The following is a 144,179-nucleotide window of genomic DNA, read 5'->3' as shown; positions in this document are numbered from 1 at the left end:
GACCCTGCCTTGAGGTGCCAGTTTAGATTGGGTCTGTCGAACGCCCTGAAAGACCCATTAGTTAGCTATCCCTCTTCTGACTCTCTAGATCAGGTTATGGCTTTAGAGGTACGTCTTGACCGACGTCTCAGGGAACGACGACTTGAATGTTTTTGTGCCTTCTCCTCTGGCTCCCCCATGATGGCTCCCGAGGTTCTGTTGCTTCGTTCTTCCACGGGAATCTCGGATGAACCAATGCAACTCGGGGCCTCCGTGTCTCCCCAACAACGTAGAGAGCTTCGCAGGAAGAATGGTCTCTGCTTCTACTGTGGGTATGACAAGCATCAAGTGAACAACTGTCCAAGGCGTATGGATAAGCAGACGGAAAACTTCCGCGCCTAAGTGACCATCGGGGAGGTCGCTTGGGCGCACAGGTATTTCCCGTAAATATGAAACCTAATAAGATCATGTTTCCCTTTCAGGTCTCTTTTGAGGGTAGGTCTGCCACCGGCTGTGCCTTCGTGGATTCAGGGTCTTCTGCTAATATTATGTCTGTGGAATTTGCTATGTCTCTAGCTATGCCATTGATTGATTTGGCTAAACTGTCCCGGTAGTGGGTATCGACTCCACTCCTCTTGCTAATGGTTATTTTACACAGCATACCCCTGTTTTTGAACTCATTTTTGGCTCCATTCATTTGGAGCAGTGCTCTGTACTGGTGATGCAGGGATTATCGTCCGATTTGGTTTTAGGCCTTCCCTGATTGCAGATGCATAATCCCACGTTTAACTGGAATACTGGGGATCTTACCAAATGGGGTAATTAATGCATGATGCACTGTTTTTCTGTTCATTTTATTTCTCTCCCTGAGGAGGTGAACAATCTACAATCGAACAATCGAGTTTATTCAGGACTTCGCTGATGTTTTTTCTAAAAAGGCCTCCGAAGTGTTACCTCCTCATAGAGAATACGATTGCGCAATCGATTTGATACCAGGAGCTAAGTTCCCTAAGGGTAGGATTTTTAATCTCTCTTGTCCCGAACGTGAGGCCATGAGAGAATATATCCAGGAAAGCCTGGCCAAGGGTTACATTCGCCCCTCTACTTGTCCGGTAGGTGCTGGCTTCTTCTTCATAGGGAAGAAGGATGGTGGTCTTAGGCCGTGCATTGATTACCGAAACTTGAATAAGGTCACTGTAAGGAACCAGTGTCCCCTTCCTTTGATTCCTGATCTCTTCAATCAGGTTCAGGGGGCTCAATGGTTCTCTAAGTTTGATCTTCGGGGGGCTTATAACCTTATCCGAATCAGAGAAGGGGATGATTGGAAGACTGTGTTTAACACGCCCGAAGGTCATTTCGAATACCTTGTCATTCCCTTTGGGTTGTGTAATGCTCCCGCGGTCTTCCAGAATTTCATAAATGAGATTTTAAGAGACTACCTGGGGTTATTTCTTGTAGTGTATCTTGATGACATACTTGTGTTTTCCAAGGACTGGTCCTCCCACATTGAGCATGTCAGGAAGGTGCTCCAGGCCCTTCGAGAAAACAAACTCTTTGCTAAATCCGAAAAATGTGTGTTTGGGGTGCAGGAGATACCATTTTTGGGTCAAATCCTCACTCCTAATGATTTCTGCATGGACCCTGCCAAGGTTCAGGCTGTGGCTGAATGGGTCCAACCTGCCTCCCTGAAGGCGTTACAGTGCTTCCTGGGGTTTGCTAATATTTACAGGAGATTTATTGCTAACTTCTCGGTCATCGCTAAGCCTCTTACGGATCTTACTCGCAAAGGTGCTGATCTCCTCCACTGGCCTTCGGAGGCGGTCCACGCTTTTGAGATCCTTAAGAAGTGCTTTATCTCTGCCCCACTGTTGATTCAGCCTAACCAAATGGAGCCATTCATCGTGGAGATTGACGCCTCCGAGGTGGGAGTGGGTGCTGTCTTGTCCCAGAGTACCAGGTCCCTCACCCATCTCCGTTCCTGTGCCTACTTCTCCAGGAAGTTCTCACCCACTGAGAATAACTATGACGTGGGCAACTGCGAACTCTTAGCCATTAACCCCTTCCCGACATCCGCCATATATATACAGCGCACGCCGGGTGGGGGAATATGGAGCGGGCTCACGGGCTGAGTCCGCTCCATAGAGCGAGTGTGTCGGCTGTATGTTAAAGCCGACACTTCCAGGTTACAAACGGGATCCCGTTTTAGCGCTATCTCGCTTGTTTAACCCGTTAAATGCCGCGTTCAATAGAGATCACGGCATTTAAATTACTAAAAACAGGGGGGCAATCACCTGTAACGTCCCAACGCCCCCCCCTCCCGCGGCAAGATTGGGGGGAGCCGTTGGTTGGCACGTCTGCCTGGGGGCCTGACGAAGTCCCCCAGGTCCACCATCTTTGTACTCCTATGAAGCTCTGCCCCCGGCAGGGCTTCGTAGGAGACTGTCAGAATCACGATATACTGCAATACATTAGTATTGCAGTATATCGTGCAAGCGATCTAACGGAAAAAACAAATAATTAAAAGTTCAAAAAACCCCTTTTCCCATTTTCCCCCTAGGGCATAGTAAAAAATTAAATAAATAAACATAATTGGTATCGCCGCGTCCGTAAAAAAGTCTGAACTATTACAATATATAATTATTTAACCCGCACGGTGAACGCCGTAAAAAAATTAATTGTAAACGCCAGAATCTCTATTTTTTGTTCACCTAATCTCCCACAAAAATTAAATAAAAAGTGATCAAATCGTCGCATGTACACCAAAATGGTATTATTAAGAACTACAGCTTATCCCGCAAAAAATAAGCCCTCATACCACTTAATTGACGGAAAAATAAAAAAGTTACGGCTCTCGGAATTTGGCGAAACAAAATAAATTGTCTTTTTTCACTTAGGTTTTTACTTGTAAAAGTAGTAAAATATAGAAAAAACTACATATATTTGGTATCGGCGTAATCGTATTGACCCATAGAATAAAATTAACATATTGTTTTAATTGCACAGTGAATTATGTAAATTGGCGCGCAAAAAACCATGGAGGAATCAGTGTTTTTTTCATTTTCTACCCCACAAATAATTTTTTTCCCGTTTCCTAGTACATTATATGGCAAAGTAAATAGTGCTACGAAAAACTACAACTCGTCCTGCAAAAATCAAGCCCTCATAGTACTATATCGACAGAAAAATAAAGGCGTTATGGCCTTTGGAAGGTGGGGAGGAAAAAACGAAAATGAAAATCTGAAAAAGGGCTGCGGCGTGAGAGGGTTAAATGGGCATTTGAAGAGTGGCGCCACTTCCTGGAGGGGGCTAGGCACCAGGTAACTGTCCTTACCGACCACAACAATCTGTTTTTTCTAGAATCTGCCCGGAGGCTAAACCCGAGACAAGCTCGATGGACGTTGTTTTTGACTAGATTCAACTTTGTGGTCACCTATAGGGCTGGGTCTAAAAATATTAAAGCTGATGCACTGTCGCGTAGCTTCATGGCCAGCCCTCCTTCGGAGGAAGATCCTGCTTGTGTTTTGCCCACAGGTATAATCATATCCTCTGTTGATTCTGACTTAGTCTCCGAAATTGCGGCTGATCAAGGTTCAGCTCCCGGGAACCTTACTGAGAACAAGCTGTTTGTTCCCCTGCAATTCCGGCTAAGGGTCCTCAGGGAAAATCATGACTCTGCACTATCTGGCCACCCAGGCATCCTGGGTACCAAGCACCTCATTGCTAAAAACTATTGGTGGCCTGGGTTGCCTAAAGATGTTAAGGCCTACGTCGCCGCTTGTGAAATTTGTGCTAGGTCCAAGACTCCCAGGTCCCGACCAGCGGGCTTACTATGTTCTTTGCCCATTCCCCAGAGACCTTGGACCCATATCTCCATGGTTTTATCACCGATCTGCCTCCATCTCAAGGCAAGTCGGTGGTGTGGGTTGTAGTAGACCGCTTCAGTAAGATGTGCCACTTTGTGCCCCTCAAGAAACTACCCAATGCCAAGACGTTAGCTACCTTGTTTGTCAAACACATCCTGCGTCTCCATGGGGTCCCTGTCAATATTGTTTCTGACAGAGGGGTACAATTTGTTTCATTGTTTTGGAGATCTTTCTGTAAGAAGCTGGAGATTGATCTGTCCTTCTCCTCGGCCTTCCATCCTGAAACTAATGGCCAAACCGAGAGGACTAATCAGTCTATAGAACAATATTTAAGGTGTTTTATCTCTGACTGCCAAGATGATTGGGTCTCCTTCATTCCCCTCGCTGAATTTTCCCTCAATAATCGGGTCAGTAACTCGTCAGGGGTCTCCCCCTTTTTCTGTAATTTTGGATTTAATCCACGTTCTCCTCCATTTCACCTGGTGGTTCCAACATTCCCGAGCTAGATGTCATTCATCGGGAGCTGATCACAGTCTGGGCTCAGGTTCAGAAGAACCTTGAGGCGTCCCAGAGCATACAAAAGACTCAGGCAGATAAAAGACGTTCTGCTAACCCCTTGTTTGTGGTCGGAGATCGGACTGTCTTCAAAAAATTTGCACCTTAAAGTTCCGTCCAAAAAATGTGCTCCCCGGTATATAGGCCCGTACAAGGTCATTGAGGTCCTTAACCCTGTCTCTTTCCGGCTGGAGTTACCCCCATCTTTTCAAATACACGACGTGTTTCATGCCTCCCTCCTGAAACGCTGCTCCCCATCTTTGGCTACCTCGAGGAAACCTCCGGTCCCTGTTCTCACCGCTGAAGGAGTAGAATTCGAGGTGGCCAAGATTGTGGATAGCAGGATGGTCCAAGGCTCCCTCCAGTACCTGGTCCATTGGAGAGGATACGGGCCTGAGGAGAGGACTTGGGTACCGGCCCGGGATGTTCACGCAGGGGTATTGCTCAGGAGGTTCCATCTTCGGTTCCCCAATAAGCCAGGTCCACCTAGGAAGGGTCCAGTGGCCCCTCATAAAAGGGGGGGTACTGTAAAGGATCTGCCAGACACAGCTTCTGTGTCGACGCCCGTGGTTAATCAGTCTGCATTTGCTCCTAGGTCTGATAGAGTGACTCAATCTGCTACCACTAAGGCTGTTAGGCTGAGGAGTGGGAGAACCTATCACAGCCTGGCCAGACGGAGCTAGCTCCCGCCCTCGGTCTATTTATACCTTCATTTCCTGCTCTTCCTTGCCTGTGATTCTGTCTGGTTTCCTGGCTCTGCTGTACTATTGACCTCTGCTTCAAATTGACCCTGGCTTTACTGACTACTCTCCTGCTCTGCGTTTGGTACCTCGTACACTCCTGGTTTGACTCGGCTCGTTCACTACTCTTGTTGCTCACGGTGTTGCCATGGGCAACTGTCTCATTTCCCTTAGCTTCTGTGTACCCTTGTCTGTTTGTCTGTCGTGCACTTATTGAGCGTAGGGACCGTCGCCCAGTTGTACGCCGTCACCTAGGATGGGCCGTGCAAGTAGGCAGGGACTGAGTGGCGGGTAGATTAGGGCTCACCTGTCTGTCTCCCTACCCCTACATTATACTGAATAGATGATTTGGCAAACACTCGGCGTGGCAGATATGTGGCGTAGCAGACACTTGGCATAGATGAGACTTGGCACAGATGACACTTGGCACAGACGACACTTAGCACAGACAAAACTTGGCACAAACGACACTTGGAACAGATGACACTCTCGACTATGACACTAGATAACACACTGGAGCAAACACAATTATTGGATACGGGTTACAGGAAATGGGAACACTGGATACATGATACAACTAAGACACCATTTGCAAAGACTAACATGGGCAGACGCAACAATGCTCAGGCAAGGAGAGGAAGGGCAGAGTTCTTTTTAAAGTCCAGGGTGCAAAGGGATTGGCTGGGGAACTTTGCATAGGTGCGTGCGCTGACCCTTTAAGGCCGGGATTGAGCACGCGCGCACCCTACAGGACACAAATGGGAGCTGCAGCCGCATGTGCCAGTGTCTCTGAGGAGGGAGTCACCGGCATAAAGAAAGTGTCCTGCGGTCGCGGCTGCCGGTAAGTAGGACGTGCCGGCGGTCAGCGACCGCGGGCACAACATCTATGTTTCTTACGAGAAATGCCCTTTTTATGTGGATGATTACCGAAAGTGTTGTTGTTACAATATTAAGGCACGGGAGGTCGGTATATCTTTTGTGTCTATTATAGGGATTAAACAGTGATACATTGGATACAACATGTTCTTTGTGAGAAAATATGAAATAAGTTATTTACAAACTGTGCTTTAGCATTTGCCAAAAGTATTTTTTTATACCGGCGGCCTACAAAATGCTAGAATCTCAGTGCATGAGGGCGAAATGCATTGACTCCATCACGGCCGCATGTGACGTGCAACTGACAGTGCATGTGAAGTGCAACTGACAGTCCAGACCACAGCTCGGAAGAGGCCTGTACACTGAGCTGATCCTTTCATCGTGGGAAGTGGGTAAGGTAAGTAAAATTTGTGTTTATTTTTTCAAAAATAGGTGTGGGTGCCAGGGCATTTATCAGTTTTATGGCATATCCTGTGGATATGCCATGGACATCTGAGATAGGACTACCGAGGCACTATTACTGCGTTGGTTCACTATTAGGGTATGTGCACACGACAACGCCAAATACGTCTGAAATTACGGAGCTGTTTTCAGGAGAAAACAGCTCCAGAATTTCAGACGTTTTTACAAGTGCACGCGTTTTTCGCGGCGTCTTTTACGGACGTAATTAGAGCTGGTTTTCATTGGAGTCAATGAAAAACAGCTCCAATTACGTCCCAAGAAGTGTCCTGCACTTTTTTGACGCGGCCGTAATTTTACGCACCGCCTTTTGACAGCGACGCGTAAAATGACAGTTCGTCTGCACAGAACATCGTAAGACCCATTGCAATTAATGGGCAGATGTTTGCCGACGTATTGGAGCCGTCTTTTCAGGCGTAATTAGAGGCGCAAAACGCCTCCATTACGTCTGAAAAGAGGTCGTTTGCACATACCCTTACTGTGTGGGGACACAGAAAGGGACACTGTTACTGTGTTTGAACAGAAAAGAAAGGGGCAAAAGAAGACTAGCCATGGTTGGGAGAAGTCATTACAGTCCTATTATGCTTGTAATATTCAACTATATACAGTATGTATAATGATCAATATTTCTCATTAATATCATCATCAGGGCCGCCATCAGGAATTTCAGGGCCCCCTACAGCGAAATTTTCTGGGTCCCCCTACCGTGGCACCGCCTGTTAACGGTATTCCGTTCAGCACTATATCATGGTACCCAGGGCCGCCATCAGGGGGGGTATTAGGGGTACTGATGTGAGAGGCCCGGCCAAACCTAATTGAAAGGGGGGCCCGGCAAACTGCCGCGACTTGCCTTTGGTAGAAAAAAAACAGGCCCCTGCAATGGGGCCCGTTTTTTTCACCAAAAGAATGTCATGAGCTGCGGGCCCCCCTTTCAATTAGGTTTGGCCGGGCCTCTCACATCAGTACCCCTAATACCCCCCCTGATATCGGCCCTGGGTGGCATGGGGGCCGTCAAACACCGCCGCCCGTGCGACCGATCGCGCGCACCCGCAAACTCCCGCGCATGCGCACCGGCGACCGCCTGGAACCGCGCACCGAATTTTGAGGCAGATTTTGACCTGCCCGCACTATCTTGCCGCGTTTGTTGACCGCGGCGATTGAGGACAGCAGACAGAAAATGCAGCGAAAAATGCAATTTCTGCCTCCCATTGATTTCGATGGGAGGTCAGAGGCGGAACCGCAGCAAGAAAGGACGTGCTGCTTTTTCTTTTTTCCGCGACTGGCTCCCATTGATTTCAGATTAAATCAATGGGAGGCGGTTTTGGAAGTTGTTTGGTGCTGATTCTGACGCAGCGTCCGAGTCAATATCAAGGCCCAAAAACTCTGTGAACTGGGCCTTATTGTTAGGGCTTATTCAGACGAATGTGTAATACGTCCGTGCAACGTGTGTGATTTTCACGCGCCTCGCACGGACCTGTGTTACTCTATGGGGTCGTGTAGACTGTCAGTGATTTTCACGCAGCGTGTGTCCGTGTGTCCGCTGCGTAAAACTGACGTCATGTCCGATATTTGTGCATTGTTCGCGCATCACGCACCCATTGAAGTCAATGGGTGCGTGAAAATCACGGCCAGCACTTCCGCAGCCGTATGAACTATGAATGAAAACAGAAAAGCACCACGTGCTACAAGCATACAAACAGAGTGTCATAATGATGGCGGCTGCGCGGAAATCACGCAGCCGCGCATCATACGCTGCTGCCACACCGAGCTGTTATGGACCTTTTGCATGCGCAAAATGCCACGTTTTTGCACGCGCAAAAAGCACACGCTCGTGTAAATCCGGCCTTAGGGTAGGAACACACTAGGCATGAACACTGCAGATTTTATGCAACACATTTTATTGTGGACAATCCGCAGCGTATTACAGTCGCAGCAGAGTGGATGAGATTTGAACAAATCTCATCCACACGCTGCAAAAATAATGGACCTGCAGTGTGACTTTTGGCTTTTTAAGCCGCAGCGTGTCAATTTATTCTGTGGAATCGCTGCTTCTCTGTTGCGGAAATGCTGCGGTTCTGCCGCAAAAATCACAAATGAGAAAAAAAAAAAGGCACTTTTTTAAATTTATAAAAAAGTCTAGCCTTGCCCCGGCCGTAGTTTAGGTGACGCGATCCTCTATTCTTAGCGCAGCCCGGCCTCCTGTCATGACGTTTCATCCCATGTGACTGCTGCAGCGGTCACATGGTCTACAGCGTCATCCCAGGAGGTGGGGCTACGTTCAGAAGAGAGAGATGGTCACTTAAACTACGGCCGGGGCAAGTCTAAACTTTTTTTTCCCTGCAGGATTCCCGCAGCGGACAAGCCTCACGAAACCTGCGCCACTATTTGGTGCGGTTTTGCTGGCAGAATTCCCTGCAGCTACCGGGGCGGATAAGCTGTGTAGTTTTACTCAGCATATCCGCCTAGTGTGTCCCTTATGATGTCGCTCCTGGAGCTGCTGCCGGTCTCTAAATAGGTCCAGTAGAATTTTGAATAATTTTTTTTTGTGAACCAGCTTAAAAAAATACAAAACTTTTGTGTTAGGGCCTGTTCACATCACCGTTCGCTTCCGTTCCGGGGTTCCGTCTGAGGTTTCTGTCGGGTGAACCCCGCAACGGAAAGTGAAAGTGACAGCACAGCTTCCGTTTCCGTCACCATTAGCGCAGTCGACTGCAATATTGATTCCGTCCGAAAACCAGCCGGAATGGTGACGAACGGAAACCATTAGCGATGTTTCCGTCACCATTGAGATCAATGGTGACTGAAACGGAAGCTGTGCTGTCAATTTCACTTTCCGTTGCGGGGTTCACCCGACAGAAACCTCAGACGGAACCCCGGAGCGGAAGTGAACGGTGATGTGAACAGGCCCTAACACAAAAGTTTTGTAGTTTTTTTAAGCTGGTTCACAAAAAAAAATAATTCCAAATTCTACTGGACCAACTGCCTATTTAGAGAGCGGCAGCAGCTCCAGGAGCGACATCATAAGGGACACACTAGGCGGATATGCTGAGTAAAACTACACAGCTTATCCGCCCCGGTAGCCGCAGGGAATTCTGCAAGCAAAACCGCACCAAATAGTGGCGCAGGTTTCGGGAGGCATGTCCGCTGCGGGAATCCTGTAGGGGAAAAAAAGTTTAGACTTGCCCCGGCCGTAGTTTAAGTGACCATCTCTCTCTTCTGAACGTAGCCCCACCTCCTGGGATGACGCTGTAGACCATGTGACCGCTGCAGCAGTCACATGGGATGAAACGTCATGACAGGAGGCCGGGCTGCGCTAAGAATAGAGGATCGCGTCACCTAAACTACGGCCGGGGCAAGTCTAAACTTTATCAATTTAAAAAAGTACCTTTTTTTTTTCTCTTTTGTGATTTTTGCGGCAGAACCGCAGCATTTCCGCAACAGAGCAGCAGCGATTCCACAGCATATATTGACACGCTGCGGCTTAAAAAGCCAAAAGCCACACTGCAGGTCCATTTTTTTTGCAGCGTGTGGATGAGATTTGTCCACATCTCACCCACTCTGCTGCGACTGTAATACGCTGCGGATTCTCCACAATAAAATGTGTTGCATAAAATCCGCAGCGTTCATGTCTAGTGTGTTCCTACCCTAAGACCGGATTTACACAAGCTTGTGCTTTTAGCACGTGCAAAAAACGTGGCATTTTGCGCATGCAAAAGGTCCATAACAGCTCCGTGTGTCAGCAGCGTATGATGCGCGGCTGCGTGATTTTCGCGCAGCCGCCATCATTATGACACTCTGTTTGTATGTTTGTAGCACGTGGTGCTTTTCTGTTTTCATTCATAGTTTATACGGCTGCGGAAGTGCTGGTCGTGATTTTCACGCACCCATTGACTTCAATGGGTGCGTGATGCGCGAACAATGCACAAATATCGGACATGTCGTGAGTTTTACGCAGTGGACACACGGACACACGCTGCATGAAACTCACGGACAGTCTGCACGGCCCCATAGACTAACACAGGTCCGTGCGAGGCGCGTGAAAATCACGCGCGTTGCACGGATGTATTACACGTTCGTCTGAACAAGCCCTAACAATAAGGCCCAGTTCACAGAGTTTTTGGGCCTTGATATTGACTCGGACACTGCGTCAGAATCAGCACCAAAAAACTTCCAAAACCGCCTCCCATTGATTTAATCTGAAATCAATGAGAGTAAGTCTCAGAAAAAAGAAAAATCAGCACGTCCTTTCTTGCCGCGGTTCCGCCTCTGACCTCCCATCGAAATCAATGGGGGGCAGAAAATGCATTTTTCGCTGCGTTTTTTGTCTGCTGTCCTCAATCGCCGCGGGCAAAAAACGCAGCAAAAAAATGCGGCAAGATAGTGTGGGCAGGTCAAAATCTGCCTCAAAATTCTTTAAGGAATTTGGAGGCAGATTTTTTTTTGCCTGCAAAATACTGTGTGAACAGGGCCATACATGATCAGCACTTTGAGATAATTTACTCACTGTGTCAGAAGAGCTGCTTCCACTCCAGTCCTCTTCCGGCGATGTCTTCCAGGCGAGGTCTTCGGTCCAGACGTCCAGTTCTTCACCTCCAGCCAGGCTCCAGGTAAGTTTTGTCCATGTGTTTCCATGGGTGCGCCGCGCGGGCGATCGCGGGCGCGCCGCGCGCGGGGGTCGCGGGTGCGCGGGCGTTCACGGGTGCGCGCGTGCGGTCTCGAGTGCGGGCGTTCGTGGGTGCGCGCTCGCGAGTGCGCACGCGCGGGAGCTTCGTTGTGCGCGCGATCGGGTGCGCGGGCGGACTGTTTGACGGCCCCCCATGATGAGGGGAGGGGAGGGGGCCCGCAGCAGCAGCAGCTCACGACATTCTTTTAATGAAAAAAACGGGCCCCATTGCAGGGGCCCGTTTTTTCCTACCAAAAGTATGTCGCGGCAGTTGCCGGGCCCCCCTTTCAATTAGGTTTGGCCGGGCCCCTCACACCAGTACCCCTAATACCCCCCTGATGGCGGCCCTGATCATCATCATCTGATGATTTGAACTAATATTCTGTCAATGAAATTTATTTAATACAATTTGCCGTCTGTATTTTAAGCCTTACGTGTTAATCTAGAGAAATTATACTGATCAATAATGGTCCCATTTGTAGGGCACACAGTGGTCAGAAACTTTTAATCTTTCATGTGGACACAGTTGCAATCAAGATTATTCAACCCCCTTTTTAAATTAGGTTTATTAGTAAAATTTCTAAACTTTCCGCTGTTTCAAAAAACAATCAAACAAGGACAATATATATAGCTCAACACAACAAATATAACAAGTGGTTTCTCCAAACTCAATAGAAAATGCCACTTGTAATGACTACTGCAGTCTCAGAATTATTCAACCCCCTAAATAGAATCTCATAAGGCCACGGCTACACCTAGACTTTTTGTAGCACTAGATAATTGATTTTAACTATAAAGCTACAGCTGAAGTTCAAATGAGCCAACTGAGTTCCATGCAATCTTGAACTGCAGCTGTCACTCAATTGTTAAAATCAATTATGTAGTACTACAAATAGTTTAGGTGTAGCCCTTAGGCCTCATTTACACGAGCGTAATATACGCGCGTGCGACGCGCGTGCTTTTCACGCGTGTCGTACGCTCCTATATTACTCTATGGGGCAGTTTAGACGATGCGTGAATTTTGCGCAGCGTGAGTGCGTTGCGTAAAACTCACGACATGTTCTATAATCGTGCGTTTTTCACGCAACACGCACCCATTGAAGTCAATGGGTGCGTGAAAACAACGCATGACACACGGACGCTCCTGCGTTGCATGCGCGAAAAGCACGCAAGAGCTGTTATGTCCATGCAAAAGAGTCTATAAAGCTAGACAAAGCAAACCCAAACCAGGAAGTGCCTGCGTTTCCAGTGCGAGGGGGCAAGCCTAGCCAGTGCCTGGAGACTCTGTCAAGCTTGCTTTCAGCGTGTCATCTATTCTACTGCCATGCCGCGTGGGATGGATGTCGAGCGCCTCATCCTCTTTGTCCAGGACCATCCTGCAATATGGGACACCTGATCAGAGGAGTACCACAACAGAACGGTAAAGGAGGACGCATGGGAGGTGGTCGCCCAGAACCTGTTTGAGCAAGAGTGGGAGACTGGCCGAACCCGGGACCGCACTCGTTTGGGTGAGTACCACGCATTTTCTGTCAATGCCTGTCATCCCTATAGAAGACCTGGGGCCCTGTATGTGTATTCCGCTCATTAGCACGAGAAACTTAGGTGGAGCAGGTGCATCCCCGTGTCCCACGTCATTGGCACTGCAGGGCCCTTCATTTGGAAGTGAGAGGTGATAGTTCTGATAGCGTGTTATGTTTTTGTTACATCCAACAGTCCAAGATATCAAAACACGGTGGCGGAGCTGCCGTGATCAATTTAGGCGAGAGATGGGTGACAAGGGACGCAGCGGAGATGGGGCATCTCGCAAACGCCCCTACATTTACACAAAGCAGCTCATGTTCTTGAAGGACATCATGGAGATGCGCACGTAAGAGTTTATGCCTTTGCATGTGTCTAATGTGTGTTTGGCAATGTCCTGTTTGCCAACGTGTTGGTGTGGGCAATGTTCTATATTGTATTCTTAAGTTTTTTTCTCCTTGTAGAACCACCGACAATTTGGAGGACACCGCAGAGGAGACTGACGTGGGGGAGTCTCTGCGAGAACCTCCTGCTCCCAATGTCCTGCCGCCCAGCCCCGAGCCGACACCCCAGGAGCCCGCACCTGGCCAGTCTGCAAGGCCCGTCGCCTCTCCAGCACAGGAGCGCCCCGTGCGTGCCCGCAGTCGCCGTGTTCGTGCACCACAGCCCTCCACAGCTGCCCAGGTCGATACTCGGGTCCTCGACTATCTTAGACGAGTCGCAGAATAGGACGGGAATGATGCGTTCGGGCGCAGCATAGTCCCCCTCCTACGCCTGGTGCCCATGGACCGTATGGGCCGTCTGCAGGCGTCGATAGTCACATTGATCGACGCTTGCAGACCGCCCCACAATCCAAACATCTGTTTCACGGCCATAGAGCAATGGCGCAGTGAATACATGCCGCCAACCACGCCCCAGGTGCCTGCCTAATTCCACCTTGTCCCCCAAATGGGCCGGCCGCATCCGTACATGCGCCCTATGGCTCCCCACTTCGCAGGGCCAACATTCCACCCACAACATCAGCACCACTATGCTGGCGAGGAACAACCTACCCAGCTCCAGGTCCAGCATAGTGGTGCTGAAATGCAGGCGTATGCCTCCCCAGGACAACAATCCCAACACCTCTGAGTGTGTTGGTGCCAATAGATTTGGACGCCACAGTTGCGTGTGGTGCAGGCCTGGCCACGTTTGTTGTGGGCTCATGTTTTTGATGTGTATTACTATACACCATGTTGGTGTCTATGTTTTGCTGATAAAAGTTTGTGTTTGGTCCTAAGACCTAAAAAAAAAATTTCATGGTTAATGGTTTGAATTCGTGTTGTTATTCATTTATACCACACAACACAAGGTTTGGCACACATTTCCTTTGCCTACACTCTCACACACTTCTGGCCTTTTGGGCCAATGCATGCCCACGTGATATGAGGTTTTAGTTAATCTCTCGGGGTTTGACATGGCTTGCAAGCGATGGCAAAGTTTAGGTCCTGCCATGGGCCCCGAAGCAAAATAAGTACACTTGCAATAGGACTTTCCTAACTGTAGTCCGCACAACATGATATCTGGGGAAAGTAAGTCGGCAACTGTCTAAAGTCCTGCTCAAACCCCGAGAGATGTAAGCTCGCAACCCGCGTCAAGGGTCCTCATGTTTTGCGAGTCCCTAACCCAACACCCACCCCAAAAAAACACGAAATAAATAAATGGTCACATGTGACGTGGGTAGTGAAGCCGCCAAACAACATACACCCCTTCAAAGGTCATCAGCCCCCCACGGTGCGGGTCCAGATGGGCACTCAAAATATGCCGCCAAAGTATCACGCACTCGAAGGCCGGAAGAGACAGATCGGCCGAGAGGAATCACCGGGACATTGTCAGTGGTGCCTGCATGTGTTAGGATATATTCTGCATCAAAGTTAGCATCATTAATGCGGCAGAAGTTATGCAGAACTACACCCGCTTGTATAACACGTGTGACATTCTGCATGGACAATTGCATTATTGACAGAAAGACACGCCACCTGTTTGACATAATGCCAAAGGCACATTCCACACATCGCCGAGCTCGGCCCAGGCGGAGATTGAACATGCGCCGACGGTCATCCAAGCCCCTTCTTGCAAAGGGACGCATGACTTGCCTTGTGAGTGCAAACCCCTCATCCGCCACGATTACATACGGGATTGGGGGCCCGCTGGAGCCCGGGAGGATGGAAGGTTCCGGCACCGCCAGTCGCCTATTCACGAGTCGCTTCCCCATTCTTGATGTACGGAATATGCGTGCATCTGCCGAGCTTCCATACGAGCCAATGTCAACAATAGTGAAACAATAATTAGTGTCCGCCAAGGCTAACAATACCATAGAAAAATACTGCTTGTAGTTATAGTATTGCGAGCCACTGCGTGGGGGCTTTCTCACACTAATGTGTTTGCCGTCAAGGGCACCAATGCAATTTGGAAATTCAGTAGCTCTAAGAAATCCCTCTGAAATACTTAGCCACTGTTCTGTCGTGGGCTGAGGCATGACCGTGCTCTTTAACCTCTGCCACAACACGACACAGGTGGATATGACAATGAAGGAAATGGTGGTGACTCCCAAAAGAAATTCAAAATGCAACGGAAGATAACTATTGCCTGTGGCCAGAAATCTAGAAAAGAACGAGAAAGAAAAAGAAAGGCAGAACACATGTTAGTGGGGGGCTGGTGAAGCAGACAGCGGCATGGACTAAGTTCTAGCAGCTTCACACATACCTCAAGGTCACAAGCAGCCGTTCCTCGGCCAAAATGCAGCGTCTCATGTTGGTATTCTGGTAGGTGAGACCAGAGCGAGTTTGCGCAAGCAGAAGGTCAAATGTGGCCACAGACATGCGGCAGAAGGCTCAAAATTTGTCTGGATGCCGGCGTAAGTCCTCATACAGGGTATGGAAATGGCCTTTTATTGTACGTTGGGCCACAAGTGGATGAACCCAAATGCGACTTCTTACAGGCGTCTGGTGCTGCAGCATGTGTCGGCGCTCGCCAAACCGACGTGAGATCATCCAGACAAGAAGCACACGCGCCAGCGCTGGCGAAGCCATAATAGTTGGGTGTCAAGGCGATTCCAACGTGAAGGGAAAAACACACACTGTGGTTTCTGCAGAGGCGGAAATAAGGTTCTAAACAGGCTTCTACCAGCAAGCAGGGGTTGGGCCAGCTGGCCTATTTGTAGGCGGCCGTCCCACCAATCGCCTCTGCGTTTTTTACGCGCGATGCAAACGCTAGTCGTGCGCGCGTTTAAAACGCACCAACGCTGCGTATACGCAGTGCATACGCAGTACAAACGCGGGCAAAACGCAGCGTTTTTTGCGCGCGCAAAACGCACACGCTCGTGTAAATCAGCCCTTAGGCCTGATTTACACAAGCGTGTGCGTTTAGCGCGCATAAAACACACAGCGTATTGCGCGCGTTGCCATTGCGTTTGGCATGCGTATACGCAGCGTTGTTGCGATTTTAACATGCGCGCAACCTGCATTTAAAACGCGCGTAAAAAACGCAGGGGTAGTTAATACGAGGCCAGCCTACAAATTGGCCTGCTGGCCCAACCCCTGCTTGCTGGGTGAACAGGTTGTGTGCCTCATTGCAGCCTCTGCAGAAACCCCAGTGTGTGTTTCAATAGTTGACACGTGTTTTGACTTGCAAGCCATAATTATGCCTTCTCAGTCGCTTGCACGTGTGCTGCTTGCGTGGATGATTTTGCGTCGTTTTGGCGAACGGCGACCCATGCTGCAGCACCAGACGCGTGGAAGAAGTCGCATTTGGGTTCATCCACTTGTGGCCCAACGAACCTCCAAAGGGCACTTTCATACTCTCTATGAGGACTTACGGCGTCACCCCAAAAATTTAGAGCGTTCTGCCGCATGTCTGTGTCCACATTTGATCTTCTGCTTGCGCAGATTCACCCTGGAATCACCTATCAGAATACCAACATGAGACGTAGCATTTCCCCAGTGGAACGCCTGCTTGTGACCTTGAGGTATGTGTGCACTTGCAATTAGTTCTTCAAGGACGCTGTATGTTTTACAAGTCCGCCCTAACATGTGTTGTTTATTGTTTTGGTTTTATCTTGCCTTTAGATTTCTGGCCACAGGCAATAGTTACCATTCGTTACATTTTGAATTTCTTTTGGGAGTGACCACCGTTTCCTTCATTGTGACATCCACCTGTGTTGTTCTGTGGCAGAGCTGAAAGACCACGGTCATGCCTCAGCCTACGACAGAACAGTGGCTCAGAATTTCGGAGGGATTTCTTCGAGCAACTCAATTTCCTAAGGGTATGTTCACACGCTGAGCCAAAAACGTCTGAAAATACGGAGCTGTTTTCAAGGGAAAACAGCACCTGATTTTCAGACGTTTTTTGAGCAAGTCACGTTTTTCGCTGCGTTTTTCGCGCTGTTTTCGCTGCGTTTTCGCGCCGTTTTTTCGGCCGTTTTTGGAGCTGTTTTCAATAGAGTCTATGAGAAAACAGCTCCATAAACGTCCCAAGAAGTGTCCTGCACTTCTTTTGACGAGGCTGTAATTTTACGCGTCGTCTTTTGACAGCTGTCAAACGACGACGCGTAAATTACAGGTCGTCGGCACAGTACGTCGGCAAACCCATTCAAATGAATGGGCAGATGTTTGCCGATGTATTGGAGCCGTATTTTCAGGCGTAAATCGAGGCATAATACGCCTCGTTTACGCCTGAAAATAGGTAGTGTGAACCCAGCCTAATTGTATTGGTGCCCTAGACGGCAAGCACATTCGTGTGAAGAAGCCCCCACGCAGTGGCTCGTGATACTATACTTTTTTTCTATGTTATTGTTGGCCTTGGCGGACACAAATTATTGTTTCACAATTGTTGACATAGGCTCGTATGGAAGCTCTGCTGATGCCCGCATATTCCAGTTCATCAAGAATGGGTAAACGACCTTGGAATAATCAACTGGCGGTGCCGCAACCTTCCATCCTCCCTGGCTCCAGCGGCCCACCAATACCATAAGTCATAGTTGCGGATGAGGGGTTGTGCCCTGACAAGGCATGTAATGCGGCCTTTTGCAAGAAGGGGCTTGGATGAGCGTCGCCGCATGTTCAATCTCTGCCTATGCCGAGCTCGAAGATGTGTGGAATGTGCCTTTGGCATTATGTCGAACAGGTGGCGGGTGTTTCTGTCTACAATGCAATTGTCCCCGTTGAATGTGGCACGTGTCATACAAGCGTGTGTAGTTCTGCATAACTTCTGCCGCATTCATGATGCTACGTTTGATGCAGAATATATACTAACACATGCAGCCACCAGCGACACTGTCCCGGCTATTCCACTAGGGAGATCTCTCACATCCGGACTTGGAGTGCGGGAGAGTTTTGCGGCATATTTTGAGAGCCCATCAGGAGCCGCACCATGGGGGCTTGATGTCATTTAAAGGGTCGAATATTTATTTGCTTTAGCTGTCTACAGGTCCCAAGTGGCCAGTGTTTGTTGTTTTAGGTTAGGGGCTTGTAGTGTTAGGGACTTGCAATACATGAGGACCCTTGACGTGGGTTGCGAGCTTACATCTGTTGGGGTTTGATCGTGCCATTTGGCATTCCTGAAACTGTTTGCCTGAGAATGAATTATGGTAGACCAAATTTTAGGCTCCTCCAATTGCGACTGTCCTTTGTGTGGCTATTGTCAGATGACAGCACGCCAACTTTCACATCTCTTACAAACAATGGCAAACCCCTAAAGATAAACTAATACCTCATTGAACGTGTGCAAGAATTTTGGGCCAAGGCCATCAGTGTGTGAGTGTACAGTAAAATACATTTTCGGGAATCATTGTGTGGAGGGGTTTGAAAAAAAAAACACCACGCAATTGCAACTGTCAACACCCTCGTTTTACTGTTTAGAATGCACATCAAACAAGGGGTGCAAAAGAACACAACAAAATAAAATAAACAATACACCAACATGGTGGAAAACGGATGTGGGCAGACTATAGAGCCCTTCACAAATGTGCATTGCTCCGCTTAGCCCACAGGCACTTTTACAAGTGATGGTACTGGTGGCCCGGGGAGGAGTATGCGGGCATTTCAGCACCACTATGCTGGCCATGGAGCTGCTGAGGATGTTCCTCTCCAGCATAGTGGTGCTGATGATGGCCCTGGTTACTGGGTCCAGCGAAAGGGGGAGCCATGGGTCGATAATAAGGGTGAGGCCGTGCGCTGGGGGTGGGTGGGTGGTATGGGGCTGGGAAATTGGATGTGGTGCTAGCCACGGCGAATCCGCGCCACTGCTCGATAGCTGTGAAGCAGTGGTGCGGATTGTGGGGGCGGGGTGTGGCGCTATCTATTAGGGTAATGATGGACGAGTGGAGGCGTGCCACCCTATCCTCATGTACCCTCCGCAGCAGGGGAACAATTCCCCGGGCAAAGAAATCCTGCCCGTCCTCGTCGGCCGCTCGACGAAGGTAGTCCAGGACCCAAGAATCCACCTGGGCCCCGGCGGTTGCCTGCTGACTGCGTCGGCGTCTTGGTGGTTGTCGCAGGTGTGGGGGGGTTCTCTTGCGGAGAGAGTACGGCAGGGGCCGACTCTACTGGGGCCGGGTCCTGGGGTGTTGGCTCTGGGGTAAGGGGCACCAGTCGACTGCTGGGAGGTTGCGGCACAGACTCTGGCAGGTCACTCTCCTCCTCAGTGTCGTTCAAATTGTCCGTGGTTCTGTAATTGAAAAACATAATGAGAAACCAATAGTCATCATTGCCCAAAAAAGCTGTATGGCGACCATGACATGTGCAAACAAACATTTTACGCATGCAATAGCAGATTTACTTACGAACGCATCTCCATGATGTCCTTGAGGAACATCAGGTGCTTCGTGTACATATAGGGCTGCTTTTGTGAAGCCCCATCCCGACTTCGGCCTCTGTCGCCCATCTCACGGCGGAACTGGTCCCTGCAGCTCCGCCAGCATGTTTTTCTATCCAGGACTGTAGGATGAAAAACAAATACATGGTCACACATTGTGGTAACGCACAAAGAAATCGGCCCTAAAATACATGAGGGGCCCTACACAGCAAATTACATGCTACACGGTGATGCGGCAGCAACACAAAACGGAAGTTGGGCATTTAGCTAAAGACACAGACATGGACACACTACTTCAATAGGGGTGACATTGCATCGTTTATAAAGACATGTACTCACCCATCCTAGTGCGGTCGCGGGTCCTGCTGCTCTCCCATTCCGAGCTAAACAGCGCCTGGGCTATATGTTCCCATGCGTCCTCCTTGGCCGTGCGGTCGTGGTAGGACTCCGCGCGGGTGTCCCATATTTCGCACTTCTCCTGCACCAGGCTGATAAGCCTCTCCACATCCAGCCCACGCGGCATGCCTGCAGTTGTCTGGGTAGAGTTTTCAGTCTGGCCAACTCGCAGAGGAAACTCAAGCACTTCCTGGTTTGTGCTTGTTTGGATCAGCTTTATAAAGTCATTTTCATGGACATAACAAGTGATGCGTGAAAAACGTGCATCCAACGCAGGAGCTTCCGTATGTCATGCGTGTTTTTCACGCACCCATTGACTTCAATGGGTGTGTGATGCGCGAAAAACGCACGAATATAGGACATGTCGTGAGTTTTATGCAACGCACTCGCGCTGCACAAAATTCACGCACTGTCTGCACTGCCCCATAGCCTAATATAGGTGCGTACGACACGCGTGAAAAGCACGCGCGTCGCAAGCGCGTCGCACGCGCGTATATTACGCTCGAGTAAATGATGCCTTAGGCTGGGTTCACACGACCTGTTTTCAGACGTATTGGAGGTGTTTTACGCCTCGAAATACGTCTGAAAAAAGCCTCCTATACGTCGGCAAACATCTGACCATTCATTTCAATGGGTTTGCCGATGTACTGTGCCAACGACCTGGAATTTTACGCGTCGCTGTCAAAAGACGGCGCGTAAAATAACAGCCTCGTCAAAGAAGTGCAGGACACTTCTTGGGACGTAATTGGAGCCGTTTTTCATTAAAGTCAATGAAGTACAGCTCCAAATTACGTCCGTAATGGACGCCACGGCAAAACGCGAGTACGAGCACTTACGTCTGAAATTCAGGAGAAAACAGCTCCGTAATTTCAGACATAAATGCAGTTATCGTGCGCACATACCCTTAGCCTACATGCACACGTAAAATCCGCACCCAATAGTGTGGTTTTTTCGATGCTTCACGTTTTTAGGTGCGGTTTTTATATTTTGATGTGGAAATAGGTGCGGTTTTATGCTGCCGTTTTTGGTTTGTTTTTTTTTTTAAAACAAAAACTAGTTAAATACAATTCACAAGTGGACCGCAGGTCAATTTATGTGCGGGAAAAAATCTGCTACGTGTAGATTAGATTTTTTTAAATCTCATTTACTTTGCTGGTACTGTATTACGCTGCAGATTTGCCGCATGAAAATATGCGCGGCAAATCAGCACAAAATATGCATCGTGTCTGTTTGGCCTAAGAGCTTACATTTGCAAATCAGGTGTTGTCTCAAGCACTAATCAAGGGCTTCATTATTAGTATCAGGTGTGCTTGAGATAAAACACATCAAAAGAGTTTGATTGCATGTTAGAAATATGGTTAAGAGGTCCAAAAAGGTAAGAGAAGAGTTCATTGCCTTGTACAAACCAGGAAAAGGATACAAAAGGACAGCAAAGACATTGAATGTTCCTAGAGATACAAATGGAAGTATAGTTCTCAAGTTCAAATTTAAAGGAACCCTAGCTACACTACCTGGACATGGCAGAAAGAGGAAGATATCACTGACTGCCACCAGATTCCTGAGGAGGCAGTTGGTCAAAATTACTGTATAGACTGCATAAAAATAAAAGTTTTTCTTATCATGCTCCTTCAAAAACAAAGTTATGTGGTGTTTGGAAACGGGGACCTATCAGCCTACATTAAATTTATTTAAATTTATTTATGGTGGCCTAAGCAATCATATTGTGAAGGATGGTCCATTTGCTTATATTCTCTATATTAAATTATATTGTGAATTATCAAGCAGGATGCCGAATTACGAAGATATTTATTCTCCATTATTTTAATGACCTTTCCTCTACATAGTTCTGCTCAAGTTTCAAAGAAATGTGTTATCGCTATGTGTTCATCGTGTGGCTTTCATGTATCCATGGCTAGCGGGTTGGCTGAACACCCAGACATAAAGTGCAACTATTTGTCGTTATCACAACAAACTCCCTCATGGGAAAGAACATCTAACACCACACTATTGTATGCTTGTTTCCAGGTGTTACCTGATGTCAGCATTTTAATGAAGAATTATAATTATGTATTTGAAATATTCTTATGGTCTGCTATTGGCTGAATAAGAGTTATTCTCACATTGCCTCTGATTGGTTAACCTCAAGCCTACAACACGTTTGAATGATATTATTGTAATTGAGTTTGGCAATAAACCCCCAGAGGAGTATTTTGAGCATACCAGCAGCGTCTGTGTGTTATTTCTCCTCTCTCGATATATATCGGTATGAAATCTCCTGATTGGGATGCTGGATAAAGTTCCTGGCATGAGTGTATTTTGGAACACTCGTCTAAATCTCAGTCTAATATATTTTGAGCCATTGACTTCCACAACAGTAATAATGCCGAAACAACCCGGGAAATTGCACATCTGATAGCTGTCGCTGGAGAGGTCTGGCTTTACATCTGTGAATTTAAAAATAAGGCGGTATGTAAGGAGCTTATTTTTACACCACCATTCACACATGTATTGCGTAAGCCTTGGAATTTAGCTGTCATGACGTCACATCTTCTGGACGGGGCACTTTATCCAGTAATGGAATGAAAGGATGGATCCAAAAAGGTATGTTGAAACTTTTTGTGTTATGAAAGATTGCAGGTGCGTACGTAATATTGAACTGTTGATATGAAAGACGTGAGAGAATTTTTGCCGGCAATTACATTGTTTTTTTTTTTTTGTTTTGTTTTTTTTAAACTCGTTTTATTAAAGAGTAACAAAGTCTTACATATTAAAACATAGCATATCAGTATGACATTATCAGTTATACATTGATATCAAATTCACAATTCAGAATTTACAGTCCGCATTTTACAGTATTTGGGGCTGGAAACAGGGGGAGAGCAACATTAGTATCATTACATTGTAAATATACACAGTATGTTGCACAGAAACCAATATATACCGTTACATTCCAAGACTATCACTGTATTGACAGCAGGGAGTCACGTAAATCGACATATCTATGTGGTGTATATTGTGTATGTGGTGAGTCACACCAAGGACCCCATACCTTCATAAATTTTTCCGCGCAACCCCTATGTCGGTGCACCACTTTAGCGTAGGCTAGCATGGAATTCACTAAGGCTTTCCATTGGGATAAAGTAGGGGGCTTGGGGCCCATCCATCGAAGGGCAATTGACTTGCGGGCCATGAACAACACCTCCCTCAAGAATGTTCTAGTGTGGTTTGACCATATTTCCTCAGACGTAAGTCCGAACAGACACAATTCAGGCAAGAGTGGAAGCGGAAATTGTAAAATCCCATCAAGTAAATCTATAACCTCCTTCCAAAATGATTGAATCCATGGACACATCCATATCATGTGCCAGAAGTCAGAGTCCACGGCACCACACCTGTGGCAATCAGTAGTAGGGCACCTACCCATCTTATGAAGTCTAACCGGAGTTAAATAGCTCTGATGTATTATGAACAGCTGCGTCATTCTATTGTTAGCGGCTGGAGATACTAGTAAATGAGATTGTAAAATATCATTCCACATCTCATTGTCCAAATCAGGGATAAGACCTTTCCACTTATCTTCGACTGCCAGCGGAGCAGCCGCTAATTTCGCCTGTATGAGTATATGGCAGAAATTAAACCCCTAGGGCCTTGTGATTTGAAAACTCCTATGAGGGGAAAATTCGATATGTTCCTCCCAGTGTGAGGAAATTGAGAGCGAAGCGCATGTCTAACTTGTAAAAACTTGTAAAAGGCGTTCCTAGGAATATCAAATGCCTCCTGTATTTGTGTAAATAACATGACATCCCCCTCTGTATATAAATCCCCCACACAAGTAACTCCATGTCCTATCCAGAATTGTGGATCCAGCGAGGCTGTCAGGTGTATCAGTGATGGGTTATGCCATAGGGATTGTTCAGCCACTACATCCGTGAATGATAGGAGTTTTTTGGTTGCCTGCCAGACCTGCGCAGCTACTCTATGTAGAGGTAAGAGCTTCCTACGTGAGTGAGGCGTACCCTCCAGTATGGGCCATAGGTTAGGTAAGTCTAAGTAAAGCGCTAGATAGTATTCTCTATTAGGCAAGGCCTCCATATTGACTTATGTGGTAAGATATCGCAGTTGACCAGATAAGTAATACAGGTAGAAGTCTGGAAGGGATGTGCCGCCCATTAATTTAGGTCTCTGTAAAGAAGTTAGTTTAAGTTTTGGCCTACCAGATCCCCATATAAAGGAAGATAAAAGAGCGTGTACGGCCTTAAAAAAAGACAGTGGTACTGGTACCGCTATATTTTCTAGCAAATAGAGACACTTAGGGAGTATAATCATCTTGACCAGGTTAATGCGTCCCACCACTGCCAAAGGTAATGAGCCCCACACTTTAAATTTATCCTTGATATAATCCAGTAGAGGATAGATGTTATTTTGCATATCTGAGCCATGAACCTTACTAATTACTATACCCAGATACTTGAAACTCGGTACCACCTTCAGCCCACTTTCAACTGGAGCCCAACCCGCTTCCTGCAAGGGTAGAAAATAGGACTTAGTCCAGTTGATACATAGTCCAGAGTACCTCCCAAACCTATCTATTGATTCTATCGCAACCGGCAAAGTATCCTTAGGTTTAGACATAAATAGGATCATATCATTAGCATACAAGCCGATTCTGTCCTCTCTACCTCCCAACTGTATGCCTTGGTATGACTGATGTTGCAGTATGACCAGTGCCAATGGTTCAATTGCTATTGCAAACAGGAGGGGGGATAAAGGGCATCCCTGTCTGGTTCCCCTTGCCAAGTGAAAATATGGGGACAAGAGTCCATTGACCAAAATTTGAGCTCTAGGGGATTTATATAACGTGGATATCCATCCGATGAACCCGGAACCAAACCCAAATCTCTGCAGTACTGCCAACAAATACGGCCATTCGACCGAGTCGAAGGCCTTAGCTGCGTCTAGCGAGGCCATGGCCCAGTTCTCTTTCAATGCTAGTCCAACTTGCATTATGACTTGTGCTCTACGAATATTGTCAGATGTCGACTTTCCAGGCATGAAGCCTGATTGATCAGGGTGGATTATGCTTAGAATTACAGCGTTCAATCTATTCGCCAGTATTTTAGTTAAAACTTTGTAGTCGCTGTTCAACAGCGATATCGGCCGATATGACCCACACTCCAGAGGGTCTTTATCTGGTTTGAGTAATATCACAACAGTGGCGTTATTAAGTGATTCAGGTAAGCAACCCTGAGTATGGGAATGTAAAAACATGGTATGCAGCACTGGGGTCAATACTTCAGAATATTTACAATAGACCTCTACAGGTATCCCATCAGGGCCCGGGGACTTGCCCTTCGCCATATCCTGGAGTGCACGGGTGACTTCCTCCTCTGTAATGTCTGCCTCTAGGGATTGTCTATCATGGTCAGACAAAGTGGGAAAAGTAATTCCATCCAGATAGGCCGAGAGTTCCCCCATATCGTATTGCATCTTAGTGGAGTACAGCTCTCTATAGTATTGCGCAAACCTATCCGCAATTCCCTTATTATCCATTATAATATCACCATCTGGCCCTTTAATTTTAAGAATAGAAGGGGATTGGGAGTTCTGCCGCACTAGGTATGCCAGAAGCTTACTGGACTGACCACCAAGTTCAAACTGAGTCTGTTTTAAGAAAAATTGTTTACGGTGTGCACATTCCTGCAATATTAGCAGATATTGTCTCCCCGATTCTAGCCAAGTCTGCCTATTGGCATCTGTAGGGTCTGCCACATAAATCGCCTCCAGCTCCGAGCATTTCCCAGCTAGGTCGTCCTCTATTTTAGAAGCAGAGCGCTTTACATACGATATGGATGATTTAAGGCAACCCCTAAGGTAGGCCTTAGACGTATCCCACAGAACACCCGCATTCTCAAAATCCAGGTGATTCTGCAAAAATACCTGTAGTTGGTCAGGTATCCTATCATTTGTACCTATGACCGTTAACCTGAAAGGGTGAATTTTCCATCCCCTGGGTCTGGGGATATCAGGGAGTTGAAAATGAGCCAATACAGGAGAGTGATCTGACACACCCCTAGGTTTGTACAAAATTTGGGGTGACATTACCATTAACAGGGCATTACCAAACATGTAGTCTATTCGTGACAATGAGCTGTGCCCCAAGGAGGAGCATAAGTATACTCTGGTGTTGGGGAATATAGACCGATAAATATCAGTCCATCCCACCTCCTCCATCAGTACGCGAAGGTGGGTGTCTGAAGCATGTGGAGTCACCGGCCTCTGGTTGTGTCGGAGTCTATCCATGTCATTATCCATGGTCATATTAAAATCCCCCATACAAAGCAGCCTAGCAACCGGATACGCCGCCGAGAAGGCAACCGCCAGGTGTATTACCGACACCAAAGCTGGGGGGGGGGGATATAAACCCCTAGCAGTACATAAGAGACATTATTGATATAGGCATGCACGAACACATATCTCCCATTATCATCAATCCGTACGGTATCCACCTCCCACCTTAGAGACTTATGCACAAGTATGGATACCCCACGTGAGTAGGACGAATTACAGGAGTGGCAGGACCATTGAACCCACTGTCTGTTCAGCACACGCAATTTATCTGTGGTCAAGTGGGTCTCCTGTATACACAGAATATGCGGGGAATATTTTCTAACCTGTGTAAAGACCATTGCCCTTTTCCTATCTGTACCCAACCCCCTCACGTTCCATGACATTACCGTTATATTAGCCATTAGACATGTTACATAAATGGTAAGTGAGGGGAGGGGCCCCAAAAATACATATAATCATACTGCGGACTGAGCCGATATAGATGTGTAAGACTAAAACCATGAACCTTTTCAAGGTTGTGGTACAGAAAGGGAACACACGTACCAGATAACATATAAATGCAGCACTCAAGAAGGCAATTTAGCGGCAACAGTGACGACAATGTACCTGTGCCGTGGTGGCTTAACATATACGGGGGAAGAACCCATGTGTCAGTATATGAATATACACCTAGTATCTATGTAAGCAAGATATAGAAAGAGAAAGAAAATGCATGTGTGACGGTTAGCAGGGCTATTGAAAACCATGAACATTATCTAGAGTATGTCAGAGAGAAGTAAAGCACAGATAATGCAGCGCAGCGTCCATCTTGACACAGTAAGAATAACCAGTTCAAGGATACAAAGAATTAGGACGCGGAAGATCACACAGCCATCTCTCCGGTGGGCAGTATAGCAGCAGCACATGGCACAACGAAGAATCTCAGTTCCGCGGCAGAGGTCTCTGGCGACTCACCCAGTCGCCTGCGTCTTTTGGGGTTGCAAAGAAAAGTGACCTATCTCCATCCACGATTCGCAGCCTAGCAGGATACGCCATAGAATATGGGATTTGCAGATCCCGAAGCCTCCGTTTCACCGACATGAATGTAGCCCGCCTTTTCTGTAACTCCGCGCTGAAGTCAGGAAATATTGACACTGCAGCTCCATTATATCTGATATCCTGCTTCTTCCGAGCCTGACGTAGAATCAAGTCCCGATCATTGCTATTCAATAAGCGCGTCAGCATAGGCCTAGGGTGCGCCCCCGGTGACAAGGGACGCGCCGGCACCCTGTGAGCTCTCTCCACCGCAAAAGCTGTAGAAAATACCGCATCAGGGAACAGCTCATGCAGCTATTTGACCATAAAGCCAATAGAATCCTGACCTTCCACTTTCTCAGGCAGTCCCAATATTCTGATGTTATTTCGGCGCAGGAGATTTTCTAGGTCATCTGATTTCTGCTTCCATATTTCAGCTGCTTCTTCCAAGGCAGATAGGGCTCGGGGTACAGGGTCAAGCCGATCTTCCAGGCCAGAAATTCGTTCCTCAGCATGAGATATACGCTCCCACATGGCTTGCATGTCGTGCCTTATGAGGCCTATATCGATCTTAACCTCCTCCAGCTTCCCTGTGAGCGAGGTTTTGCAAGATGAAATCGCCAGTAGCAATTTGTCAGAGACCTCCTTCAGGGTGAGTTCAGGCTCCACAGGCTCTAGAGAAGTGGAGCTTCCCGCTGCAGCCGACTTGTCCGCCCCTCGTGCACGCTGTGGCATCGGCGAGCGCCCGCCATCTTGGCCCTCGCCTCGTGCAAACTCCTGCAGCTTCTCCGCCGCTGTCTGACCTCGTGTGGGGCCCATTGCCTTCTCTCTGGATAGTAGATCAACCTGCGACCGTCCGGATATATTATAGTACAGGTAGGATATCGGCAGGATCAAAAAATCATGGGCTCAGTACGGAGCTACTGTTTCATGCGACCAGTCTCGTTGCGCGCTCAGTCACGCCCCCGCAATCACATTGTTAACCAGAAAATGTTGTGAGAAGTGATGACCTCCCCCTTTGGAATGCAGTGACGTAGCACATGGTTGAGAGAAGCTGTAACTCACATGTGAAGTTTTTGGAATAAAAGTATTGTAGTTTGGACAGTGAGAAAATAAAAAAACTTGTGCTGCTCTGTTGTAGTGTGTTATTTAGTTTTTGTGTAAAATCGTTAAGGATTAATAGTTATCCTGTTACCCATTTGCTCTGAGATAATAGTTGGAATGTACTGACTGTCTGTAGGTGACAGAAAAGTTGGATATTTGTAAGTAATATCCTGTAGTACCACAAGGGCTTCAATGGTTAAGTCCTGATAATGGAGAATCCAGTGCTATATGGAAAACTTTGAATGATATTTTGAATAATCATTGATACACTTCTAGCACAGACTGCCAGCTTGTAATACTGTGTGTAAGGGTCCTTAAAAAAACACCAGTTGTATGTATTGTCAGACTGGCATAAGGTGGGAATCAGTACAGACTGATTTCTAGCACGCATGTGATAATCCGGCATGGACTGTTGATGTAATATAACATCCAAAGTCAGTCAGTCTGTATTAATATAACATCAGACCGACGGCTTGAATCCCGTGTTTAAAATAATATTCTGTATTCAATGAATGACCCTGACACTTACCCCATATGCCATCTGTGTCATAGTAATATAACTACCTACACAAATTACAGTGAAAGAAATTCGTATTGGCTCACACCCAGAAATTATCACCAAAATACATCACAGGCTGTATGAACCAAAAGCTATACACCGGCAGTGAGGGGTTTGTAGATGTTTGAAATGAATATGACCACCTCCTGCTTAATTCAATGGAGGTTCATGAATGTCGATTGTGTTGAAGAATTTGCTCTTGCAATTGTTGATTGGCAGAATTTTGTCTGTTCTTGATGTTCAAAACAGGGAGTGATCAGAGAAAAGGATACCCTACTGCTAGAATGTCTGGAGGAACAACTTTTGATATTGTATTTTTAAGACAGTCTAGGAGATAGACTGGTCTGAGTTATCTGTCGGCAGACGTGGCCAGTTTGCCTGGAGGTGGGGGATTTACCGGAGATCACCCTACTGATCTCCGACCATGGGGTCAGGAGAAAGTGAGACAAAAATGCTGGAAAGCTTGGGGTATGGGTCCCTGTCATTATTATAGTAGAATGAGCAAAAGGAGCTGAGGCTGTAATTGTAAAGAATGATAAAGAGTGATGAGAGTTGGATCTTGTGACATTGGAAAAATGTGAAGGCAAAATAACACACTGTAAAAAAATTGTCGAAAAGGCTGGCAGCCGTAAGATGGTTGGTTGAATGTGATAAATAGAATGGTTTGTGGAAAGTTTAATAAGGGATGATGGATGGCCAGGAGTTAAACTATGTTAACTAGGCATAATTGAAAATGACAAAGTAAGGGTGGATTTACACGAACGTGTAATACGTCCGTGCAACGCGCGTGATTGACCTATGCTAGTCTATGGGGCAGTACAGACTGTCAGTGATCTTTGCACAGCGTGAGTCCGCTGCGTAAAACTCATGACAGGTCCTATATTTCTGCGTTTTTCTGCACATCACGCACCCATTGAAGTCAATGGGTGCGTGAAAATCACGCATGCCACACGGAGGCACCTCCGTGGGACGTGCGTGATTCGCGCAACAGCAGGCAAACTATGATTGCAAACAGAGAAGCACCACGTGCTTTTCTGTTTACAAACATCCAAACAGAGTGCCATAATGATGGCGGCTGCGCGAAAAGCACGCAGCCGCGCACCATATGATCATGACATACGGAGCTGTTAAGTGCCTTTTGCCCACACAGAACGCCGTGTTTTTTGCGTGCGCAAAACGCACACGCTCGTGTAAATCCGCCCTTAGTGATTACAGGTGGTTACAAGTAAGTTGATGTGAGAAAGAACAATTTGAATACAGGTGTACATTTTGATAGGAAGAGTGAACAAAACGGAGCAGCCAGGTACATTGCAGTGAGTAATGTGGGTCAGAACAGGGAGAGTGTAATGTGAACTGGTGTGATGTGACATCTGTGTGATGTGTGAGACATGTGTGTAATGCAACATGTGTGAAGTTTCAAACTAGTGGCCACAATATGGCAGATCTATATTGTATGCTCTTATTTTTAATAGCAGTACTGTCTAAAATGTTTAATGTTTTGTAGATTGGTCTAATACCAGTTCCTCTCTTCTGTGTAAACGAATGTTTCTCATCTCTGTGCATCCGCTGTTGTCCGTAAGTACACCGAGTGAGAAAAATATTACAGCCGGCTCAATTCGTCTGCATAAAAGATAAAAGTTACGCTGCATATTCATGTGTTATATGATAAGATTTAATGTTGTAATGTTCTGAGGTTAATTCAAATGAATTAAAATACAGATATTGTGAGACACGGGGTCTTAAAAATGTATTTACCCCTATTGTTCCCTACTCCCACATATAGTTTATTGGTTTGCAGTAATTATTAGCAGATATATTATTTTCTGTTTTATTGGATAAATAATTACAATTGTTCTATTTGTTTTCACACATGCAGACAAGTGCTATAGTACTGCCTAAATGTTATTTTTGAAAATGTATGATGTTTTAAAAGTAAATGGTTGCAAGGTATCTAAAAGATAAAATGTAGTTTTGTCAGGAGAAAGTCATTTTTGTTCCATGCTATTGCATATTACAGGGGGCCAAACTAGTGCCCCAGATAGATGAACCTTATTATGTTTAGATATGTAGTTTTGAACCCTGCTACATTACTTTCGCACAGTCCAAATAGGAGGGAGTAGTGATGAGCCTGAACAGGTACAATTTTGTTTTGAATGAATGAATTTGGTTCTAGGAGGTCTACAAAATATATATGAGACCACAATGAGTAATCCAGATTAAATGTGTATGATAGTAACACAGATTTTGAATTTTTCTGTGTAGATGGTTCCAGATCCTTCCAGAACGGTAAATATGGCAAAGGGTATGCTGTGCTGTAGTCACTCAATATGAGGTATTGTATAACACACCTTCCCCCTTCAGCAAATCTGCTGGGATGAGTTTTTACAGATTTAGATGGGGAGGAGGTGAAAATTGTCTGAACATTGTTCATTTTATGCCAGATTTTAGCAAAATAATTTGTTTGTTTTTGTATTAATCAGATATTTACAGGACCTGGTGGGGGGATTTACAAGTGCTCTGGAATATCAGAGGCATGTGGAAAAATAAAACTCCAAACTTTTGAAATAGTCTATCTATATGAAACATGGGTTTCCAATGTAAATTTGTAATGTAGAGACACTTTATCATATACAGTATGTACAAGACAGGATACGAGGCATGAGGTAAATTATCCAGAAACCACTCTCACCTTCTTGTTCATCTCAAGGAGCGGAGCTGGAGGTGATCGCTGAGGATTGTAACCTGGCAAAAGATAAGATGGCCAACATTTACACTGACTCTAGGTAAGTTTTTGGCATCGCCCACAATTATGGGCCCATTGGTAGTAGGATCTTTTTAGGATCATCGGGTAAGCCAATTGAGAGAGCAAGAGATGACAGACCTGGCAAGGAGAGTATGTGTAGCCAGGTAAAAGGAAATTGTCTTGTCCCTTGATTCAATAATGCCACCGCTAGATTTGTAGTAGCCTGCATGATGTGCGCACAGCATGACATAGGTTAAACAGCAAAGGTACCTGTGAAAAGTGCACCCAGCCAGATTACCCGTTGCAGCAACTGCAGAACATACAACTACCCGAGGTAGGTGTGTATGAAAATGTGCTTGTATGCATAGACCTGTTCTCAGGGTGGCCTGAAGCCTGGCCTGTATCTTCCCCACTGCAGAAGTTGTGTGTAGTGACAGGGGAATAGTGTTTATCCCAAGTATTGAGCTGGTGTTTGTACAATGATAAGATATCAGCAGTTCTCCAGATGTTATGCCAAAGATAGTTTGTTTAATAATGGTATTCAAAAAGTGTTGTGGGAATTTTAAATACTGAGGTTAAGTTTTATGTAAAGTTCTAGACCAGTGTGCCTTAGCATTGGACTATTGGAGGCATATGACAGATAAAAGGTACAGCAGTGCAATATTAACATTTGAAAATAAACTTTTGTTGTGAACGGAAAATTTTAGAGCAGAAAATTCTGTGCAGTATAAATAAAAAAATACAAATCAGTTTGCATGTATCACTTCTAGTTACTGCTCAATGTAAACGTTTAATGTAAGATTGTTAATGTTTTTCTTCAACTGAATTATCTTATTAGGATCAATTAATGATTATGCGATGAAAAAGATTGTTCTCCACAGGAAGTGTCCAACTGGGAGCAAGAGGCATGAAAACCATATTGTAACAGAATGTGGACGGATAAACGAAGGTAAACCGGTAGCACCCAATGCACTCTTGCTGGCACTTGCATTGATGGTATGTGACCTCACATATGCCCCCAAGACTGCAAGGATCGATTTGGTAAGATATAATTGCTATGTCCAAGGTTTTTACAGCTGTTACTGCTAAATTCTGTTACAGCTGTTTGATTTGCCTACAGAGCAGTCCTGGCAGGCCGGTGCCAGCCTTATCATCACACCGACCTCCCACAAAGAGAAGAGACATTGAGAGGCCTTCCCAGGCAATACAAATCAGAGTAAGAAAAAATTGGTTTGAGACACTTGCCACATAAACACATGATATCTGTGAATACTTCTGTGGGTAGGAGCTGTTGCAGGTAATCAGCTCAAAACAAGGTACAAATCCTGCTGAAAAGTGTAACACCAAGTGCAAAATAAAATGTACCCAGTAACTACACATTTTCATGGTGCCCTGTCCAATGGGACAGAGAAGTTTATCTTATATAAAGGTGTTTGTTTGATTTAGTTTAAGGGCCTGACATTGTTATTGCATGTACTTAGAACAATTTTTATATTAAGTAAATGTTATCAGCAGATTAGCATTTATTTTAACAATTGATAAAGGTTGGGCCCCTCGCAAGTGCCAGTAAACATGAACTAAAAGTCATTCACATGATGAACTCCATCATTGAGATACAGCAGGCGCAGCCTGAGCCAATACAATGCGTTTGTCATGAACTGACGGCAGTGTCACAATTCTAAGCAGCCCTGCAGACAAGCAACTTGTCGGAGGAAGAGGATAGATGCGGAGGGTTTGTGGTAGTCACAATAAAACTCCACTACTCCGTCTACGTGGAATTTCACCCCAGGCTTACAGCATGAGGTGCTGTGTACGGCCCGGTGATGTATACTAAAAGAGACGGTGTCTGACAGATGATGACATCAGCAAAGGTCAAAGTAAAGCAAAGACCAAAAACTTGAGTGAACCCGTCAGCAGCATCCAAGTGTTTTAATAAGTGACCAGGAGGAGGGTAATAACAAATCCCCCACTGGACACCACCGTACAGTCTGACTCCACAATTGTGTGGGTTACCCTAAGGGTGACAGTCAGTGAAGAACAAATGATAGAAGAGGATGAAAATGTACAGGACTTGTCAATGCACTGGTGGGAACCTATACCCAAACCTGAGATTGGTGATGGCATTATATTATTAGTTGTGGCCCTATTGATATATTGTTTGATGTTTATAATCATAATATATAATTTCTGTAATTTAGTATGAGAAAAAGGGGGGTTGTGAAGGATGGTTCATTTGCTTATATTCTCTGTATTACATTATATTGTGAATTATCAGGCAGGATGCCAAATTATGAAGCTATTTATTCTCCATTATTTTAATGACCTTTCATCTACATAGTTCTGCTCAAGTCTCAAAGAAATGTGTTATCGCTGTGTGTTCATCGTGTGGTCTTCATGCATCCATGGCTAGTGGGTTGGCTGAATGCCCAGACATAAAGTGCAACTATATGTCATTATCGCAACAAACTCCCTCATGGGAAAGAACATCTAACACCACACTATTGCATGCTTGTTTCCAGGTGTTACCTGAGGTCAGCATTTTAATGAAGATTTATAATTATGTTTTTGAAATATTCTTATGGTATGCTATTGGCTGAATAAGAGTTATTCTCACATTGCCTCTGATTGGTTAACCTCAAGCCTACAACACGTTTGAATGATATTATTGTAATTGAGTTTGGCAATAAACCCCCAGAGGAGTATTTTGAGCATACCAGCAGTGTCTGTGTGTTATTTCTCATCTCTCAATATATATCGGTATGAAATCTCCTGATTAGGATGCTGGATAAAGTTCCTGGCATGAGTGTCTGTTGGAATACTCGTCTAAATTTCAGTCTAATATATTTTGAGCCATTAACTTCCACAAGAGTAAGTTTATCTCCTTTCCAGTGTATTTTGAAATAATATTGTAAAAATGCACCTATATGGTGTCATCATTCTTATTTTCTGTGCAGAAATACAGTTTTTTTTTCAATAAACAATGAAAATTTAAATAAAACATTGAACTTTGCTAACTATGTTTATTGTTTTTAGTGTTTACAATACAAAAGTTAGGAACACAGTAAGGGTATGTTCACACGGCCTATTTTCAGGCCGCAAACAACCAAAAAACGGCTGAAAAATCTGTTCCGACGGGCCGTTTTTTCACGCGGCCGTTTTGAATAACGGCCACATAAGAAAACGATCGCGAATAAGAACTGCAGGTCACTTCCTGGGACTTTTTTGGAGCGTTTTTTCATAGACGCTATAGAAAATAGCGCCAAAAATGGCCGTAAAAACAGCGAAAATCACGAGTGACTTAAAAAATGTCTGAAAATCGGGATCTGTTTTCCCTTGAAAACAGCTACGTATTTTGAGACGTTTTTGAGTTTGTGTATGAACATACCCTAACGCACAACATGCTAATAGAAGTGGAGAATAGCAGCAACAAGCTGTGTCAAAAACACAACAACCAATATAATAATGTGCATGACAGTTAAGGGACTGTTCACATCTGCGTTGGAGGCTCCGTTAGGGGCCTCCATCTCAGGTCAACCCAAAATTCCAGAAACAATAGTTCAGCATTCTGCACTATTTTTTCCGGTAAAACGACGATAACCATAACGGAAACCCGATGGAACCCATTATAGTCAATGTGTTCCGTCAGGCAGCTAAGGAACTGGCGCTTCCCCTATTTTAGTTGTTATGCACCTCTGACAGAACAAAGCAATGGAAACACAGACACAAATGTGAACAGGCTCTTAGCTTTTACATTTGGTTTACACATATTTGAAATCAAAATAGTAGTAATCCATTCAAACGTCTAAAGTCATTTCAGATGCTGGATAATCAACAGACCAGAAAAATTTTATGTAACGACCATGTGAGTCTAGGTAGTGCTGTCTAATGAAATTGACTAAACAGGCAAGAATTAGGCTTCGTTCACATCTGTGCTAGGGCTCCGTCGGAACGAAGCCAAAGTTTTCTGTTTCCATCACCATTGATTTCAATGGTGACGGATCCGATGCCAATGGTTTCCGTTTGTCTCCATTGTGCAAGGGTTCGATCGTTTTGACGGAATCAATAGCGTAGTTGACAGAACCCCTGCACAACAAAGACAAACTGAAACCATTGGCACCGGATCGACTACGCTATTGATTCCGTCAAAACGATGGAACCCTTGCACAACGGAGACAAACGGAAAGCATTGGTACTGGATCCGTCACCATTGAAATTAATGGTGATGAAAATGGAAACCTATGGTTTCCGTTTGTGTCTGTCAGGGCTCCGTTCCCACGGAAAGCTCCTACGGAATGGAGGGGGGGGGACTTGAAGGGTGAAGAATCATTATAACGCATTGAAATATTCTCATTGGCTGAATCAGAGTCATTATCATACTGTAGATGATTGGCTGAAATCAAAGCCTACACCTTTTCTGTCATCATACTTATATACTTGTTTGGATCAATAAAGACCAGAGAAGGATTTTTAGCATACAAGAATGGTCTTTTGTGTCATCTTTTGTCTCAGAGATATATATGTATCATTCACCTGTGATTTGGGAACTGGATAAATCACTGGAGGGCGGGTATCGGTTGACATACCCATTACAAATTTCAGTCTAATATATTTTGGCCCATGATTGCGATAAGTTTTTGGTGCCGTAAACGCGGGAGATTGCTCGTCTGATAAGCTGTCGCTGGAGGCCTGGCAGTATTGCATCAGTGAATATTGAAAACCGGCTGGTACATAAGAAGCTTATTCTTACATTGTTCACTCATTCATTGCCGAGGCCGGAATTAGCGGTCATGACGTCACATCTCCTGAAACACAGTATTTAGACAAGAGGGATGTTGAAAGCTACGTACATTATCTTGAGTTGTTGTATAAATGTGTGAATCTTGAGGTTCATGGTATGAGAGAATTTTGGCCGGCATTGAACTTTGAAAATGTTAAGGGCTTATTTAGACGAACGTGATCTACGTACGTGCAACGCACGTGATTTTCACGCGCCTCGCACGAACCTATGTTAGTCTATGGGGCCGTGCAGACTGTCCGTGAGTTTCACACAGCGTGTCCGCTGCGTAAAACTCACGACATATCCAATATTTGTTCGTTGTTCGTGCATCACGCACCCATTAAAGTCAATGGGTGCGTGAAAATCACGCTCAGCACACGGAAGCACTTCAGTGTGATGCGCGTGATTCGTGCAACAGCAGTAAAAGTATGAATGAAAACAGAAAAGTACCACGTGCTTTTCTGTTTACAAACAGAGTGTAATAATGATGGCGGCATCATACACGGCTGACACACGGAGCGGTTAAGTTCCTTTTCCGCGCGCAAAACGCCACATTTTTTTCGCAAGCAAAACGCACACGCTCCTGTAAATCCGGCCTAAGATTGTGAGAACAGAAGCTGAGGAGTGAGTGTGTGACCACCTCCTGTGGAATGTGATGACGTAGTAAAAAAATACAAACAGAGAAACTTGTGTAAAAGTAGTGTGAATCCTTGGCGTAAATCTGTCTGTGCAAGATGAATGCTGTGTAGTTAACCTGCAATGAACTGTGTATTGTTATAGGTCTGTTGAAAATTGTATTTATTATTTGGCTGTTGTGTAGGAACTGTTAAGGATCAAATGGGAATGTTATCCTGTTGCCTGCTTGCTCTACGATAGTCGAGTGCCGGGGATGCCTGGTTCGGCGTGGTACTATGTGTCCGTAGGTGACACAATCTGTCTGAATGTGACAGTCTGTCCGTAGGTGACAAAGGTTGGTTGGATATTCGTAGGTAATATCCTGTAGTACTTTTAGTACCACAAGGACTTCTGCGGTTAAGTCCTGATAATGGAGAACTTGGAGAGCAGAGCAACAGGGGAAGCCCCGTAGTGTGATGTATAACCAAAGATTATTGTGACAAACAGGGGAAGGAAAACGCTATAACAACTAAAAGGGGTTCTGTAATAATCAGATTCTTTGTCAGGATTGTAGTAGTCAAATGAATATATATGAAAGCACATGTGAGACGTGTGATAAGAGTGTATGTACCATTACCCAGTGCAATAGGAAAAACTTTGAATGTTGTTTTGAATAATCATTGATACACTTTTAGCACACACTGCCAGCTTGCAATATTATGTGTAAGGGTCCTTAATAACAAAAAGTTGTATTCATTGTCAGATTGGCATAAGGTGGGAATCAGTACAGACTGATTTCTAGCATGCATTTGATAATCCGGCATGGACTTTTGATGTAGTATAACATCCAAGTCAGCCAGTCTGTATTAAGAACGCAGTTTTATATTTTTTACATAGGGCATACTCTTTTTTGGAGGTGCAGGGGGTGATAGTGAGTCATGTTTTTTGATTTTTCTAGCGCTTTTAATTTGATAAGGCCGGATCTAATGAAAAATAAATTGGAAGGAATGCAAATTAAACCTAGAGTGTCTAATGGGATATTTGATTATTTAAGGGGACGCCCCCAGTGTGTGCGGAGTGGGAAATGTACATTGAGGATAGAAATAAGTGATATTGGAGCACCACAGGGGACTGTTTTATCGCCGTTTTTATTTGCGCTATATACGGCAGATTTTATATACAATACTGGAAGTTCTCATCTGCTGAAATTCTCTGATGATTCAGTGATTATGGGGGCAGTAAAGGGAGACTGTGATAAAGAATATAGGGATGTGATATCTGAATTTGTTAAATGGTGTGTGGATAATGGGTTGGAATTAAATATTGGGAAAACAAAAGAAATGATTATTCATTTACGCAGAAAAAAAGAGATAGTGGTGCCGGTGTCTATTCTAAATCAGGAAGAGGAGAGAGTGAGATCATACAAATATTTGGGTATATATTTGTATAAACTCTTTTTATTAAAGTAGTCAAAGAAATCAAACAGGTACATACATATAAAAAGGTATCAGTTATGCATAGTAGATTAGCACTGGTATCCAGTGAACATTCACATCATATCTTAACACGCAGTTTACCAACTATGACATTTTTATTAATGAATAACAGCAATATTTTCCACATGCTTGACTACGTATTTCCAAAATTGACATTGAAACAAATAAACACACAAACCACTGTGATCTCAACTTAGGCAGATAATTATATATTACTTGACATAAATACGAAAAGAACGGCTAGATAGAAATCCCAATTGCCTTCACGATACAAAAATTAAGCTGTACATGTGTCGGACATCATCCCGTATTAATAAGCTTTGTCCCTATAGTCTAACCATGGCTGCCATATTTTCAGAAAAGAACCTCTGTTTTTGTTTTCCCAGCCCGCCAGTTCCTCCAGTCTACATATCTGATGCAATTTTGACACTAGTTGGGCACGGGAGGGGGGAGAGGTCTCCTTTCATTTAGTGGGAATCAGCATTTTGGCTGCAGATATGATAAAAGTGGGGAGGTTTCTAGATGAAGGGGAGAAGTCCCGTTGAGGCAACCAGAGTAAAACAAATTCCCTTGTAAGGGCTATCGAAATAGAACACACTTCTAAAATCAGGGCTTCAACCTCCTTCCAAAAACCCTGTACCTTCGGACATGATCACCATATATGAGCAATGCTCCCTGCTTCCTTTTCACACCTCCAGCAAGTATTTATAGGAGAAACTCGGATCTTGTGTAAGTGTTCAGGCGTTCTATACCACCTTGTGAGTAGTTTATACGAATTTTCCTGTATCCTGACACACCTGGAAAATCCATGTGAGTGTCGTAGAATATTAGATCTCTCCCTATCCGAGAAGACGCAACCTAGTTCCTTCTCCCAAGCTAAAATAAAACCTGGGATAGTTTCCGACCTGGGAGTAACCAGTTCTTTATATATCTTAGAGAGAGATTTTTTAGGGAGTGTAGGTAGCAAAGTATAATTCTCTAACCAAGTTGGGTCCAATTTACGCACATCCAATGCCGTCATCAACTTTTGACATGTAGAAGACAAATCCAATATTTGTAGCCGGTTAGGCAGAGGAATATTCAGTTCCCTGTGCAACATTTCTAACGAAGGCAGTTCCGCTGATTCAAAAAGTCTAGCTATCTTTAGTGAATGGAGGTGTGACCATGTCTCTGGTACCTGAGTACAACTCTTATTGACAAGACAAGGTAAAATAGACAGAGGCATCAACACAGAAAATGCATTCTCATGTAAGTGCAAAGCCGGTGAGGCTTGACAAACCTTGATCAGTCCTCTAGTCATATCGCTCTGTACCAGGGGTGTTTTTGTCCCCACCCAAAGGTTAGAAGCCAATTCCTTACCCAATAAAAACCTTTGCAAGTCTACATGTGGAAGGGAGACCTTATTATCAACCGTTTGTGTCCACCTCCCCAGTTGTATGGCTTTGTAATATGTTGGAAGATCAGGCAGTGACAGCCCTCCAATACCCTTTTTCCGTATGAGTTGCGCATAAGCTATTCTAGGACGTTTTTTATTCCACAAAAACTCCACTATCAAACGTCGGAACGTAGAAAAATAATATGAGGGTATATCAATGGGCAGGGACTGTAATACATATAGAACCTGTGGGAGAACAAATGTGGTAAGAAGGTTCTTTCTACCTATCCACGACATGTACGGGACCCTAAGTTTTGCTAAGAAATCTTTTATTTTATAATATAATGGGTTATAGTTTCTGTCAAATAGCAACTTTGGATCTGCTGTAATTTTTAAACCCAGATATGTCATTTCAGATTTCGGCCATTTAAAAGGGGAATGAGAGCTAGCGGACAGGAACATACTTTGAGGAAGGTTTATATTAAGCGCCTCAGACTTATCGTAATTAATCTTAAAATTAGAGACCCTACCATAGTCCTCAAAAATCTGCAGAAGCCGTGGAAGAGCCTCCAAGGGGTTGGTTATGTATACCAACAAATCATCTGCATAGGTGTAAAGGATCTGCCAGGCACAACTTCTGTGTATACGCCCATAGGCAATCAGTCTGCACCTGAGTCTATGTCTCTGAGACTGACTCCAGCTTCCACCACTCAGGCTGGCAGGCTTAGGAGTGGGAGAGCCTATCGCAGCCTGGCCAGACGGAGCTAGCTCCCGCCCTCTGTCTATTTATACCTGCCTTTCCTGTTCCTCCTTTGCTTGTGATTCTTCTCGTGTGGTTTCCTGGCCCAGCTACAGCTTCTGACTATTTGATCCTGCTCCATACTGACCCTGGCTTACTGACTACTCTCCTGCTCTGCGTTTGGTACCTCTTACTCTCCTGGTTTGACTCGGCTCGTTCACCACTATTGTTGCTCACGGTGTTGCCGTGGGCAACTGCCCCTTTTCCCTTAGCTTTGTGTACCCTTGTCTGTTTGTCTCGTGCACTTACTGAGCGTAGGGACCGCCGCCCAGTTGTACCCCGTTGCCTAGGGCGGGTCGATGCAAGTAGGCAGGGACAGAGTGGCGGGTAGATTAGGGCTCACTTGTCCGTTTCCCTACCCCCATCATTACATAGGCCGCTGTTTTATGTTCAAAATCTCCCTTAAGGCCTTTAATGGTGGGGGTTTGGCGGATCTTTAAGAGTAATGTCTCCATTGCGAGTATAAACAAAGTGGGAGATAAAGGGCAACCTTGACGAGTACCATTTTGGATAGGGAAGGGATCCGAAAAGGTGCCATTCACCTGAACTCTTGCAGTGGGAGTCGTGTACAGGGAGAAAATTGCAGCTATAAATTGTTGTGGAAAACCAAATTTATGGAGAGCAGCTTTCAAAAATGTCCAATCTATGCGATCGAAAGCTTTTTCTGCATCTGTACCAAGTAATATCAAAGGTATCTTTCGTGTTTTCGCTAAAAATATGGTGTGAATGGTTCTTGTAGTATTACATTTTCCCTCTCTCCCCGGGACAAATCCCACCTGCTCTACCCCTACCAGTTTGGAGAGAAAAGAGTTAACACGTGTAGCTAAAATTTTTGCCCACCATTTTAAATCCGAATTCAACAGGGAAATAGGCCTATAGCTGCTACACCTTTCCAGATCCTTCCCCTCTTTAGGGAGTATTGTAATATTTGCTGCCAGAGTCTGGGCAGGGAAAAGCGAACCCTTCAGAATGTCGTTGCAGACTGAAAGAAAGTGTGGTAACAAGATTTGTTTACATTTTTTGTAATAGATAATAAGGAGCCCGTCGGGACCAGGGCTTTTCGCATTTGGTATGGACATCAGTATTTTTTACAGTTCCTCCAACGTAAACGGAGCCATCAAGGCAGATTGCTCCTCATCCGTTAAGGAAGGGGCATCAATAGAGTGTAAGTAGTTACTTACGGTTTCATCATGAGAGACCTGATTAGACGGATAGGGATCTTTTTAAGGTTGTATAACTTTTTGAGTAGTATGTCCTGAATTCTTGAGCTATGTGGTCGGTCGTAGTAAACTTCCTGTCTGAGTCGCCTTTTATAGAAGATATAAATGTTTTCCCCCGTTGTTGTTTAATAAGATTTGACATCATCCTATTCCCCTTGTCCCCATGGGCGTATGCTTTATACTTAAGTAATTGAAGGGATTTAGCGGATCTGACATTCAGGATGTTTTTAAGTTGCTGTCTGAGATTTTGGAGTTCTTTCTGGACCGAGTCCAATTGCGATTTTTTATGCACATTTTCTAAGGAAGATATTCGACCTAACACATCATTTATGAGTTGTGACCTTTTTTTCTTTACTCGAGACCCCAGGGCAATAAGTTCCCCTCTCACAAATGCTTTGTGTGTTTCCCAAAGGATAGGTTGCGATATAAGAGCATCATCATTGAATGTAAAGAACTCCTTCAGTTTACTCTCTAATGAGCCTACGTCCTTAGCGTTTTCAAGTAGAGTATCGTTAAGTCTCCAGTTCCATCCCCTAACAGGTAGCTCCTTTAATATGAACTTAACTGAGACCGGAGCATGATCTGAAATGGTAATGTTCCCTATGGAAGAGGAGGAAACCTGGGACAGGTATCTTTCAGACATAAATAAATAATCTAAGCATTGATACGAATCATGTGGGCTTGAATAGAAGGAGTAATCCTTCTCGGAAGGATGGTGAAGTCTCCATACATCTCTCAACTGCATTTTGGTTAGTAGTACTTTAAGGCGTCTAAGGGTCTTGTGCGCAATATGAGATGCCTGCGAGGAAGAATCCATACTCGGGTCTACGGCTAAATTGAAATCACCTCCCACTATCACCAAACCCTCAAAGAAAGGTTGAAGAAGCTGTAACACCCTCATCAACCACTGCGCCTGTCCCACGTTTGGTGCATAAAGATTTACTAATGTAACTTTCATATTTGAAATAGTACCCTTGAGGAATATATATCTGCCCAATGGGTCAAATTGTGAAGCGTCAAGAACAAAAGGTATATTATTCCGTATGGCAATAGAAACGCCTCTTGATGCCGTTTGATAAGTACAGTGAAACCACTTATCATAAGGCTTAGTATGTAGCAATGGGATTTTATTAGTTTTAAAGTGTGTCTCCTGTAGGAAGACCAGGTCAGCGTCTTCCCTTCTCAGCATATTAAACACTTGACTTCGTTTTTGCAGAATGTTCAGTCCTTTAACCCGTTAGTGACCGGCCCATAGTCTTTTTACATAGGTCACTAACGGGCCTTATTCCGATGCCATAGACTTTTTACGTCGCGGCATCGGAATAAGTAAACAGAGCAGGGAGCTGTCAAATCTCCCTGCTCTCAGCTGCCAGAGGCAGCTGAGGGCTGGGGGCGTCCCTGCTCTGCCGGGCGAGATCGATATTAGTATCGATCTCACCCGTTTAACCCCTCAGATGCGGTGCTCAATAGCGAGCACCGCATCTGTGTAGTTTTGGAGAGAGGGAGGGAGCTCCCTCTCTCTCCCACCGACACCCGGCGATACGATCGCCGAGTGTCTGTTTCTCTAATGACAGCCGTGGGCCTAATAAAGGCCCCCAGGTCTGCCTGTAGTGTATGCCTGCTAGATCATGCCGGAGGCATGACCTAGCAGATGCCTGTCCGTTTTAAACGGACAGGCAGTAATACACTGCAATACAAAAGTTTTGCAGTGTACTATAAATGCGATCGCAGAATCGCATATTATAGTCCCCTAGTGGGACTAGTAAAAAAGTTAAAAAAAGTTTAATAAAGTTAATTTAAAAAAAAATGTGAAAAGAAATGAAAAACCCAGCTTTTCCCCTTACAAAATGCTTTACTATTAAAAAAACAAAATAAAGTTAAAAAGTTACACATATTTGGTATCGCCGCATCCGTAACGACCCCAACTATAAATCGATTGCATTATTTAACCCGCACGGTGAACGCCGTAAAAAAATTAATAAAGAACTATGGAAAAATTGCTGTTTTCTGTGAATCCTGACTTTAAAAAAATGTGATAAAAAGTGATCAAAAAGTCGCATCTACTCCAAAATGGTACCAATAAAAACTACAAGTCGTCCCGCAAAAAAAAAGCCCTCATACAAGCGCAAAAACAAATAATTTTGAAAAAAAAAGCGTTTTTACTGTGTAAATACAGTAAAACATACAAAAACTATACAAATTTGGTATCGTTGCAATCGTAACAACCCACTGAATAAAGTTTTTGTGTTATTTATATCACACGGTAAACGGCGTAGATTTAAGACGCGAAAAAGGGTGGCAAAATTTCAGGTTTGTTTCTATTTCCCCCCAAATAAAAGTTAATAAAAGTTAATCAATAAATAATATGTCCCCCAAAATGGTGCTGTTAAAAAATACAACTTGTCCCGCAAAAAACAAGACCTTATACAGCTATGTCGACGCAAAAATAAAAAGGTTATAGCTCTTGGAATGCGACGATGGAAAAACTTAAAAAATGGCTTGGTCATTAAGGTTTAAAATAGGCTGGTCATTAAGGGGTTAACATTAAATGTTAAAACTTTACATGAAGCCATCTATCTACCTAGCTGTGAGACAGACGCAGTAGTACCCAAGCACGATCACAGTTCAAACATAACAACAAACTACCTTCATGAAAATGAAGTAACACAACACCAAGGCCCTTTAAGCTGTGTAGAAATTAACTTATAAGGGTTATTGGACTGGGATCTAACCCCAACCCCATATACACTTTTAGGTGAATGACCCTTGAGGCCCTAGATGATGTTCCCTTACTATAAGCAGAGGAAAGCAAGGGACAGGAGGGGAAGCACAGCCCATGAAGAAAGGACACAGCTTCCAGAAACGTTATCAGTAAATTTTTAACATAGCTGGCAGCAATAAGGTGAATTTCTAATACCATCGTCACTACTTGCATACGCCATCTATATATATCATGACAAAGCGACTGTTTATACATACAATCAAGTCACTTGTAGAAAATGCATACAGTAAACGATGAAGAGAAAAGATGTGAGTGGAGGAGGTATGGCATAACGAATACAATAGGATCGGCATATCGGCCATATAGCAGCAGGCGGTAATCACTTACGTGTTCCTCCAAACCCACATCAAGCTGCAGATAACAATAGAATAAGAAAAAGTCTCATCTTCCAGGGTAGACACTTCAAGCATCCAGGGTGGTCGTTCGGTAGGTCTTGTTCCTTGGAGCCTTCATCCTAGGAGCCATCCGCCATTCTTGTTGAGGAAGCAAGAGCGGGAAATCCTGATCCATGTGCACGGGCAGCCAGGATGGTATCTCCATAGGTGCTATGCCCGTTTTTTCCCCACATTTCGGGAGGTCACCTGGAGAGCGGAGGGTGATTTGACGTCCATCTTTCACCGTCGCCAAACCGAACGGGAACAGCCATCTCACCGGCAACTTCTTGCCCCGCAGGGTGTCCGTTATGGGCTTCAGGATTCGTCTCTTTGCGAGGGTACTAGGAGCTAAGTCTTGAAAAAATAATAATTTCGTACCGTCATGTTGAAAATCCGCTTGATCTCTTGCCGCTTTCAAGATGTCTGAAGTATCCACAAAACTCAGTAATCCACAAATGACATCCCTCGGCGGTTCATGCACGGCCGGCTTCGGTCTGAGTGTTCTATGCACTCTCTCTATCACCATTTTGTCAGCTCTGTCTTGGCCCACCAATTCAGCAAAAATTTGAATAGTCACCTGCCGTAAAGTGTCTCCGGTGGTCAGTTCGGAAAGACCCCTGATTCTTATGTTCCGTCTGCGACTACGATTCTCCTGGTCTTCTATCATCAGGTGAGTATTATTAATATGGTTCTGATGTGCAGCCAGCGTGGTGTGAACCGCGATGCTGTGCTTTAAAATGGAGGTCTGAGTATCCTCCAGTGAGTCCACTCTACATCCAATCTGTTTGACGTCTTCCTTGATATTCGCCAGCTCCTGCATTATAGGTGAGACTGCCTGTGTCAGGACCTTCTTAAAATAAGCTCGAGACAACGTGTCTCTGCTCCTTGTCGTGCCTGAGTACGCGGTGGAGCTATCCCCATCAGAGTCTTCGTCTCTGGTGTCGTCTGCTTGACACTCCAGCGCCATTTTGGACGGCGAAGTTTGTCTTTTCCTAAGAAATTTCTCCATTTCAGGCTGATTTTTTCCCTGCTGTGCAGGACCAGGTGAATCCGTGTACTTATCCTTGGAAGTTTTCACCATGTTATCACAAATTGCTGCTTAGAAGCTGTAGTTTCTGGAACTGAAGTGAGGAGCTCCGAAGTTAAGCGTCCATCACGATGCGCGGTAACTCCGCCCCCTCTAATATTTGGGTATATATTTGGACCAGAATTTGGACAAAAAGGCAATGAGCCGGTAGTTTTTTTTACGTAATTTGCTCTCGTTTATTGTGTGATAAAATTATATTAATGTTTTATAACTCTGTGGTGCTGTCTGTTGGGGAGGTAACATTAGAGAAGCTGAAAAGAATAAATTGAATAAGGTGATCAAAAAGGGATTAGTGAGGTGCCTTTATTTGAGGAGGTATTAAATAAAATATTATTAAGGAAGATTAGTGCAATTAAATTAGAGAAATTGCATCCGTTGCATAGCATTTTAATCGATAAACAAAGCTGTTTTAGTGATCAATTGCTACAATTTCGATGCAGGAAAGAACGATTTAAAAGATCTTTTATGCCAAATGCTATTGCACTTTATAATGTTTTTTTAATGTGTGATGATGCTTTTTAATACATATTTTATTATATGTTGTCGATGTATGTTGTATTGTTTTTGTATAATATGTACTGTAAATTTGACTTACAACTGTAAACCAATTTCCCTTTGGGGATAAATAAAGTTTCTATCTATCTAATATAACATCAGACCGCTGAAAATGAATACCGTTGTAACATAACAATCTGTGTTCAAGGCAAAGAATGACCCACATGTGTCGTAGTAGTATAACTACCTACACAAATTACAGTGAAGGACATTGGTATTGGCACACACCCAAGGCCCTTAAAGAAATAATCACCAACATATGTAGCAATTCCCCAGACTACATCCCACAGAGTGAATGGCTGAGTGGGGAGGATGAGATATGTGATCAAATGAGTTGATTGTTCAAAAATGTAGGTTGTGTGGATGTTAATAAATGGCTGTTTGTGAATAGACAGGGACAGAAAATGAATCCGGAGTGCTGCGTGTGAGGAATTGATGATGATGATGACTAATATAGATTGTGATGGGGAGGGGGGCTATGTGATATAACATGTGTGTGCTATAATGTGTGCAGTGTGAAGTCTGAAAAGCAGACTGATATAAGCTTATATATAGAGCATGGACTGATGAGACAAGTGATCACAATATTGCACTGATTTTAGATCTATATTGTATGTTGTCATTTTTAATAACAGTACTGTGTAACATTTTTTTGTGTTTTGTGTATAGGGTTATATTGGAGTCACTTTTAGAAAAGCATTGGTCTGAAGGGGGTTATGTATGTGAGACAGGAGAAGGCTGCTCGCTGGTTGCAGTGGTTAGGAATGTTTCTTAACTTTGCGCATGCGCTGTTGTTCGTAAGTACCGAGTGTGTATGAAACGCGTTAGCCTATTGCACGGTGGTGAGAGACATCATCACACCGTATACTTCCGGCGTGGTGGTTTGTAGCACTATGCCACAAACTACACTTTGCTTGTTAACCACTATACTGACCTTCACTATATATACTTGTACTTAAAAACGAAAAAACCTGTCACGGACGAGGAACGGGATTCAATTCTCAAAGGATATTGATCCGCGGCTCCACATTTGAAGCACCTGACTTGCATGCATGCAGTTACGGACTTACTACTAACCTGTATTTTGAGCATGAGAATCGATCCATATCGTCACGGACGAGAGAGGAGGGGAGAGAATTACTCCTTGAATAATTTCGTGCTGCGGTTCGAACCAGGAAAATCCTATTAAAAACGGATACATATCGCTACTTACCTGCACTAAGCTCTGAGAGTGATACTAGATGGAGTTTGGACTGATGAACCAACAGATGAGTATAAAGAAATCTATTACGGACTTCCTATACGCTCACTGCTAATTCCATCCTGTTGATTGCATCTTGGTTCATGTAATGTATTTAAGATCTATGCATTTTGGGCAGGTTTAGCATGTTTTCTTTCTCCTGCCAGAATGGCATTACATGTATTTTGACCAATTTAAACTCACATAGTCAAAATTATATATATTTATTTGCATTGTGCACAGAGAAATAAGTATTTGATCCCTTTGCCAAACAAGACTTAATACTTGGTGGCAAAACCCTTGTTGGCAAGCACAGCAGTCAGACGTTTTTTGTAGTTGATGATGAGGTTTGCACACGTTAGATGGAATTTTGGCCCACTCCTCTTTGCAGATCATCTGTAAATCTTTAAGATTTCGAGGCTGTCGCTTGGCAACTCGGATCTTCAGCTCCCTCCATAAGTTTTCGATGGGATTAAGGTCTGGAGACTGGCTAGGCCACTCCATGACCTTAATGTGCTTCTTTTTGAGCCACTCCTTTGTTGCCTTGGCTGTATGTTTCGGGTCATTGTCGTGCTGGAAGACCCAGCCACGAGCCATTTTTAATGTCCTGGTGGAGGGAAGGAGGTTGTCACTCAGGATTTGACGGTACATGGCTCCATCGATTCTCCCATTGATGCCGTGAAGTAGTTCTGTGCCCTTAGCAGAGAAACACCCCCAAAACATAATGTTTCCACCTCCATGCTTTACAGTGGGGACGGTGTTCTTTGGGTCATAGGCAGCATTTCTCTTCCTCCAAACACGGCGAGTTGAGTTAATGCCAAAGAGCTCAATTTTAGTCTCATCTGACCCCAGATCACTCTCAGAATCATCCAGATGTTCATTTGCAAACTTCAGACGGGCCTGTACATGTGCCTTCTTGAGCAAGGGGACCTTGCGGGCAATGCAGGATTTTAATCCATTACGGCGTAATGTGTTACCAATGGTTTTCTTGGTGACTGTGGTCCCAGCTGCCTTGAGATCATTAACAAGTTCCCCCCGTGTAGTTTTCGGCTGAGCTCTCACCTTCCTCAGGATCAAGGATACCCCACGAGGTGAGATTTTGCATGGAGCCCCAGATCGATGTCGATTGACAGTCATTTTGTATGTCTTCCATTTTCTTACTATTGCACCAACAGTTGTCTCCTTCTCACCCAGCGTCTTACTTATGGTTTTGTAGCCCATTCCAGCCTTGTGCAGGTCTATGATCTTGTCCCTGACATCCTTAGAAAGCTCTTTGGTCTTGCCCATGTTGTAGAGGTTAGAGTCAGACTGATTAATTGAGTCTGTGGACAGGAGTCTTTTATACAGGTGACCATTTAAGACAGCTGTCTTTAATGCAGGCACCAAGTTGATTTGGAGCGTGTAACTGGTCTGGAGGAGGCTGAACTCTTAATGGTTGGTATATATATATATATATATATATATATATATATATATATATATGTGGATACATTTCTCTAATTGATAATATTTTCATCTAGCAGTACACAGCAGGGAATTTCCTTATTTCTATGTGATTTTAGTCTAATTTTACGTTCTAGGTTATTCTATATAATTAATTGGCTATATTTTCACATATTACTATCATTCATATATAACTGTACGTTATTTTGTGTCCTAATAATATATTACCTGGCCAGGTAGCTTTTTAATTGTATTATCTTTATTGTCTAGGTATTCTATTATGGGAATTGGTTCGCCAATTCCCCCTCTTTTTCTATAAATAAATAAATAAATAATATATTTTTATACTATCATTTCATACACTTATGAGTGCTTGATATGTCCTGGATAGTTGTTTGGTTTCTTGTTTATAGTTAATTTGCTAGGACGGCACCATGTGGCATTTGTGCTACATTTCTTTGGGTTATTGGATATCTCTTTATCCTTTTTTCTCATGTACTAGAGTACCTGTGAGTGACCCTCTGGCCATCAATGACATCTTTGCTAAATTTTACTCAGATTTATACTCCTCTAAGGTCTCAAATAATCCACCTGACCTAGAGGCATACTTAGACACTATTGCGTTCCCCAATCTGGATAGAGAGGATGTCATTTTCTGGAAGCTGACCTGATTATGGAGGGAATAACTGAGGATATTAGCTCCTTTCCAAACGGGAAAACCCCGGGTCTAGATGGTCTGCCCATAGAGTGGTGTAAATTGCATGTTCAGCTGATTGCACCTCATTTGCTTAACTTTTTTCAATCCTTCAATGGGCGTAATACCCTCCCCCCTTCTATGAGTGAGGCCCTTATAGTGCTGATCCGTAAAGATCCTAAAGACTATGGCTCATATCGGCCTATTTCACTCCCTAATTGTGATATTAAAATATTAGCCAAAATATTGTCGATGCATCTGTAAAAAAAAAAAAATTCATTTTATTCATCCAGATTAATCTGGTTTCATGCCGGGGAAGGCTACTTATGTTAACCTTTGAAGGACCTTCACCAACATATCATCTGCTGCAGGGTCGAGTGGCACCAGAATTGTTGCCCCTTTGGATCTTGAGAAGGTATTCGACTCGGTTAAGTGGTCTTATATGTGGTCTGTACTAAGTAAATTTGGATTTGAACCCAGGTCAATACGATGGGTGCAGTAATTATACTCCCAACCAATAGCAAGTGTTAAAACAAATTGCCACATCTCCCCCTCATTCACATTAGCCCAAGGGACTAGACAGGGCTGCCCACTATTTACCTCCCTGTTTGCAATGGCTGTTGAGCCATAGGCACTAGCTATAAGGGCCTCTCCTGATGTAAAGGGTTTTGAGATGGGTGGAAGGGAGGAACGTTTCTCTCTATGTGGATGATACGCTTCTATTCAATGATCCAGACCCATCTTGGCAGGCAATGCTATCTCTATTTGATTTATTTACGTCCTTCTCTGGCCTTCGTGTAAATTGGTCAAAATCTTTAGTAATGGCGTTATACGCTGCGGCTAAAGAAACTGCACTTCCCTCTCCACTACAATGGGCAGATAAAATGACTTATCTAGGAATAGTGGTTAGAGATGATGGTTGTACTTTAATTCCTGATAATGTCACTCTTTTTTGTACAACGTCTTAAGATAGACTTTGATAGATGGAAATACCTCCCCCTCACAGTTACAGGTAGAATTAATTTGTTTAAAATGAAGTCAATATCTAGATTTTTGTACCTCTTTCACAATTCTCCAGTATGGCTACCACTATCACTTTAATCCGATTTTAACAAAGCTCTTAGATATTTAATTGGGGCAGGAGGTACTCCAAGAATCGCTCTAGTTACACTACAATTACCCACTGATCAGGGTGGGCTGGCCATCCAGAATCTATATCTTTACTTCCTTGCTAGCCAACTGGTATATGTTTGGTGGTGGTTCACTCATAGACACTTCAATCTCTGTACTGAACTGGAAGCTTCCCTTCTCGGCTCTTATAAAGCCTTGGTGAACTCTATTTATAGACAGGCCCCACCCCCAGAACACATGCATACAGACCCAATGCAGACTACTCTGAAGGTCTGGCAGAGATCTTTTTGCCCTTTGACTCAGAAGTGGTGTCCTGGTCACCTACGACACCACTCTGGTATAACCCTCTTCTGCCGCAGTTACAAGGTCTCCCTAACCCTAATGAGTGGGCAACCCTTGGTATATTGACCTTGGAGGATGTTGTAGTGGAAGATAAAGTAGCTACTTTTACACAACTTCGGTCCAAACACCAGAGTTCGACACATCTTAGGTTCCGTTATTTCCAGCTTAGACATGCCCTCTGGTTGCAATTTGCAGGATATGTTAGACTCTGTACATCCCCAGTGGAGGATTGGGAGACACAGGAGACATTGGCTAATCGATTGGCCATACTTTATAAACAGCTATTAGCGGTATCCTCCAAAAAACTTGATAGAGCCCTGGACCGATGGTCTCAGGCTCTTTCCTCTGTATCTACAATCATAAGGAAATGCTATCCGCTCTAACAGGACGCTTGAGATCTACAAGAAACCGACTTATTAAATTAAATTTTTTCCACTAAATTTACTACACACCTTCCAAATTGTATAGAATGGGACGCATAACTACTCCTGTCTGCCCACGCTGCCAAGGAGCTGGGGGCTTGTTTCTACATATGTTCTGGGAATGTCCAATTATTAATAATTTTTGGCCTGACGTAATAGAATTTCTTGAAACTGAAGTAGGACTCTCTCGTATACTTGAACCCAGAACTTGTCTCTTATTATTGGTAGAAGAAATTATACCTACTGTCGCTGTTAGATCTCTCATGACACTCCTAATGTTTTATGCTAAAAAACTATACTCCTGTATTGGAAGCATCCCAAGGTTCCTATGTTGTCAGCATGGATTGTGTTGGTTAATTCTACCTTGCCACTTTTTAAACTCACTTATGAAAAACGTGGTTGCCCTGATAAATTTCTGAAAGTGTGGAGCTTTTGGATAGCCAACCCTCATACTAGCTCATAACTCGATATTGTTCGGGTTGATTGGGCCTGGACTTTGCTGACATCTCCCTCTGGTCACCCATCCCTCCACTAAACTTCTCCCTTGACTGATCCTCACCAGATTATACCTTATGTCTTCCTCTGGTAAGGAAAGGCTGTTTGTTTAGGTTTTGTTTCCTAATGTATTTACGAATTGATATGCGAAGTGTATCCGTATGTTTTTGTTAATAATTGACCTTGTACACTTGGTACTGCTGTATTATTTGCTGTATACAACAGTACTTTGTACTTTTCTAATTTGTACCGCTGTTTACTATGAGGTCTTAACAAAAATTACCTTTTAAAAAACAAACAAATGTTGGGGTACTTTTTAATTCCTTTCATTTGTTGAGAAAATGAAACATTTTGAAACAAAATTGTTATTTTCACTGCCCAATTCTAATAAAATCTATAAAACACCTGTGGGGTCATGCTCACTACACCCCTAGATGAATTCCTCAAGGGGTGTAGTTTCCAAAATGGAGTCACTTTTGGGGAGTTTCTAAATGCTATTTTGAATACTATTTATGGGGGGTTTCTAATATATAGCCCCCTCAAAGCCAGTTCAGAACTGTACTGGTCTCTAACAAAATAGGATTTTCAAATTTTCTTGAAAACGTGAAAACATTTCTGCTAAACGTATAAGCGTTGTTGAAACCCTTTAAAAATAAAAGGATTTTCAAAAAACAATGCCAACATAATTATTTTCTTTGTGGTACACCTTCTGTCTTACAAGCAGATACATTTAAATTTAGAAAAATTATTATTTTTGATAGGTAAAAGCACTCCAAAGTTATTACCACATAAAATGACGTATGTGGAAAAATGAGGATCTGTTAGGAGGGTCAAAAGTGGCTGCAGCGGGAAGGGGTTAAAGAGTGAATGAAAATTAGAGACTTATAGAGAAACTTATCTCTAAAAATGAGAGCTATAGAGAACAAAACACTTGGATTTGAACTTTGAAGCATTTCTGGATGTTTGGGAGAGAAAAATTATAATTTAACAGGAATTTTTTTGAAAATGAGTGTGACAGATAGTGGGCAAAATTGTTATACTTGGTTAACGAGAATCAAAATGTGCTCTTAGATACCGGTAGTACCACAGATATTGATAAAAAATTAAGTTGTCCTCTTTATTTATTTCCTATTGAAGCATAAAAATTAACACATTAAGTGAGAGATTGCAAATCTTAGCAAGACAGATTGCAAGAGAGAGAAATATATTTAAAAAAGAGACAAATAAAACTACAGTAACATCGCTCTCGCCCATCAGCACCCACTCACATCGCCCTCTCCCCTAACACCCACCCTCAGTAAAATCTCTCCCCATCAGAACCCACCCTCAGTAATATCGCTCTCTCCCCCAGTAACACCCATCCTCAGTAACATCTCTCCCCCATCAGAACCCACCCTCAATAACATCGCTATTTCCCCCAGCAACACCGACCCTCAGTAACATCTCTCCCCCATCAGAACCCACCCTCAGTAACATCTCTCCCCACATGAGCACCCACCCATAGTAACCTCTCTCTCCCCCATCAGTACCCACCCTCAGTAACATCGCTCTCCCCCGTTAGCACCCACCAAGTAACATCTCTACTCACATCAGCACCCACCCACAGCAACCTCTCTCTCCCCATCAGTACCCACCCTCAGTAATATTGCTCTCCCTCAGCAGCACCCACCCTCAGTAACATCTCTCTCCCTTAGCAGCAACCACCCTCAGTAACCTCTCTGCTTCATCAGCACCCACCCTCAGTAACATCGCTCTCCCCCAGCAGCGGCCAACCATCAGTAACATTGCTCTCCTCCAGCAGCACCCACCCTCACTAATCTCTTTCCCACATCAGCACCCACCCTCAGTAACCTCTCTGGTCCATCTTCACCCACCCTCATTAATCTCCCTCCCTCAGTAACCTCTCTCTCCGCCATCAGCACCCACCTTCAGTAACATCACTCTCCCGCATCAGCACCCACCCTCAGTAACCTCTCTCTCTCCCCCATCAGCACCCACCCTTGGTAACCTCTCCCCATCAGAACCCACCCGCATTAACAATTCTCTCACCCATGACCACCCACCCTCAGAACATCGCTGTCCCCAGCAGCATCCACCCTCAATAACCTCTTTCCCCCATCAGCACCACCCTCAGTACCATATCTCTCCCCCATCAGCACCCACCCTCAATAACCTCTTTCTTCCCCATCAGTACCCACCCTCAGTAAACTCTCTCCCCCATCAGCACCCACCCTCAGTAACAATTCTCACCCCAATTATCACCCACCCTCAGTAACAATTCTCTCCCCCATCATCAGCCACCCTCAGTAACAATTCTCTCCCCCATCATCAGTCACCCTCAGTAACATCATTCTCCCCCTTCAGCAGCCACCCTCAGTAACATCACTCTCCCATCACCACTCACCTTCACTTACATCCCTATCCCATCAGCACTTGCTTGCCTCCCCCTTAGGGGAAAAAAGAGTGGACGCGACGCAAGTTGATAACATCATTACGTCGAATGTATGTGCCTCACATCTCTTCTAGAGACTCACCTCTGCCACTGTGTTGGTCGCAATTTTAGAAATCGTGGCAATGCTGCACAATTTGCGTGTTTTTTTTTCTTCGTGATTAAGAAAATCGCAGCAAATAAAAATAAGGCCTCATGCACACGACCGTAGCCATGTGCACGGCCGCGAGCCGCCCACAAATCTCGGGCCGTGCACATGGCCGCGGCCATTATTTTTAATGAGCCCGGACCGTAGAACACGGCCGTAATAAGACATGTTGTTCTTTCTGCGGAGCGGGCTCCTGGGCCATGCACGGACCGTGGAAACCACGGTATAGTGCATGGCTCCATAGGAATGAATGGGGCCGCAATTCTCCTGTGGATTTTCGGGAGAATTGCGGCCGCAAAAGCAGGTTCGTGTGCATGAGGCCTTACTCATGTTAATATACACTTATTTCTTTCCTAGATAGTAAAAAGGGCATGACTAAGGCCTCGAGCACACATCCGTTGGTATTTATACGGCCATAAATCACGGATCCGTGAAACATGGACTGCACACAGATGACTTCCGTGTGCTGTCCATTGTTTTAACGGACCAAATGAATTGAAAGGCCATGACTGATCTGCGTAAAACGGACAGGAGTAGGACCTGTTCTATTCTTTGTGGAACGGACGAACGGAACCGTTAAAAAAACGGATAGCATACTGAAGCATTTCCCTGAAGTGTGCTTGAGGTCTATGGCTTAGTTCACATCTATGTTGGGATTCCGTTCAAGGGTCCTGTCGAACCGTTTCATCAGGGGAACCCATGAACCATAGGTTTCCGTTTGCATTACCATTGATTTCAATGGTGACGGATCCGGTACAAATGGATTCCGTTTAACGCCGTTCTTTAAAGTGTAGCTAAATGTTTGACAAATTTCTGACATGTCATAGAGACATGTCAGAAGTTTGGATTGGTGGGTTCCGAGAACTGAGACCCCCACCAATCTCTAGAACGAAGCAGCTGAAGTGCTCGTGTGAGCGCTCAGCTACTTTGTGTCTGTTTGGCTTTTTCCGGAAAGCGGATGTATCGGTGTTTGGGCTCATAGACTTTCTATTAAGTCCGTACACAGACACATTTATTTACGGAAAAAGCCGAACAGACACGAAGCGGCTAAGTGCTCACACGAGCACTTCAGCTGCTTCATTCTAGTGATTGGTGGGGGTCTCAGTGCTCGGACCCCCACCAATCCAAACTTCTGACATGTCTCTGTGACATGTCAGAAGTTTGTCAAACGTTTAGCTACACTTTAAGGGTTCCGTCGTTTTGACGGAATGAATAGCGCAGTCAACTACAGGTATTGATTTCGTCAAAATTACGGTCAGTATTTTAAATCAAGCTAAGGGTGTGTTCACACGCAGAGTCAAAACCGGCTGAAAATTACGTGCTACTTCTTATTATGAGACATCTTCTTACGCGCCGTTTTTAAAACAGTGGCGTAAAAAGACGCCCCATATGAACTTAATGCAGTTTTTCCCATTTATTTCAATAGGCAGATGTTTGTAAGTGTTCAGATACCGTTTGTTCAGTTGTATTTGGGGGCGTTTACACCCCAAAATACGCCTGAAAACACAGCGTGTGAACATACCCTAAAACCATGAGTGGGTCCATAACACGATAAGAGGTAAAAAAATATTTTCGTAACTTTTTCTTTCAGAGTTTTGATATGTCATAGAGACGCAAGATCGGTGGGGTCCACCGTTGCTAAAACGAAGGTACAGAAGCGCTCAGCTTAGCGCTCTGCACCTTTGGCTCTGATTAGCGCTCCCTGTCATGCTGAAGATGACTCACACAGAACATCTATATAAGCTGTCCTCAACGTGACAATGAGAGCTGATCACAGCTGAAGGTGCAGGGCGCTCAGCTAAGCGCTTCTGCACCTTCGTTTCAGCAATGGCGGGGGTCTCAACACCTGGACCCACACCCATCTAAACTTTTGATATGTCTCTATGAAAGCTCAGTTACTATTTAAGCCTATAAGGTCTGGCCTATTTTGGGCCTTAAAGAGGCTCTGTCACCAGATTTTGCAACCCCTATCTGCTATTGCAGCAGATAGGCGCTGCAATGTAGATTACAGTAACGTTTTTATTTTTAAAAAACGAGCATTTTTGGCCAAGTTATGACCATTTTTGTAGTTATGCAAATGAGGCTTGCAAAAGTCCAAGTGGGTGTGTTTAAAAGTAAAAGTCCAAGTGGGTGTGTATTATGTGCGTACATCGGGGCGTTTTTAATACTTTCACTAGCTGGGCGCTCTGAAGAGAAGTAACATCCTCTTCTCTTCAGAACGCCCAGCTTCTGACAGTGCAGATCTGTGACGTCACTCACAGGTCCTGCATCGTGACGGCCACATCGGCACCAGAGGCTACAGTTGATTCTGCAGCAGCATCAGCGTTTGCAGGTAAGTCGAAACGGAAAAGCACGTGGTGCTTTTCTGTTTTCATTCATAGTTTTTACTACTGTAGCGCGCATCACCCGGCAGCGCTTCCGTGTGCCGAGCGCGATTTGCACGTACCCATTGACGTGTGTGCAGCACATACGCTGCGTGAAATTCACTGACAGTCTGAACGGCTCCATTCATTAACATAGGTCCGTGCGACGCGCGTGAAAATCACGCGCGTAGCACGGACGTATTATACGTTTGTGTGAATAAGGCCTTAGGGAAAGAATACATTATTATGCAAATGTTATTTTTCGCTGATTTTCCTAAATAGTCGACTGCGTTATTGATTACATCGGAAAACAGGAAACCAGACGGAATGGTGACGAACGGAAAGCATTAGCGATGTTATCGTCACCATTGAGATCAATGGTGATTGAAACGGAAGCTGTGCTGTCAGTTTCACTTTCCGTTGCGGGGTTCACCCGACGGAACCCTGGAACGGTGATGTGAACAGGCCCTTCAGTAGTTTTCCTTTGATTGGGCACACCTGGCAAACTAATTATCACAGGTGTCTGAGATTGATTACAATGATCCAAAGAGCCCTAAGACACAATACCATCCATGAGTTTAATTGAAAAACTAATAATTAAATGTTTATGACACTTAAATCCAATGTGCACAATAATTTGGAACACGGTGTACATGTGGCGGCAGCCGCAAGTGGCCGAAACCACAGCGGACTCGTGTGGCCACTTGCCACCAAATGAGGGCATGGTTTCGGCACCTGCGGTCCCGTGTGTTTTTACCCTAAGGGCAGATTCACACGAGCGTTGCGTTTTTGCGCGCGCAAACAACGCGGCGTTTTGCGCGCGCAAAAACCATTTGACAGCTGCGTGTGACATCCGTGTCTGATGCGCGGCTGCGTGATTTTCGCGCAGCCGCCATCATAGAGATGAGGCTAGTCGACGGCCGTCACTGTCCAAGGTGCTGAAAGAGCTAACCCTTTCAGCACCCTCGACAGTGAATGCCGAACACAATATCGCAAAACCTGTAGAAAAAAAAGAAAAAGTTCGTACTTACCGAGAACTTCCCGGCCGTTGCCTTGGTGACGCGTCCTTGGTGACGCGCCTCTCTTGACATCGGGCCCCACCTCCCTGGATGACGCGCCAGTCCATGTGACCGCTGCAGCCTGTGCTTGGCCTGTGATTGGCTGGAGCTGTCACTTGGACTTAATTGTCATCCCGGGAGGTCAGACTGGAGGAAGAAGCCGGGAGTTAGCGGTAAGTCAGAACTTCGTTTTTTTTTCTACAGGTTCATGTATATTGGGATCGGAAGTCACGGTCCATGGTGCTGAAAGAGTTTAACTCTTTCAGCACCATGGACAGTGACTATCTCCTGACGTCGCGTACCGATAATTTTTTGGGCGGGTTCGGCCAAAACGAGTTCGGTACGCTTGTCCGGCTTCGCTCATCGCAAAGACACTCCGTTTGGATGTTCGGAAACAGAAAAGCACGTGGTGCTTTTCTGTTTTCATTCATCCTTTTCACTGCTGTTGCGCGAATCACGCTCGTCCCACGGAAGTGCTTCCGTGTGGTGCGCGTGATTTTCACGCACCCATTGACTTCAATGGGTGCGTGATGAACGAAATACGCAGTTATTGAACCTGTCGCGCTTTTTGCGCAGCAGACAAACGCTGCGCAAAAAGCACGGACTGTCTGTACTGCCCCATAGACTTGTATTGGTCCATGCGTGCCGCGTGAAAACCACGCGGCCCGCACGGACCGAATACACGCTCGTGTGAATCCCCCCTAAGGAGCATTTTTTTCATTAATGCATTCCAAGAGCCATAACTTTTTAATTTTTCCTTCAAAGTAGCTAATTTCTTTTTGCTGTTTAGGGTATGTTCACACGCAGTGTTTTCAGACGTAATTCAGGCGTTTTACGCCTCGAATTACGTCTGAAACAACGCACCTAATACGCCTACAAACATCTGCCCATTGCTTTCAATGGGTTTTACGGTGTTCTATTCCCACGAGCCTTTATTTTACGCGTCGCTGTCAAAATACGGCGCGTAAAATGCAGGACACTTCTTGAGACGTTTTTGGAGCCATTTTTCCATAGACTCTATTGAAAACAGCTCCAAAAACGGCCGTAAAAAACGCTGGGAAAACGCAGCGAAAAACGCGAGTTGCTCAAAAGACGTCTGAAAATCAGGACCTGTTTTCCCTTGAAAACAGCTCCGTATTTTCAGATGTATTTTGTTAATTGTGTGAACATACCCTTATCATGCAGTAAAAATAACATGTTTACATTATTCTACGGGTCGGTACAAATACAGCGATATTGAATAAGTATGGTTTGTAACGTTTTAGTACTATTGCACAATAAAAACATGTTTTATAGGGGGAAAAAAAAATTCTGTCGCTGCATTCTGAGACCCATCATTTTTTAATTTTTCTGTCGCCAGGATCACACACACAGTTTTGATGCAGTTTTCGTTGCAGTTGTTTGAGCCAAACACAGTAGTGGACACAAAACAAAGGAGATGCATCAGTCCTTTCTTTATACCTCTCCTTCCTTTCGGATCCACTTCTGGATTTGGCTCAAAAATATGAACCAAAAACTCCATTTAAAAACCGCATCAAAACTGTGTGTGTGATTTTAGCCTATGAGTGCTTGATTTTTTCCGGGCGAGTTGTATTTTTCAGTGGTACCATTTTGACGGACATATAATTTGATTAGCTTAAATTCATTTTTACACCCATCGCTTTTTTATTTTTCTGTCGATTAAGCCGTGGGCGAGCTTGTTTTTTATGTGGGAAGGTTTGTCGTTTTTATGTGTAATTTATTGATACATTTTTCTTCATTTATTTTTACTATGGAACCTTAGGGGTTAAATGGGGATCGAAGTAATCTCCAATCCCGGCCGTCAGTCACCCACTGTTGATCACGTGCACACAACTCCTGCGCTCGTACATTCACCATGACGTACATGTACGGCATGGTGACCTAATACAAAGCGTTCTATAACATACATACACATCATGGTGTGTTAAGGTGTCAACAAATACTGATCTAAATACATAAATGTGAATGAGGCCTGGCCGCTTGCATGTCTAGCAAGTTACGCCAAATTTATCATTACACCATCTTCGTAAATTTGTTGCGATTTTCATGGTCTCATAAAATGATGCATTTTGCAATGGAATTGATGAATCTCCCCTATATGTTGTCTTGTCAGTGTTTTGTGTTCGTGCACTCTGTTTGTGTTCATTTTCTGCCATTGAATTAGGAAAAGGGGCAGGTAACTGCATGTAAAAACAATAATTGTGTTCTTCAATAGAAGCAGGGACATTTATAAGTCCCGTCCCCAAAATTGACTGATAAATAGGACTGCTGAGTTCACAGTGTGGTAAAAATGAGTTTGTTGCCGCGATATTTCTAAAATGGCGGTTTTGTTGCGGTCGCGGCAAAGAAAACGCATTTTCGCGGCAACACGCTGCATTTCTAGTCTGCCGCTAATTTATTTTTTTCAATGACTATTCTTTCCTCAAAGTTCACCTGCTCCTTACCGACGGCTTCTATAAAAGACGTAAATCGCCTTTACGTACTTTACGCTATTTTACGACGCACGCAGGACAGAACCACGTGATTAACAAGCCCGCGCTTCTTGCTTACGTCACTTGTTCCCTTCCTGTTAGTCCTGTACGCGACAGTGCTGAGCCTCCTCGCGTGGGTACGCACGCCTATTTCGCGCCGTTCTTACGCTCCGTTCTTACGCTCTCCAGCGTGACGTGATTCTCGGATCTGAGCGCAGTTCTAATCTTCGGCTGCTCCCGAGTGTCCTACTTCTTGCGGCCATCATGTCTTCAGGTAGGAGGCCGGTCCCCGGCCGGTGCTTTCTCTCATTACGGTCCCTCGGGCCTGGTATTTGGGGATGTGAAGTGAGTGACGCAGCAGTACATAGTAATGAAAAAGTAGCGTGGCCTAGGTGCGCACATGCATAGTCGGGCCTTTCTTTAGAACCAGTGAATGGGTTCCTTATGGGGCTTTTAGTAGTTTGTTCCCTAAAGGTTTTCTTTGGCTTGACGGAATAAGGTTTCGTATAACCGAGCACGTGTATGGCTTAGACTGGAAGCGCTTCTCCAGACAACACATGCCCAGATGTGCTCCTCTTACTAAATTCCATATATAGGGCTAGTTTATAGGTTCCAGCGCTGCAAACCCGAGGGCCGTACATAAACGGTACTGCTACATGGCCATATCCAGTGGGCCCTGCCTATGAAAAGCAATGGTGTAGGCCACATGTGCTGTATTTGTGTTTGGACTGATTTAGGTGTTTATTTTAAAACTATTAGTGTCTACATCTGCAGCCAATGCATATTCAAGAAAATAAAAAAGACCAATAACAAACCCCTCGGTCTGATCCTGCAATCATACTCCCTTCCATTGATTTACTTTTTTTTTTTCTGAAGGATTCTCTAACTCCATTTACTTGCATTGGTCTGTACTGAAAATCTGCTGAATTTGTTGCGTATTAGCTTGGTCTGTTCATTACTGTGACTTTATGTTTATGGCTATTAGGGCTCATTCACAGTTCAGTGGCATCGTCCTCTACAGGGGGGGGGGGGCTGTGGCATCGTGACAATGACCTTCCTTTGGGGGTGTTCAGGGGCTTGGGACAAAAAAAGCCTGACAAAATTCATCCAGTTTTTTTTACGGCCATGAGAAACTGATGGGGAACGGATGTCAAACTGACAGACGCACTGGAGATGGATGAAAATTTGGAGACACACTGATGCAAAACGGCCATGAAAAATTGACCGTTTATCAGTTTTTAATGGCCCTTTTTTTTTCCCACTGTTGTGTGAATGTAGCCTTAGACATTTCGCAGGAATTAAAGCAAAGTAGAGGTGAAATTTACAAATTGTCGTGTTTTGTTTTTTCAGAAATTCATTTTTAATCTGTTATTTTTTAACAAGGTTTTACCAGAAAAATGCAACTCAATATTTATTGCCCAGATTCTTCAGGTTTTAGAAATATCCCACACATTGCCCTAGTGCGGTAATGGATTGAAATACCGGCCTCAGAAGCAAAGGAGCACCTGGTGGGTTTTGGGGCCTCCTTTTTATTGGAATATATCTTTTATGCATCATGTAAGGTTTGAAGAGGTGCCAAAACAGTGACCCCATTTGGGAAACTACACCCCTCAATGAATTTATGGGTATAGTGAGCATTTTGACCCCACTATTTTTTATTTTTTTTTGCAGAAATTATTTGAAGTAGGCCATGAAAATCTACTTTTTTTTTTTCCAAATAAAATGTAAGTTGAGCTAATTTTTCAAAATTTCCACAAGGACTAAAGGAGAAAATGCGCCACACCATTTGTAAAGCAGTTTCTCCCAAGTAAAACAATACACCACATGTGGTCATAAACGGCTGTTTCGACGCAGGGCTTAGAAGGGAACGAACGCCATTTGGCTTTTGGAACTCAAATTTATCACATGGTTTGCACAGGTCGTCGCATTTGCAAAGCCCCTGCAGGACCAAGTCAGTGGAAACCCCCAACAAGAGACCCCATTTTGGAAACTACACCCCTTGAGGAAATTATCTAGGGGTATAGTGAGCTTTTTGAACCCAGTTGTTTTGCAGCAATTATTGGAATTAGGCTGTGAAAATCCTGTTATTTTTTTTCAAACAAAATGTAGGATTAGCTAATTTTTCTTTGTTTCCATAAGGAGAAAAAGCACCACAGCATTTGTAAAGCTATTTCTCCCGAGCAAAACAATACCCATGTGTTCATAAATAGCTGTTTGGACACACGGTAGGGCTCAGAAGGGAAGGAGCACCACTTGGATTTTGGAATGGTTTCTGGGTGCCATGTTTCATTTGCTGAGCCCCTGTAGTACTAGTTTAGTGGAAACATCCCAAAAGCGACTCCATTTAGGAAACGGCACCCCCTGAGGAATCATCTAGGGGTATAGTGAGAATTTTGATCCCAAAGGTTTTTTTGCTGAATTAGAACGAAGCAGTGAAAATGAAAACATAATTTATTTTTTTTTACAAGAAGATGTCGTTTAAGATCAACCTTTTCATTTTCACAAGGAATAAAGAAACGGGCTCCCATTTGTAAACCTATTTCTCCCGAGTACAGTAACACCCCATATGTGGTTATAAACTACTGTTTACATATATGGGAGGATTCGGAAGAAAAGCAGTTGGTATTTGACACTTGGAGCGTAGATTTTGCAGGAATGGTTTACGGACGCCATGTTGCATTCGCAAAACACCTGATGTACCCAAAAAAAGTGACCCAATTATAGAAACTACACCCTAAAAGGCATTTATCAAGGGGTGTAGTGAGCATTTAGACCCCACATGTGTTTTTCAGAATTTAATACGAAGAGGATTATGCAAAGTGAAAATTGCAATTTTTCCACTAATGTACCTATTTACCGCACAATATGTTGTGCCACTGGAGAATCTTACCCGGTAAATTAAGTGGGTTCTCCGGGTATGGTATTGACTGACTTGTGGATGTAAACTGCTGTCTGGGCACACTGTAGGGCTAAGGGTATGTGCACACTACCTCTTTTCAGGCGTAATGAGGCGTTTTACACCTCGAATTACGCCTGAAAAGACTGCTCCAATACGTCGGCAAACATCTGCCCATTGCTTGCAATGGCTCTTATGAGCTGTGCAGACGAGCTGTCATTTTACGCGTCGCTGTCAAAATATGGTGCGTAAAATGGCGGCTCATCAAAGTGCAGGATACTTGGGACGTTTTTGGAGTCGTTTTTTTATGGGCTCTATTGAAAACAGCGGAAAACGCGAGTTGCTCAAACGTCTGAATCAGGCGCGCCATTTGGATCATGGATTTTGCTAGGTAATTTTGTTTGGAATTTTCCTGGTATTCAGTTTATAATGTGGGGGCATATGTAACCTGTGCAGAGTACATCAGGGCATAAGAGGGTATAATAATGGGGTAAATAATACAATTATCCATAGATGTGTGTTACGCTGTGAAGCGATCTGTTATGCGCAGGCCGGTGTTGCACTGATACGGTTTTCTTTCTTATCCCCCTTTTGTAACACTGTACCTTTTTGAGGACTTTTTCTCCTTTTAGTTTGGGAAATTTTGCTTGGAAAGTCTTGGCCTTCCCTTCCAGCAGATGTGCTATGTCCCTTCCTAGTTCCTAAATATTGGGGCCCTGAAACTGCTGGCTTGCACATCTGGGTGTTCATCACCAGTGCCATAACTCTTTTAATTTTCGGTTGACGGAACTGTGTGCCCCCTTTTTTTTTTTTTTTTTTTTTTATACATTTCTTTGCGAGATGGGCTGTAGAAATTATTGGTACCAGTTTGGAACACCTGTTTTTTGATCACTTTTTATTTCACTATTTGGAATGGGAAATTACCAAAAACAAGCAATTCTGGAATAGTTTGTTTTTTTTTTTAAAATAAAGTCAGAAGTGTCAGGATTCTGAGTACACATGACGTCCAGGCTGGATGGTCATGTGTATTCATTATCAGGACACTACAGTAATGTTAGGGTTTGTGTATGAGGCTGCACATAGTGATATAACTATATCGCTAGTGTAGTGTAAATGGATGGAGAGGCGTGCATGATGCCGATTGGTCAGCGTCATGCACTCCTCTGTACAATGCCCACTTGGTCGAAAGTAAAAGTACGCCCACTTGGGCATTAAGAAAGCTCATTAGCATAAACCAAAATCGCTCCTAACATTGTGAAAATAGATCGGTTTTTTTTAAATAAAAAGCATTACTGTCACCTACATTACAGCGCCGATCTCCTTATGTAGGAGATAGGCCACTTATAATGTGGTGACAGAGCCTCAGGGATGTAATATTGCCACTTTACAAAGCATTAGTGAGGCCTCATCTAGAATATGCAGTTCAGTTCTGGGCTCCAGTTCATAGAAAGGATGCCCTGGAGTTGGAAAAAATACAAAGAGCAGCGAAACGAATTAGGGGCATGGAGAATTTAAGTTATGAGGAAAGATTGAAAGAATTAAACCTATTTAGCCTTGAAAAAAAGACGACTAAGGGGGGACATGATTAACTTATATAAATATATTAATGGCACATACAAAAAATATGGTGAAATCCTGTTCCATGTAAAACCCCCTCAAAAAACAAAGGGGGCACTCCCTCCGTCTGGGGAAAAAAAGGTTTAATCTGAAGAGGCGACAAGCCTTCTTTACTGTGGAATAGTCTACCGCAGGAGCTGGTCACAGCAGGGGCAGTAGATGGCTTTAAAAAAAAAAAATGGCTAAGGCCCCATGTACACAAACATATTTTTGCAGCCGCAATTCTGCGGGTGAATTGCGGTACCATTCATTTCTATAAGCCCATGCTCATGACCGTGGCTGCCACGGTCAGTATATTGCCCAGGAGCCTGGACCGCAAAAAGATAGGACATGTCTTATTACGGCCGTGTTTTGCGGTTCAGGCTCATAGAAATGAATGCACGTGGCTGTGCACACCACTATGGTTATGTGCTTGAGGCCTTAGATAAATATCAGCTCCTATGTCAATGTGTAGAAATTTTTCCCATCCGTCGGTTGCACTTGATGGCATGTCTTTTCAACTTTACTAACTATGTAACGATCTGTCCATATACTGGATGTCCCTCAAGCACATCACAAGGATTTCCTGTAAAGCAATCCTTTTCTTTTCCCCATTTGAATGCCATTAGAGCGGAGGCTATGCCTGTGTGCCATTGTCCTACTGATTCCATGGGCATCACATGACCATGGATAATCGGTATAAAAAAATGTCGGTCCCGTGCCTGGTATATTGGATAATTGTTTAACTTGAAGGCCCAGTTCACACAGCGGTTTTTGCTGTAGTAATTGCATCTGAATCGGCACCAAAGAAAAAACCGCCCCAGTCTCCCTTAATTGACTTCAATGGGGGAGGGGGGGGGTAAAGGCAATTTTTCTTTTTCCTGGGAGATTTCAACCTCTAAACCTCCATTAAAATCAAAGGGAGGCGGGAAGAAAAACTGTTTATTTTTGACCAAAAACCACCTTCAGTTTTTGCATTAAAAAAAAAATAAAAAAAAAAAAGCCCCATAAAGCTACTCTTGCATTTCAAAATCTGACTGTATTCTGAAGGAATTTAGACTTTTTTTTTTTTTTTTTTTTTTTCGCCTGCCAAGCAAAAAAAACCCTGTGTGAACATGCCCTAATGCTATTTTTATTTAAATTTGCTTCAATCGGACCACTCCTGAATGGGTTCTCTAGGACGCTTGGGGTCAATTCACATGTTATGTAAATACTGCACGAAAAAGCCACTCAAATTGATCTGCGGTGCTGAATTTTATCCATGTCAATTGTATTTGTGTAAGCGCTGCTTATATGTTGTGGGTTTTCCCCATTGAATTCAACGGGGAGGTAAATCCTGCAACAAATGGAAGTAAACGCAACTAAAAAATAAATATCTCATAATTATCCAGAAGTCTGTATTCCTCCCTCCAGCAAGGCCTCCTGGGATGACGTTTCATCCCATTTGACCACTACAGCCAATCACCGGCTGTAGCGGCAGTCACATGAGCTGAAACCTCATCCCAGGAGGCCTGCATGGATGACTAAGCATGTGACTGCCACTACAGCCAATCACAGGCCTGCCGACTGCTGCAGATTTCCGCAGCGGACGTTTCGGGTGAAAAACTGCTCCAGTTTGGTGGGCTTTTTCGCTCTGAATTCCCTACAGTGCAGCTACACTGCGTGCTATTACGTGCTGTATCCGCCCCTTATATTGATGGCCTAGGTTGTCAATATCTGATCAGTGGGGGTTTGATTGCTGGCACCCCCCCCCCCCCCCCTAATCCACTGATTGGGGCCGTGGCCTCTTCACAGTTGACAGGCGCCGTTCACATCTGTAACTGCTGTACCTGGGATTTCTGTCCCTGTCCCATTCAGCTGCTACGGTTGTGTGCGGCGCTGTGCCTGGTAAACCCTATAGAGGCCATAGCAAGACTGCAGCCCCTTTAGTCAGCTGATCGGTGGGGGTGCTGGGAATTGGACCCCCATCTATCTGATATTGAAGACCCATCTGAAGGATAGGCCATAAATCTGTAATGTCCGGACAAACCCTCTAAATATTTGCTTATAACTTTGATAATGCAGTTCTCTTGATTTTAAATATTTGCGACGAATTCAGTATTTTTTTGTTTTTCTTTAGATCCTGGCAATTATGGTAGTTACGGAGGACAAAATCAGCAAAGGTATGTGTTAATATGGCAAATTATCTGCTGCAACAGATTATGCATCATTCTTCTTTGTTTGCAAGCACCTGGTATATTGTAGCCTGTTGCTGATTTATTTTTTGCAACAAATATGCAGCTTTGTTTATGTATTTGGCTAAATAGTTCCACTTGACAAGTAAAAGTGGATTAGGAGTCTTGCAACATTTTTTTAGGATCAAATATCCCTAAGGCCCCATTCAAACAAACGTGCTTTTGCAGCCTCAATTCCCCCGAAAATCCACGGGAGAGTTGCGGCCCCATTCATTCCTATGGGCCCATGCACACGGACTGTGGTTTCCATGGTCTGTGCATGGCCCAGGAGCCTGGACCACAGAACGGACATGTCTTATTGCAGCCGTCTTCTGCGGTCCAGTCTCATAGGAAATAGATGCCCATATGCACGGCTTGCGGGTGTCACTCTGCGGCTGGCTGACCCGAAAATCGGGCTCATACACTTTAGTAAAGTTCTTCTGTGTGTTCTGTTTGTTTTAACTGATGGCACACTGACCCATTCATTTCTATGGGGCCATGCGCACACCCTTTTGTTTTTTTTGCGAATCAGTGTGTCCGTTTTGCAAATTATAGAACAGGACCTATTCCTGTCTGTTTTTTGCGGATCAGTCTTGGCGATTAGTGTGCGGTCCGTGTTTTGTGGCCATGCAAAAGGTCACGGATGTGTGCATGAGAAACTGATTTTGAGTAGGGTGGTTTCTGCAAGTTCCATTCAGACGAATGGAACTGGTTTTCAGTGGCAGAAAATCTTCCACCTTTGACTGCACCCTATGGGTATGTGCACACTGGCTGGATACGCTGCGAAAAAAGTATGCCGCGTATCCAACCTAGGACCCACAGGGAATTCTGGGCCAAAGACAGCACCAAATTGTGGTTCAGGTTTGTGTCTGGAATCGCCGCTGTGGAAGAAAGAGTAGGAGGTACAGTCACTACTTGCCTACACTTTCTTTGCCATAGCGACATGTCCCTTTTTGTTTCTGAGCAGTCTGGCCTCATGTAATGATGCTGCACCCCATGTGAACGCTGCAGCACACACATGAGAACGTAATCCCAGGAGGGGTACAAGGAGCCAGTACAGCTGATTGGTGCGGGGTCCAGGTGTCGAATGCCACTGATCATATATTGATGACCTATCCTTTGGCTAGGTCATCAGTATGAGAAAAACGCCCTATGCCTGGACAACCCAGGTGTTGACAAGAATATTTTTTTTTTTTATAATGTAAGCATTTATTGAGTTTCTTCTTACATTATGGATTTTTTTCAGCTATCCTGCATATGCAAATCCAGGGGCTCAGGGTGCTGGACCAACATCACAGGTAGGTGGGCAAAATGTAACTCGAGTTAGCAAAGTTCCTATCATAAACTGGCCTTTGGTTGTTGCTGCCTGTAGTTCAGCCTATACACTTCCTGGTAAAGCCTAAAGCCATTTTTTGTGTATTCAACATGCAATTTTACAGCCGATTACTGTCCATTTTACATGTTTAGCTGCGTATTTTGCATTGGATTTTACTCTTTGCATTGCAATGGGTAAACTTAGTCAAATATAGATGAAATCTGCGACCTATTTTGAATTCTATAACATACAATCAAATCCACACCTATTCATTTTTTCCTGCAGTGTGATTTAGGACTTAAAGCTGCAACAAAAGTAAAATCCCATTCACATGGATTGTACTGTACATGTCCAATTCTGTGCTTAAAATATGCCACGTTCATACATAGTGGACTTGTCCGTGTGAAATTTGAGAGATTTTACACGTTTTAATCAGGTAAAGATTTTAACGTTTAAAGAGGATCTGTCACCAGATAAGTGCCTTATCTCCTACATAATCTGATTGGTGCTGTAATGTAGATAAGTGGTTTTTATTTTGTAAAACTCATTTTTAAGCAAGTTATGAGCAATTTTAGATTTATGCTAATTAGTTTCTTAATAGACAACTGGGCATGTTTTTACCAACTGGGCGTTGTACAGAGGAGTATATGACTGACCAATCCGTGTCATACACTTATTGTTCCAGCCCAGCTTCTTTCACTGCAGAATCCCACTTTACTTTATTTCCTATGTTATTTTTTACTTATAATGTATTAGCATACTCCTATATGCTAATACATTATACGGTGTTACTGTGACACAGGATGCTGTAAGGGCAGCACATTGTGTACTCTAACAGCAGGCTGACTGCAGACCGCTTCCCCAATCTTCAAATGCGTCACCATAAACGCTATCTAAGAGGGTAGTCCCCTTTGATAATGCCACGGTCAACGGGTTAAACTAGGATCGGAATGTTTTCACACCCCAGCTGTACTCAAAAGGCTTCTCTAAGTACAGGAGCTGTGAGTTACAGCTCCTGCTTAGTGGATGAGCGCTCACTGGTTGGTTACGTATGGGGACGAGCAATCGTTATTACAATTGTTTCTACCCATAAATTTCCATTATGTTGGCAGCACGTTTCCCTTAAGTTTTCAAACAACTTATGCTAATCTAATAGTATATGTGATATGTCATTAACTCCGTGTTAAAATTAAGTTATATGCATGCAATTTCTGTGTGAACTTACTGCAACTAGGTGTCTGCCTTCCTGAAACTGTTTTATACCCCCTGTTAAAGAGGCTGTCACCAGATTTTGCAACCCCTATCTGCTATTGCAGCAGATAGGCGCTGCAATGTAGATTACAGTAACGTTTTTATTTTTTAAAAACGAGCATTTTTGGCCAAGTTATGACCATTTTCGTATTTATGCAAATGAGGCTTGCAAAAGTACAACTGGGCGTGTTGAAAAGTAAAAGTACAACTGGGCGTGTATTATGTGCGTACATCGGGGCGTGTTTACTACTATTACTAGCTGGGCGTTGTGTATAGAAGTGTCATCCACTTCTCTTCACAACGCCCAGCTTCTGGCAGTGCAGCACTGTGACGTCACTCACAGGTCCTGCATCGTGTCGGCACCAGAGGCTACACTTGATTCTGCAGCAGCATCAGCATTTGCAGGTAAGTAGCTACATCGACTTACCTGCAAACGCCGATGCTGCTGCAGAATCATCTGTAGCCTCTGGTGCCGACACGATGCAGGACCTGTGAGTGACGTCACAGCGTGATCTCTGGAGAACACGGCTGTGTCTGCACTGCCAGAAGCTGGGCGTTGTGAAGAGAAGTGGATGACACTTCTATACACAACGCCCAGCTAGTAATAGTAGTAAACACGCCCCGATGTACGCACCTAATACACGCCCAGTTGTACTTTTACTTTTCAACACGCCCAGCTGTACTTTTGCAAGCCTCATTTGCATAAATACGAAAATGGTCATAACTTGGCCAAAAATGCTCGTTTTTTAAAAATAAAAACGTTACTGTAATCTACATTGCAGCGCCGATCACATGCAATAGCAGATAGGGGTTGCAAAATCTGGTGACAGAGCCTCTTTAAGCAAAATCCATCTCTAGTTAACGAGCAGAGGGACTGCAGGAAGTGGGGGTTTCTTCATTGTTTGCCCATACAAGGCTATGGAGGGAGCCCCAGTGCTGGATTCTCAGCTACACTTTTCTCATTACTGCTGTATAATATCCTACGTGATGCTGCCTCTATATGTGGTGGAGTCAGGAAAGCAGGATTCTCCTCTTCTGATTGCAGTGTATAGAAGATGTGATAGCCGTTAGGCTCCGCACACTAGTCATATTGTGGCTAGAAATGGTGGTGTTACTTATTCTGAAATGTCACCTGATGAGTTTGGTATGCTTTAACCCCTTCCCGCTCCTTGACGTACTATTACGTCATGGCAGCTGTATCGTTCGCGCTCCATGCCGTAATAGTACGTCACGGGAGTAACTGCCGTTTCGGCCGTCCTCCTGACACATACAGGAGCTGTGACGCTGCTGTCTTGTTCAGCAGCTGTCACAGCTCCTACAGCGGGGACCGATCGCTGTGTCCCCGCTGATTAACCCCTTAAAAGCCGCGTTCTATAGAGATCGCGGCTTTTTAGGGGTTAAGCTGCCATCGCCGGCCTGCTACGCGATAGCGGCCGGCGATGGTGACTATGGCAACCGGACACCAAACAATGGCGTCCGGCTATGCCATAGACGGAAGCCTAGTGGGTCCTGACAACGTCAGGACCCACTATGCTTGCTGTCAGTGAGTAGCTGACAGTTCTAATACACTGCACTACGCATGTAGTGCAGTGTATTAGAATAGCGATCAGGGCCTCCTGCCCTCAAGTCCCCTAGTGGGACAAAGTAATAAAGTAAAAAAAAAGTTAAAAAAAGATGTGTAAAAATAAGAAAATAAAAGTTTTAAAAGTAATAAAAGTAAAAGTCCCACTTTTTCCCTTATCAGTCCTTTATTATTAATAAAAATATATAAACAAACAAATAAACTATACATAATTGGTATCGCCGCGTCCGTAACGGCCTGAACTACAAAATTATTTTGTTATTTATCCGGCACGGTGAACGCCGTAAAAAAAAATATTAATAAACCGTACCACAATCACAATTGTTTGGTCACTTCATCTCCCAAAAAATGGAATAAAAAGAGATCAAAAAGTCGCATGTACCTAAAAATGGTACTGATGGAAAATACAGTTCGTTACGCAAAAAATAAGTCCTCGCACGGCTTTATTGATTGAAAAATAAAAAAGTTCTGGCTCTTAGAATAAGGTAACACAAAAAGTGAATGATTGTTTATGAAACGTATTTTATTGTGCAAACGCCATAAGACATAAAAAAAACCTATAAACATCTGGTATCGCCGTGATCGTATCGCCCCGCAGAATAAAGTTAATATATCATTTATAGCGCACGGTGAACGCTGTAAAAAAAGTATACAAAAACAATAGTAGAATTGCTGTTTATTAGTCACCACGCCACCTAAAAATGGAATAAAAACTGATCAAAAAGCCGCATGCACCCCAAGAAAACTACAATGGATTCCTCAAGGGGTCTAGTTTCCAAATTGGGGTCACTTTTGGGGGGTTTCCAATGTTTTGGCACCACAAGACCTCTTCAAACCGGACATGGTGCCTAATAAAAAAGAGGGCTCAAAATCCGCTAGGTGCTCCTTTGCTTCGGAGGCCGGTGCTTCAGTCCATTACCGCCCGAGGGCAACATGTGGGATATTTCTCTAAACTGCAGAATCTGGGCAATAAGTATTAATTTGTGTTTCTCTGATAAATCCTTTTGTGTTATAAAAAAAATGGTATAAAAAGAGTAAATTTCACCTCTACTTTGCTCTAAATTTCTGTGAAACACCTAAAGGGTTCATAAACTTTCTAAATGCTGTTGTGAATACTTTGAGGGGTCTAGTTTCTAAAATGGGGTGTTTGATAGGGGTTTCTAATATATGGGCCCCTCAAAGCAACTTCAGAAATGAACTGGAACCTAAAAAAATAAATAAATGAGGCAATACTTCGCTTCTTACATTATACTGATAATGAGCCGTGCCCACTCCGAGATGACCCCAGTTTTGACCGTTTGTATAAACGGAGACCCCTATTAGACCGTTCCAGTGCCCGGTTTTCCCAAGCATACACCCCCGAGAAGTGTTTTTCTATTGATGAGTCCCTGGTACATTTTAAAGGGAGGGTTCAATTCCGCCAGTACCTGCCAGGTAAGAGGGCAAGGTATGGCGTGAAGATGTATAAGCTGCGAGAGTGCATCAGGGTATACCTACAGGTTTAGGATATATGAAGGAAAGGCCACCCCCAAACCAGACTGCATCCTGGACTACAATAGGTACATGGGAGGGATGGACTTGTCAAATCAAGTCCTGAAGCCCTACAGCGCCATGCGGTGTGGTATAAGAAGCTGGCCGGGCACATCATACAGATGGCTTTGTACAATGCGTATGTGCTACGTCGATGTGCAGGCCAGAGGGGAACTTTCCTGGAATTTCAAGATCTAATCTTTAGGGACCAGGAAGGGGGGGCACCCAGTACTTCTGGAAGTGAGGCCACACGCATCGTACCAGGGCAACACTTTCCAGGAGAAGGTCCCCAAACCGGTGGAAAGGGAAAGAGTCAAAAGAGGTGCAGAGTCTGCTATAAGAGGGGGATAAGGAAGAACACAATATACCAATGTGACACGTGTCCCGAAAAACCAGGGCTCTGTATAAAAGATTGTTTTAAAATGTATCATACATCCCTTGATTTTTAATTTACCCTGATGCACTCCGCACAGCTTACCCCCCTCATCTTTCCCTTCTGAGCCCTGCCGTATGCCCAGGCAGCTGATAACAGCCACATGTAGGGTATTGTCGTACCCAGGAGAACCCACATTACAATTTAAGGGGTGTATATCTCCGGTGGCGCATGCTGGGCACACTATATTGGACACTGAAATGGCATATACATATATAAAATTGCAAATCTCACACTGCACCATCTGCTGCGCATTATCTTTTACACAGTACCTGTGGGGTCAAAATGCTCACTACACCTCTAGATGAATGTCTTAAGGGGTGTAGTTTTTAAAATGGGGTCACTTCTCGGGGGTTTCAACTGTACTGGTACCTCAGGGGCTTCTGCACACATGACTTAGCACCAGAAAAGCTCCAGTAGGCCAAATGGTGGTCCTTTCCTTCTGAGCCCTCCCATGGGCCCAAAGGGCAGTTTATCACCACAAGTGGGGTATTGCCGCACTAAGGACAAATTGGGCAACAAAATGGGGTATGTTGTTCCGTGTGAAAATAAGAAATTTTGATCAAAAATGACATCTTATTGGAAAAAATATCACTTTTTTCATTTCACAGCCCAATTCAAATAGGTGCTGTGAAAAAACTGTGCGGTCAAAATGATAACAAAAACCATAAATGAATTCCTTGAGGGGTGTAGTTTCCAAAATGGGGTCACTTCTGGTGGGTTTCCATTGCTTTGATACCTCTGGGGCTCTGCAAATGCAACATGGCACCCGAAAACCAATCCAGCAAAATCTGGACTCCAACAAACACATAGCGCTCCTTTCCGTCTGAGCCCTCCCATGGGCCCAAACGGCAGTTTATCACCACAAATGGGGTATTGCCGCACTAAGGACAAATTGGGCAACAAAATGGGGTATGTTGTTCCTTGTGAAAATAAGAAATTTTGATCAAAAATGACATCTTATTGGAAAAAATATCATTTTTTTCATTTCACAGCCCAATTCAAATAGGTGCTGTGAAAAAACTGTGCGGTCAAAATGATAACAAAAACCATAAATGAATTCCTTGAGGGGTGTAATTTCCAAAATGGGGTCACTTCTGGTGGGTTTCCATTGTTTTGATACCTCAACGCCTCTTCAAACCTGGCATGCTGCCTAAAATATATTCTAATAAAAAAGAGGCCTCAAAATGCACTAGGTGCTTCTTTGCTTCTAGGGCTTGTGTTTTAGTCCACGAGCGCACTAGAGACACATGTGGGACATTTCTAAAAACAGCAGAATCTGGACAATACATATTTAGTAGTGTTTCTCTGGTAAAACCTTCTCTGTTACTAAAAAAAAATTGAATAAAATTGAAATTCAGCAGAAAAAATGAAATTTGCAAATTTCATTTCCACTTTGCTTTAATTCCTGTGAAATGCCTGAAGGGTTAAAAAACTTTCTATATGCTGTTTTGAATACTTTGAGGGGTCTAGTTTTTAAAATGGGGTGTTTTATGGGGGTTTCTAATACATAGGCCCCTCAAATCCACTTCAGAACTGAACTGGCACCTTCAAAAAAAGGCTTTTGAAATTTTCTTAAGAATATGAGAAATTGCTGTTTATGTTCTAAACCTTGTAACGTCCAAGAAAAATAAAATAATGTTCAAAAAACGATGCCAATCTAAAGTAGACATATGGGAAATGTGAACTAGTAACTATTTTGGGTGGTATAACCGTCTGTTTTTCAAGCAGATGCATTTAAATTCTGAAAAATGCTATTTTTTGTAAATTTTCTCTAAATTTTGCAATTTTTCACAAATAAAGACTGAATATATCGACCAAATTTTACCACGAACATGAAGCCCAAAGTGTCACGAGAAAACAATCTCAGAATCGCTTGGATAGGTTTAAGCATTCCGACGTTATTACCACATAAAGTGAAATATGTCAGATTTGAAAAATGGGCTCTGAGCCTTAAAGGCATGGTGTCGCCCCAAAAACATGTTTTTTTTTTAAAATTTAAACATTTAGTGTGTGGGTGATTAAACATTGTTCAAATTTTTTTTATTTTTTTCGCGAGTCAGGAAATATTATAAATTTTTTCAAATTTATAATACTACCCATTTTTGGTCACTAGATGGAGCTGTTTGGAGCTAGTTCCCAAAATTGCAGCATTGCAACATTGGGTTAAAAGCCCTCGCTCTAGTGAGCTCTCAGCATCCCCCCCTCCTTTATCCTGGCTAGTGCCGGGATAAACGAGGGGTTTGAAAGGTTTAACCTCCTACACTGTGTGTCGCCATTTTTTGAGGTAACCCACAGTGTAGTAGGTTTACATGCAGTAGTAAACACACACAAACTAACATACATTGAAATCGCTTACCTGCTCCTGCCGCCGCGGCCCGTCCGCTCCCTTTGCTGCCGCTGTTCCATGTGCACTTGTCCGGAAGCCGCGACCGGAAGTAGTAATATTACTGTCCAGCCGCGACTTCCGGTCCACAGGAAAATGGCGCCGGACGGCGCCAATTTCGAATAGGACTGTGTGGGAGCGGCGCATGCGCAGTTCCCACACAGACGCCGTACACGGCAGTCAATGGGACGGGAGCCGTTCGCAGTCCCTATGGGACTGTGGCTGCCGTATTCCATGTCTGTGTGTGTCGTTAATCGACACACACAGAAATGGAACAAAAAATGGCAGCCCCCATAGGGAAGAAAAAGTGTGAAAATAAGAAACAGTAAAACACAAACACACAAATGTAAATAAACGTTTATATTAAGGCACTAACATCTTTAACATATAAAAAAATTATTTGTGATGACACTGTTCCTTTAAGGCCCAAACTAGGCTGCGTCCTTAAGGGGTTAACTAGCTCCCTGCCAACCTAGCAGAATTTTTTTTTTTTTTCATGTTGAAACCTCTGATACTATTGTGCTATCTTGTTTCTGTATAAAAATAATTGTGGTACCTTGAAATCAAATTGTAATGTTTTTCTTTACTTAGGACTATTCTGGATATGGGCAAGCACCAGAGCCATCAGCATACGGGCAGACCTATGGAGCTTACAATCCTGGCTATGGTCAGAGTCAGCCAGCTAGTAGGTTTTTGTTTGTTCTCGTGTGTGTAGATTTAAAAAAGTTTATTTTAACTGGTTGCAGACGCAGGATGAGAATGCTCGTCCTGAGCGGTGGGTTGTTGCGCCGCATTAGGACGAGACTTCTCGTCTTGCGGTTAAGATTTCACCGCTTGTAAACAAACGGTGACAGGACAGTGACTTCAGACAGCTGATCGTCAGCTATCGGCGGTGGGATCCATCACGGCTATCATGTATATTACACGTGTGTGTCCTGTGAAAAATTTACAAATTATTTACTACTTTAGCTAGATTACATATACTTATTTACACACGCATACACCAGGTTTCTGACGCAGTTATTTTTTTCATAAAAAGTATCAAAAATATAAAGTTTTATTATAAGCTATATACATTTTAGTATAGTTTTAAAAGCGTGTGAACTCATTTTTGCGCTGACATTTCAGGCACTGGTTTTTGCAGTCCTAAAAATAAAAAATGATGGCTAAACACAAGTACACTGTGGAGGAGGCCTTCGCCATGCTGTGTTCAGACACACAGAAACAGTCAGTGAGGATGAGGAACACTTCCTTATTATGTCATCCTCTAGCGATAGTGGGGAACCCCACAAAAGCGGAGTAGGCAGTGACAGTCAAGTGACTCCAATTGGGTGCCCCCAAACATTTTTTCACCCCAAATTCCTGAATTCACTTCTGCCCCAGGTATAAAAATTTCTACCACTGGATTACATTTTTTTTCATTACAGAGGAATTGTGGAACCTAATGGTCACCCAAACAAATCTTTGCCGAACAGCATCTTGCCACTCACCCCGCATCATATTACGCTAGAGGCCAGATGTGGCATCCAACGTGTGCTGCAGAAATTAAAATTCTGGGGGCTCCTTCTTAATATGGGGCTCATTAAGAAACCCAGCATACAGTCCTACTGGTAGACCGACGTTTTGTATGCTAACCCAATGTACAGGGCTGTAATGGTGAGAACTCGCTTTGAGGCAATATTACAATTCCTCCATTACACTGACAACAGCCAGTGCCCTCCACCTAGTGACCCCAACCAGAACAGGTTATTTAAAATTAGGCCGCTTATTTCACTTCGGAGTAAAAAAAATTCAGAGGCATACACCCCAAATAAAAATATTGCCATAGATGAGTCACTCGTCCTCTTCAAAGGAAGGCTAAGATTTAAGCAATACTTGGCAAGTAAAAGGGCAAAGTATGGGAAAAAAATGTAAGCTCTGAGTGAAAGTGGGTACACTCACACAGATTTAGAATTTGAGGGAAAAAGATTCCCAAATCTGCCCAACAGTGTCCTCAATACAAGCAGCAAAATTGTGTGGGACCCTTTGTACCCCCTGCTAGATAGAGGTTATAACCTTTTATATAGACCATTTCTATAATAGCGTCCCACTGTTCCACTGTCTATTTGAGAAAAATAGTCGCCTGTGGCACAATATGGAGGAATCAAAAAGGCCTCCAAAAAAAATTTGGTGGACCAAAAACTGAGACTTGCTGATAACAGGTCATTGTGTAATGGGACACTGATGGTGACCAAATTTAGGGATAAAGATGTTTTTATCACTTCCATTCATGGGGACAGCAGCACCCCTGCTCCAGTAAGAGGGCGTAATGCCACAGCCCTCAAGCCTGGGTTATACTCCTGTATACACAAACACATGGGTGGTGTAGACCTGGCGGATCAAATGCTACAGCCATACATCGCAATGAGGAAGTCCCGTGTGATACAAGACTGCAGTGCACCTCATACCAACAGCGCTGTACAATTCCTTTATCAGAAGTCAGGAAATCAAGCACGGTATCTTGAATACCAGGAGAAAGTAATAAGACTACTTTTCAAAGACCGAGCAGAAGAGGCTGCAAGCACATCCTATAGCAGTGAGGCCAGCAGAATTGCATCATGGCCTCACATCCCAAGTGAAGTGCCCCCCACTGAGAAAAAGACCGTACAAAAAAAATGTTGCGTCTGTTATAATAACGGAATGCGAAAAGACACGGGCGATCAGTGTGACACTTGTCCTGATAAGCCAGGACAATTTTTATTTTTTTTATTTTTTTTTCCTACTCCTTTTTGACTTTTCACCCCCATTTCCAGTACATTGCCCAATTATGTTTTGGAATTAAACCTAAAAAAAATCCCCCACAAAGTACTTCATTATACCCCTAGATGAATACTGAAGGACAGCGTTTTCTGTTCAGTCACTTCAGAAAATCTGCAAATTGTGCCTGGAATTCATCTAACTAGGCCCAAAAAGCCACAAGGCGCTCCTTTAGTTTTATGCTCTCCCGTAATTGTAGCTAAAAAAGACATGGTCAACATAATCACTATACCCCTAAATGAATACTTTCAGGGTGTAGTTTTCAAAATGGGGTGACTTCTAGGGTTGTTACATTGTTCTAACTCAAATCCTCTTGTGTGGAGTGGGGCCTATTAGTCATTCAAGCTACGTCCTGAAAGCCAGAGGGTATTACTATTAGTCCCCCTGTGCCACCAAACAGCCGATTACGGCCTAAGTGGGGGTATTTTTGAACACAAGAGAAACAGCGCAATAAAAATTGAGTACATTTCCTAAGTTTCATTTGCTGTATACGAAATGTCCTATAAATGACACATTTGTGCATCCGTTATGCATTAATTCCACAAAATGTGGGATCAAACTACTTACCACACCCCAAAATAAATTCCCTGAGGGGTATAGTTTCCAAAATGGTGTAACTTTTCACGAGTTTCCACTGTACTGGCACCTCAGTGGCTCTGTAAACGTGACATGACACCCGAAAACCATTCCAGCAAAATCTGTTTTCAAAGCCAAATGGCACTACTTCCCTTCTGAGCCACGCCGTGTGCCCACACAGCAGTTTACGACCACATTAGAGGGTATTTCTGTGTTCAGGAGAAATTGCTTAACAAATTTTGCCTGCGTTTTCTCCTATTACCCCTTGTGAACATGAAAAATTTGGGGGTAATGCTGCGTTAAAGTAGAAAAAAAAATGTGCATTTTTATTTATTTTTCTTCACGGCCCAGTATTAATGACTTCTACGTAACACCTGTAGGGTCAAAACGATCACTATACCCTTCGATGAATTGCTTGAGGTGTATAGTCAATTTTTGGGGGTTTCCGTTGTACTTGTACTTAAGGGGCTCAACGAATGCACATGGCACCTGAAAACTATTCCAGCAAAATATGTGCTCCCAAAAACCAAATGGTGCTCCTTCCCTTCTAAGCCCTGCTGTGTGTCCAAACAGCAGTTTATTACCACTTGAGGTATTTCCATAATCGGGAGAAGTCGCTTTACAAATGTTAGTTCTTTTTCTCATTTATTCCATGTAAAAACGTAAAAAATTTTCAGAAAAAAAGTAGATGTTCATATTCACAGCCAAATTGCAAAAAACCTTTGTACAAAATGCTAACTATACCCCTAGGAATATTCCTTGAGGGTTGTTTCCAAAATGGGGACACTTTTGGGGGGTTTCCACTGTTTTGGTCCCTCGTGTCGTTGCAAACACGACATGGCACCCAAAATCATTCCAGCAAAATCTGTGCTCCCAAATCCAAATGTTGCGTTTTCCCTTAGCTCTGCCGTGGATCCAAACAGCAGTTTATTATCACATATGGAGTATTGCCGTAATCAGGAGAAATTGCTTTACAAACATTGGGGTTCTTTTTCTCCTTTATTCCTTGTAAAAATGAGAAAATTCTACTTTTTTTTTTTCAGGAAAAAGTGGATTTTCAATTTTACAGACCATTTCCAATAACTTTAGCAAAAAACCTGTGGGGCTAAAATGCTAACTATACCCCTCAATAGATTCCCTGAGAGGTGTGTATTCCAAAATGGGGTCACTTCTGGTGGCTCTCCACTGTTTTGGCACCACAAGACCTCTTCAAACCTGACATGGTGCCTAAAATGTATTCTAAAAGCAGAGGCCCCAAAATCCACTAGGTGCTCCTTTGCTTCTGAGATCCATGTTTCAGTCCAAGAGGACCCTAGGGCCACATGTGGCATATTTCTAAAAATTGCAGTCTGGGCAATAAATATTGAGTTGAAATTCTTGGCTAAAACCTGTGTTACAAAAAAGTATTACAAATGAATTTTGACAAAAAAAAATTAAATTGGTACATTTCACATCTATTTTGCTTCAATTCCTGTGAACGCCTAAAGGGTTAAACTTTTTGAGTACTTTGAGGGGTGCATGTTTTAAAATGGGGTGGTTTATGGTAGGTTTCTAATATATAAGGCCTTCAAAGCCACTTCAGACCTGAACTGGCCCCTGTAATAATAGCCTTTTCAAATTTTCTTTAAAATGTTAGAAATTGCTGCTAAAGTTCTAAGCCTTGTAACGTCCTATAAAAATAAAAGGATGTACAAAAAGCAATGCAAACCTAAAGTAGACATATGCGAAATGTTAACTAGTAACTATCTTGTGTGGTATTACTATCTGTTTTAAAAGCAGATGAATTTAAAGAAAAATGCTAATTTTTTACAAATTACCTCACATTTTTGGTGTTTTTCACAAATACTGAATTTATCAACCAAATTTTTCCACTAACATCAAGTACAATGTCACGAGAACAATCCCCGAATCGCTTGGATAGGTAAAAGCATTCCCAAGTTATTACCACATAAAGTGACACGTCAGATTTGAAAAAAATCGGCTCTGTCCTGAAGGCCAAAACAGACTGTGCTAAAGGGGTACTGCGTTCTTGCATTGTTAAAAATGACTGTTTAAGGTTATAAAGAAAGGTATTTATAAAACTGGATAGCTATCCTGTTTCCATTGACTTTTTTTTATTTATTTTATTTTTTCCCCCATCTGGTTCTTCAACCGGACAGGAGAAAACCACCTACGTTTTTGTATCCTGTATTAAATGTAAATTTGACAAAGAAAAAACAGGATGCAAAAAACGTGGTGTGAACTGACTAATTTGAAGTGTTCCTATAATAAAAAACTCTTAATCGGGCAGCTGTGGATGTGTTGGCTGTATAGCTAGAAATGGTGGGCCTAACCTGCATATTTTTAGCCTTTCCTTCAGTCTGCTGGCTTCTGTAAATGTACATTTTCCTCTCCATTCTTGCCAAGTCGCTTTTTCTGCTGTGCTCTAAGCCAATCAAATTCCACCCCTTACGATATCCTTAAAACGCTGAGTGTCCACCACCCTATCTATGTGCTGTATTACTAGATGGATTTTTTTGGGGGGGGCTCAGTAGTTTTTAAACCTCTACAAAGGACCCACAAGGGAGGGAAAAGAAACGAGACTCCTGGAAGATGCCTTTTTCCTTAAAGCGTGCCTCTAATTATACAGGCATTATTTAGAAAAGATCAGGCAGTCTTTTTATTTTTTTATTTTTTTCTTAATGTTAGAAGCAAAATTGCTAATACAAGTCAGTGCTGCCGGCGGCTCATAGCTTTTCTTTAGTGAAGATGGTGTCTTGCTCTGTCTCCATGGCTACTGTATTCAGGACGGCCTCCAGCGCTATAGGATCACATTACATTCTGCAGTGCTTGTGGCCCGACTAGATACAGGAGCCATGGAGACTAGCAGGAAGCGGTCTCCTAATGGAGGCACGTGCCGCAGCCCAACCTTCTGGGATGACTCGTCTCGTGTGAACTCTGCAGCCTGTTTGGCTGCAGCGGTCACGTGGAAAGAAACGTCATCCCAGTAGGCTGGCCTAGGCGAAGAAGCACAGAATTCTTGGAGTAGAAGATTTATTTTTTTTGAGTAGCGATTTTTGCGGCGGAATTGAAGTTTTTCCCGCTGCAAAAATCGTAACATCTGCTATTTGTTACGGGTTTTACCTCCTTTGAATTCAATGGGGAAAACAAGCAACAAAAAGCAGCGACTACACAATTATACGATTTGATTTGCTGCGGATTAAAAAAAAGTACCGCAGGTCAATTTCTGACCGTTTTTGTCCGCTTATTTACGCTTCGTGTGGTTGAGTTTTTTTTTTCCAATCTCATCTACTCTGCTACTGTATTGTGCTACTGATTTTCCGCAATGAAATCTGTTGCAGAAAATCCGCAGTGTTTATGCTACTTGTGAACCCGGCCTTACGGTCCACTCCTCTGCACTATAATGGCTTTTCTAAATGTCTGTAATATATCTTAAAATGTACCTCCAATTCTATAAAGTTTCATTTGTTAACATGTAGTAATTTATGGGGAAAAAATGATTCCTAATAGGCATGCTCTAATACTGTATCATGGGGTTCTCTGCTCTTTCTCTGTAGTGATTGCTTCTATTTCTATATTTATTAAAGGGGTCCCTAGGATATGCCAATCATGTTTTTAAAAAATTTGTAATTGTATTTAAAAATAAAAATTAAAGGCTCCAGATGAATTTTACTTTTGTATGGTAGTCTTCTGGTATAGAAGTCGCAAATGCATAAAGTCTGAATTTTTCACCTGCAGTCGTTGCAGCTAATGCAAAAATATTGATGCATTTTCTGCACTTTTCCTGAAAGTGGACAGGGCTTAGCGAAAGGGGCCCGTGCCTGCCGCAACCTGACAAATTTACTATAATTTATGCCAGAGACTGAAGTCTACGGCAGCTCCTAGCTGACGTAGATTTTCTTTTCTGGCAGACATACAGCCAGAGATGTGTCTATGGGTATGTTCACACGGAGGCGAAAACAGCTCCTGATTTTCAGACGTAATGGCATGTGCAGAGGCGTTTTTCGCAGTGTCCATTACGGATGTAATTGGAGCTGTTTTTCTATGGAGTCAATGGAAAACTGCTCCAATTACGTCCCAAGAAGTGACAGGCACTTCTTTGACGCGGGCATCTTTTTTTACACGCCGTCTTTTGACAGCGGCGCGTAAAAAAATGACCGTCTGCACAGTACATCGTAAAACCCATTCAAATGAATGGGCAGATGTTTGCCGGCGCTTTCAAGCAGTATTTTCGGCCGTGATTCCAGGCGTAAAACGCCTTAATTACGTCCGTAAATATTGCGTTTGAACATACCCTAATTATGATAAACCCATTTTAATTCAGTTCTCTTTATATTGCATTTCATGCGCCAATCTTTATATAAAGAAATACAAAGCAATATAAAACTGATTTCAGTTTGTTACGAAGGCCTTATTCACACGACCGTGTTTAACGTCCATGATTTTCACACGCGTCGCACGGACCTATGTTAGTCAATGGGGCTGTTCAGACAGTCCGTGATTTTCACGGTGTATGTCCGCTGCGTAAAACTCACGACTTGTCCTATACTAGGGCGTTTTTCGCGCATCATGCACTTATTGAAGTCAATGGGTGCGTGAAAATCACGCGCCACACACGGAAGCACTTCCGTGTGTCGCGTGTGATTCGCGTAACAGTAGATAAAGAAATAAAAGCACTTCATTTATTTTTCTTAAAGAGGCTCTGTCACCAGATTTTGCAACCCCTATCTCCTATTGCAGCAGATCGGCGCTGCAATGTAGATTACAGTAATGTTTTTATTTTTTAAAAACGAGCATTTTTGGCCAAGTTATGACCATTTTCGTATTTATGCAAATGAGGCTTGCAAAAGTACAACTGGGCGTGTTGGAAAGTAAAAGTACAACTGGGCGTGTATTATGTGTGTACATCGGGGCGTGTTTACTTCTTTTACTAGCTGGGCGTTGTGTATAGAAGTATCATCCACTTCTCTTCACAACGCCCAGCTTCTGGCAGTGCAGACACAGCCGCTGTGTCGTCACTCACAGGTCCTGCATCGTGTCAGACGAGCGAGGACACCGGCACCAGAGGCTACAGATGATTCTGCAGCCGCATCGGCGTTTGCAGGTAAGTCGATGTAGCTACTTACCTGCAAATGCTGATGCTGCTGCAGAATCATCTGTAGCCTCTGGTGCCGACACGATGCAGGACCTGTGAGTGACGTCACAGATCTGCACTGCCAGAAGCTGGGCGTTCTGAAGGGAAGTGGATGATACTTATCAGAACGCCCAGCTAGTAAAAGTAGTAAACACGCCCCGATGTACGCACATAATACACGCCCAGTTGTACTTTTACTTTTCAACACGCCCAGTTGTACTTTTGCAAGCCTCATTTGCATAAATACGAAAATGGTCATAACTTGGCCAAAAATGCTCGTTTTTTAAAAATAAAAACGTTACTGTAATCTACATTGCAGCGCCGATCTGCTGCAATAGCAGATAGGAGTTGCAAAATCTGGTGACAGAGCCTCTTTAACAGCAAAACCGAGTGTGGTAAAGATGGCATATGTGTGAAAATCACGCAGCCATGCACCATTCACTGACGCACGGAACTGCGACGCGCGCAAAACACAGCTTTTTTTTGTGCTCTCAAAACGCACATGTTCTTGTGAATAAGGCCTTAGTCTGCAAAAAAGTATTTAACACTTACGTGCATGCGTATAAACTATTCTTCATAGAAGCGGCTCCATATTAATGTGTATTTTCACGCATCATCTTGGTTTTAGGACCGATTCTATGCATATTTAATAATTTGTGTATAGGTGTTCTGGTATGTTTGTATCTATATGTAATCGAAGAATGCCTGCCGTTTATAATAATAATTTGGACGTTTTTAGGTTATGGCCAGTCTTCTCAGGCACCCTATGAAAGTCAGCAGTCTTATGGTAGTTACGGACAGAGTTCTGAATCGTCAATAGGAAGGTAAGATTTCAAAGTAAACTTTTTGTGATTTGCGTTGATCAGATATCAAAAATGATCACCTATCCATGTGATTTTCTGATAGCTGGGTGCCCTACCTCTGGCAACCCCACCCCCTTGCCCCACAGATTGTGAACCATGTTTCTAAACACCCAAAACCACCTCACCACCTTCTGCAGTAAGGAGCTTGAATGGAGCTGCGGTCGAGCGTGCACTGCCGCTAAATTCACTGTCTGAGTGACAAACAGCGGAACGCTGTATTCGGCTTTCATTCATATAGACATTGAAATTTTCTTATCCATTTGTGGTATGGGAATTTAACATGAAGATAAACGTTGCGCTAAAAAATAATATTCCCTACGAAACTATTTATTTTGCAAGTAATCCATACTTGCTTAGGTTTGCTTTTAAAAATGTAAATTTCCAAATACAGCAGCAGAGGTTCATCACACGAAAACCAGTCTACCAACACCAGACAGTCTTATCAGCAGCCTCAAGATGCATATGATCAGCAAGACTATGGGCAAAAGCCAAGGTCGGGCTATGGGCAACAGCAGAATCCAGCATCCTATGAATCGTCAGGATTTGGTGGACAGACTGAGTCCTACTCCTCCCGGAAAGAGGGATTCAGCCATTCCTCCCAAGGTGAAGTAGTTATTTCTAAATTTTAATATATATATATCTCAACCCTCAACAAATCCTCCTCATCCTTTAATTCCCCCAACTCCATTTCCAGTGCTGCTGCAATCAGTTTAGGTAATGAAGCCACAAGTGGATCCTAAGGCCTTGTTCACACACTGCAGATCTTGCATGTATATTTAAAAAAAAAAAAACATGTCAGAGGTACAAATCTTTCAATTATGCTTTTTCAGTTGCACTTTTGGTTTTGGCTTAAAAACAATGATTAAAAAATATGCTGTGTGAAAGTGAACTTAGACATTAGTGCAACAAGTATTGGGCCTGTACCAGTTATCAGCCTCTTAATGGAGACCATTCCAGTAAACCACACGTGCAATAACAAGTGTGCAATAAAATATAATTTCTCATTCGTCTCATTGACACACAACATGGGTAAATGCTGTAGCCACTAGGTGTGACACTAAGAATAAACGCTTTGGCCCCTCCTAAAGACAACCTTGTGCAGACCAAAACTAACTCCCAGGGGTATGTTCACACGGCTTTTTTTGGGGCCGAAAAGTCGGTAGCAGAACGCCTCCAAAGATCTGCCTATTGACTTCAATGGGAAAAACGGCATTCTGTTTAGATCGGCCGTTTTTGGAGCACTTTTTCATTGACTCTATAGAAAAACTGCTCCAAAAACGCGAGTGGCTTAAAGGGAATGTGTTGCCAGAAAAACATGTTTTTGTTTTTTTTAATTAAACATTTAGTGTGTAGGTGATTAAACATTGTTCACATTTTTTTTATTTTTTTCACGAGTCAGGAAATATTATAAATTAGATTCTAATTTATAATATTTCCCATTGCTGGTCACTAGATGGAGCTATTCCCAAAATTGCAGCATTACAAAATTGGGTAAAAAGCACTCGCTCTAGTGAGCTCTCAGCATCCCCCCCTCCTTTATCCTGGCTAGTGCCGGGATAAACGAGGGGTTTGAACGGTCTAACCTCCTACACTGTGTCGCCATTTTTTGAGCTAACACAGTGTAGTAGGTTTACATACAGTAGTAAACGTACACAAACACGAACATACATTGAAATCTCGTACCTACTGCCGCGGCTCCCTCCGGCCCATCCGCTCCGTCTGCTGCCGCTGGTCCAAGTGCACAAGTCCGGAAGCCGCGACCGGAAGTAGTAATCTTACTGTCCGGCCGCGACTTCCGGTCCACAGGAAAATGGCACCGGACGGCGCCAATTTCAAATTGGACTGTGTGGGAGCGGCGCATGCGCAGTTCCCACACAGACGGCGTACACAGAAGTGGATGGGACGGGACCCGTTCGCAGTCCCTATGGGACTGTGGCTGCCGTATTCCATGTCTGTATGTGTCGTTAATCGACACATACAGAAATGGAACAAAAAATGGCAGCCCCCATAGGGAAGAAAAAGTGTAAAAATAAGAAAGTAAAACACAAACACACAAATATAAACGTTTTTAATAAAGCACTAACATCTTTAACATATTAAAAAAAAAAAAAATTGTGACACTGTTCCTTTAAACGTCTGAATCAGGAGCCGTTTTCCCTTTGAAAACTGCTCCGTGTTTTCAGACATTTTTTTGTTAAGCGTGTGAACATACCCTTAGTCTTACCTCTCACTTGGTGTTTGGATAATTTTTCCAAGGAATAGAAGCATCCTGACAAGAAGTCTTAAACAAGTCCTTCTTTGCGCCCTTGTCCTCCAGTGCAAAACCCAGAGCAGTTAAGGCTTTATTGGCATTAACCGCTTCGCGCACCTTGACTTGGCTGCACGTCAAGGTGAGATGTAACTTTGCGCACCTTGACGTGCAGTTACGTATGGATTTTTAATGGTTAACCGTCGCACGGCACTTAACTGCAGAGTGTCTGCCCTGTTGCTGAACAGCAGCCTGTCGCCGCTGATTCCGGCAAACTTCTTAGATGCGTCGATCGATTGCAATCGCCGCATTAATGGGGTTTGTAACACACCAGCAGCCACCACAATGCGATTTTCGGGGGCTGCCGATGGTTGGCAGGACAACCGGAGGCCAGGGCTTGGCAACCATCCTATGACATCCGTGTCAAACTGTCGGAATACTTAATGTTAAGTAGGTAGTGTAATGTATTCTTGCACTGATCAGAGGTTTGATTCCCCTGTTTTATAAAAGTGTAAAAATTCTAAGTTATAAAAACAAAACATGCTTTGTTTTCCTGTAATTCTTTTATTATAGGAAAATATTCAAACCGTTAAAAGTATAGCTCTTCACGCTAAAAATAAGCCCTCACACCACTACTGATGGAAAAAGAGAAAGTTATGGCACTTGGAAAGCGGGGAGGGAAAAGCAAAAATTAAAGTAAAAAAAGGTTCAGTCCTAAAAGGGTTAATTTATTTATAATGGATAAACCATATGGGGTATAGCTCGGGAGAAATTGCTTTACAAACGTTTGGGTGCTCTTTCCTCCTTTTATCCTTTAAAAATTAAACATTTTAATGGAAAAAATATGGCTTCATTTTTCACAGCCTAATTCTAATTATGCAAAAGACCTGTGGGGGTCTAAATGCTCACTATACCCCTAGACAGATTCCTTAAGGGGTATTTTTGGGGGGTTTCCACGGTTTTTGTCCCACAGGGGCTTTGCAAACGCGACGACACCAGAAAAACATTCCAGCTAAATTTGATCTCCTCCAAATAGCACTCCTTCCCTTCTAAGCCTTGCTGTGTCAACAGCAGTTTATTACAACATATGGGGTATTGCTGTAATCGGGGGAAATAGCTTTACAAATTTTGGGGTGCCTTTTTATTTTTCCTTGTAAAAATTGAAAATGCAAATCTACTTTTTTTCTGAAGAAACGTAGATATTTTACGACTCCAATGAATATAGCAATAGACATGCTTGATCAAGATGCTAACTATAGACCCTAGACTAAGCCTTGTTACATCCTAGAAAAATAAGTGAAAAAAAAACAAACGATGCAAACATAGTAGACGACATATGGGAAATGTTAACTAGTAAGGCCTCATGCACACTTCAGTTATTTTCTTCAGTGTGCTATCCGGTGTTTTTTTTTTTTTTTTGTTTTGATTTTTTACTGATGGCACACTGACTCATTCATTTCTATGGGGCCATGCAGTTTTTTGTTTTGTTTTAACGGTTCCATGCATCCGTTCCGTCAAAAGTAGAGCATGTCCTACTTCTGTCCGTCGAGTGTCCGTCTCACCCATTGAAGCCTATGGGTCCGTCAAAACAGACGGCACACGGAAGGCATCAGTGTGCCATCTGTTTTTCATGTAGCCGTTGCCAAACAGCGGCAGGGTGTGCCAAAGATCCCTGCATTCAACACACAAGATTGTTCCGTTTTAAACGATCGGTTAAAATCAGACGCGGAGTGACAACAGAAACTACACGATTGTCACAACGAACACACTGATCCGGATGTGAAAACGGTGAAGGATGTCTGCATGAGGCCTTAGTAATACCACACAAAATAGTATCTGTTTTATAAGCAGATGCATTTAAATAGAAAAATGCAAATTTTCTCAATTTTGGTGTTTTTCACAAAACATACTGAATTTATCGACCAAATTACATAGTACAATATGTCACAAGAAAGCAATCTCAATCTCTTGGATAGGTAAAAGCATTCCAAAGTTATTACAGCATAACGTGACACGTTGGATTTGAAAAAAAAAATCTGCTTCGTCCTCAAGGCCGAAACAGGCTCTGTCTTGAAGGCGTTAAGGTATGCCTCCTCTCGAGACTTGGGTGTGAGGCTTTTGCGCTACAAGGATGTCTGGATCTCCCACATCTGACTGCACGGGAAGTAGCCTCAGGATAGTTTGTAAGTCCTACCCTCTGACACTTTCAGTCCATGCCTACTCAATCGCCTTTTTAATTTTTCAGGCAATGCACTCCAATCTGTTTCCAAAAAGGATGGGTTGGTGCATCCCATACTGGACCTCAAATGTTTGAGTGCCTACATCAAGGTCTCAAGGCCTTTCATTTATGCATGGATTATCTGCTTTGTCGTCGCCTCTGTGGATTGGGGATTTTCTCGCTGTAGAAATAAAGGATGCGTTTGATCACTTCTCAGTTTGCCCATCCCATCAAAGCTACCTGTGCTCTTCTGTTCACTGCTATCAGTTTGTGGTGCTCCCATTCGGCCTGTCAACGGCCCCATAGGTTTACACAAATCTTAGTGGTGAGGGGCTTCTTTTGCTCCCTGGGCGTTTCAGTTGTCCCCTGCGTGCATGACCTTTTGATTAAATATGTTTCCAGGGAGGACAACATAGCCAGTCTAAAGATCACTCGGTTGGATGATTGACGAGGTCAGGCAGGACTGAATGTTTAGAGTATTACCTTCTTGGGTCGCACATCATACCCACTCTGCTCGGGTGTCTTTCTCCAGAGAAGCTGTCTGTCTTCCAACAGTGTTTATAGACTGCAGAAGAGTGCTGGGCACCATGGTGACTTTGAGGCCATTCCGTTTGAAGCAGACAAATGTGAAACTAGGCAAGGAGCAATCCTTTCCCAGTAAAACAGAGTATGATTTGTCGGTCCAAGGAATCCAGAGATCTAGGACTATACGTCTGTCCCTCAGTTGGTGTAATCTCCAGCCATCCCCTGGGGCTGCTGCTTTCTCCCATTCCACTTGCCACGTCCTATCTACGAATAAGAGCCTCCTGGGTTGGGGATTTGCATTCCAGAACCTCATGGCACAAGATTTGTTGTCTCAACCAGGAATCCTGTCTTCCCATCAGCTTCCTGTCTTCCCATCAGCCTCCTGTCTTCCCATCAGCCTCCTGTCTTCCCATCAGCCTCCTGTCTTCCCATCAGCCTCCTGTCTTCCCATCAGCCTCCTGTCTTCCCATCAGCCTCCTGTCTTCCTCTTTTGGTGATTTCTTCTGTCCGAGTCCAGATGGACAATGTCACGGCCGTAGCCTATGTGAATCACCATGGTGGTAAACTGAATTCAGCAGCAATGGATGAGACAGCAAAGATTCTGGAGTATTTGGAGCTCCACGTTTCTGTTCTCTTGGCAGTGCACAATCCCAGGGTCCAATAGTTGGGTCGTGTGTTTTGTTTTACCAGATATCTCAAGGTGGCGCATGCCGGACGTGGACTTAATGGCATCCAGGTTTGACTGGAAGGTACCCGGCTCACGATTGTGCAGTCTATCTGGTGTCTCCGTGGGAGCCATTCAACTGGATTTCTTTCTCGGCCCCCCCCCCCCCCAATTTCCTCTTCTACCCAAGCTTCTCAGGAGGATCAAGGTAGAAGGGGGTTCTTCCCCCTCCTCGTGGCTGTGTCTTTGGTACACCGATGTGGTGGCTCTGCTGGCCTACTTTTTCTGGTCATTGCCCCTCTGGCTTAATCTGCCCTCTCGGGAACCTTCCTTCCACCTGAATTTAGTCGCTACTCTTAGGCTCTGTTCACATCTTCGTTGGGGTCCCGTTCTGTCGGCGCTTTCCGTCAGAACGGGACCCTGAACAGAGGTTTCCATCACCATTTATTTCAATGGTGACGGATCCGGTGCCCATGGTTTCCGTTTGTCTGTTGTGCACTGGATCCGTAGTTTTTCTGGAAGCAATAGCGTGGGTGCACAACAGACAAATGGAAACCATGGGCACCGGATTTGTCACCATTGAAATCCAATGGTGACCGAAACCCCTGGTTTCTGTTCGTGTCAGTTTCTGTTCAGGGTCCTGTTCTGACGGAAAGCTCGAACGGGACCCCAACGTGAACCGAGCCTTAATGGTGTAGCTTTTGAGTCCACGGTTCTGGGAGCACAGGGCTTGTCTGAGTGTGATCTACAGCGTGTTAAAGGCTCGGAAGCCGCCTTTGACCCACGTTTACCACTTGGATGATGTGGTGATATGAATCTTCCTCACTTAGGCTATTTTTCTGTACGGGATTCTGTTCCTCTAGGTTGGATTGTTTTGCAGATTTTCACTAAGTACTTTTAAAGGGCAGGTGTCTGTGCTGTACATACGCTTCAACAGGCCACTTGTTCAAAACTGATGTTTGCTCTTTCTTGCAAGGGGTTGCTCATGCATTTCCCCCCCGCACCACCCATATAATTTCCCAGCTCCTACCATTCACGAGGGAAGGGAGCCACGATCCTCCTGTTCCGGTTTACAGCCCATTCTACTTGGGCGGTTGGGTACTATTATATGGCGGGGGTGTTTTTGTTTTCCCTTAAGGGTATGTGCACACACTAATTACGTCCGTAAATGACGGACGTATTTCGGCCGCAAGTCCCGGACCGAACACAGTGCAGGGAGCCGGGCTCCTAGCATCATAGTTATATACGATGCTAGGAGTCCCTGCCTCTCTGCAGGACAACTGTCCCGTACTGTAATCATGTTTTCAGTACGGGACAGTAGTTCCACGGAGAGGCAGGGACTCCTAGCATCATACATAAGTATGATGCTAGGAGCCCGGCTCCCTGCACTGTGTTCGGTCCACTACTTGCGGCCGAAATACGTCCGTCAATTACGGACGTAATTAGTGTGTGCACATACCCTAACTTTTGCTCTGCTTCTATTGATTCTGTACAGTCTGAATTAATAGGAGGGGTTTATCCTCTAGGAGGGGACAACACTTAGTCTAACTGCCTAGTTGCAACAGCGAATACTCAGTCTGTTCCTCAATGGACATGACAAGAAAAGGATTTTACAGGAAGTTCTCAACAAATCCTGTTTGACAGATTCTCTACTTTGTTACATCCCTGTGCAGCCAATATGTTTATAGGAATTTGTTTCCACTGCCCACACTTTTTCGTAATACTGTCAAATCTTAAAGAGGCTGTCACCAGATTATCAAATCCCTATCTCCTATTGCATGTGATCGGCGCTGCAATGTAGATAAGAGTAACTTTTTTTTGTTTTTTTAAAAACTAAGTTATTAGCAATTTTATATTTATGCAAATTAGCCTTTCTAATGGACAACTGGGCGTGTATTGTGTTTTTAGCAACTGGGCGTGTTTACTACTTTCACTGCACAATCACACTGTGCTGTGGATCATGCTGGGCTGGAACAATGAGAAGTGCAGGACACTGATTAGTCACTGATTGGTCAGCGTCATACACTCCTCTGTACAACACCCAGTTGGTAAAAAGTAACACGCCCAGTTGTCCATTGAGAGTCATTAGCATAAATCTAAACTAGCTCAACTTTCTCAAAAATTATCGTTTTTCAGAACAAAAACCACTGCTGTTATCTACATTACAGCGCCGATCCGATTATGTAGGAGATAGGGCACTTATAATCTGGTGAGTCTCTTTAAAGAGGCTCTGTCACCAGATTTTGCAACCCCTATCTGCTATTGCAGCAGATAGGCGCTGCAATGTAGATTACAGTAACGTTTTTATTTTTAAAAAACGACCATTTTTGGCCAAGTTATGACCATTTTTGTAGTTATGCAAATGAGGCTTGCAAAAGTCCAAGTGGGTGTGTTTAAAAGTAAAAGTCCAAGTGGGCGTGTATTATGTGCGTACATCGGGGCGTTTTTAATACTTTTACTAGCTGGGCGCTCTGAAGAGAAGTAACATCCTCTTCTCTTCAGAACGCCCAGCTTCTGGCAGTGCAGATCTGTGACGTCACTCACAGGTCCTGCATCGTGACGGCCACATCGGCACCAGAGGCTACAGTTGATTCTGCAGCAGCATCAGCGTTTGCAGGTAAGTCGATCTTACCTGCAAACGCTGATGCTGCTGCAGAATCAACTGTAGCCTCTGGTGCCGATGTGGCCGTCACGATGCAGGACCTGTGAGTGACGTCACAGATCTGCACTGCCAGAAGCTGGGCGTTCTGAAGAGAAGAGGATGTTACTTCTCTTCAGAGCGCCCAGCTAGTAAAAGTATTAAAAACGCCCCGATGTACGCACATAATACACGCCCACTTGGACTTTTACTTTTAAACACACCCACTTGGACTTTTGCAAGCCTCATTTGCATAACTACAAAAATGGTCATAACTTGGCCAAAAATGCTCGTTTTTTAAAAATAAAAATGTTACTGTAATCTACATTGCAGCGCCTATCTGCTGCAATAGCAGATAGGGGTTGCAAAATCTGGTGACAGACTCTGTAAGCAAATTATGGGAATTCGGGAGAACAAGCAAATTTGTTTTACATTACATAGTTAGTACGGCTGAAAAAAGACACATGTCCATCAAGTTCAACCAAGGGAAGGGAAAAGGGAAGGAAAAATTTCTACATAGGAGCTAATATTTTTTTGTTCTAGGAAATTATCTAACCCTTTTTTTAAAGCCATCTACTGTCCCTGCTGTGACCAGCTCCTGCGGTAGGCTATTCCATAGATTCACAGTTCTCACGGTAAAGAAGCCTTGTCGCCTCTGCAGCTTGAACCTTTTTTTCTCCAGACGGAGGGAGTGCCCCCTTGTTTTTTGAGGAGGTTTTACAAGGAACAGGATTTCACCATTATTTTTTGTATGTGCCATTAATATATTTATATAAGTTAATCATGTCCCCCCTTAGTCGTCTTTTTTTCAAGGCTAAATAGGTTTAATTCTTTCAATCTTTCCTCATAACTTAAATTCTCCATGCCACTAATTCGTTTCGGTGCTCTTCTTTGTATTTTTTCCAACTCCAGGGCATCCTTTCTATGAACTGGAGCCCAGAACTGAACTGCATATTTTAGATGAGGCCTCACTAATGCTTTGTAAAGTGGCAATATTACATCCCTGTCCCGTGAGTCCATGCCTCTTTTAATACACGACAATATCCTGCTGGCCTTTGAAGCAGCTGATTGACACTGCATGCTGTTATTGAGTTTGATTTACAAGAACACCCAGATCCTTCTCAACAAGTGAATCCGCCAGTGTAGCTCCCCCTAGGACATATGATGCATGCAGGTTGTTGGTACCCAGATGCATAACTTTACATTTATCTACATTAAACTTCATCTGCCAAGTGGACGCCCAAACACTTAGTTTGTTTAAATCTGCCTGCAATTCATGAACATCTTCCATAGACTGAACTATATTACATAGCTTGGTGTCATCTGCAAAAATAGAAATAGTGCTAGTAATCCCATCCTCTATATCATTAATAAAGAAGTTGAATAATAGTGGTCCCAGCACTGAACCCTGGGGTACACCACTTATAACTGGGGACCATTCAGAGTAGGAATCATTGACCACAACCCTCTGGATACGGTCCTTGAGCCAATTCTCAATCCAATTACAAACTATATTTTCTAAACCTATAGTCCTTAATTTACCCATTAGGCGTCTATGGGGACAGTGTCAAATGCCTTTGCAAAGTCCAAAAACACTAAATCCACAGTGGCCCCTCTGTCTAGACTTCTGCTCACCTCTTCATAAAAACAGATTAGGTTAGTTTGACAACTTCTGTCCTTAGTAAAACCATGCTGGCTGTCACTTATAATGCTATTTATTGTCACATAATCCTGTATATAGTCCCTCAATAGCCCCTCAAACATTTTCCCCACGATGGATGTTAAGCTTACTGGTCTATAATTACCCGGGGAAGACCTAGAGCCCTTTTTGAAAATCGGCACCACATTTGCCCTGCGCCAGTCCCTTGGCACTATACCAGTCACTAGAGATTCTCTGAATATTATGAAAAGGGGGACAGAAATAACTGAACTAAGCTCTTTAAGAATTCTAGTGTGTAACCCCTCTGGTCCCGGGGCCTTGTGTACATTTATTTTATTTTTATTTAGCTTGGACCATATCTACATTTATCCAATTCAGTATATCAACTGATATATTAACAGCACTGGCACCAGCTACATCAGCTGCTCCTTCTTCAGTTGTATATACAGAGCTAAAGAACCCATTTAGTAACTCTGCCTTCTCTTGATCCCCTGTGATCAACTCCCCATTACCATTATCTAGGGGTCCTACATGTTCAGACCTTGGCTTTTTAGCATTTATATACTTGAAGAATTTTTTGGGATTTGTTTTACTATCCTTGGCCACCTGCCTTTCATTTTGTATTTTTGCTAATTTTCTTACATTTTTACAGATTTTATTAAGCTCTTTATATTTTACAAAGGCTACAGCTGTATCCTCACATTTGTATTTTTTAAATGCCCTTTTTTTGTCATGTATTGCCCCTTTCACAGAAGGTGTAAGCCATGTGGGATTTAATTTTAGTCGTTTATACTTGTTACCTATAGGAATAAATTTTGCACTATAATAACTCAAAGTAGATTTGAAAATCTCCCATTTATCATTTGTTCCATTATTTGACATTAGTTCTTCCCAGTCTATATCCTGAATTGCAGCCCTCATCCTGGGGAAATTGGCTTTCTTAAAATTAAATGTTTTTGCCCTCCCAGCCTGCGTTTGTTTTTTACAGTATAGGTAAAATGTAACTATATTATGATCACTGTTACCGAGGTTTTCACGAACATTGACATTCCCAACAAGATCTGCATTATTAGAAATGACCAGATCCAACAGAGCTTCACCTCTAGTCGGGTCTTCCACAAACTGGCCCATAAAATTTTCCTGCAACAGGTTGAGGAAATGTCTCCCCTTTGCAGTTGAAGCCGAACCATGACACCAATTAATATCCCGATAATTAAAATCTCCCATTATCACTACAGTACCCGCCTGTGCAGCCCGCTCCATCTGTTTATATAGCTGACCCTCCATCTCCTCAGTTATATTGGGGTGTCTATAGATTACACCTAAAGTAATTTTTTCAGTGTTTACCTCCCTTTCTAGTTCCACCCACAAGGTTTCAACCTCCTCACAGTATTCACCCACTATTGTCTCTTTCACACTCTCCTTCATATCACTTCTCACATACAGACATACACCACCACCTTTCCTATTTGTCCTGTCTTTCCGAAAAAGTGTAAAACCCTGTAGATTTACAGCCCAGTCATGTGAAGAGTCCAGCCATGTTTCAGCAACACCAACTATATCTATATTTTCTTCCAGTATCAAGGCCTCCAGCTCCCCCATTTTGCTTGCTAGACTTCTGGCATTTGTGAACATACACTTTAACTTGCCTGTCAGTTTTTCACTTTTATTATCAGAAATGTGATTTGACATTATTTGGGCCTTTTTATTTACACTGTTTTGTAACGAAAGGATCTCCTTATCTTGTCTAGTCCCCTCCCCACATTCTGTTTCTCCCCCCCACCAATATAGTCTGACCCCTCTCTAACCTGGCTACCCCTTTTTTTTCTACATTGACCTCCCTCCTCAGCCCTAGTTTAAATACTCCGCCACCCCAGCTAGAATTCTCTCCCCCAGCACAGCGGACCCCCTTCCATTTAGGTGCAAATCATCTGCAGAATACAGTTTGTACCCCAATGAAAAGTCAGCCCAGTGCTCTAGGAACCCAAATCCTTCTCCTCTACACCAAGACTTCAGCCATGCATTTAACTCCCTGAGCTCCCGCTGTCTTTCCTGTGATGCGCATGGCACAGGCAGTATTCCTGAGAATACTACTTTGGAGGTCCTTCCCTTCAGCTTGTAGCCTAGTTCTTTAAAATTATTCTTAAGGCTCCTCCACCTACCATTTATTCTGTCGTTGGTACCGACATGGACCACAACAGCTGGATCATCACCAGCCCCTCCCAGCAATTTGTCCACCCGTTCCACCACATGCCGAGCCCTGGCACCAGGAAGACAGCAAACCATTCGGTTGAGGTGGTCTTGGCGACAAATTATTCTATCCGTCTTCCTGATTATAGAATCCCCTACGACTATCAATTGTCTTGGCTTACCTGCATTACCAAAATGCATTGACTTGTTGGTTGGAGGCGATCAGCATGTTTGTTGCTAATCTGTGTGTAGTACAGTTCAACTGGAAATCACGTGGTAATGGAGTTCTAGTCGAACAAATGTAAAACTTTAGATTCATAAGAATTGAATGTTTTTTTTTGTGTTAATTATATATGTTTATATACAGATGATGACCGTCGAGATTCAGGCAGGTATGGTGGGTCCCAAAGTTTCGGTGGTGGCAGAGGCCGTGGTGGCTATGACTCGGATAGACCTGGTGGGACGAGGTTAGTACAAATCTTATTTTGCCCTATGCAGTTTGTTCTCTCATTAATAAATGCACAATCCTTTTAATATAACTTGTGTTCATGTCCTGTTTCTAAAAACACCGGAAATGTGAAAGATTAAGTAAACACCATGGTTTTATGGAATAAAACTCTTCTAAATTTACAATTTCTTTTGTACGCACATGGGAAAATTCATGTATTTTATTGTCCTTAAGTAAAAATATTTTCTAAATTTGAAATTCAGCGTATAGGTGGGTTTGAGTTTTTTTTTTATTTTTCATGACCACGTTGATAAAACAATAGCAAAGTTCAAGTGGATTGAAGTCCCTCCTATTACCTCAAATGGAGGTCTACTACATATAGTCACTCTGGAGAACAAGATTCTGCAATATTTGGCTGACCATTGACCAATTTATTATTTAATTCTTAGTTGAGTTTTCAATGGCAATGGTGAACATCTGGTAATGGAAACTTGTTGTCCAAAGTGGACAGCACATTTAATTTCAAGCACAGAACTCCTAATTATGTAAATGTTTGCACAGAATTGCATTCATGTTTTGGGGCTTTCTTGTGCCAGGGTACCAGGCACTATACCCAATAAAGATTTTTACCATACTTCCACACAAATCTTATGGAAATAGATATAAATAAAAATTACTGATTTTATAGCCCTGGAGGATGTATCTCTTAATCAACTGCATATGGTTTGTGTACTCTTATGGATACAAAGATCTGTAAGTTTGTTTTATAAAAAAAAAGCCTGACTCCAGCCTTTTTGTTCGAACAAAGGGTACACTGCACTCTGTTGTTACTCTGAGATCTTTGGGTTTTCAGGTCTGTCGTTGAAATCTCCATTTCATCACAATGGAGCTGTAATGCACATGTGACAGTCTTGGAGACCAAAGCACTTTGGCGAAATCCCCAGCACCCCCATTTGAAAATATAATTTAAGTGAGGTATATTGGCTTACTGGGTACTATATTTTATTGTCAGCTGCTTCGTTCCAGGCTGACCTTGGGACACGTGATGCCCACTGACACCCTGAATCCTACAGCATCTGCTGTAGAGACGAGAGGTCATTTTTCTTAATGCAAGCCAGAAACTCGCATCAAAGGTCTCAAAAGCATGCATTTAAAGACTGACCTCCGAAATACGCTGTAGGATTCAGAGTGGGCATCATGTCATCCAAGGTCTACCTGGAACGGGGCAGCTAACAGTCCAAGTGCCCGGTAAGCCAATCTACCTAATTTCCTTAAACTTAGAGGTTAGTCACTATAAGGAAACTTAAAAAATCAGCAGTGCATTCTGAACTGTAGTCTTTGGTATACCTACTATTTGACTTTATTTGAAGTTCAGTGCTCTTTTCCTGGGGTGATAAGTCATGCCCTGTTAAGACTGCGCTAGATCTTCCTAATAAACGCGGCTCCCGTCCACAATCTGGCCGAGAAAGGAGGAGCATGTGACTAGAAACATCACTCTGCATCCTCTCTTGTAACACTGCATCCTGGAAACTAGAGCAGGCGCTGTTAGACTAAGCAGAGTGACTTTTCTAGTCACATGTTCCTCCATTCTTGGTTATATGTACAGGACCTGCGGCAATTAGGAAGAGTTTACCTAACAAGACTATTGCTTATGACCCCAGAAAACTGCGCTGAATTGCAAATGAAGTCCAATGGTAAATTTACTAAAAAAAATGTTAGCATGCACTGCTGATAGTTCTCTTAAAGTGTTCAACCCCTTTAAACTCCTATTCAGGTGTGGGGAAGATTTCTCTCAGGTGCTTCTTTACAGGCTACATACACTGCTGACCGCCTATGATTTTCTAGTTTACCTGGCGACTGGGATTTGTCAGCACTTTGCTAATATAATATGGTACTACCATTTTAATCCGAATTGGTTCCTTCTGCACGCTTCAGAGGTATCATTCAGTTCTGTGTTTAAAGTTCTGCTGTACAATCAGAATTTTTTGGAGTTGGATGCTGAATTAAAGAAATTGTTCTCGTTTATATGCAAGTTCTCTGGGATCTTAATACCTAAACTTTCTTTTTTTTTTTTTGCACACCCACTCTTAGGCCTCACTAGCATATTATGGTCATTTCTGTTTCAAATACTGAAGTATTAACACAGAAAGTATAATGGAAAGATTTTGCACTGCTTCTAAATTTGAACTTCAAATACGCCCTAAGTCCACTTTCTCACAGCAGTATTTTGCCTTTTTAATGTCAAAAAAAACCAGGGGGTCCAAAACCTTGGTGCAATTCCTTCCATTATACTTTGACTGTTTCGCTCTTCGTTTTGGCTTGTAAATACTGATCAAAATACTGCTGTGTGAATGTGGCTTGGGTGTGGTGGTTTATTTCTGCATGTGTGTATACACTTTGAGATGAGCATGTGCCTACTGGAGTCACCTGCTAGTCAGTTAGGCACACAACCGTATTTTTCATCCGTAGCTACGGACAGCTCGCCGTGTTTTTATGGTTGGGTGTCAGTCCTGTAGAAATTTTTGTCCGTAATTACGACACTGACTCCACATAAGTCTATGGGCGCTTCCGTAATAACGAAAGCGTTACTATGTGAAACCCCTGTTGTGGATTTGTAAATAAGGATGCACTACGGACCATATTTAGACACCGTTCTGTATATGCGGATTTACGGATTACATTAAATGACTACGGATCCGTATCTACAGACAGTATTTACGGATGAATGAAAAATATTGTCGTGTGCATGGAGTCTTACAGCCACACTCCTTAACCCCTTCCCGCTCCTTGATGTGGTTTGCACTACATGACAAAATAGTACGTCACGGGAGGATCTAACATTTCGGCCGTCCCCCCGGCACGTACAGCAGTTGCCGAAGCTCCTTCAGCATTGTCCCCGCCGATTTAACTTCTTAGAAGCCGCGTTCAATAGCATTCACGGCTTCTTAGGAGTTAACGTACCATTGTCGTCCCGTGATGTTGTTGCAGGCAGCGATGGTGCTACGACATCCGGAGGCCTAACAATGGCAGTGTATTAGAATTGCGATCAGGGCCTCCTGCCCTCAAGTCCCCTAGTGGGACGAAAAAAAAGGGAAAAATACCCCTTTTTCCCCTTCAGGCTTTTCTCATTAAAAATAAACTATACATAATTGGTATTGCCGCATCCGTAACTGCCTGAACTTCAAAAGTATATAGTTGTTTATCCCATGCGGTGAATGACAAAGAAAATAATAAATGATACCAAAATCAAATTATTTTTTTAGTCACTTCACCTCCCAAAAAATTTAATAAAAATCTAAGTCACATGTACCTAAAAATGGTACCGATCGAAACTACAGTTCGTTACGCAAAAAAGCCCTCACAGCTTTCTTGATGGAAAAATAAGTTATGGCTCTTAGAATATGGGAACACAAAGTAAAAAAATTTTATAAAGTATTTTATTGTGCAAACGCCATAAAACATAAAAAAAACTAAGATTACGGCGATTTCATATATTTGATCGCCCCCGCAGAATAAAGTAAATGTAATTAATTGCACACGTGAATGCTGTAAATAAAAATAAATAAATATAAACAATAGTAGAATTGCTGTTTTTAGTCACCACGCCTCTTAAAAAAATGGAGTAAAAACCGATAAAAAAGTCGTATGTACCCCATGAAAACTACAATGAGTTCCCCAAGGGGTCTAGTTTCTAAAATGGGGTCACATTTAAGGGGGTTCCCCTGTACTGGTACCTCAGAAGCTCTGCAAATGTGACATGGCACCCAGAAACCAATCCAGCAAAATTTACATGCCAAATAACACTCCTGCCTTTCTGAGCCCTGCCGTTTGTCCAACCAGCAGTTTGACCACATATGAGGTATTGCCGTAATCGGGAGAAATTGCTTTACAAATTTTGGACTGCTTTTTCTCCTATTCCTTGTCAAAATTTGTACCTTTTTTATCGAAAAAATTCTCTTTTTCATTTTTTTTCATTTGCACAGCCTAATTCCCCAAAATGCAGCAAAAAACCTGTGGGCTCTAAATGCCCACCATACCCCTCTAAGTTCCTTGAGGGGATTTTCTGACAAAAAAAGGAAACTTGTAAATTTCACCTACTTTGCTTTAAAATTCTATGAAACACTTAAGTTTCTAAATGCTGTTTTGAATACATTGAGAGGTCTAGTGTCTAAAATGGGGTGTTTTTATGGGGGTTTCTAATATATAGGCCCCTCAAAGCCACTTCAGAACTGAACTGGTACCTAAAGAGTCTTTTGAAATTTTATTAAAAATATGAGAAATTGCGGCTTATGTTCTAAGCCTTGTGATGTCCTAGAAAAACAAGTGTTCAAAAAATGATGCCAACATATAGTAGACATATGGGAAATGTGAACTAGTAACTATTTTGGGTGGTATAACCCTCTGTCTTACAAGCAGATGCATTTAAAATCAGAAAAATGCTGTTTTGTTTCAAATTTTCTCTAAATGTTGCTATTTTTCACGAATAAACACTGAATAGATTGACCAAATTTGACCACTAACATAAAGCCCAATGTCTCAAAAGAAAACCATCTCGAATGCTTAAACCTATCCAAGCGATTCAAAGTTATTACCACATAAAGTGAAATATCAGATTTGAAAAATGGGCTCTGAGCCTTAAAGAGGCTCTGTCACCACATTATAAGTGGCCTATATTGTACATGATGTGATCGGCGCTGTAATGTACATTACAGCAGTTTTTTTTTATTTAGAAAAACGATCATTTTTGACTGAGTTATGACCTATATTCGCTTTATGCTAATGAGTTTCTTAACCCCTTAGTGACCACTAATACGCCTTTTTACGTCTGTCACTAATGGGCTTTAGGCTAGGCTGACGCCTTTTCACGTCAGCCTAGTCTAAGTCCTGCACGGGTCTCCCGTGCAGGCAGGAGCTGGGGCTCTGCTGTCTGACAGCTGAGCTCCTGCTCCAACGCCCGCGATCGAAGTTTACTTCGATCGCGGCCGTTTAACCCGTTAAATGCCGCCGTCAATAGCGACCGCGGCATTTAACTTTGTTTACAGAGGGAGTGAGCTCCCTCTGTCACCCATCGGCGGCCCGCGAATGAAATCGCGGGTCTCCGATGGGGTGTCATGGCAGCCGGGGGCTTGATAAAAGCCCCCAGGTCTGCCCTGGACATATTCCTGTTAGGACGTGCCTCCGGCGCGTTCTAACAGATTGCCTGTCAGATTTACACTGACAGGCAATAATGCTCTGGTATACGAAGTATACCAGAGCATTATAGCAGCGATCGGAATATCGCACAGTAAAGTCCCCTAGTGGGACTAATAAAATAAGTCATCAAAGTGAAATAATTATTATTAATAAAGTACAGTAAAAAAATAAATCTTTTTTTTTTTCATAAAAAGTGGTTTTATTTAGTAAAAGTGTAAAAAAAAAGTACACATGTGGTATCGCCGCGACCGTAATGACTCCATTAATAAAGTTAATATGTAATTTAAACCGCAAAGTGAACACCGTAAACAAAAAACGCAAAAAACCATGGCGAAATTGCAATTTTTTCCCATTGCCCCCCCAAAAAACTCATAATAAAAATGAATCAAGTCCCATGTACCCCAAAACAGTACCATTCAAAACTACGTCTTGTCCCGCAGAAAACAAGCCCAAAAAATCACTAGATTGATGGAAAAATAAAAAAATTACGGCTCTTAGAAAGCGACGATGCAAAAGCAAATAATTTTTGTTCAAAAGTGTTTTTAGGCTGGGTTCACACGTGGCGGAATTTCGCTTAAATTCCGCTGCGGACACTCCGCAGCGTTAATCCGCAGCTGAGCCGTTTGTCCATTGACTTCCACTTTAATTTAGCAGTGTTCGTTTAGACGATGCGTAAAATTCCGCTGCGGAGCATAGGCTGCGGAGCGGAATTTGGTGTCCGCAGCATGCTCTGTCTGTTGTGGAGCAGTGGCGGACTCATGGCGGAATTTCTCCATTGACTTCAATGGAGATTCTAATTTCCGCAATGAAGTCCGCAGCTGTCATGCACATGTTATGTGTGCTGCGGATGCGTCTTGCTTTTTTAACTTGACATTTCTTCATTCTGGCTGGACCTATGTATTTCTAGGTCTACAGCCAGACTGAGGAAGTCAATGGGGCTCCCGTAATGACGGGAGCGTTGCTAGGAGACGTCAGTAAATAGTCACTGTCCAGGGTGCTGAAAGAGTTAAGCGATCGGCAGTAACTGTTTCTGCACCCGGGACAGTGACTACCGATCCCAATATACAGCTATCTGTAAAAAAAAAATGACGTTCATACTTACCGAGAACTCCCTGCTTCTGTCTCCAGTCCGGCCTCCCAGGATGACGTTTCAGTCTAAGTGACGGCTGCAGCCAATCATAGGCCAATAACAGGCTGCAGCGGTCACATGGACTGCCGCGTCATCCAGGGAGGTCGGGCTGGATGCCGAAGGAGGGACGCGTCACCAAGACAACGGCCGGTAAGTATGAATTTCTTTGACTTTCACAAGGGAAAGTGCTGTCCCTTCTCTCTATCCTGCACTGATAGGGAGAAGGGAAGTACTTTTACCGCAGTCCGCAGCAGCTAGTCCGCATCAATTTACTGCACATTTTGTGCAGATCCGCAGCAGAATCTGCAACGCAGATTCTGTGCGGCATTGATGCGGACAGTTGCGGAGGAAATCCGCCACGTGTGGTCATGCCCTTATTGTGCAAAAGTTGTAAAACATAAAAAAAACTCTACATATGTGGTATCGCCGTAATCGTACCGACCCATAGAATAAAGGTAACATGTTATTTACGTCGCATAGTGAACGGCGTCAATTTAAAAACGCATAGAACAATGGCGGAATTTCACTTTTTTTTTTTTTTATAATCCCTCCCCAAAAAGGTTAATAAAAGTTAATATAAAAATTATATGTACCCAAAAATGGTGCTATTAAAAAGCACAACTAATCCCGCAAAAAACAAGTCCTCATACAGCTATGTAGACGAAAAAATAAAAACGTTATAGCTCTTTGAATGCGACTATAGAAAAACGAATAAAATAGCTTGGTCATTAGGGCCTAAAATGGGCTGGTCACTAAGGGGTTAATAGACAAATGGGCGTGTTTTACGTTTTGGCCAAGTGGGCGTTGTACAGAGGAGTGTGACGCTGACCAATCGGCGTCATACACTTCTCCCCATTCATTTACACAGCACATGAGCAGCCAAATAAAAACACTATAATGTTACTGCAGTGTCCTGACCATGAATATACAATACATCCAGCCAGGATGTGATGTCTATTCAGAATCCTGACACTTCGCTAATACAATCCCGAAACTACAGCACAGCAAGCGTAATCTCGTTTGAAATGACCGTTTACAGCGTAATCTCGCAAGATTACGCTTGCTGTGCTGTAGTGTCTGATTTTATTAGCGAAGTGTCAGGATTCTGAATAGACATCACGTCCTGGCTGGAGGTAATGTATATTCATTGTCAGGACACTGCAGTAACATTATAGTGTGTTTATGTGGCTCTACATAGCGATATAGCTATATCGCTATGTGCTGTGTAAATGAATGGGGAGAAGTGTATGACGCTGATTGGTCAGCGTCATACACTCCTCTGTATAACGTCCACTTGGCCAAAAAGTAAACCGCCCAGTTGTGCATTAAGAAACTCATTAGCATAAAGCTAATATAGGTCATAACTGTCAAAAATGAGTTTTTCTAAATAAAAAAACGCTGTCGCCTACATTATAGCGCCGATCACATGTACAATATAGGCCACTTATAATGTGGTGACAGAGCCTCTTTAAGGCCAAAACTAGGCTGCATCCTTAACCCCTTAAGGACGCAGCCTAGTTTGGGCCTTAAGGCTCAAAGTGAAATATGTCAGATTTGAAAAATGGGCTCTGTGGTAATAACATCGGAATGCTTAAAGCTATCCAAGCGATTCTGTGATTGTTTTCTCGTGAGACATTGGGCTTTATGATGTTGGTGAAATTTGGACGATATATTCTGTCTTTGTTGGTGGAAAATGGCAAAATTTAGAGAGTTTATAAAAAAAATAGCATTTTTCAGAATTTAAATGCATCTGCTTGTAAAACAGATGGTTATAACCCCCCCCCCCCCCAAATAGTTACTAGTTCACATTTCCCCCTGTTTTTAGGGTTTATATTTAACTTATGCAATTCATTTATATAGCCCTTACACCTGTGTATACTATCTTGCAAGGGTTGATAAAGTGCTCCACTATTTATACTAGAGTCTTGTTATGTAATGTGTTAAACCATATTTGTGATATGTGATATATGTTAATAAAAATATGTCTTATATGAATCGGCTTTATGGCTCATTGTTCTTCTGTATATAGCTAATTATATGGAGCCGCCTGGGTGGTAAATTATGGGGGGACGCTTATGTAGTAAACCGTACCCAGCCCTGATTATAAATTCTTTTTGAGTGCATATGGTGATCACATTTCCCTTTTAAATTGGCATCGTTGTTTGAACATTTTTATTTTTCTTGAAGTTACAAGGCTTAAAAATATGAGAAATTGCTCTTTATGTTCTAAGAATGTCAAAAGCCTTTTTTTTTTAAGGTACCTGGTCGGTTCCGAAGTGGCTTTGAGGGGCCTATGTATTAGAAACCTTCATAAAACACCCCATTTTGAAAACTAGACCCCTCAAAGTATTTAAAACCGCATTTAGAATTTATTTAACCCTTTAGGCATTTCACAGGAATGAAAGCAAAGTGGAGGTGACATTTTCAAATTTCATTTTTCTTGCTGAATTTCAATTGTATTTTTTTTTTTTTTCCTGTAACACAGAAGGTTTTACCAGAGAAACACTACTAAATGTGTATTGTCCAGATTCTGCAGTTTTTAGAAATGTGTCTAGTGCGCTCGTGGACGAAAACACAAGTCCCAAGTGCATTTTGAGGCCGTTTTTTTTTTATTAGAATATATATTAGGCAGCATGCCAGGTTTGAAGCGCCAAAACAGTCGGAATCCCCCAAAAGTGACCCCATTTCTGAAACTACACCGCTCAAGGAATTTTATGGTTGTGGTTACCATTTTTAACCCCACAGTTTTTACACTGCACGTATTTGAATTGGGCTGTGAAATTTTTAAAAATGACTTTTCCAATAAAATGTCATTTTTCATCAACATTTCTTATTTTCAAACGGAACAAAATATGCAATTTTGTTGCCCAATTTCTCCTGAGTGCAGGAATACCCAATTTGTGGTGATAAACTGCCGTTTGGGCCCATTGGAGGCCTCAGAAGGGAAGGAGGCACTGTGTGTTCTTTGGAGTGCAGATTTTGCTGGATTGGTTTTTGGGTGCCATGTCGTATTTGCAGAGCCCCAGAGGTATCAAATCAATGGAAACCCACCAGAAGTGACCCCATTTTAGAGACTACACCCCTCAAGGAATTAATTTATGGGTGTTGACCATTTTGACCCCATAGTTTCTTCACAGAACTTATTTGAATTGGGCTGGGAATTAAAAATAATAATAATTTTTTCCAATAATGTAGTATTAGCGCAATTTCTTATTTTCACAAGAAATAAAATACTCCATTTTGTTGCCCAATTTGTCCTGCGTGCAGCCATACCCCATTTGTGGTGATAAACTGCCGTTTGGGCCCATGGGAGGACTCGGAAGGAAAGAACACCATTTGGCCTACTGGGGATTTTCTGGTGCAAAGTCATGTATGCAGAAGCCCCTGAGGTACCAGTACAGTTGAAACCCCCAAGAAGTGACCCCGCTTTAAAACTATACACCCCTTAAGGCATTCATCTAGAGGTGTAGAACATTTTGACCAGAGACATACACCCCATAAACTAATGTGGGTTCTCACGGGTATGGCAATACCCTACATGTGGCTGTTATCAGCTGCCTGGGCACACTGCAGGGCTCAGAAGGGAAGGATGAGGGGGATAAGCTGTGCGGAGTGCATCAGGCTAAGGCGGGATTCACACGACCGGGTCGGGTCCGAGCCCGAGTGCCGGCCGGTAAAATCGGCCATTCTGCCCGGCCGGTTTGCATAAAGTTATGCATCCGGGCCGGGCAGATCCGGACAGTGACATCAGCGGCAACTCCTGAAGGGGAATCCCCATGTGTTCGGGGATTCCGCTTCAGGAGTTTCCCCTGATGTCACTGCCCAGATATGGACAGAGACATCAAGCGCTCTGTCCAGGAGCGGAATCCCCGAACACACGGGGATTCCGCTCCTTCAAGGAGCTAAAGTGCGGCTAGCACATAGCAGAGCGGGGAGATACCTCCCCGCTCTGCTATAGTGGCGTCGCTACAGTAGTAGCAGCCGCAGCTGCTGCTGCTACTAGCGGCGCCATCAAAGGTGTCGCCGGGCCAGGGCGCTTTTAAAACAAGCAGAAGGGAGCCAGCGCAGCGCTCCCTTCCACCTGCTGTACACCCCGGCCCTGACACACCGTGTACAGCGATGCCATTCGTCAGAATGGCATCAACTCCTCCTCCTCCTCACATGCACTCTGCGCTGTGAGGAGGAGGAGATAGAGCGCAAGAGCCGGAAAACCCGGCCGTCACTCGGGACACATCCCGGTGATGGCCGGGTATTACCCGGCCCCATAGACTTCTATGGGAGCCGGGCGGCCGGGTACCCGGGCGAAAATAGAGCATGTCCTATTTTTTGACGGGCGGTTTTCCCGGCCGTCAAAAAATCGGTCGTGTGAATAGCCCCATTAGGGGTCTATTATTCCTAATGCAGCCGGGTGCCGGCCGATTTATGAACGGCCGGCACCCGGCCGGGAAACCCTGCCGTGTGAATGAGGCCTAAGAAACTGGGGTAGATTAAAAATCAAGGGATGTATGATAAATTGTAATAGACTCTTTCATACAGAGCCTTAGTTTTTCAGGAAACGTGTCACATTGATATATTGTGTCCTCCCTTACCCCTCTCTTATAGCAAACTTTGCACTTCCTTGGACTTTTTCCCTTCTTGCCAGTTTGGGGAACTTCTGGAAAGTGTTGCCCTGGTGCGATTCGTGTGGCCTCTGAATACTGGTGTCCTTCCCTTCATATATCCTAAATTTGTAGGTATACCCTGATGCACTCGCGCACAGCTTATACAACTTCACACCATACCTTGCCCTCTTACCCGGCAGGTACTGGTGGAATTGAAGCCTCCCATTAAAATGTACCAAGGACTCGTTAATAGAAATACAATTCTCGGGGGTGAATGCTTGGGAAAACCGGGCACTTAAACGGTCTAATAGGGGTCTCTGTTTATACCAACGTTCAAAACTGGGGTCATCTCAGGGTGGCCACGGCTCATTATCAGTATAATGTAAGAAGCGAAGTATTGCCTCATTTTGGGTTCTAGTTCAGTTCTGAAGTTTATAGGGGTTTCTAATATATAGGCTCCTCAAAGCAAACGCCCCATTTTAGAAACTAGACCCCCTCAAAGTATTCACAACAGCATATAGAAAGTTTATGAACCCTTTAGGTGTTTCACAGTAATTTAGAGCAAAGTAGAGGTGAAATTTCCTTTTTTTTTTTAAAGAAAATCCTTATTTTGTATTTTTTTTTAAAAAAAAAAATTCTAACACGGTTTCACCAGAGAAACACGACTCAATATTTATTGGCCAGATTCTGCAGTTTTGAGAAATATCCCACATGTGGCCCTAGTGCGGTAATGGACTGAAGCACCGGCCGCCGAAGCAAAGGAGCACCTGGAGGATTTTGAGGCATCCTTTTTTTTTTTATTTGGCACAATGTCCGGTTTGAAGAGTTCTTGTGGTGCCAAAACAGTGGAAACCCCCCAAAAGTGACCCCATTTTGGAAACTAGACCCATTGAGGAATTCATTGCAGTTTTCATGGCCTGCATGCGACTTTTTGATCCGTTTTTATTCTATTTTTAAGTGGCGTGGTGACTAAAAAACAGCAATTCTGCAATTTGATTTTTTTATTATATATATAATTTATTTTATTATTTTTTTACAGCATTCACAGTGCACTATAAATGACATTCTGCGGGGCGATACGTTTACGGCGATACCATATGTTTAGTTTTTTGTCTTATGGCGTTTGCACAATTAAATACTTTTTGTAAAAAATCATTTACTTTTTGTGTTGCCTTATTCTAAGAGCCATAACTTTTTTTTTTTCCATCAATAAAGCCGTGCGAGGACTTATTTTTTGCGTAACGAACTGTAGTTTCGATCAGCACCATTTTTAGGTACATGCGACTTTTTGGTCTTTTATTCAATTTTTTGGGAGGTGAAATGACCAAACAATTGTGATTCTGGTATGGTTTATTTTCTTTTACGGCGTTCACCGCGCGGGATAAATAACGGAATAATTTTTACGGATACCTATTAGAGGCCTGACCAATTCGAGGCCCTGATGCGTAGTGCAGTGTATTAGAACTGTCAGCTACTCACTGACAGCAAGCATAGTGGGTCCTGACTTCCGTCGATGGCATAGCTGGACGCCATTGTTAGGTGTCCGGTTGCCATAGTCACCATCGCTGGCCGCTATCGTGTAGCAGGCCGGCGATGGTAGCTTAACCCCTAGAAAGCAGCGTTCGGAATTGAACACTGCTTTTAAGGGGTTAATCAGCGGGGACACTGCGATCGGTCCCCGTTACAGGAGCTGCGGCAACTGCTGTATGAGACAGCAGCTGTCACAGCTCCTGCATGTGTCGGGAAGACTGCCGAAATGGCTGTTACTCCCGTGATAAGTCGCTGAGCGTTAAGGGGTTAGTGAAAGTTAACAGAACTCTGCTGTTTAACTCCTTGAGGTCAACAATGATCAATGTTAAAGTGTGCGCCCTTTTGATTTCACAATGAGTTTTTTTATATAGGTTGACAGCCAGGATCCTTTGAAAGAATGGAGAGGGGTTTCTGTATTTTCGGTACTTTGTTGTCTAAGAGAGAGACTACCTGGTGTGAGAAGGATTATAGGCCGGAAATGTGTTTCTTGACAGCATTGTTTTTTTTTTTGTTTTTTTTTTTGTTTTTTTTTTGCTCAACGAATTTGATCCAATCGGTATCGGTTACTTCTGTGACATCTTATATTTGACTACTGTAGTCATTGCAGCTTCATTTCCAGGTTGCATGTTTTTGTTTTTCCCATAAAGCATTGGCTAGTGTTTTGTTTTTTTTTAAAGCCTTTTCTCTTGCATAACTCTTGAAAATGTCAATTACAATAGTCACGAAAGTGTGACTAGTAGTGGGTCTCACTCACCGATCCCAAAAGAAAGGGGGTCCCCAGTTTAAGTGTGAAAGTGTCCCTGCGTGCAGGCACTACTTTGAAATGAATGGGAGATCAGGACACAGCTGATCACTTAGGCTTGGGTCACAATTTGTTTTTAGATCATGGAGGTCGGGGTAAGCTCCTGCGTTGCACATTAAACGTGTCTGGCTGGGTCAAGAGTGTCCTTTCTGGCCTCTGCTGGGTTGGTATACATCGGTACATGCCTTTTTCTATTGCTTTTTCTTTTAGGAGCAAAATCCCTTGCCAGAGTTACTCGGGATTCCAGCATTTTAACTATTTATGGACATTGATGTCAAGGGCTTCCCGAGGACCTGAGTCCTTGTCCAGATAGCTGGCGATTCTCTGACCGGGGACTCTAGCATTGTAGCTCAAGACATCACTATCCATATAAAGGAAGTGTGACTACATGTCACCTTTCTGCCTAGACCAGGGCTGACTTGATGAACTTTTTGGTGGGTGGGACCTTTCTATACACTTGCCATGTCTAACTTACATGCAATAAAATTTAGTTGGATAACCCATTTAGAGTACTGTTATATATAGCTATAGCCTCACTAAGCTGTATGTCTGAGCTGACTACAGATGTATTTACATAATGTAGCCTAGCGTGTTTTTAAAGCAAATGAACATGCAGAATAGCAAAGCAATCCGTTCAGTGGTGATACTCCCATACTGCTTCCTGTTTTTTATAACCTTAAATTTTAAGTACTTCATTCACTTGGAATTAAATGCTGAAAAGCTATAGTTAATATCCTTTCACCCAGAATCTAGCTTTCCAGCAATCACTGGCTCCAGATGTTACATGACCAGCAGAGGGGGTATTTCTTTATATAGATGTCAAAGCAAGTGCAGACAAATGTCATGTGACTAATAATGGACAAATGTCATGTAACTAAGTAATGGACAAGAAGAAGTAACACCAATCCACTAAGGTTTTCAGGTGATAGAAGCTCTACGTTGCATTAACCTAGAGAATCACTAGAAAAGTGCCCCCTTCCATTTAAAAAAATTAAACAAATTCTAATTTAAACAAGGCCTAAAAGTGCATTTTTAAACTTACCAAAGATTTTTCCTTAACAATATAACGATTCCAAGTCCAGTTTTGACCATATGAGCTATTCCCTAACACCCCCTCCATGTAAATGGAATTACACTTTTTTTTTTCTTTGACGCGCTCTGTTAGTTGAAGAATTCTTGCTACTTCAATAGAAGACCACACCAATAGTTGAGTCATCCGTTCATAGTTTGGTACAACTTTGTTCACTTATTTATCCTACAACACCGTGCTAGATCTGTCGTACAGTGGATACCACTAGCGACTTTTTTTTTTCAAATAACCAGTCATTTGCTACGTTTGCATTCTGACTTTGAGTGTTAGGCTGGGTTCACACCGGTGTTCGCTATTCTGCTCAGTTAGTGGAACTGAACAAGGGGAAAACCTGCAGCAGCGGCTCCATTGCACCACGGACCAGAACCGGCGGTTCATGGAACCCTTTAATGGGTTCCGTCAGACTGTCTGGTTTTACTGGAAACCATATCTGGTATTTTTGGCTGAATTTGCGAGGGAGGCTTCTAACAACCTCCCAACGCAGATATGGACAAGGCCTTGTGTATTATGTGCTGTAGCTTAAAAAGATCCTGATATTTATATTGCCACTTTCTGATGTACACCATGTAAAGCTGGTCATAAACGTTCGATAGCTGTTGGCCAATCACTATCTCCCATGAATCCCTTGCAAACATGACATTTTTTTTATTGGTCCTCTATTCATTGCCATAAAGGGCAGTATAAGCAACTGCCTGACATGCAAAATCTTTTCCTACAATTGCAGACGTCGATCTGCCCCCTCGTGTACACAATCTAAGGCCCCATGCACACAAACGTATTTTTCATCCGTAATTACAGACCCATTAATTTCTATGGTTGGGCTACAGACCTCTTTCCGTATTTTGGGTGTCCGTGCCGTAGAAATGATCGAACATGTCCTTTTTTTTTTTTATTTGTACATAATTACGGTGGGCTACGGATGTGTAGCAGTCTATAATTACTGAAGCATTGTGGCGGTGTAGGTATACTTTCCCCACACTGTACTTTCCAGGTCATTCCCCCGGTCCCCTCACTCACATTTCCCTCTTTTGAAGTCCACACCCTCAGACTCTTTCACCCTTTTCCCCTCCGAGTGGCAGTTGTCTACCGCCCCCCGGGCTCACCCCGCCAATTCCTGGATCATTTTGCTGCCTGGCTTCCACAATTTCTATCCTCTGAAACACCCACTCTCATCATGGGTGACTTCAACATCCCCATTGATAACCCAATCTCCTCATCTGCCTCCCAGTTTTAATCTTTAAAGGGAATGTGTTGCCAGAAAAAAATGTTTTTTTTTTTAAAAATTAAACATTTAGTGTGTGGGTGATTAAACATTGTTCAAATTTTTTTTATTTTTTTGCACGAGTCCAGGAAATATTATAAATTATTTCTAATTTATAATACTACCCATTTTTGGTCACTAGATGGAGCTGTTCCCAAAATTGCAGCATTGCAACATTGGGTTAAAAGCCCTCGCTCTAGTGAGCTCTCAGCATCCCCCCCTCTATCCTGGCTAGTGCCGGGATAAACGAGGGGTTTGAACGATGTAACCTCCTACACTGTGTGTCGCCATTTTTTGAGCTAACCCACAGTGTAGTAGGTTTACATACAGTAGTAAACAAACACAAACATACATTGAAATCTCTTACCTGCTCCTGCCGCCGCGGCTCCCTCCGGCCCGTCCGCTCCGTTTGCTGGTGCAAGTGCACAAATCCGGAAGCCGCGACCGGAAGTAGTAATATTACTGTCCGACCGCGACTTCCGGTCCACAGGAAAATGGCGCCGGACGGCGCCAATTTCGAATAGGACTGTGTGGGAGCGGCGCATGCGCAGTTCCCACACAGACGCCGTACACTGCAGTCAATGGGACGGGAGCCGTTCGCAGTCCCTATGGGACTGTGGCTGCCGTATTCCATGTCTGTATGTGTCGTTAATCGACACACACAGAAATGGAACAAAAAATGGCAGCCCCCATAGGGAAGAAAAAGTGTAAAAATAAGAAAAAGTAAAACACAAACACACAAATGAATATAAACGTTTTTAATAAAGCACTAACATCTTTAACATATAAAAAAATAATTTGTGATGACACTGTTCCTTTAACCTCGTCCCTAGGTTTGTCACAACTTACTAACTCCTACACATGAAGACGGGCATTCGCTTGACCTGGTCTTCTTCCGGCTCTGCTCAGGTTCTGACTTTATTAACTCTCCTCTCCCGCTTTCTGACCACAATCTTCTCTGCTTTACTATCAAATATTCTCTGCCTCCTCAGGTCATCCCTACGTATCAGACATAAAGAAATCTACATGCTATTAACACAAACTCATAGACAGTCTACAGTCCTCATTGTCCCCTATCTCTTCCCTCTCCTGTCCCAATCTCGCTGCCAAACTTTACAATAACACTCTCAAAAATGCATTGGATGAAGCAGCCCCCACTACACTCCGAACCACCCGACAAAGACGACGGCAACCCTGGCACACGCCTCAATCCCGCTTTCTTCAGCGGTGCTTGAGATGTGCCAAACGACTGTGGAGAAAATCGCATTTGGATGCAGATTTCCTCCATTACAAATTTATGCTCAAAACTTACAACTCTGCCCTTCGCCGCGCCAAACAAGTCTACTTCACTTCTCTCATCTCCACACTATCTAATAATCGAAAACGCCTTTGATACTTTTCACTCCCTCCTTAGTCCTAAAGTGCAGACTCCAATCACAGATCTCAGTGCTGAAGACCTGGCCAATTATTTTAAAGTTAAAATTGACAACATCCGGCATGATATTATCTCCCAGTCCCCTAGTAACATCGATCCCCTTCCTCCCCACACTCCCTCTTCTTCACTCTCAGCATTTGACCCAATAACTGAAGTCTCGAGGCTCCTCTCCTTCTCGTCCTACCTGCCCTAGTGATCCTGTCCCCGGCTGTGACTAGTCACCTCACTAAAATATTTAACCTCTCTTTCCTCTGGTATCTTTCCCTCCGCTTTTAAACATGCCATTATAAAACCAACTCTTGACCCATCCAGCGCTGCGAACTACCGACCAGTCTCTAATCTGCCCTTCATCTCAACTCCTGGAACGCTTGGTCTACTCGCCTTATCCGCTATCTCTCTGCTAACTCAATTCTTGACCCCTTACAATCTGGTTTCCGCACTCTACACTCCACAGAAACTGCCCTTACTAAAGTCTCAAATGATCTCTTGGCGGCAAAATCGGACGGTAAATCCTCTCTCCTGATTCTTTTGGATCTCTCTGCAGCCTTTCACACTGTAGACCACAAACTCCTACTTAAAGCGGCTCTGTCACCAGATTTTGCAACCCCTATCTGCTATTGCAGCAGATAGGCGCTGCAATGTAGATTACAGTAACGTTTTTATTTTTAAAAAACGAGCATTTTTGGCCAAGTTGACCATTTTTGTATTTATGCAAATGAGGCTTGCAAAAGTACAACTGGTCGTGTTGAAAAGTAAAAGTACATCTGGGCGTGTTTACTACTTTTACTAGCTGGGCGTTCTGACGAGAAGTATCATCCACTTCTCTTCAGAACGCCCAGCTTCTGGCAGTGCAGACAGCGTGTTCTCGAGAGATCACGCTGTGACGTCACTCACTTCCTGCCCCAGGTCCTGCATAGTGTCGGACGAGCGAGGACACATCGGCACCAGAGGCTACAGGTGATTCTGCAGCAGCATCGGCGTTTGCAGGTAAGTCGATGTAGCTACTTACCTGCAAACGCTGATGCTGCTGCAGAATCAACTGTAGCCTCTGGTGCCGATGTGTCCTCGCTCGTCTGACACGATGCAGGACCTGGGGAAGTGACGTCACAGCGTGATCTGCCAGAAGCTGGGCGTTCTGAAGAGAAGTGGATGATACTTCTCGTCAGAACGCCCAGCTAGTAAAAGTAGTAAACACGCCCAGATGTACGCACATAATACACGCCCAGTTGTACTTTTGCAAGCCTCATTTGCATAAATACAAAAATGGTCATAACTTGGCCAAAAATGCTCTTTTTTTAAAAATAAAAATGTTACTAATCTACATTGCAGCGCCTATCTGCTGCAATAGCAGATAGGGGTTGCAAAATCTGGTGACAGAGCCTCTTTAACATGCTCCACTCTATTGGCCTCAAGGACGCGGCTCTCTCTTGGTTTTCCTCCTATCTCTCTGACCGCTCATTCAGTGTGTCATTTGCTGGTTCCACTTCTTCTCCTCTTCCCCTTGATATCGGGGTTCCTCCGGGATCAGTCCTAGGTCCGCTGCTCTTTTCTCTCTACACAGCTCCTATTGGACAAACCATCAGCAGATTTGGCTTCCAGTACCATCTCTACGCTGATGACACCCAATTATATACCTCTTCCCGTGACATCACCCCTGCTCTAATACAGAACACCAGTGATTGTCTGTCCGCTGTCTCTAACATCATGTCCTCTCTCTATCTGAAACTGAATCTTTCTAAAACTGAGCTCCTTGTGTTCCCTCCATCTACTTACCTCCCTAAACCTGATGTCTCCATCTCTGTGTGTGGCACTATCATAACTCCTAAGCAGCACGCTTGCTGTCTCGGGGTTATTTTTGCCTCCGATCTTTCCTTTACTCACATACAATCACTGTCACGCTCCTGTCATTTTCACCTCAAAAACCTCTCCAGAATCCGCTCTTTTCTTACGGAGGAAACTGCCAAAACTCTCATTGTTGCTCTGATTCACTCTCGTCTTGACTACTGTAACTCATTACTAGTCTGTCTTCCCCCTCACTAAACTCTCCCCTCTCCAATCTATCCTCAATGCAGCAGCCAGGCTCATCTTTATGACCAACCGCTACACCAACGCCTCTAATCTGTGCCAGTCACTGCACTGGTTGCCCATCCCCTTCCGAATAAAATTCAAACTTATTACTCTTACCCACAAAGCTCTCCACAGTGCTGCACCTCCTTACATCTCCTCCCTCATCTCTGTCTACCACCCTACTCGGGCTCTACGTTCTGCCAACGACCTTAGATTAAAATCCTCCATAATCCGAACCTCCCACTACAGTCTCCAGGATTTCTCTCGTGCTGCACCAGTCCTCTGGAATGTGCTACCTCAGACAATCAGATTAATTCCCAATATCCACAGTTTTAAACGTGCCCTGAAAACACATCTATTTAGACAGGCCTATAACATTCCCTAATCTGACTCCTTTCCATGGCCCTCCATTTAGATTAGTCATCAGAATAAGATTCCCTCACACTCCTTCTCTTCATGTCCATCATACACGGATACTGGCTGGTGACCGGCTCATGCAGCTTTGTTACCACCGCATGTGTATAAAAATGGCCGGACCATTGTACAGAACAAACACTGTTACACTTTGTGTCTCCCTTATTTCCCCATAGATTGTAAGCTCTTGCGAGCAGGGTCCTCACTTCCCAGATTTGAATTGTAAATTAACTTTGTCACTATGTAATGTCTGATATTGTTTGTTTCATGTCCCCTCTAAATTGTAAAGTGCTGCGTAATATGTTGGCGCTATATAAATAAAGATTATTATTATTATTATATTATGCAACGCCAGGGGATTACCCAAGATACCTCCCGGTGATATTTTTTTCCACTAAATACGGATGCACTACGGACCGTATTTACGGATGACCATAAATGACTACAGATCCATATTTATGGACAGTATTTTTAGATGGATGAAATCTAGAGAAGTAGTCAAACAACAATGTTGTACATACTATCCTATCTGTAGACGGCATTTTATATAACCGGATGAGCGTGGCAGATTAATTCTAAAGATTTTGTCAATTTATTCATTTAAATACTTACTGGGATTATGGGTTTGGGTAGGATTATGGGTTTGGTAGGTGGTTCTATCCATTAACACTTAGCCATGCCTGTATATGAGCATAGAGATATCTCTAAGACGAGGTTGTGTTAAATCTTTTCTCACAAAATGTTAGATTAATCTACAACTGCTATTGCACTATAACATGTGTCCGGCAGCATGTTTAACGTGACAGGTTCACTTCACAATGTACCTGCACATAGGTAATGTTCATCCCCCGGTATATCGGAGGTAACGTTAAGGTAGGACTTAAAAGTGATCTTCATGCCGAACTACTTGTTTTTTTAACATGTAAAACCAAGTAGCCCTCATTCCTGGCTCCATTCAGAAGTTTTTGGACTGGATACTGATGTAGTTTGTCATATATGCAGTTTAAATGGTAATTAAACTTTTGACGTGTCATAGTGCAGGTCCGAGCTCTGAGACCCCCAATCTATCACTAAAACAAAGCAGAAGAAGCACTCTGGTGAGTACTGTGCTGCGAAGTTTGAGTTTGATCGGCTTTCTTCGGATAGCCGAGCGGTTTAGGGGCTTACAGACTTTCTTTTGAGCCCGTACACTGCTCACATTGCTTTACGAGAAAAGCCAATCAAACGAAGATGCTCATCCAAAAGATTTTGCCGCTTTGTTTTAACAATCGTGGGGGGGGTCTCAGTGCTCGGACCCCTACCTATCAAACTTCTGACATTGCGTTTTAGTGTAACTTTGTAGAATTCATCTGTTAACCTTTGGACAGTGGCTGAACTCCTGTGTCTATTAGAAGAATGCTATGTCGTTATTATTTACTTTACCCTTCCACTCTTTACTGGTTTAATATAAATTTGTAGCCCTGTTCAAGAAAACTATAGACGCTAGGTAACTTCGCTTACTGACTAAAATAGGATATAATACTGCAGTATTGTTTTAGTATCTGTAATAGACTCGCACAATTAACTGGGTTGCTTGCTCTTGTGTAAATTAGAGTATTTATTTTTTATTTTTTTATTTTTATTTTTTTTATTCAAAGTATATTTGACAGTTGCATATCCCTGTAAATTGCAAATCAATGCTTTATTTACACAAGACTGACCAACATATTTTATTGCTTGGAAAGTAGTCATTTTCTTAACTCAGAGGCTCTGTCACCAGATTCTCAAATCCCTATCTCCTGTTGCATGTGATCGGCGCTGCAATGTAGAGAACAGTAACGTTTTGTTTAAAAAAAAACTCATCTTTGGCCAAGTTATGAGCTATTTTTATTTATATATATATATATATATATATATATATATATATATATATATATATATATATAGAGAAAAATGTAGAGCACAGTAACGGCACCAGGACTTCAAGGTAGATGAAAGCAAAAGTGGATTTATTTCACCTCAACACAGCAACGTTTCGGTTCAACAGGAACCTTTCTCAAGCCAGTTGAGAATCCTGTTGAACTGAAACGTTGCTGTGTTGAGGTGAAATAAATCCACTTTTGCTTTCATCTACCTTGAAGTCCTGGTGCCGTTACTGTGCTCTACATTTTTCTATATTGGATTTTGGGGAATTGATTCACCCCCAGGTAACGAGCACATGGCCTGATTTGTTATAGCATTGGAGTGCTGGGTTCATCTACTCTGGACTATATATATATATATATATATATATATATATATATATATATATATATATATATATATATATATATATATATATATATATATATGCAAATGAGGCTTGAAATGTCCAACTGCGCGTGTGTTGTTAACTGGGCGTATTTAGGTGTATGACGCTGACCAATCAATGACCAGTCCGCATCATACATTCCTACATTGATTTACACAGCAGCGATGTGCAGCCACATAAACAGATATTAACGTTACTGCAGTGTCCTGATAATGAATACACATGATCATCCAGCCTGGACGTCATGTGTAGTCAGAATCCTGACACTTCTGACTCTTTTGTGTGAGACTCCGGCAAGGGAAGCGAAATCTCGCGAGATTACGGAGGTAAACGAGATTTCGTTTCACTTGCTAGAAATCTCAGAAAAGATTCAGAAGTGTCAGGATTCTGAATACACATGACGTCCAGGCTGGATGATCATGTGTATTCATTATCAGGACACTGCAGTAACGTTAATCTCTTTATGTGGCTGCACATCGCTGCTGTGTAAATCTATGTAGATGAGTGTATGACGCTGACTGGTCACTGATTGGTCAGCGTCATACACCTAAATACGCCCAGTTAAAAACACAATACACACCCAGTTGGACATAACGAAAAAAAAACGCCCAGTTGTCCATTTCAAACCTCATTTGCATAAATATAAAATGGCTCATAACTTGGCCAAAAATGAGAGTTTAAAAAAAAAAATGTTACTGTTATCTACATTGCAGCGCCGATCACATGTAATAGGAGATAGGGATTTGAGAATCTGGTGACAGAGCCTCTAACTTTGGAGTGAACGTTTTCATTAAAGATATTCTCCAGGATATGTGAATCATGCTTAGTGTTGTGCCCGGCAAAACTGCTTAAACCTAGCAATATGGATGAACGCGTATGTCTCTCCATAAATGACGGTCTGAGATCACTGCCCAGGAAATGAACCTTAAACAAAAGTATCCTGCAACATTAGTATTTTTGCAGCTTAGATGATTGAGTAGAATCATTAATCCTGGAGAACATTTTAAAATTAAGTTTAAATTGTAAAGTCTTTGTTTTACAATAACAATGTACCTGGGGTTTTAAAAGGGAAGCTACAGTGGTCTTGACAGCTGCTTGGGTTTTGAGTTCAACAGCCCTTTGTGGTAAAGGGGGGCAAAAAAAATCATGTCTCCACTTTTTCCTCCGCAGCGGTGGCGACCGAGGTGGCTTCAAAAATTTTGGTGGTAAGTGCCCAGAAAATAGATCCTTTCGGTGAAATTCCTGTTGCATTGAGCAGGACTCCTCAGCTTGTTTCAGGCCAGTAATACATGCTGTCTTATTTCTGTGCAATGATGCATTCTAAAGACAAGTGTGCTGACTGCTTCTAGGGTAAGGACTATGAAGATATGCTTCCAGCACTCGGCTACTGCAAGTTTTTCTCACAAATTTTCTACTTTGTTAATCTACTGCTGCTGATAGCACCCTTCCGGATCATTTTCTCATTCTATTGTTAAAGCAAGTTTTCCTTGAGCTTGTTGGATTTTGACAATTAAAAGAAGAAAACAAATCCTACATTGTTCTATACAAGGATACCATGGTGGTTGCTTCTGTGTTTCTAAGCCATTAAAATGACAGATGCTTCCGAACTAGTGCATTAGGCCACATATTAAAATTATATTTTTAAATATCTCACACCCTAGTGTGGAAATCCCCGATTGTTTTATCATTGAAGTTGTCAGCTTTGTTTTGGGAATGTAAGGTCCGTTATTAAAATGTTCAGACATTCAGTAACCCAGCAATGCAATATTGTTTGGCTATCTCTAACCTGATAGCGTCATTACTCACAAATCTTTTGATGTTGACCAGTCCATAAGCTTAGCAAACGTTATTCAGGATGAGATAAATTCCATGTACAATAATCCTGTTTGCATTGTAATAAAAGTGCTCCATCAAAATTTGCATTACATGGGTTTTCCCATCAGACATTTATGACCTATCTGCAGGACTTGTCATAATTGTCAGTCTGCTTTCTGCTGCAGCTGCCTCCCAGCCACTTGCTGACTATATGGTCGGGAGTACGAAAACCGCGTAGATTGCTGAGCTACGATGTTTGAGTCCCATAGAACTAAATGGTAGTTATGGAAATGGCATAGCTCGCATGCTACGCTGCTTCTGTATTTGCTACTCACTACTATGGGAGTTACAGAAACCGCGTAGCTTAGCTAGAGAAAGGTGCGGGTCCCAGAGATGGGATCCGCATCTGACGTTTGACATGTCCTGCGGATATGTCATAAATGTCCCTTTTTGGAAAACCCCTTTAAACCTACGGTTTAAATGTATTGAACAAAAATAAAGGTGTAACAAACTATTTCTTTTTTGGTCCTTCGATTTTAAAAAATACAAATCCTAAAATCCTGCAGTTTTTAGCCTGGCCATGGAACCTCACAATCAACTGACATTTCTGTTCTTCAGAGATCTCTTCTCGGCACTCATTTTATCACAGGCAGGAATACAATGAAATGTAAGGCTTCGTTCACATCTGCGTTGGGGGTACTGTTCTGACGTTCCGTCTGAGTCTTCTACACTGTTGCTTCCGGCAATAATACGGGTCCGGTGCACATCAGACACAAACGGAAACCATGGGCACCGGATCAGTCACCGTTGAAATCAATGGTGATTGACGGAAATGGAAACCCGTGGTTTCAGTTTGTTTGTGTCTGCTCAGGGTCCCGTTCTGACGGAAACTTCCGACTAAACGTCAGAACGGTATCCCAACGCAGATGTGAACGAAGCCCAACACCTCTATAGATCACACAGGATCCACCATTGACAATGGGTTATAGACACCGCTCCCCTCCTGCACAACGACCTCTACACAGGTCACATAACATGCCTAGAACACTTTCCCATAGAACAAAGGTCCCCTCCTGTTCATAGGTTCCTATTGTTCATGGGCCTGCTGTAAAGCATGTCTCTAAATGCTGTTAACAGCAGCTCAGGCAAGATGGCTGCCGCATAATTATGTACAGAAAATAGAATAATCTCTACAATCCATAAAATTTATTAGAAAAAAAGTTTCACAATCTGGTTTTAATTAGTTAAACATAATGTATAGGTGATAAATTTCCTTCAAATCAGATGAGGCAACCGTTTTGTCAGCTGAATATTCATTGAATAATGGTGATTGGTAGTAATATTTTAGTGTTTGTTTTGTCTACTTCAAAGAACCGTTTGTTTGTTATAAGGTAACCAGACTTAAATGACGTCTGAAGTACTCCTTTTGGTTGCCCACAACCGTTTTTCACAATCCTTGTGGGAGATGTCCTAAGATTACTAGAGCATTTTGAATTTTTGTAACTAACATATTTACTACAGGCTTGTTTACATCTGTGTTTTGAGGCTCCGTTTGATCCGACAAATTACTGGAAGCATTCGTGCAGTAAATACAATTAAAACGGACACCATGACAGGAACCCAATGGAAACCCATTAAAGTGAAGAGGTTCTGTCGGGCACTAATGGTGTCAGTCGTGCAATGAAAACGGTGTTCGGTATTTTCGTTCTGCTCCTCTGACGGAGCAGAACAAAGGAAGTACAAACGCAGATGTGAACAGGCCCTAAGCTATTGCACAGCACTCAGATGTTCTAGTGGTAGGCAGAATAGTTCTATATATATATCTCTATCTCTCTCTCCTTAGTGTTTGTATTGTGTTGACTGCAGAAAGAATAGGGTAAATCTGTGTATAGGGTATATTTAAGCTAATGTTAAAGGCACTAACCCTTTATGTAACCTTTCATTTAGGGTGTTAAGAAAACCAAAAATAAATAATTGCCATATAACCATAAAATTGTAGTTGTATACTTATAAAAATTCATATAATTACTGGTCCTGTTTTTTTGTTTTTTTTTTTAGTGGCTTTATTTATTTTAGTTACATCTTAGAACATCACTTTGTGCTGTGTACCCTTTATTTGCATTTCACTTACATTTTCCCATTACCTTTTTGTTTTTTTGTATTTTTATTTTTTCAGGCTCTAGAGATCTTGATAACAAGCCTGAGACAGGTAAGAGGATTAAACATGCATTTATCATGCCTAATTGTCCTAATGAGTGATTAGTATTAATATACTTGTATTTTCATTTCCTAGATGAGGACAATTCTGACAATAATACAGTATTTGTGCAAGGACTTGGTGAAGATGTTAATCCAGATCAAGTGGCAGACTACTTCAAACAGATCGGCATTATAAAGGTAAGTGTGAAATCCACATTGGTTGGTTAATAAAGCCTTTTCACTGTATAGTGGAACATTAAACCACATTTTAATATCCCATTTTTTTTAAATCCACTGTTTTGTTTTTTAAGGTCTCCCCAGTTTGAACCCTGAATTACTCTTACTGTTTTTCAGATTAACAAGAAGACTGGAAAGCCAATGATAAATCTTTATACTGACAAGGAAACTGGCAAGTCTAAGGGAGAAGCAACTGTTTCATTTGATGATCCTCCTTCAGCCAAAGCAGCCATTACGTGGTTTGATGGTATTAAATTCTTCTCCTCTCCTTTCATAACTTATTCAGTTTTTCTTCTGAAAGTGCATTATGCAGCCTGCTTCATAGAACCTAAGGTGGTTTACTTTACTTACACAGGAAAAGAATTTATGGGCAATGCTATCAAAGTTTCCTTTGCTACTCGGCGTCCTGAATTCATGAGAGGTGGTGGTAGTGCAGCAGCAGTAGGAGGATCCGTTGCAGGAGGTAGACGAGGAGGTGGTAAGTAATGGAAAGCGTCTGAAGTAATCTTTTAGGGAATATCTTTACCTTTTGGTATTTTATTTTCCCCTGAAATGTTGGTTTTATATTGGACATTGTTTGTAAATTCCATAATTGCTGATGTGCTGTGTATTATAAGGAAATATAATATAACAGTTTTTAACATGTTTTAGCATATGTTAGTATTGTGTTCTGTTTAAGGTATATATTAGTATATATTGAAATTAATATTTTTTTTTTACCCCCCCCTAGGTCATAGGGGGGGTGGTGGCGGGGGGGGCTTTGGCGGAGGCCGTGGCTCGTTCAGAGGCGGTAGTGGTGCACCACAAGGTGGAGACTGGCTGTGCCCAAATCCGTAAGCTCCTTGTACCATTACAGAATATACCACATGCTGTCTTTAACTTGCATGTTAAAAACAATTTGTCTTGGTCATTTACAGTACTTGTGGAAATGTAAACTTTGCCAGAAGAGATTCTTGTAACCAGTGCAGTGAGCCTAGGCCAGAAGATTCTAGACCAAGTGGAGGTTTGTTTTTTTACATTAAGTAAGCTTAAAATGAATATGAAGACCTATTCGTACTATTCTTAACCGCTTACAATGCCTTTTTTTTTTGTATTCACTTAAATCCCACAAAAGCCAAATGCAGGGTGACTGTTTTAACCCCTTCCCGACCACCCCATGTAGATTAACGGGCTGCAGCACTGGTCCTTGTGCCTGCAGCCCGTTAATCTACGTGTGCTCCTTTCAGAGCACACTGGCGCTCCCCGCAGCCCGGCATCTCCCAGTACAGGCCGCTACGAGCAGCCTTAGTACTGGGGGAAAACATCGGGTTGGATCACAACAGTGGATCTTCAAGTCCTTAGTGGGACTAAAAAAAAATAAAAAAATTACAAAAGTAAAATGTCTATCTCACTTTTGCCCTTATAAAGTCTTTAATTAGAAAAAAATAAACTATATGCATAATTGGTATCCCCGCATCCGTAACAGCCTGAACTATAAAAATATAATGTAATTTCACCCGCATGGTGGCCGCCATAAAAAATAAAATAAAAACTATACCGGAATCTCTATTTTTAGTCACTTCAGCTCCCAAAAAATTGCATAAATAGGGATCAAAAGGTCGCATGTACCAATAACTACAGTTCCGCAAAAAACAAGCCCTAACAACTTTCCTGATAGAAAAATAAAGTTGTGGCTCTTAGACTATGGCGACACAAACTGAAACAGTTTTAAAACCGTTATTTTATAGTGCAAACACGTAAAACATAAGAAAAACTTTTTACATATGGTATCGCCGTAATCTTATCGACCCACAGAACAAAAAAGTCATTTATAGTGCACGGTGAACGCCATAAAAAAACAAGACGTTTTGACGCCCTAATTACACTAAATTCAGCCAAAAACCTATGATCAAAAAGCTCACTATACCCCTAGAATTATTTTTAAGGCTGTAGTTTCCCAAATGAGGTCACTTCTGGGAGGTGTCCACTGTTTTTGTCCCTCAGGGGCTTTGCAAATGGGACATGACACCCGAAAACCAATTGAGTAAACCTTATCTTCAAAAGCCAAATGGCGCTCCTTCCCTTCTGAGCCCTGCCGTGTGTCCAAACAGCCTTTTGTTACCACATATGGGGTATTGCCATAATCAGGAGATTACAAATCTTGGGGTGCTTTTTCTTCCTTGTAAAAATTGATAATTTCTAAGTGTAAAAATGAAAATCTAGATTTTTTTTCCCAACAGACTAATTCCACTAAATTCAGCAAAAAACCTTTGGGGTAAAAATGCTCACTATATACCCCTCAAGGAATTCATCAAGGGGTAGTTTGCCAAATGGTGTCTTTTTGGGGGGTTTTCCAACTGTTTTGGCACTACAAGACCTCTTCAAACCTGATATGGTGCCTAACACATATTCTAATAAAAAGGAGGCCCCAAAATCCTCTAGGTTCTCCTTTTAATACTGAGGCCGGTGCGTCAGTACACTAGGGCAACGTGTGGGATATTTCTAAAATCGACAGACTCTGGGCAACAAATATTGAGTGTTTCTCTGGTAAAACCTTTTGTAAAAGAGAATGGATTTTCCAACAAAGAAATTTGTAAATTTCCCCTCTACTTTGCTTTAATTCCTGTGAATCACCAAGGGTTAAACTTTCTAAATGCTGTATTGAATACTTTGAGGGGTGCAGTTTTTAAATTGGGTGACTTATGGGGGTTCCTAATATAGAAGGCCCTCAAAGCTACTTCCGAACTGAACCGGTACCTATAAAAATAGAACTTTAGCAGCAATTTCTCAAATTTTAAAGAAAATTTCCAAAACCTAAGACTTGTAACGTCCTAGAAAAATAAAAGGATTTTCAAAAAGCGATGCCAATCTAAAGTAGACATATGGGAAATGTTAACTAGTCACTATTTTGTGTGGTATAACGATCTGTCTTAACTAGGCCGGATTCACACGAGCGTGTGCGTTTTGCGTACGCACAAAATGTGGCGTTTTGTGTGCGCAAAAGGCACTTAACAGCTTGGTGTGTCAGCCCCGTATGATTTTCGCACATCATTATGACACTCCGTTTGGATGTTTGTAAACAGAAAAGCACGTGGTGCTTTTCTGGTTTCATTCATAGTTTTACAGCTGTTGCGCGAATCACGCGTCCCACGGAAGTGCTTCCATGTGGTGTGCGTGATTTTCACGCACCCATTAACTTCAATGGGTGCGTGATGCGCAAAATACGCACAAACAACCGACATGTCAGGAGTTTTTGCGCAGCGGACTCGCGCTGCATAAAAATCACGCAACTCTCTGCACGGCCCCATAGACTTGTATAGGTCCGTGCGATGCGCGTGGAAATCACGCGCGTTGCACGGACGTAGATCCCGTTCGTCTGAATAAGCCCTTACAAGCCGATAAATGTAGAGAAAATTTGCAAAAATTAGCATTTTTCTAAATTTAAAGTTTGCGGATTTTCACAAACAATTTATTGATCAAATTTTTCCACTAACATGCAGTACAATGTGTCACGAGAAAATAATCTCAATCGCTTGGATAGGTAAAGCATTCCCACGTTATTACCAGATAAAGTGACACGTGTCAGATTTGAAAAAATTGTCTGCGTCCACAAGGCCAAAATAGGCTCCGTCCTGAAGGGGTGAAGTAAAGTATTCCACCATGTTTTGCATTATGGAAAATATTTTCTCATTGCCCTGTCAAAATTGTAAGCAACAATCGAAATATAGCTTTTGGTAGACTAATGTTCTATGATTTTCTTCTTTTTTTATTTTCACAGAACGTGGAAGAGGGGGGTTTGGCGGAGACAGGGGATATAGAGGACGAGGAAGAGGTGGTGACAGAGGAGGCTATGGAGGAAAGATGGGTGGCAGGTGATTTTCTAAAATAACCAATTTTGCATCCTGATCCCCTGTTGAATCTTATTTGTCAGATTATCATAAGTAGCTTAAAAAAAAATCTCACTGGTATTTTAAGCTGGATTTACATACAGATTTCTGACCGATTGGACTAAATTCAATGTCATACCTACCCAGCACTCTCCTTCCTGCAGTCTGGCCTGATGGGATGATATTTCATCCAATGTGACTGCTGCAGCCAATCATAGCCTGCAACGTCACCTTAGGTGGCCAGACCATGCCCAGAGTATGAATTTTTTATTTATTTTTCTCCCCAGCACAATGCGGTGTGCTTTTTTGGCATCTAATGTACCGCAGGTTCCAGGTCTGATCCGCTGCGTGCATTTTACGCAGCGTATCCGACCCTTGAACCTGGCCTAAGACTCGTCTCAATTGATTTTTTACGTAGAACTAAGTGGTAACTTCCACATTTTTTGTCTTTAGAATTTTAAAACTCTTCCCTATAGAATTTCCTTTTGCGAAATTGTTTACATTTTATCATTCTGATTGGCAGAAGAATATTTTTAGGCAGGTCAGATCAGTTTTCCTCCAGATGAGACAGATTTCAATCAAATCAATTGGCCATTTAAGCACCAATTTATGCTGATATTGGTCAGAGAAATTTGACAGGAATTGCTTTGTGTAAAGGAACTTTCTGGCCCTGTATTCGGGATGGATTTCTGAACACATCAGATTTCCAATATGACAGCTAAAGGTTGATGCACATTAAATCACAGTCCGCCTTAGCGATAGCAATTTCCGGATTTAACGTACATGTTTATTTCAATGCGGAAAGGTGAATAAGTCACTGAGACCCCTCTGGCATCCATGTCTCTCCCATGGGAACTAAGCATCAGGAATTATGAAGTCCAATATGCCGATCCCTCTTTCCACCTGTTGTCTGCGGAACTTGGCAGGCCCCCATACATATTATATTGTCTTATGAATCCCTATGGAAAACAATTTAACTTTGATACAAAAATAGCCTAAAGGCTCCCATGAGTCTAAACTGCTGAGTGGCATTTTCAAAATGTGGCAGATGTCTAGTTTTAGAAAATATGAGTACGGGAAAGAAAACAAACAAACACCTTAAGGCCAAAATCATACGCACAGTTTGGCTAAAAAGAACTGAGCCAAAAACCGTATCAAAAGAAGAGATGCATCAGTATTTTCTTTATACCTACCCTCCTTTTGTATCCATCCCTGGCTTTGGCTCAAACAACCAAAAACTCCATCAAAACTGTGTCTGGTCCTGGCCTAAAGGCAGTGATTCTGATATTGTAGAGTTTCCTAACAATGGTACGTTGCTTCAAAATGGATACATAACAGAGCGCTGACAAACCTAATCCAATTTATTTTTGTTCTTATTCTAGGAATGACTTTAGAAATGACCAGCGCAACAGGCCTTACTAACTTGAAGTTCCTTTCTACTACTTTACATGGCATCAGAGTGCTTAGAATTAAGTTACAAGTTTTATTTGATTTTTGTTTTTTTCCCAGAAATGTGATGTTTTTGTTTGTTTTTTTTTCCCCCTGAAAATTCATTAAATTACAGAACTCCGACCCCATTTCTTCAATTTGACAAATGAAAATATAAAATATTGCCAAATAAGTGTTTTTGTAATACAAATAAAATGACTTCTTTTTATGTGTTTTGTAGTTTACCTTTTCCCTCAATTTTTATTTTTTTTTTAAAGTAAATCAATTATCTAATTATGGAATGTCTTAAAATGATGGGCGTTGTGCATTGAATAGAAGCAGAACAGGGATTTGGGTGGGTATATAAAATGCTAGTTTAATCAACATTTACATGTCCACAAGTCTTTATAGGATTAGGGGGAAAATAGGTTACATGTTGCTGTAGTATTTTAAACTATATGAAAGGGGGTTTGGGCAGAACTGAAAACATCAGAAGCGGTTTGTTCTTTACCTGCCTAGACTCAGTTTATCATTTTGCACCATAGCCATCTGAGTGATTTTATAATCTAATTTTTTCATCTCCTAGCATATCCTTACTCTGAATCATCTCTATTTTTTCAATACAGGATTTATCTAGCTGCCTCAAACTCTGATCAGACTTCTCTTGTGCTGCACTCATGAAATGTCTTAATTCTGGGGGGTGGACATATAGCCTGTTTAGCTGCACATGAGTCTAAAGGGGGAGGTGCCCACTTTAGCAACAGGGTTTTAAAACCAGTGTTCTGTGATTGGCTGACGATTATACTGTGTTTGAGCAGTTTACAGACAGATGGAGGAGGGAGTACTTGTATCCTTTAGTACAGATGGTTAACTTCTAACTACACTGCCATATACTTTCAGGAATGTTACCCATTGCTGCAGGGGAAATTTAGACTATCTGGATATAGATAGGTGTGTGTGTGTCCATCTAGATTTGTGTTTTTGTTTTTTAGAGTGTACATTGTAGTGTAGTGAGGCCTGCAGTATTTTAGATTTTTCTTTTGGGTTATTTTATTACCTCCTTGATGAGTCCACGATGTGCTCTTGGTGAATTTTTATTCTAGGCCTGGCCATTCCTGGTAAGGTTCACAACTGTTCCAAGTTTTCTCTAATTTTGGCTTACAGTGGCTTGCCCTGGAGTCCTCAGATCCTTAGCAATGGCTTCAATGACTGTGCACCTTTAGAACGTGGCTTCTTGTGCTGCTTTTTAAGACCACTTGGCCTGCTTCACATTGCCAGACAGGTTCTGTTTTAAACGACATTTTTAAATTCAACAGTTCTGGCAGTATTCATTCCTGAGCGTGGCTTGTGAAATGAAACCAAATTCTCAATTAAATTTGGTGAACAGGTTGATTTTAGTAGCTAAGAGAGAATTTACTTTTTCACATAGAGCAAGGCAGGACTAAACAGCATTTTTCCTTTAAAATATTAAAGACAAAGATAACCCAAAATGGTGTTTTCAAATGATGATCTTAATTGTAGTTTCATCAAACATTCAAGTGTGACAAATATGCAAAAGTAGAAGAAATGGGAAAGGAGTAAATATTTTTTCACAGCACTGTAATTTGCCTTCAGCCCACATACTTTTCTTGCACACAGCTTAAATAGGAGCTACACCGTCTTCAGACTTATATGTCAGAGACCTCAAAAGTTTGGATCAGTGGGGGTCTTGGTTCTAAGTGCCTCCACCTTAGTTACAGCAACGGTGGGAAGTGCTGAGCTCAGTGCTTTGCTCCTTCAGCTGTGATCATCGCTCGTCAGCTGAAGATGGCTCACATTGAACGTCTATATGAGCAGCCTTCAGCCTGACAATGAGCGCTGATCACAGCCGAAGGTGCAGAGCGCTTCTGCACCTGGATCCCCACTGATTCAAATTTTTAATATGTCTAACATATCAAAAGTTAAAAAATGTAGGTACTTTGTTCTGTGTCCACCCCTGGTCTTAATTAAATTAAGTCTAAAAAAAAAAAAAAAAATAACTAAATCACATTAGACAAGAATAATTGTTAGAATTTCCTGAATCTAATGGTGATGCAGAAATTATTGCTGCTTTGTAAATTTATCATCTGCTCTGTAGGAATGCCCGGTTTGTGTGATTTTACTACTTTTTTTTTTTTTTTTTTATTTAAAGAATGTCTCCCTTATTATATGCCGTTTATTGGCATACTGTATCATGAGGATTAATAGAATTATAAACAAGTAACTGAGCTGATTGCTAAATATTCAATGTTACAAATGTTATGAAAAAATAAAGATTTTAAATTGGCCATTGGGTGGCAGCATGCCATTTAGTTTACTTTTCTCAGTGCAAGTCTAATTTAGGTTTCTGAATTGCAATGATCTTAAATATTTTAATCACACTACGTGGATTTTTATTTATGCTCACTCAGTCCCCCTAATGGCTAGAGAGAACATCTGGAAATTGTGGCTCTTGCCCTGGATGACTTGGTGCGACCATTTAGTCATGCTCATACCCTCAGCTATCAGCCAGGATCGCTGATGCAGGGGGCTGTGTTTTAAGAAAACGCTTCACAACACTCCACTGGCAAGCAATCACAACGGATGCAAGTTTGTCAGGTTGGGTGGTGGGGGGGTTCTTCGGCTGCCTCAGTCCAGGGCACCTGGTCCTACTCGGAAGCTGAGCACCAGATCAACAATCTTTTTTTTTTTTTTTTTTCTCCCCATCTCTGTACATGTCGATTAACGACCTACAGAGATGGAATACGGCACATACATCCCCATAGAGAATACGAACGGGAGCCGTTCCATTCACTATAGTGTACGCCGTCTGTGTGGGAACGGCGCATGCGCCGCTCCCACACAGTCCAAAAGGAAGGTCTTCGGCAGAGCGACATCCGGCGCCATTTTCATGTGGACCGGAAGCCGCGGCCGGACAGTAAAATGACTACTTCCGGTCGCGGCTTCCGGACATATGTTCCAGGCAGCAAAGACGCGAGTAGGATCGGCGGCAGGAGCAGGTAAGTTATGTTTGTGTATGTGATGTGTGTATTTTATGTTCGTGTTATACTGTCTGATTACCACTGTATCTAATCCTACACTGTGCTGCCATTTTCTGAGCAAATGCACAGTGTAGGAGGATTAGAAGATTCAACCACCACCTTCTGGCACTAGCCAGGATAAGGAAGGGGGGGGGGGATTGTGTGAGCTCACTAGAGCGTGTGTGTTCACCAAATTTGCAGCATAAAGCAATGAGGTTGCTTTACCACATTGCAATGCTACAATTTTGGGAATTGCTCCCTCTAGTGACCAGCACATGGAAATGTTATAAATTAGAATCTAATTTATAATATTTCCTGACTTGTGAAAAAATTAAAACAATGTTTAATCACTTAAATACTAACTGTTTAACTGGGGAAATGTTTTTTTTTCTAGTGACACATTTCCTTTAGTGCCCAACTCGGCGGTTTTTAACTTTTGACCAAGTGGGCGTTGTAAAGAGTGTATGACGCTGACCAATCTGAGTCATACACCTCTCTCCATGTCCATTTGTACTATATTGTCTATATTTGTCCCAGCGCTACATGTGATGGTCCTGTGCGTCCCACGGTCAATGTCACTGCTAGCCTCCTCTCACTGGTCACACTGCTGAGTATTCCCTCCATCCTCCGTGATTGTCCACACAATGGCCTCACTCAGGGTACATGCAGTACACGACAATGAGAGCAGCGGCCGCTTGTTTTTTTTTATTGAAGGCTGAACACTTGATTGGGTGGCGGGCAGGGAGGAGCGGCACGGCCGGGCTCCGCATTCCTTTGTTCTCCTGCAGGGAAGCATACAGCCGTGCCCCTGCCATGTGTTCCACTCTAAAGCGCTGGTGCTGGGGATAGCCTTGAATTTGGGATGGGTATGTACACGGCTGCTGAGTGTGTGTGACTTGAGGTAGATAGAAAACCAACTCCATTCCCTGGAGTATAGGAGCTAGTTCTCAATGAGCAGCATTGGTCAGCGCCATACACTTTTGTCTTCACAACGCCCACTTGGTCAAAAGTAAAAAACCGTTGAGTTGGGCAATTAGAAAGTACCATAAATCTAATATTGCTCATAACTTGCTTAAAAATTATTGTTTTTCAAAATAAAAAACGTATCTACATTACAGCGCCAATCAGATTATGTAGGAGATAGGGCACTTATAATCTGGTGACAGAGCCTCTTTAATCACAAGTGCCCGGACTATGTCAATAGAACCAGGGACCCCAAGGCCATTGGAGGGGATACTTTGGTTCGTCCTTCAACCTCTTATCTTTTTCCACTCCTGCCTCGAGCGCTGAAGCAAGTCAAGGACGCAGGAATTCCAGCCATTCTAGTGTCCCCAGACTTGCCTCGCAGAGCTTTGTACGTGGCTCTCATGCTCCTGTTAGCAGACACCAGGTGGCCGCTTCCTTTGCGGCACGACCTCCTTTCCCAAGGTCCATTGTTCCACCCTGCTTTACCTCTTCTTTGTTTAACGGCTTGGCTTCGAAGTTTCTCTGATCCGGTCATTCAGACCTTGATTAAGGCCCGGAAGACTCAATCCCAGAGGGTTTACCGTCCTACTTTGTTGGCTTATTTTAGGTGGCGTGAGGGACATAGAGGGATAATTTCAGACTCTTCCAAACCATGGTTGAGTCTTTAATACATTTGCCTTCCCAATTATAGGCCGAATATAATGCCCCTCCTCCCCTGCCATGAATAACAGTCTACCGGTCGTGGTAGGTTACAGAAGAAGAGCAGAAGTTTCAGGGAAAAGTCCAATCTTCAGGCTCCTTCCAATGGTGCCCTCTTAGGGTCATTCATGGAAAAGCTGCATCCAATCAGGATTAGATTTTTTTTCTTCTGGTGGATTCTCTAATTCAATTAGAAAAGGACTATCAATTCACAGCCGTTGCTACATGCTGTCATGGACACCTTTCATGTAAAAGATTACCCCAACTTCCCTCCTCAGTAATCCTTTGGGCATATCCACACAACGGAAGTGCTGAATATTTCCTGTCCAGAATTGTGGACCGAAAATACAAAGCGGAATACGGTAGCAGCAAAATTGGTGTGATTTAACCCCTTAAGGACGCAGCCTAGTTTTGGCCTTAAGGCTCAGAGCCCATTTTTCAAATCTGACATATTTCACTTTATGTGGTAATGTCGGAATGCTTAAACCTATCCAAGCGATTCTGAGATTGTTTTCTCGTGACACTTTGGACTTCATGTTCGTGGTAAAATTTGGTCTATATATTCAGTGTTTATTGGTGAAAAATTGCACAATTTAGAGAAAATTTTGAAAAAATTGCATTTTTCAGAATTTAAATGCATCTGCTTGTAAAACAGACGGTTATACCACCCAAAATAGTTACTAGTTCACATTTCCCATATGTCTACTTTAGATTGGCATCGTTTTTTGAACATTTATTTTATTTTTCTTGGACGTTACAAGGCTTAGAACATAAACAGCAATTTCTCATATTTTTAAGAAAATTTCAAAAGCCTTTTTTTTAAGGTACCTCTTGAGTTCTGAAGTGGTTTTGAGGGGCCTATGTATTAGAAACCCCCATAAAACACCCCATTTTAAAAACTAGACCCCTCAAAGTATTTAAAACAGCATTTAGAAAGTTTTTTAACCCTTCAGGCATTTCACAGGAATTAAAGCAAAGTGGAGGTGAAATTTGCTAATTTCATTTTTCTTGCTGAATTTCAATATTATTACATTTTTTTTGTGTAACACAGAAGGTTTTACCAGAGAAATACTACTAAATATGTATTGTCCAGATTCTGCAGTTTTTTGAAATGTCCCACATGTGGCTCTAGTGCGCTCGTGGACTAAAACACAAGCCCCAGAAGCAAAGAAGCACCTAGTGCATTTTGAGGCCTCTTTTTTTTTTTATTAGAATATATTTTAGGCAGCATGCCAGGTTTGAAGAGGTGTTGAGGTATCAAAGCAATGGAAACCCACCAGAAGTGACCCCATTTTGGAAACTAGACCCCTCAAGGAATTCATTTATGGTTGTTATCATTTTGACCACACCGTTTTTTCACAGCACCTATTTGAATTGGGCTGTAAAATTAAAAAAAATTCTATTTTTTCCATTAAGATGTAATTTTTGTTCAAAATTTCTTATTTTCACAAGGAATAAAACACCCCATTTTGTTTCCCAATTTGTCCTTAGTGCGGCAATACCCCATTTGTGGTGATAAACTGATGTTTGGGCCCATGGCAGGACTCCGAAGGAAAGGACCACCATTTGGCCTACTGGAGCTTTTCTGGTGCTAAGTCATGTATGCAGAAGCCCCTGAGGTACCAGTACAGTTGAAACCCCCGAGAAGTGACCCCATTTTAAAAACTACACCCCTTAAGACATTCATCTAGAGGTGTAGTGAGCATTTTGTCCCCACAGTTACTGTGTAAAAGATAATGCACAGCAGATGGTGCAGAGTGAAATTTGCAATTTCCTATACATATATGCCATTTCAGTGTCCGATATATTGTGCCCAGCATGTGCCACCGGAGACATACACCCCATAAATTGTAATGTGGGTTCTCCCGGGTATGGCAATACCCTACATGTGGCTGTTATTAGCTGCCTGGGCACACGGCAGGGCTTAGAAGGGAAGGACCACCATTTGGCCTACTGGGGATTTTCTGGTGCAAAGTCATGTATGCAGAAGCCCCTGAGGTACCAGTACAGTTGAAACACCCGAGAATTGACCCCATTTTAAAAACGACACCCCTTAAGACATTCATCTAGAGGTGTAGTGAGCATTTTGTCCCCACAGTTACTGTGTAAAAGATAATGCGCAGCAGATGGTGCAGAGTGAAATTTGCAATTTCCTATACATATATGCCATTTCAGTGTCCGATATATTGTGCCCAGCATGTGCCACCGGAGACATACACCCCATAAATTGTAATGTGGGTTCTCCCGGGTACGGCAATACCCTACATGTGGCTGTTATTTGCTGCTTGGGCACATGGCAGGGCTCAAAAGGGAAAGATGAGGGGGATAAGCTGTGCGGAGTGCATCAGGGTAAATTATAAATCAAGGGATGTATGGTAAATTTTTAAACAATCTTTTATACAGAGCCCTGGTTTTTCGGGACACGTGTCGCATTGGTGTATTGAGTCCTTCCTTATCCCCCTCTTATAGCACACTTTGCACCTCTTTTGACTCTTTCCCTTTCCACCGGTTTGGGGAACTTCTCCTGGAAAGTGTTGCCCTGGTACGATGCGTGTGGCCTCGCTTCCAGAAGTACTGGGTGCCCCTCCTTCCTGGTCGCAAAAAATTAGGTTCTTTATAACCACCTCTTGAAATTCCAGGAAAGTTCCCCTCTGGCCTGCACATCGACGTAGCACGTACGCATTGTACAATGCCATCTGTATGATGTGCACGGCCAGCTTCTTATACCACACCCTCGATTTCCGCATAGCGCTGTAGGGCTTCAGGACTTGATCTGACAAGTCCACCCCACCCATGTACCTATTGTAGTCCAGGATGCAATCTGGTTTGGGGGTCTCTGTACTGGTACCTCGTACAGGTAAATGGGTACTGGTGTGGCTATGTATTGTTGTCAATACAAGGACATCTCTCTTGTCCTTGTACTTGACACACAATATGTTGCTTCTAGAATGTGCCCTGCTCTCACCCCTTCTGAGTGTTTGCCCAAGCAGTGTTTTAGGGAGGCCTCTAAGATTTTTTTCTAGCAGTGCCGCATGCCGCAGTCCTTCTGGAAGCGAGGCACTTGAAGAATGGGATGCTGGTATAAAAATTATCCAGGTAGATGTGGTAACCCTGGTCAAGCAGTGAGTGCACCAAATCCCACACAATTTTTGCATTAATTCCCAGTAAGGGGGGGCATTCTGGGGGCTGAATGCTGCTGTCCTTCCCTTCATATATCCTGAATTTATATGTATACCCTGATGCACTCTCGCACAGCTTATACAACTTCACGCCATACCTTGCCCTCTTACTTGGCAGGTACTGGCGGAATTGAAGCCTCCCTTTAAAATGTACCAGGGACTCATCAATGGAAATACACTTCTCGGGGGTGTATGCTTGGGCAAACCGGGCACTGATATGGTCTAATAAGGGTCTCGGTTTATATAAACGGTCAAAACTGGGGTCATCTCGGGGTGGGCACTGCTCATTATCGGCATAATGTAGGAAGCAAAGTATTGCCTCATAACGCATCCTGGACATGGCCATACGGTACATCGGGGTGTGGTATAGGATGTCCGTGCTCCAGTAGGTCCTAATGGATGGCTTTTTCAGAAGCCCCATGTTCAAGAGCAGTCCCCAGAACTTGCCCAACTCTGCTGCGTCTACAGGAGTCCACCTCTGGGATTGGGCATAAAATGAGTTGGGGTTCTTGGTGATATACTGTTGGGCATATAAATTAGTCTGGGTGACCATTAGCTCTATAAAGTCATCAGTGAAGAAGAACTTGAAAAAGTCCATCTCACTGAACCCTGCCGTGTTAAATTTGATGCCTGGGCTGCCCGTGTACTCAGGGATTTGGGGTTCATAATGGTCTGGTGTGGGCGTCCAAATTGGGTCACTTCGCTCAGGGGTATCACTTGTTGTGGGGTCACTTCTCTCAGGGATTTCTACTATGGTGGTGGTCCTGGGGCGTCTCCTAGGGGGTCCCTCCTCTTCATCGCTGGATGAGGAGGTAGACAAATAAAATAGTGTATCACCATCCGACGAGTCTGTGTCGGAGGCCAGAAATGCATACACCTCTTCAGCAGTAAATGTCCGTTGGGACATGCTTGTTGTGCTAAGACAAAATTTATATACAGCAAAAAAATAAATCCCTAACTGGGAGCAATAGGATAGCACAACTAGCACAAATGTGTGTTTTGTTTTTAGAGAGCAAGTTGACTTCCCTGACACTAAAGCTAACTAGGGCGAGGGTTCCTAACACTAAACCTAACTAAATTTTATGTGGACTTCCCTAACGCTAAACCTAACTACGGCGACGATTCCCTGACACTAAACCTATCTAGATTATTTCAAGCTTCCCTGACACTAAACCTAACTACGGTGACGGGTACCTGACGCTAAACCTATCTAATTATTCCGAGCTTCCCTGACGCTAAACCTAACTACGGTGATGGATCCCTAACGCTAAGCCTATCTACGGTGACCGATTCCTGATGCTAAATTCCCTGACACTATACCTAACTACGCTTTTTGACGGTTCCCTGACACTAACTAACCCTAATACTAAACTAACCAGTTAAATTGTCAAAATTGCCGAAACTAACTATTTTTTTTTTGTTTCTTTTTTTCTTTTTATATTTTTTTTTTGTTTTATATGTTTTATATAGAAAAAAATGAAAAAAAAATCCCCAGGGACCAAGAAATGTGGTCCTGAAGACTGAAAAGTAGTCAGTGATAGGAGATCACTGACCAAAAAACGTGGGTAGAACTCAAAGAGGAAGGGAACAGGAGTGGGTAGTGGATGGGGTGGTGGGAAGCAAAAAAAAACGTTGTTTTAGCAACTTTTTTTCACTTTTTTAACTTCTTTTCTCTCTGACTCTCTGCTCACAACCGATCTCAACGCCTCGCTAACTCCAACAGGGCGTTCAGGGCGGTTGCAGCAGGATGTGAGGTCAGAGACAGGAAGTGAAGAGAATGATCGCTGCTATTGGCTAGTTACTCACTGACTAGCCAATAGCGGCGATCGGCGAGGCGGGACCATAGTAAATGGTCCCGGCACATTATGCTGTGATAGCGTGCTGTCAGAAACAGCAGCTATCACAGCTCAGGAACGCCGGGCTCGAGCACTGCTGTGCTGAATGAGACCGATCGCTGCTATTGGCTAGTTACTCACTGACTAGCCAATAGCGGCGATCGGAGAGGCGGGACCATAGTAAATGGTCCCGGCCCATTATGCCGTGATAGCCTGCTGTCAGAAACAGCAGCTATCACAGCGCATGAACGCGTCGGGCGCGCGCACCGCTGTTCTAACTGCAGGACGTAGTATTACGTCATGGAGCGCGAACGATACAGCTGCCATGATGTAATAGTACGTCAAGGAGCGGGAAGGGGTTAATAAATGTCATCCATACGCTGCAGAAAAATTCAGTCCTTAAATTCACCTGCGGAATTTGCTGCGGAAACGCTGTGGAATTTCTTAAAGGGGGTGGAAATTGCATCATAGGAAGAAGAAATATCACCATCACACATCCCTTGAAAAAAAACACACCAAAAATTTTTTCATTATATTTTTGCAGTAAAAAACGCTAGGCTGTTTGTGCCCTCCTACAGAGTTATCGTCCCAGTTGTAACATTTTTAGGGGCACTAATCGAATCTCTTCAGTCCCTTTAAAGAACTAAGCAGTCTGACCAATCCTGGATCTAAAGACGTTAAACTGCTGCATTAAGAGGTTTCGCATGGAATCCCTACATATTCCTATTGCAGGGACCCACTGGTGCTTCCTTTGTTTCGCGATCAGTTCTAAACATTTTTAATTTGTCACCCTCCCCTTGGGACTCACAATGGCTCCATGGGTTTTTACCAAGGTCCTGGCGACTCTCAGGGTGCTTCTACACGTCAGGGGATTTGTCATTGTTTACCTGGACAACCTTGGTGAAGGCCAGAAAGGACTATCTCCACAGTCTCAGGTGAATCATCAATGAGGAGAAATCCTCCCCAGTCCCAACTCAGTGCATGAGTTTCTGGGAATGATCTTCAACTCAGGGACAGCAATGGTACATCTCCCGACAGACTAGATCAAGACCCTGCAAGCTGAGGTGGCTCTCCTTTGCCAGAACACTCCCTATTCCATCTGCTTTTGCTTGCGGCTGCTGGGCAAGATGGTGTCGACCTTTGTGGTAGTTCTACTTGTGCAATTTTACCCCTCTTGGCCCCTCCAGAGAGTGAGCCTTTCACACTGGGATAAGTCTCGTGACTCACTAGACAAGTTATTCTTCTATCCTATTAGACAGGAGTTGCGCTGGTGGGAGACCTCGCCGGGGTCACGCTAGCATGATCTTTTCTTACCCTCCAGTGGCTAGTCATCTCAACAGATGCTAGCCTATCTATCTAGCCTATCAAAACTGGTAGCACCGGAATGGCCTCGCCAAACGTGGTACACCGACCTAGTCAACCAACTCGCAGACGCACCTTGGTGTCTTCCACCTTGACCCGACCTCCTTTCCCAAGGTCCGCTGTTTCACCCCACTTCATCCCAGATGCGTTTAACAGCATAGCTGTTGAAGCTGAGGGAACAGGGTTTCTCTGAACCAGTCATCTAGACGATATTAAAGGGTAGGAAACATCAATCAGCCATGGTGTACCATTGTACATGGAAGGCTTTTTTCCGCTGATGTGAGCAGTGTGCTTTACATTCTATGGTGTGTTCCATGCCTAGGATTCTGTCCTTCCTGCAATCAGGCTTTGAACAGGGACTTGGCTCTCCTTTCATTAGGTTCAGGTCTCTGCTCTGTCTAAACTTTGGTCTTGCGTTCTCTGGTAAAGACCTTCTTGCAAGGGATGGCTCGTGTTTCCTCCCTTCAGACATCCCACTAAGCCTAGGGATCTTAATTAGGTTTGGTGTGTTCTTCAGGTGGCACTCTTCGAAATCCTTTAGGGATGGTTCGCTTTTTTTATTTTATTTCCTCGCAGGTTGCTTTCTTGGTGGCTTTCAACTCCATCAGATGAGTTTCAGGACTTGCTGCTCTGTCCTGCAAGTCTCTGTCTTTGGTCCTCCAAAGGAATAAAGTGGTGTAACAACCAGTCCCGTTAAGAGATTGTGAGATTAAGAGATTGTGCTCCCTTCCTATTGCGCCTCCCCATCTCATCCGAGACAGCATCCGAGACCGTGTCTATCGGACTGTGATGGAGTCGTTTTGGTACTCCAATTATTTTTGTCTGCCACGAAGACCGTGCAAGGGATTGGCAGCACCTAAGGCCACTATTGCTCATTGGATCAGGTTTCCGAAATCACAGACTGATCGGTCCTTGGGAAAAGTTTACCCTTGGATGCTGCCAATTCCTTGCGTGGTCCTTCGGGAAGGGTAAAAATATTCAGAGCGCCAAATGACGCCATCACAGTCAGCAGCCCTTCCTACAAGGCCTTTTGGTGCGTCCTGGGCAATCAAGCTTCAGTTTCTCAAGTCTGCAAGGCTTCTATCTGGGATTTGGTGCACAGTAATTCTTTGGATTCCCCTGATGCAAGTCTGGATTGCAAAGTGTGTTAGATTACCCTCTGGGACTGCATTAGGATGTCCCATGGTACAGTCCCCCAATGATGTTAACGAGAACTGGATTTTTGAACTCACAATAAAATAATAATTATTTTTTTGTTTAATTCATTAGGGGACATGGATACCACCCTCTTTTGTTGTTCCAGGACTTTTTCTGGCTGTTTGATTGTTTTTTCTTCTGGGCCTGTAGACATTTTTTTTTTTGTCGTCTTTTACTGCTTCTGTACAGACTGATTTAGCCAGCGTCTGTGGAAAGTGTATGGCCTGCCTGTGCGGAGCCCAAAATTTTGCTATCTAGTGGCTAGGGCCTATACCCATGGTGCTGTGTACCCCACTTAATTCAATGAGAAAAATATTTTGCTGTGAATATGAAAATAAGTTTTTTTTTATTTTTAAAAAATGATACTTTTTGTCACTATTTTGATAAAATTAGTTCTCCTTCCCTCTGCACAGGTCACAGAGCATGTCTAGAAAACTTCCCTAGAAGTCAATAAACATCTCCAGTTCACAGGTTCATGTGGTCAACGTGGATGCTGTAAAGCATATCTCTAAATGCTGTTAACTGTGACTCAGGCGCGATGGCTATCCCCATAATCATGTACAGAATTTAGAATTTAAAAAACTTTACACTCAAAATAAAAATTACTAGAATTTTTTTTTTTTATCAGTATCTGGTTTTAATTAGTAATAAAAAATATGTAGGAGATACATTTCCTTTAAGCCCTTATTGCACCAGGACACACCGGTACGTCCTGTATTACAGTGCTTTAAGGCACCGGGACGTACCGGTGCGTCCTGGCAAAAAACTGTCACCCTGTCAAAGGACAGGATGACAGAACTGTGCCGTCAACTGTTTATGACAGTTGATCGGCACAGTAAGACGGCAGGGGACCAATCGCAGTGGTCCCCGGCCGGTGATTGCGGTAATTGGTCAGTCACAGCAGACTGACCAATCATAGCTCCATGACAATGTGTATGTCATGGCGCTGGCTCAGAAGCTGAGCCAGCGCCATCACCGCCAGTTATCGGCTGTCCGACACCCCGCTGTAACGGCCAGGACCAGAGCTAGGCACCGATCTGGCCGATTAACTGCTTAGATGCAGCGATCAAAGCGATCGCTGCATCTAAGTATCTTCTAGCCTGTCGGCAACCATGAAGCATTCCAGAGTTATTTGGCTTTGTCCTTAAGGCTAAAACAGGCTGTGTCCTTAAGGGATTAAGATTTTAGGTAATCTGTTATGCACATGCTTATACCTAGACACATCTATTAAACTAACGCCACATACATTTTGGGCTTTTCAAATGAACTAAAGTTTTGCAGCAGTTTTTTTTTTTGTTATTGTTTTTTTAAAATACCTGCAAGGAGGCGGTTTCTCCCAATCTGCCTCAACAAGTACTGCATATTTAAATTATACACATTAAAAAGGAAACTGCCATGTCAAACATGCTGTCCTTTTTGCAGGTAGCATGTGAAAGAGCAGGAGGAGCTGAACAAATTGATATAGTTTTGTGGGAAAAAGTTCAGGATAACTTGTACTTTATTGATTTAAATCCCTGCTCATTGTGGGCTTAGGAGTTCAGTGGGTGGTCTCACTCAGTTATTGACAGCTATTTCTATATTCACTCACATACAGGTAAGGCTGTCAATGGTTGAGACTGCCCACTGGACTCTAGCATAAGGGAGCAGATATTCAAATAATAAAATTACAGGTTATCTGGTATCTTTTTCCACAAAACTATATATTAATCTAATAGGCTCCCCCTTCCTTTATAATATGCTGGCTGCAGAGTTGACAGCATGCTTGACATGTCAGGTGCCCTTTAATACATACATGTATATTATGCAGCCTTTACGCTGATTCCCATGGTCTGTCCCTCTGTCTCACCACAAGGCATGGATTTAAAGAGGCTCTGTCACCACATTATAAGTGCTCTATCTCCTACATAAGGAGATGGGCGCTATAATGTAGGTGACAGCAGTGCTTTTTATTTTCAAAAAATGATCTATTTTCACCACTTTATTAGCGATTTTAGCTTTATGCTAGTGAGTTTCTCAATGGACAACTGGGCGTGTTTTACCATTGACCAAGTGGGCGTTGTACAGGGGATTGTATGACGCTGACCAATCAGCGTCATACACTTCTCTCCATTCATTTCCTCAACACATAGGGATCCTTTTAGATCAGTATGTGCTGTCTTAAACTAACACATTAACACATACTGAAGTGTTTAGACAGTGAATAGACATTCCACGGGATGTCTATTCACAATCTCTGCACTTCGTTACTGTTTCTGTGGTAGTTACAGCAGAGGTAGCGTAATCTCGTTGTAACCTGTCATCTACAGCGTAATCTCGCGAGATTACGCTTCCTCTGCTGTAACTACCACAGAAACCGGAACG

The 144,179-nt window shown here is 43.1% G+C and overlaps 1 protein-coding gene across 1 annotated transcript; it reads left to right on the top strand.

Annotated features, from left to right (window-relative positions):
• Positions 1-61,111: 61,111 nt before the first annotated feature.
• Positions 61,112-129,771, top strand: TAF15 (TATA-box binding protein associated factor 15). The gene is made up of 16 exons (XM_075853022.1): positions 61,112-61,297; positions 67,635-67,677; positions 68,975-69,026; positions 76,817-76,910; positions 85,471-85,555; positions 85,986-86,197; positions 98,105-98,204; positions 121,168-121,202; positions 123,989-124,021; positions 124,106-124,209; positions 124,366-124,495; positions 124,604-124,726; positions 124,979-125,081; positions 125,166-125,251; positions 128,006-128,099; positions 129,497-129,771. The coding sequence occupies exons 1-16, from the start codon at positions 61,288-61,290 to the stop codon at positions 129,534-129,536; spliced, it is 1,344 nt and encodes a 447-aa protein (XP_075709137.1). The 5' UTR covers positions 61,112-61,287; the 3' UTR covers positions 129,537-129,771.
• The last annotated feature ends 14,408 nt before the right edge of the window (positions 129,772-144,179 follow it).

The sequence above is a fragment of the Rhinoderma darwinii genome, chromosome 2 (assembly GCF_050947455.1).
Source record: "Rhinoderma darwinii isolate aRhiDar2 chromosome 2, aRhiDar2.hap1, whole genome shotgun sequence".
Taxonomy (NCBI): domain Eukaryota; kingdom Metazoa; phylum Chordata; class Amphibia; order Anura; family Rhinodermatidae; genus Rhinoderma; species Rhinoderma darwinii.
The sequence above is the reverse complement of the archived record's forward strand: the minus strand, read 5'-3'. Positions and strand labels throughout refer to the sequence as shown.

Bases quoted from the DNA above. Each gene is read 5' to 3' on its own strand.
- TAF15 (XM_075853022.1), top strand. The intron at 69,027-76,816 runs GTAGGTGGGCAA...TTCTTTACTTAG, and splicing joins GTGCTGGACCAACATCACAG to GACTATTCTGGATATGGGCA. The intron at 121,203-123,988 runs GTAAGTGCCCAG...TTATTTTTTCAG, and splicing joins TGGCTTCAAAAATTTTGGTG to GCTCTAGAGATCTTGATAAC.